General features: G+C 41.8%; 5 protein-coding genes and 1 pseudogene across 6 annotated transcripts; 5 read left to right on the forward strand and 1 right to left on the reverse strand.

Annotated features, from left to right (window-relative positions):
- Positions 1–303: 303 nt before the first annotated feature.
- Positions 304–42026, reverse strand: slc20a2 (solute carrier family 20 member 2). 2 transcript variants are annotated; one of them, XM_061072327.1, is made up of 11 exons: positions 41780–42026; positions 16216–16775; positions 14050–14190; positions 13325–13410; positions 12176–12272; positions 11846–11965; positions 10270–10503; positions 8917–9553; positions 8530–8715; positions 3279–3363; positions 304–974 (listed from the first exon to the last, which is right to left on the reverse strand). In XM_061072327.1, the coding sequence occupies exons 2-11, from the start codon at positions 16502–16504 to the stop codon at positions 810–812; spliced, it is 2040 nt and encodes a 679-aa protein (XP_060928310.1). In that variant the 5' UTR covers positions 16505–16775; positions 41780–42026; the 3' UTR covers positions 304–809. The 2 variants fall into 2 exon arrangements, with proteins under 2 accessions (XP_060928310.1, XP_060928309.1); XM_061072326.1 differs by lacking the exon at positions 3279–3363 and adding an exon at positions 3841–3925.
- Positions 42027–49362: 7336 nt separating this feature from the next.
- On the forward strand, positions 49363–61282 carry LOC133002339 (sodium-dependent phosphate transporter 2-like; annotated as a pseudogene).
- Positions 61283–87065: 25783 nt separating this feature from the next.
- Positions 87066–96274, forward strand: LOC133002281 (bifunctional methylenetetrahydrofolate dehydrogenase/cyclohydrolase 2, mitochondrial-like). The gene is made up of 8 exons (XM_061072061.1): positions 87066–87214; positions 88301–88485; positions 88671–88793; positions 89334–89486; positions 91220–91327; positions 93470–93562; positions 95875–96000; positions 96141–96274. Exons 1-8 carry the CDS (start codon positions 87072–87074, stop codon positions 96254–96256), a joined length of 1047 nt encoding a protein of 348 aa, XP_060928044.1. The 5' UTR covers positions 87066–87071; the 3' UTR covers positions 96257–96274.
- A 1288-nt stretch (positions 96275–97562) lies between these two features.
- Positions 97563–99312, forward strand: epgn (epithelial mitogen homolog (mouse)). The gene is made up of 5 exons (XM_061070826.1): positions 97563–97602; positions 97896–98000; positions 98463–98583; positions 98748–98900; positions 99258–99312. The coding sequence occupies exons 1-5, from the start codon at positions 97563–97565 to the stop codon at positions 99310–99312; spliced, it is 474 nt and encodes a 157-aa protein (XP_060926809.1).
- Positions 99313–103335: 4023 nt separating this feature from the next.
- Positions 103336–104658, forward strand: LOC133002156 (proepiregulin-like). The gene is given in 3 exon segments (XM_061071918.1): positions 103336–103414; positions 103911–104037; positions 104508–104658. Coding segments are annotated over 3 exon segments (357 nt in total).
- A 5822-nt stretch (positions 104659–110480) lies between these two features.
- Positions 110481–114513, forward strand: areg (amphiregulin). The gene is made up of 5 exons (XM_061071919.1): positions 110481–110517; positions 111213–111359; positions 111848–112097; positions 112259–112429; positions 114420–114513. The coding sequence occupies exons 1-5, from the start codon at positions 110481–110483 to the stop codon at positions 114511–114513; spliced, it is 699 nt and encodes a 232-aa protein (XP_060927902.1).
- The last annotated feature ends 29666 nt before the right edge of the window (positions 114514–144179 follow it).

The raw sequence follows: 144179 nt of genomic DNA on the forward strand, positions 1-144179 counted from the left end.
TATGGTATCGTGGAAAATAAGAAAGCAGAGCGACAGTCCCACCCCCCCCCCCCCCCCCCTCTGAGGCGTCCTTTCCGTTTGGCCCCAGTTGAACCTGGCGAGCTCGTTGACAGTGAGATGACGGATGGGTTGGTTGACCACGCACATCTTTTCATTTCATTTTTTTGAATTTTAAAGCAAGCTGCAATACAATAAATCACACTCCATCCAATAACAACAATATGTACAGATTTTTTTTTCCTGGCGTTTTGGAATAGTAAGCACTTGACTGCCTAAGCTACCTCGTGGGGGGGGGGGGGGGTATAGTTTCACTGCAGGCATGTTTGTCAGTTGTGCAGAATTAGCTGGTTTTGATCTTTTTTAGTCGTTTGCAGTGTAGTGTTTTTAAAGAAAGAGACAGAAAGGGTTTCCCCAGTAACTATAATTCCTGTAATTATTCCTGTTAAAAGTTACTGGAACACGTATGTACAGCAGATTGAATGGTTCGGTCGACGCAGCGGTTGCACCCGTAGAAGAGAATAAATAAAAAGCGATCAGAAACTCAAATGAGTCGCAAAGATCTCTGGACTCTGGAGCCAGGAAGCAGGTGAACCAACCCTCCTCACATCCACAGTACAACCAAGTCCATGTGTAAACCTCTGCAGCTCCAGCCCTCACTCCCTCTCTCTCTCTCTCTTCCTACTCCTCGCCGTCACCCTCTCGCTCTCTTCCTCTTTTCTCTGTACCCCTGACACTCCAGCTATGATTTTTAGTCTCCCTCTCTCTCTCTGATTCTTTCCTCCTGTGTTTTCCCTCCCAGCCGTGCGCCCTCAGACGAAGGGCAGGATGCCGTAGACGAACACAGCCATGACGGCGGCGCTGAACAGGCCGGCCACCGGCACCGTGACGAACCACGCCAGGAAGATGTTCCTGAAGAGGCGCCAGTCCACCGCCTTCTTGGAGCGGATCCAACCCACGGCCACGACCGATCCCACCTGGAGGCCGGAGCCAGAGGAGAGAGAGACAATCAGCAGCAGGAATGTTTAAAGGGTAAAGACACTGAGGAGCTGAAGGTTTGTCCAGGTGTTCCTTATGATGGAGTATTTAAGAGTGAATGGTCATTTTGTGTTTAGATGATGCCTTTTTTAGAAAATTTTATTTCCGGGTATCCTACTCTCCTTTAATATAAATTTCTCCTTTAATATGTTTTTCAAATCGATCCAGGTTTAAGTTTAGCTAAAGATTTTATCACGATAGCATTAGAAAACTATTATTTGTTCATTTTCCCAGTATAAATCATATAAATTCAATTTATTTTCATTGATAGGAACACGGTTGCAGTACAAAATACATTCCACCGCTGATAATAGTTGAACAAACGGTGATAACACACAAATTTAGCATCTGACCAGAAAAGCCTGTACGCAGCCTTCAGCTCTTCAAAACCAGCTCAGTTCAAAATGTTTGTGTTAGTCAGAGCAAGCAGATTATTAAAGTTACCTACATTTAATTTGTGTAGAAGTCTAAAATTGGCAGGTTTAGCTTTTTTTGGTCAAAAAAGCTAATTTTGCAATTTCGATTTGATAATTCAAATATATCTGCAAATCTCAGACTTCCAATATAATGCATTGTTCACTCACCTTCATATGAATCAAAACACCAGAGAATGGGAAAAAAACTTTGGAGAATTTCAGACACACATTTCAGACTCTTCACACATTTCAGACTCTTCATTGTGCGGCAGCCGAGCGGAATGTGCAGCGACTGGTTTCAGCTCTGTTGACATTGCAGGTGGGCGGGGATCAAACTGTTTGTCTGCTCTTAAACGACCACAGAGACACGAAGCGCCTCCCGTCACACTCACAGTTACATGAGGGAGGTCAGGTCCACACACGTCATGTTTGAGGTGGTTGGGCCAGTTTGACTAAAGATCAAACAAATACAGGAGGAGATTTTATCCAAATTGGCTGAAAATTGTCAAATTTCTCAGATTCTCCTTGGTTCGGATAAATCAACGTTACTCTACAAGCAGACTTTGTGTGGGAGAAAATCCAGATTTCGTGGCCATGATGATTGTTTACAACCATTCGTAGTATTTCAGCTATGCAGCAACAAATCCTAAACCTGTGTGACCTCGGTGTTTGTGCTGCCGAGCGCCTGCAGAGCTTTTGAAACAATGAGTCACTGTACACGATCACACCACAGCGCCGCGCACGCCAGGCCCGGGCATCAATTCAGTTTAACCTCCGCAGAAGTAACAACAACAAAAAAAAATCCATAAAGGAAAAAGGTCAATGTGCACCGACTGAACAGAGACCAAACTGAATGGAGGCCTGCTGCTTCTCACACACTCTCTCTCTCTCTCTCTCAGCCGTCTGGGAGTCGTTCACAGATGTTGTTGGACACATCATCGCTCTTAACATTTCAATTTCAAGTTCAGTAACATCTATAAAATACAGATTTTGTTTTTCTGTCCAACAACGTCTGTGCGACCTCTACAATCATTAAATCGATCAAATCACCACGTTAACACCTCTAATCAGTAGATTTAGCATCTGGGCAGAAGCAGGTGATCATCAGAGGTTTTAGGGGAATCGGTGAGGAATGAAATAAAGATATGGTTGGCGATGTGGATGTTTAGATGAATTGATCATCAGTAATTAAATACCGGTTTTGAGTCTTGTGCAGTTTCCCCATTAGCAGAGACACTGATCTAAATATTAATAATCTTGTGATAGTTATGTTACTTTTAATATTTTAGCTAATACATCAAATATAACTTACGTTGTATTGTTTAAATTGAACACTTCCCTCCATCGTCCCAGTACAAGCTACCAGTGTGAACGTAATATTGGAGGCTGTAGAATTATAGGAATAATAATATAATTAATGCTGGGACACAAAGTCAAGTTCGACCTATTTAAAGAAAAATCAGACTAATATGAGAGGATTCATTAAATTAACAAAAATTTTCAGTAGATTATGCAACAAGAAAAAAAGGAAAATTAAAAAATATCAGATAAAGCGTCTCAGGATGAGAAATTCTAACAAGTCTCTACTTTTTTTTAAAAATAAAGTTCAATAGCTTCGATATAACCGATGAGCTTGCACAATATTTCCTTATTGTTCTTCTTTAAAATGAAAACTCTTCCTCCATGAGAGACGTGGGAGATTTGGCCGCTGGAGGAAAACTGCACGAGAGGTCAAAACGTCAACTGCAGGAGTTGTGATTGGCTGTGGCGATTGACTGCTACAGGTGAAGCGATGAGGTGGAGCTTCACTACCAATGACTCCAATACCTTGCAGTGGGTGGAGCTTATTGGGATGCCCACATTTGATGCAACAAGCACTGATAGCGCACTCATTACTTCAATGCAAAATCCGCTGTGAAGACAGATGAGTGGAGAGACACAGAAAGAAAGATGGAGAGGGAGAGGTAAATAAAAGTGGAAAACAAGTGAGACGGGGGGGAGGGTTTGGGGGTCTGCTTGCAGGCGAGGACGGGAGGGTGGAGGACCCACACACCAAACCATGCCACTGGTGAGAGGGGGCCACATGAAAGAGAGTCGGGGGAAATGAACCCTGGATGAAACCTGTTCCTGTGAAGAAGAGTCCGGGGGAGAGGGGCTGCACACGGCTGCCGGGGGGGGCAGGCGGCCGCACACCGGTCTGATTGAATATGTGAAAATAAATAATCCACAGCCGTAATCTGACTGGAAACCTGACTTCTTTATTTTTCGAATAGAATTGGTTGTGTGTGATTGCGGCCCTGCAGCCCCAGGAGGCAGCGTGAGCTCCCTGTCCCCTGGGAGGGCGGGGGGGGGGGCGAGAGGCCGGCCCCGGGGGTCCACTCAGTCATACCTTGCAGTGTGTGGTACTGACAGGGATTCCGATATTGGAAGCGAACACGACTGTGAGTGCGGAAGCCAGTTCAATAGTGAATCCACTGTGGAGGAGGAGAGGGGGGGGGGCAAAGAAACATTCTTCATTGTAATGTCACCGAACGAGTTGCACACGAGGTGAACACTCAGCATCAGGATTAAACAGATCTTTAAAGTATACTTAAACACACACACTGGATAAAACATGGCAACACACATTGTCTCACCCTAAAAAACACACACAGACACAGACACACACAGACACACACAGACACACACAGACACACACAGACACACACACACACACACACACACACACACACACACACACACACACACACACACACACACACACACACACACACACACACACACACACACACACACACACACACACACACACACACACACACACACACACACACACACACACACACACACACACAGGTGGTTATGTGTGTTTCCGTTTTGCCGGGTCCTGACTTGCAGACACTTTGTCCCGTTTGCAGAACATTAATCACACACAGACCAGTGGGCGCTGTGGAAGAGAACCCCCCCCCCCCCCCCCCGATAAATGAAGAGAAACCAGATGAATGAGAAAGCAAAAAAAAAAAAAGGGGAAAGCGATTCATGAGCGAGCACTTCCTTCTTTGCGGTTACACACCAAATAAATAACACAACAGTCAGGAGAGGTCCTGGGAATCGACTGAGGTCGGATCGGCCAAAGAGAGATAATCAGCAACAGGTCACTGCAGTCCCCAAAGAGGCGCCCCCCCCCCCCAACAACGTCTTTCACAGTGATGTTGACTCGATCGGATCGAGATTATAACCCAGAAGCTTGCCTTAGGTTCGGGGGGGGGGGCGTTCTGGTTGTCAATCAACTCCTAGTCAGTGATTGGATAATATAATGTTCATTCTTTTTAGTTGGTCTTTTATCTACTTTGGATATATTTTTAGATTTCGTATAGTGTGTTATGTGCCTGGAATGTCTCCAGTTCGGGATAAACATCGAGCCTCTCCATCTATCTATGCTGAATGATTTAATGCAAAATAATGAATTTGACCTCAGGTGAATCTTTAAACTTGAAATAAATACAATTTATCATGTTAATTATCAACTGATTTGAAAGTTTTTGTCTTGATATACTTTTTTGAAGCAACACTCAGCGCTGGAAGCTTGTCCTCTAATCCAAACGTTGCTGGGGCACGAGTTAGGCAAGTGCTGTTTGAATCTCAGATGTAAAAGCACAATATAAAGCAGCACACACACACACTTATAGTCTCTCTATAGTTGTGAGGACCCTCGTTGACATAAAGCCTTCCCAAGCACCTCCCCTAACCTTAACCATCAAAACTAAATGCCTTAACTAAAACTAATTCAAAGCCTCAAACAACCACTTGAATGATGGTATTTAAACAAAATTGGCCCCATAACTACACACACACACACACACACACACACACACACACACACACACACACACACACACACACACACACACACACACACACACACACACACACACACACACACACACACACACACACACACACACACACACACACACACACACACACACACACACACACACACACACACACATCTTTGTCAGCGTGCTGCATTGAAACAGACACCAGAGGAGCCTTTAGAACAGTGGAGCAGAACAAATTTGTCTTTGAGTCCTGGAGGAAAAAAAACTAAGCTGGTGTTGGAAAGAGATAAATTAAGAATGAAAAGAGGAGGAGGGACAGAAAAAGAGGAGAAATGAAGAAAGAGGGGAAAAGTAATAAAGTGTGTAAGGAAAGATTTAGAGGTGAGAGGTCTTTATAAAAAAAAGGAAAAAAAGGGAGAGAAAAACAGGAAAGAGTGAAGAAGAGGAGGGTTAACCACGAAAATAGAGATTTACAGGAGAGAGTAGGAAGGAATATATTTTTTAAAAAGGAGAAGAGCAGACTGGAACAGAAAAGTGCAGCCGGGTGCTACAGCTTGTGGTCGGAGGCAAGAGGCCTCACCCCTCCCTCCCTCGCCCCTCCAACTGTACTTCTCTTCATCCTGAACGCCAAACAACTTTCTGTAACCCTGCGTGATGCCCCTGTCCCCCCCCCCACACACACACACACCTCTTTGTATAACCATCCTTCTTGTGACCTTAAGAAATTAAGTTTTACCTCATTAGGACCAGGCTTTGGTCCCCATGAGGTCTACTGGTCCTGACAAGGTCAGTGTTAATGCTGGAGAGGGTCCGTCAGAGGCAACAAAAACAACTACACACACACGCAAAATATTTTCTGGAGCAAATTAGACGTTAGCATGCAAACATGCTCGCACACAAACATTCACCGCACAATGACCTACAGGCACAACAGAGCCCGGCCTCCTTGAGCGGACATGATACAGACAAACATCCCTGAAGTACACACACACACCCATACACACACACCCTTCAGCTAATGCGTGGGAAGACAACAGGACAGTGAGAGAGACAAGAGAGAGAGAGAGAGAGAGAGAGAGAGAGAGAGAGAGAGAGAGAGAGAGAGAGAGAGAGAGAGAGAGAGAGAGAGAGAGAGAGAGAGAGAGAGAGAGAGAGAGAGAGAGAGAGAGAGAGAGAGAGAGAGAGAGAGAGAGAGAGATATTGATTAAAGGATGGAGGAGAGGCAGTAAGTGGCTAAGGATGCGTGATGTTCATTGCTCAGGTCGTGGGATGAATCGAGCCCTGGGGCCTTATGTGTTATGGTCCAAACCAGACTGCTAATTTATTCATGATTGTTATGTAATAAGTCAAAGGGCAGGAGGAGAAAATAGAGTGTGTGCTATTTCTGTTTCACTGCCAATGCTAAGAGGCTGCTGCAGATTCCTGAACGTGTTCCAAGAGCAGTAAAGAATGAGAGAAGTTTAAAGTTCACCCAAGTGGTGTTTTGATGATATGATTATTTGTCAATAAATTATCTATACATCTGGGGGAGGAAAAAACTATAAATATATAAAATATTAACATAATTATTAGTGCTGTCAGTTAAACGCGTTATTAACGGCGTTAACGCAAACCCATTTTTACGCCGTCAATTTTTTTAACGCAAGATTAACGCAGAGCTGCAGCTTCAGCATCTGTGTTCGGATCCAGTCTGACCTGCTCCCACTTTTTGTTTTAATATTTCTCCAATTAAAATATATATTTTGAAGCTATCGTAGCGTCCCCGCTTCACAGGACACGGAACTTCTTCGTGGTTTAGTAACTTTTATTATCCTCTACACGAACATGTGCACTTCTCGCTCTTACTCTGTCACTCGCACACATTAAAAACACTTCACTTCCTCATTGATCCCCGATCTCCAAACAACCCCATCCTATTGGTCCAAACAGTCACATGTCCCACCCCGACCCCTTCACTGACCCTCAGGATATCAGAACGCTCCTTCAACACAGTGTTTTACTGAACATACGTCAAAACCAAACATAAACATAAACCCAGTCCGTTACACTATTAGGCTGCAGCTATATGTTTTTATTTATTTAAAAATAGTGTACTTCTTATTTCATACATTTCCACAAATATGGGGAGGACTCAAATAGCCCTACAAAGTTCTGTGTTTAATTTATTTCAAAGTAGGCCGACACTTGCCTGTGTATTTTGTTTGTTTGTAATTTTGTTGCTTGTCTGTTTGAGTAGCTGGCTGAAAGCAAAGAAGTAGTAGGCTTACCTTTTATTGGTAACCTAACTGTTATGGTTCATTGTTTCTGAAATAAGAGGCCTGACTGCTATGTTCACAGCAAACTTGAGAAAAATTAAATATTAAGCCATGGTTTAACTGCACTCTAGGCTGAGTCCTTGTTTACCTGAAATGTGCACTTAATAATTTTATTTTGTATCGCCCTGTTTGGCAATGTTGTTTTTCAATAAAATAAAACATTTGCATAAAGCAAGCCAATCCACTTTTCCATGTTGATAAGAGCATGAAAATGGCTAAAAAAATTATGGAAAAAAATAAATTGAAGGGACATTTAGAATAGATAAAGAATTGCGATTAATTGCGAGTTAACTATGACATAAATGCGATTGATCGCAATTAAATATTATAATCGTTTGACAGCACTAATAATTATAATTAACTATCTATTCCTCTGCAGACACAAACAAAAAACTAAATTGCAAGTACATGATTGTACTTGCAGGTTTTTGGTTTGGTAAAACTGCTTTTATTCTGCAGCAGCAGCTGTGTTTGGGAAGTAGAAAGTATTTCAACTCCAGACAAATGTCCTTAATTAGTCAAGTTCACTGTACCTGTGAATACAAAGCACTCCAGGCAACAGAGCTGTCACTCCCAAATCTATCGTGCTGCCTTGGATTCAGGCTCTTTACTGTGAGCATAGTGGGAACCCCTGAGTGTGTTGAATGGCAATTGCCCGTTCAATGGCGTTTAACAGCTCTATATAAAGTGTGTGTGTGTGTGCATTCTAACACGGCTGGGTGCATGTAGGTACTTACCCAGGAAGCTGCAGCCCAGGACGGACTCGTGTGTGTCAGCCAGTCCAGGCTCTTTGGAGCGAGTCAAACTGAACCTGTTGGAAAGTTCACCTCTGCCACAGATACTCTTTCCAACACATCCACATCCACACACATCCACACACCCCCCCCTTCCACCCGCTCCCCCACATGGCGGCGCTCTCACCTTGAGGGGGTGATGGGAGTCAGGTCCTTCCCCATTGTCTGGATGACGCGGCGGCCCCACACCCACAGCCCGGCGCAGATGCCGACGCCGCCGTACAACAGCAGCCAGATGGGAGTGGCAGCATCCTGCATCACGCCGCCCTGGTCGTAGATCATCCACAGCGCCACCAGGGGCCCGATGGCATTACTGCAATATGAGGAAATAGATTACGAATGTACTCGGTTGTCTTTGCTTCACTGAGAATGAATGACGTTCAAGCAGAACAGTGAAGCTGAGTTCTCTGTATTTTAGGGAAACAAGCTTCAACAGGTATTAATGAAATATACTTTAACCAGTACAGTGGCCATACACAATGCTATCTGTCATGTAAGCAGCAGGGGGCAGCACCTGACGTCGTTGCCTCCGTGGGCGAAGGACCCGAAGCAGGCGGTGAGGATCTGCAGGAAGTGGAAAAGCTGGAACACCTCAGGTTTGTCCTTCTCCTCGTGATCCTCCTCGGCCAAGTCGTCCAGAGGAACCGGAGCCGGGGCCCCTTCCTCCTCCACCCCCTCCAGCTCCGTGGCCAGCTTCATCTCCACGCCGCCCTCCTCGGCCTCGATCTCAGCCTCGGCTACGGCGTTGCAGTACGACGAGTAGCTATCGTAGCGGATCCTCTTCTTGGTGTAGGACACGCTGTTGCTCCGGCCGCCCCCTTCACCTACCAGCTTCTCACTGTCGTCACGCGACTCCGTGCGTATGAGCGGCTGGACGGGCATGCCGCATATGGCCGCTGTGTAGCAGGTGTAGCTGTTGTTGCGGCGCAGCAGGCGGTAGTTGTTGTCAGGCGGCCCGGCGTTGGTGCCCGAGCGGTCGCTGTCGTCCATGCGGCCCAGGTGGATTTTGTGAAGCAGGTCCTTGTAGAGACCAGAGTCCTTGTGCACCGTGTGGTACACCTGGCCGTCGCTGCGCATGTGGCCATCGAAGCTGAAGCTGCCGTTAGAGATCGGCGACTTGAGGCAGCCGTTGGTCATCGAGTGGGTCCGACCTGAGGGAGAGGATGTGGAAAACCGTGTGTTTGAGGATAATGGAAGCTTGTAGCCAATAGCAACACAGTGCAGTAACTTCTAAATCTAATTGAGAAGCTGCTCCTTAAGGAGGAGGCATGTCGCAAATAACAATAAGCGGTTATTTCTAAAGATTTCTTGTTCTAACAGAGAAAATAGATTTTTAAATATAACATGAAATCCAGTTTATGGATTTCTGGTACATTTGATTTGAGCTCTTCATAAATGTTAAGTGATGGAAGACGGATGTGCACATTGGTCTGGAAAATGTTAATTGCGCGTTTCAACAATTTCGCTAATTTCTCAGAGAACAATTCCTGGATCTTGATGGAGAAATAAAAATGTGGTATACTTTAGTGAAATGATATTTATCTGTGCGATTTGGTGCAGATCCAAATAAAAATCCAGATCCAGTGAATTTAAATTTGGTTTCATAACGGTTGGGCCTTTCAAAGGTTTCACTGTACTTGTAATTTACTTTTCTTGTCAAGTCAGAGAACTTACTGATTGATAGCATATAAAAAGAAACCACCAGAAGCAAGCCACCCTTCCAAAGGTGACTTTTTAATCGACCAATAATTATAAAGTTTTCTTGAGACCTATTTTGAGTTTCTTTTTATATCCTGACCACAGTTTTACTCACAGTCGCTGGTTTGTTTTGAGCAGATTTTTTGATTTATTGATTCATCTCAAATACCATACGCCCTGCCGTTTGGCAGGACGGTGCCTCCATTAGCCAGGTTGGTGAGCTCTCCACTGGAGGCACGGGTCCCTCGGTCACTGCTGCCGCCGGTGAGCGGCAGCACGGCCTCATCTGTTCCCTTGGCTCCTGGAAGCTCCTTGAAGACAGGACTCTCCTCCTCCTCCTCCGGTATCTTGTCCAGGCTCTCGTCTGAAATCCTGGACAAAGCCTGCTCCTTCTTTAGACGACCTGGAGGAGATGGAGCGACAGAGGGTTTATTGACCAGAGCATGTCCAGAAAACAAAATGAAATCCTCTTTACTATGTTGACAGAGCATTGTATACAAACTATGAGGAAAAGAAAAAAACAATATTTACACTAAACCTCCACAACACGACAATCTCTCATGTTCTAATATGTAATATGGGATCGTTGTCAGAATGACAGTCAAATCAAATTATGAGAGTTTATAACAAATATTTAAAAAGTGACTCAATAGAATATTTTTTGTTTTGTTTTGAATGTTTGTTGTTTTCTCTGAACTAACACTAAGAATTTCAGATAACTCTGCAGCAGCATTCCAGAAAAAAAGTATGTAAACATCAGCTGCTCCAAACTAATCCCAGCTCTGACAGACTCGATGCCCCCCCGACTCCTCTTTAACAGACGTCAGTATAAACCCACTAACAATCGTTTCATTTTGATGGAAGCAGTTCAGGAGCGATAATGTCGCTTCTAATCCTCGCAGACATTCACGGTCACGACACGTTGAGCAACAGGTGGAGTCGGCATCAGGCGTGTGAAGGAACGCCCGAGGAAAGAAACCTATTTTAAGCCTCATCATGGATATTATCGCTTCAATTACAGCACTAATTTATTTTGTAAAAGTTTTACATAAAATGTAAAAACTCAAATTTAACCCTGATTTTTGTTTTCATATTCGTGTGAATCATCTCAGGCAAACTCTTATTCTTGTTCTTATTTATCCTGCTTTACTTGCGTATGTCCTCCATTCTCTAACAAGTTCCACCTACTGCTCTTTCTACTGTTTAATTGAATGTGTCATGTGCTCTGCCCGGTCGTCTGCTTTGCTGCCGGCTCTTTTTCCCATTAGAGAAGCGACTCCTAACCTTGATCTGAGAGCTTTCCCCACCACAGGCTATCATCTTAACCCCTCGGATCCGGTCAAGGAGCAACATGCCCCAAAAAATGCAAGTGTCTCAGCAGAGCAACTGGAGTTCACAGGGTTTCTTCTTGGTGGCTTTGGCAAAGGCCAAGAGAAAACACATCCGTTGGCATCCGATGTTTGGTGTCAGAGCACAGAGTGTGCAAGCAGAGGCTGAAGCTCTGTTGTTCGTCCTGGGTCAGAGGGCTGTGCTTTCAGATGGCGTGAGAAAGACTGGACACACACACACACACACACACACACACACACACACACACACACACACACACACACACACACACACACACACACACACACACACACACACACACACACACACACACACACACACACACACACACACACACACACACACACACACACACACACACACACACACACACACACACACTAACAGATACCTACTTGCTATTTTCCTCCTCATCCAAGGACACACTATGAACCAGACGATAGCTGCACACACCAACGACCCGGCTAAAGTTATGAGAAAGATGGACCACACCGGCAGCATCTCCAGCCCGAGCACTGTAATTAATGAACACACACATACACACATCGGTATAAGAACATAACTTACACAGGCAACAAATCTGGCAAGTAGTTTTGAAATGTTAAAAATCTACTCATTCTCTCGTCACACCCTCGGAAGGAATGTTGTGAGACCGAGATGATAATTTGATCATACATTGGTGTCAGAGTTATGTCTCTTAGGAGCAACTACCGCCGGCCACTTACACGGCGCTCCGGTATATAGGATGGAAAACGTGTTGATCCCAATGGTTGTGGCGTAGAAGATAGGCAGCGCTCGCAGGCCGTTGGGGACAGAGTCCTCCTGCAGGGAACACACACAAATGGATTTTTAATGCAGTCGCTGATGTGATGATAAAGGAGCTAAAAATACGCTTCACACCAACGGGAATACATAAACACACACATACACATATAGATTACTAATAAAAACACAATTTAAAGTCACAAAACCAGACTGAGAAATAGATTTTACCTTCAGGCCATAAGACTCAATACATGTTGAAATCAACTCTGACCAATTCAACAAACTGTAGAAACATTCAAAACACGTACTTACACTGTTTATCACAAATATATTTGTTCTTACGAAGTCTTTCTAATGAGTTTTCTTATGTTATAATTGTGTATTTATTTTCTAAATACATTTATATATTGTATTAATATTGTTATTACTCGGCCTTATATTACTTAGCTTCTTTATATTGGATACTACAGAGTTTCCCTGCAAAAGTTTCCCACACGATAATACTTGTAGAACCGGTGTAACGATAAAACATCTGGAATTCACTATTGAGGTGAGAAGTTTAATTCAGGTCAGTTCACATTTGTGGAAATCAAACCTACACATGCAACAAAAACTTCTCACACAACGTGTGCTTTTACTATGACAAGGAGCTTGATGCAACATGACTAAGATCAAGTTGTGTTCTGACTTATCTGAAGCAGATAACCTGCGGAGACAGATGAACTCGTGGTGAGTTCGACCCAGTGAAGCAGCGGCTGCATTCTAAATAACAACCCGGCCTGTGAGTCACTCAAACATGAACCTGCAGCCGTGAACTTGGGATGATCCTCAATTCTTTTCTCTTCCTCCTCCGTCGGAATCACCGGTTATGTAACAACAGATCCGCAGGTATTGCCAAACCCACAGGATATTATCTGTGCAGCTGGACGAGCTTGTGTGTGCGTCTGTGTCTTAATACTGAGATTTAAACTTGAGGACAACAAAACTCTACTGTATTTGCAGGAAATGAGAATCTTAGTGCTCAGAGTTTAAAGCCTGAAACTTTTAGGAGGTTAGTGTGCGTGCTGGTGAGTGAGTGATACTGCACAGCAGGGGGGGGGGGGGGCCACCTTGTTGAGGATGAAGTGTCTGATGAGCAGGAAGAGGCCTCCAGACATGAGCCCAGAGAGCAGGGGGGAGATGAACCATGACGACACTGAGGGGAGGAAGGAGAGAATAGATAAGTACAAAAATACAGTTATTATCAGTCATAATGCTTGTGTACATATTATTCATTCCCTATTTTTACAGGACTTTTCATCTTCTGTACTACAATCGTGTAAATCCATAGTTTCCTACAATTCCCACAATGCATTTCAGTGTTTCAAATCCTCTGGAAAACGTACAGAGTTTTAGATTCAGCTGCGACAGTGGCGATAGCAGGAGTTACTCTCAAATTCTGAGAAGAAGTGATGGCTTCCTCTTCTACTTCCCAGGTGCATTGCATGCTGGTCTATTGAGTATCCTACAGGGGAGAAATTGTAATCTCTGCTCCATTTAAAAATGACCACTTGGGTTATAAAATGGTCCCGGGAGTCATCTTTCAGACTCTGATGACGACTGCTTATGTCTCAGAGTTCAGGAACTTTTCTGGAGTCAAACTAATCTGTAGCTGTGGTGGAAATACCTCAGTGTGTTGTTATTTAGTCTGGTTTCAATGGGAAAGTGGCAGCTACACCAGTAATAGCAATGTAATGTACAAACAGTGCACTGTATGTGTATACCATGGATCTAAATGTGCAGACTAACAGTATAAATACACACAAACTGGTCTCAAACAAGTCGCATTCGTTACCGATCTTGACGAGCTGCATCCACTGTATGCCCTTGGTGCCGAGGGCCACCATGGAGAAGCCGATGGTGGCGCCAACAATGCAGTGAGTCCCAGAGATGGGCAGTTTGAGGAAGGAGGCGATGAGCTGCCAGACCGCTGAGCCTGAGATCAAAACACAGACACACACACTGATCTCACACCGTTCTGACTCATTGGCTTAAAGGAGGTTCAAGCTGTAAAAGAGAAAAACAATACCACGTGAATCGTTTCCTCATTTCTGTGCTCAGTTATGTTAAGCAGTAGTTTTGTGTTTGTGCTTCTACTCACGGAATCAAAGAGTTTTAAAAACATGAGAACGAGACATTTTAAGTGAAAGTCTGAGCAGCATTTGATGAGAACAAATTTTATTCTTTCAGTTTTTGAGTCACCTGAAAATATTGGCTTTTTATATTTCAGAAGTCTTTATATTATTTTATATCTCTCTTTGTACGAGTACTGCATTTCACTGCCATGCTGTAGCCTGTAGTGACAAATTATATTAACCTGAATCTAAATTTGCTAAATGAGATGCAGTAATTGCAAGAATTCAAAAACGAGGGACTAAGAATCCAAGTATAGTTCCAGATGCAATGAGAAGCTACTGCAAAACATAATGTGAGAACAGGTGATAACAACAGGTTCTTTGATCAAGATTTATAAATGTATTTGTCCAAACAAAAATCCATCGGGTCTGTGAACACAAGCTTTTCATGACAGTAAATGTATTTTCGTTATTCTTTGTGAACAGAGTCCATTATTTGAATAATAAAACAATGTTTGGGATCAAGATAAACTGCTCAGTGTTTCCCCAACATTCACTTGTGTCGGCGGCTGCACGTGATCCGTCAGCGACGCGGGAATCCCCCCCGTGCATAATATCGCCCAATTCAGCGCTGTTTCCCAGCACTCTCTGCCATTAACATGGGTTTGTCTCAACAGGAGCCCCATTGTTGTTCTTTGTTCATCGTCATTCACTTACTGAGGTAATCTAAAGCTTATGTGTAAAGCTACTACTGATACTCAACAATCGCTGCTTGTGCTTCTCTGTAAAAGTGTTTTAATATGAAGGCACATCCAGTGCTGCTCAGGAAAAGCTGCTACGTTACCAAAAAATTGATTTAATTCAGTATATCTGCAATTAGATTTAAACACTTTCAAATGTACTAATTCATTTTATACCATTTCTTATATATCAAGTTAAAAAATTGGTAGAGTAGACGTTTTTTATGTACTTTTGTCAGCTGGAGATCAAACTTCAATAGTTTTTGTTTTACATAGGCTGAGTGATGTCTCCTCTCTGTTTACCAGACCTATGGACATACAGTCCTGCAGAGTTACAGCAGCATGGACTCTGATCCCAGCTGCACACACCACCTCAGAGCCGTTTGGAACGACTGTGACAGCAACACACGGTTTTCCTTTCAAATGTATCGCGCAGATAATGAATGTTAAATGCATTAAACAGTATCTGCATTCGAGGCCTTATTAAGTCGTGTATCAAGTAGAAGGGGAGTCTTGTTTTTCAGCCTTTCATAGATTAAGAATCTCTCTTTTTCTACTTTTATATCAGTATACATTTAAAATATTTGAAGGTTGATGTCACCTTGGACTTTGGGAAACTGTGAAAGTAATTTTTACTATTATCTAACTTCTTAGTGGAGCTAATAGTTCATTGAGAAGTAGTTGAAACGTCATCCTGGTTCTATCGAGGGTCGGCACATGAACTCATGTAACTTATTTATCCAACAGCATCAGCAGCCGGCCATCCTGGAGAAATGTCACCCTGCGAACACACTGCACAGCGGTGAGGTTTAGCTTTTATTTTTAGAGCTTCGTCTGGCAATTATATTCATTATCAGATTACTCAGCTGTGATTCCCCTTTTTCTGACATGGAAAGTGAACCTTCTTTGACTTCTTATATCTGTTAATTTCATATTTTTTAGCCTTTAGACAATTTAATGATCTCATTCAGATATGAAAAGACATTTACAGAAGAAGCCACACGACAAGGCTTATCCAAGTCTAAGTGGCTCAAATCCCTTATTATTCAGACCTTATGAACTACAAAAATAATAATAATATAAAAATATATGCAGGGTCAGTGTCTGAACATTAGAGGCAACTCACTGGATCTATAAGCAACTTACCGAACATGGCGCTGACCTCGCCTGCCATGAGCACCGGCACCGTCTCGTTGTACAGATGGACGTCTATGATGCCCTTCCGGATCGTCTCGCCCACCTTGGCTCCCAGCAGCATCGAGCCCAGCGTCTCAAAGATGGACGCCAGGATGCAGGCCTGCTTCAGCGTGACCACCCCGGACCCCACCGCCGTGCCGAACGAATTTGCCACGTCATTGGCGCCCACCGAAAAGGCCAGGACGAAGGCAATGATGAAGCCGAGGATCACCATCCACAAGTACGAATCCATATCCATCTTGATATTATTTCAGCAGAAAAAATCCAAGCGGAGAAAAAAAAGGTAGATGAGATATTCTCAAAAAAGAAAGTGCTCTGTGCGTTTTTAGCGGAGGACTCGGAAAGCCGGCTCCTTTTCTTCGTCCCCTGGTTGTAAAGAGTTCGAGGGGAGAAGCACAGCCGCTAACTAAGCGTTTGGAGCTCAGTCCACAGATTGGAGACTAGTGATGGTGGGTGCAGGGAGCATTCCATAGCTTAGTGTGAGGCAGCCTGTCTGCACGTTCCTTCACCTGAGAGAGAAACGAGATGAGAGGAGACACAGAAACAGATTAGTGTCATAAGCCACGGTTACTCCTTTTCCGCGGCGGCTGCAATCTGACAACACCTCACTGAGACTTCCTCAGAAAAACCCAAAACAAGGCAGGGGAGGGACTGAGAGGGAGAGAAAGGGGGGGAAGAGCTTATGAGAGCAAAATACAGAAAAAAGGGTTCAGGATGGACGATGACGACGAGGCAGAACTGGCTTCGATGGAACAGGGAGAGCACAGCAGGGGGGGGGGGCTGCAGACGTCTCACATAGTCCTAATAGGAAATCACAGTTTGCTCTTTGAAGAAATCAAATCAGACCGTGCAGATGGTTTGCTGTCAGCGCCGGGACTAAAAAAAGACTCGAGACACGAGCAACACTCCCAACATCAGAGGAGACGGCTCTGATGTCTGATAACACATTATTCCTGCAGGACAGGACAGCTTACATTAAAACCTGCGTTTACTTCACAGGTTTGGGTTAAAACTTCAATTTTATTATCTACTTAACTACCTCAACCACTTCAAGTCAAGTCAAACCCATTGATGCTAAAAGTGATAAACAGAATGATGGAATATGGGGATGGAAAACTCTTACATCACCAAACTGCAGCTTCATGTGGTGTCATCAAGCTGATCCAACAAAGATACAAAGCAAGAGATAGTTGAACTGACAACCTGGAGGAAGTTGCAGTTGCCCTTCTCATCTTTGCTCTTTCAGCCCCAGCATGAGAGCTCCAGTGCTCACTGGGTGACTGTCAAAGGTTCACACCAGTTTTGTAACATTTGAGAACAAGTTCAAACAAAAATCAAAAGCTGTACTGCAGTAAAAAAAAAAAAAGTCTCGACTGCAATGCAGTAGGAAGATCAGCAGTTACTGTGGCTGCAGTTCACTCAACTGCACTTCTGGGGCAGAACAAAGTAAACTGATGATATAAAGGAAAAATTCCCCTTCTCTGTATTCTCCTCCCTTCATACAATTTTAAACGAAATATTTCTAATGCTCATATTCAGGCTCACAATTTGAATTTCGGTTGTTACTTAAACAGGTTAACATGCTCTAATGTCTAAAAATGACATCACTTCCTTCAGACTGTCTATCGCTGAAGCTCCTCTTTTCAGCCCCTGTCTGAAACACTTGGTTTTAGCTTCTGTCACTTTAAGACCCCCCCTCCGGATTAAGCCAGCTGACCCACTCTGTTGTGATTGGTTGAACATTTCCGGCACGTGCAGATAATGTCGGCCTCAGCTCTCACTACACCCGTCTATTAGCTCTAGTTCTATGAAAACCTGCGTAGGGAGCAGAGGTAGAGCCATGGATTGATAAACCAATGGAGAAGGCTGTTAGAGGGCAGAGCGACGTAATGGAACATGTGGGCCGACTTCTTTGGAAACAAACAAACTGAAGAATCCTTGGCAGGGGATTGGATGAACCAGCTCTTCTCTGGATGAACAACGAGTGATGCTACAGCAGCAAAAACGGGAAAGTCTTTGCTATCAGAGGTTCTAACAAACAAACAAGTTCAACCCTTTTGTAGATTCAATGACATCTAGTGGAAAGTTGTTTACATCAGATTCACTTTGACATCAGACAAACAGCTTCCTCGTCCCTGTAGAGATCCACACGACTTATATACATGACAACAGTGACACTATGCCACCAACACTGACGTTCCTGACAAACCTCTACACCACTAATAACTCTGTCTGGGTTCTTTCTCCTCTTTTTATTCAGTCTCTGCCACACAATCAAAGTCGTTTCATAGTTAATGGCAGCACATCTCCATGTACGGTGAAGCCAGTTGTTTACGGGGAGCGTTAGAAGTAAACAGCTGGAAGACCAGACTAGTACATTCTCTCGGCATGAACTGACTGTGTGCTCCTCGTCTGGGGGGGGCAGGCGACTTCTTTCTAAATAGCCTGCGGCCTGTTATGGCTCCCTCCTCCCATCCAAAAGCTCCATCTGGAACAGCTGAGGTCGCGTCCTGCCATCCTTTCATCCTCTGTTGAACCACCACGCTCACATTAAATATGATTATAATCTATCGCTCCATAAACCACGACCAGATAACTCAATGATTACAATTAGAGCATCATTAATGGGTTTTTTAAAAAGTTTTTAAAGAGAGAATCTAAAATGTTTGCTTCCTCACAAAACCTCTGCCTCCAACCCAAAAGATCCCAGACCAGCTTATCTGTAATCTGGAAGGGAAGTGAGGTCGGAGGATGTCACATGTCTAAAGTACTAAGTATAAAGGATGTGATACTTCATGGATCCCTGAGGAGAAACTCTCTTTTCACCTGCTCCCCTCCCGAGAGAGATCAGAGTGAATGATCAAGGTGAAGGATCTGTGCCCCAGGACTTCATGATTCAGTCTCATACACGGAAGTTTGAGACGTTTTGGATGAAAAGACGATAAACTGAAGTTAAGTCAAGAGAATTACTATGAAACAGGTCAACCAAGTTAATAATTCATGACTAAACCTCAATACACACAATCCTGGTTAGGATATTATCATTGTCAAGCTTCCTCATACGTTTAATGGGTGAGGGTTAGGGTCATGTACAGGTTCAATTTCAGAGTGTTTTTAATTTGAAAACGACGGATACAGGAAGTGGAGTCGTGTGATGACACCTGGCCTGAGGCAAACGAGAACATCCAGCCGCAGCTTCAGGCAACAGCAGAGAGAAAGAAAGGTCGATTAAAGAAGCTGACTTCAGGTTAAATTGACTATTACCTTTTGAGATTTAACCCCAGGAGACGGCCACTTAAGCACCACCTCTCTGCTGAGAACAACAAGACAGAAGCCGACTCTGAACAAGACGCTGTGGACATGTTGAACCGGTGGAACACCACAAACACACAGACAAACATGGCCGTCCACCAATCCCAACCAGAGCCTCCACAGAGGGAAAGGTCTGAGCAGCGGTCGAACACGTCACCGGAGAGAAAGGTTTGTGCTTCCTTCACAGTGTGTGTGTGTGTGTGGGGGGGGGGGGGGTGGAGGGAGAGAGAAGACGAGAGCAAGCGACTCCAGTGAGTGCCTGCTCACGTGTGTCAGGCCTTTTTTAATCAGGTCCACAACTTTCTAAAGAGGGAAACTCACCATGACAGCTGCAGCTGACACACGGTGCATGTTAAAGACCATGTCCCACTGTAACACGTCGTCACTAGTTCACACACCGTCACTAGTCGTGCACATAAAAACTATTTTCTCCAGTGAGTCCTCCTCTTCTTGACCTTCAGTGAACGGTTTACTGAGATGAATGTTAAAAACATTGATAAATAAATGTCATTCAGCTTTAATAGCTTTCTCAGGCTCATAAGATGGAATAGGCACAATACACAATGACATGCAGTATCAAAATCACTGCTGGAGGCCCGGAGATGAATCAGAAAGACTAATGTGGGAGGGGCTATTTCAGTAAGAAAGATCCAATGACGGAGCTTAAAACTCTGATGAGTGCCGCCAACGGCCTGGAAAAGCTTATTATAATAGTTAAGAGAAAATTCACAAGACAATCTATATCTGCTTTTTATTCTGGGTCAATGTTGAAGTAATTCAGCAACTATGGTGCATAAGCTGGGGTGAGACGGGAGAGAATATCATTTTGCATGAAACCTGATGCAAACTCATGGAAACATATGCAAACTACAGAGAAAGGCTCTATTTGGTTCTGCCTGAGCTTAAATCCAGGATTGCTGCCCCCCCCCCCCCTTTTTTGGATATTCACAGAAAAGAGTTCAAACTCCTGTATCGACTTCTGCACCGTCATGATACACGACTACACCTCATGATACGAGTAACAGAACCTTCCCCAAAAATGAAGAGACAGCATTTTCTTTCCCCCAGAGCACAAACGAATGGACATTACCCAAACGACCAATTATAAAAACAGGGAGACCTCAGGTCCTTCATGGGTAAATTAACATACCGGACGTGTTTTCTCTATGCTTTGAATTATAGATTTACTGTATAGCCTATTATATGCAAGAGAGTCAGATTACAGTCATCATTGCTCTGTGCAACACGGGTGAGAAAGTAGAGCGTGATTATACAGCTGCTGTACTGGTCACTGGTCTATGGACAAATAAATGAGGCAATGAACGGTAACGTGGAGTTTAATTTATATTTGATCATAGAAGAAAGTGTCAATGCTACATGGAGCGGGACAGTATAGGACTGGATAAGTTAGATAAGTATAAAGAAAGTATTAAAAACCACACAGAAGTTATTATAAGGACGAGAGAGGGATTAACAAAAGCTGTATGTTTAAATGTGTGTTACTCTGAGTGTACATGGATCCGTGTGTAACCTCCGGCTTCCTCCTCAGCTCAGGTGGATCATTCTGCACCGACTGACGGCCGCTGTCCAAGGTGCTGAACCTGAGACCATCATCTGAGGTGATCGCTGGTGTTCACACTTTCATATCACTTTGACGACAAGGAGATTTCCGAGAGGAGTTTATATACCAAGTATATACGGCAATACTTCAACTAGCATCATGCAATGGGAACACACACAAACACACGATGATACCTTTGATTATAATGTTTAACATCAGACAATTCTTGCTTTGAATATCTAATTTATTAATGCATGTTGAGATTTGGCGCTTTACAAGTAAAAGTTCAAGTCAGTAGACACTAGAACGGCACTCATACCACCACCAAGGCCCCACTGGCCTGTTAAGTTTAACCAAGCTGCACCTCATTTCACACACTCATACACATCAGTCCCCTGAATGTGCCCGATTCTTTCTTATTCATTTTTCTGAATTTAGATCCATGAATTATCACAACGGGTAAAATGTTGTAAAAACGCCCTCTGTCACAATGCTAATGATCCACACCTAAACTCAACATGTTCATCTGACCCCTACTGCATCAATCAACTATGTTTTGTATTAATCTGTCCAGTAGTTTTTTTGTAATCCTGCTAACTAAAGGCCAATTTATGCTTTTACGTCTTTTGTAAAACGGATAGATAAGACCGCCCTATCCGTCGTGGAACGCCCTCTCCGAGCGCCTCGGAGAGCTTTTCGTACACTTCTGATTTTTCTAACTGGCCGTCTTTATGTCGGAGAGCCCACGGACAGCTCTTGGCTGTGATTGGTCCGCGAACGACATCATTTCCCTACGACGTAATTTCCCTACGACGTCATTTCCGGACCTCAAACTTCCTGTTTACCTCCCTGTAGCATCAAACCCAAACACATCTATGATTCTACGATTAATGTGACGTGTGTGTTAAGCCAGCGGAGTTGTCCGGCTGACGGTGGCTCGTTAGAGCACTGACCGCATGTGTGCACGGTCACAGTGGGTTATAACGAGCTTTCAAAACGGCGCTAGCAGGCTAGGCTAGCGGGCTAGCCACCATGCTAACTGCGGTGGTAACAGTGCAAAAACCCGCCGTCACGACTTTAATTCCACTTCTATCATGACACTGTTTCTATAATACCGTCAGGCTAGAAGCAAACACTGGATAGTAGTAGTTAGTGTCGGGAGTCCCTGCTGACTGTGTGTGGAAGCTGGGGGGAAGCTAGCTAGCTCCGTGTAGCCTCAAGCAGATTCAAGCTGTGGAATCAGCAACACAGTTCGGAAACAAGACCGGGGAACCGCTGCGCTAAGAAACGATAACATCAGCATTTTGACACGCTGGGTGTCACTTTAATTAGTTCTGTTAGTTGCCATGGTTCAGTGTGTGGGAGACAGAGATAAACAGACACATGTGGACAAAATTGGGGTAGGCTTCTCTGAGCTCGTCTTCCGTTGCGCCACCTATGGGTTTGGCGGTGAATTTTTCGACGTACAGTGGTCGGACTAGTAAAAATCAAAAAGACTCTTTGCCCCATCCTCCATGAAGCAACATCAAGACGTGTCCCCTAGGACTCCAGGAGATGGGAGTACGTACAGAAATGTAAAATATTTGGTTTAGGTTTTCCTCAGAAGAAAAGGGCGTTTGATAATTCTACTTTATCTCTGATGTTAATTAAATACAGACATCAGTCTCTTAGGGCAGCTGTGGCCCAGGAGGCGGCTGCCCACCAATCATTTGCTGTTCAGTCCCCGGCTCCTCCTGTCCACATATAGAAGCGTCCTTGAGTAAAACCCTGACCCCTAAATTGCCCCAAGCTGACAAGACAGCTACTTGCGTTGCAGCCCGGGCAGTGTGTGTGTGTTTCAGTGTGCATGTGTGTGTGTTTGTGTTTAAGTGTGCGTGTGTGTGTTTGTGACAGACCAGAAATATCAAGTGTCTCCTCTGCTAAAGTAGAAACGCTCTGTGTAAGCGACGTCCATTTACCTTTTCATATTCAGCTTCGAATAAAACTGCTTCCTCATCTAAAAAAAGAAAAACCCTGAATGAAAAAGGTGGAAGTGACACAGAGTCCGAGGAGAGTTATTACTGTCGGACACATTTTCTTCCTATGAGAGTAACAAGTACACACAATGAGGACAATGACACACACAAAAAGACACACCAGGGAGAAACAACTGACTGAACTGGGTCTTCATGTCATCCCTACTCTCCTGATTCCTCAAGTACAGTCGAGAGTTTAAAAATCTTTATCTGAGCACAAACCTCTGCAGGAGTTTCGTGCCAGGAAACGGGAATCGTGCAAATCCCTTCATTCTCTGAACTGTTGTTGCCGTACAACGCTCATCAATCTGCCCGAGGTGCCGCTGCACCACAGCCGAAGCTGCAGGAAAACACTGTGTCACGAGCTGCTGTCTGCATCGACACGCAGCTGCACTCACCACGCAGTGATTCATCCCCCCCCCCCCCCCCCATCAGACAACCGAGGTAGCTGCTGAAAGGATGACAAGTAGAACATACATGCAGCGTCAGATAATGACTCACAGCAGCATCCTGCGCGCGCTGGCTAATTGTTACACCTGAAGCATCCGCAACTGCAGCCAGAGCCTCCAAGGACACGGGGGGGGGGCGGATCACATCCAGCAAGCGGCTCGCTGAGTGTGGAGAGGGAGACGTGGGTAAAATAAGACAAAACAGGCAGAGCAGAGGAGCTTTAAAGCCTGGAAATCAACTCCACTCACCTCCATGTCTCCGCACATCAGCAGGAGGTGGCAGAGTAGTGGAGATTAGAGAATGTCAAAGACAAAATGTCAGCGTTGGGAGGGGGGGGGGGGGGGGGGGAGAGAAACGGAGAGAAATGGTGGGCTGAATGAAAGTGAAGGGAAAATATGGAGAATGAAATGGGGGAGTGAGCATGTGATTGACGGGAAATAAAACGATGAGGAGCGAGTGGAGGAGAACAGCTGATGACAGGAGAGAGAAAGGAGAGAGAAAGGAGGGAGCAGGAGAGGCTTAGAGGGAAATCAGCAGGTTGTGGTGGTGTTGCAGGAGTGAGAGAGAGAGAGAGAGAGAGAGAGCGAGCAAGCTTACAAGAGAGCAACAGAGAGAGAGAGTGAGTGAGAGAGAGAGAGAGAGAGAGAGAGAGAGGCACACACACTCACACACAGCGTATCCAGCTGAGTCTAGACTGCCTCTTAAAGAAAAGCATCCGCATTCACAGCCCACGTCAGCCAATCACAAACAGCGGAGAGGCCGGGACGCACGTTTGATTGGCTGCATGTTTGCAGAGAGGACGGACCGGTTGAGGAGAGGCGGCCAATGACAGCGCAGGAGGACGGCAGAGGAGGGGGAGACGAGGGGGCTACCTGTGTGTGGATGCGTTTTACAGAGCGGAGAAACCAGACAGGTCAAGGGCATTCCGTTACTCCGGTGAAAACACAATGCAAGTCGGTGACGGGTCAGTATGACTCCGCAGCGGTTCACAGATCCACACGTGAAGAAGAAGTGGGAGCAACAGTGTGATGAGCTGACGGAGAAATCAGCCGCAGCAGCAGCAGCGGTGAGTCTCGTGGAGGATTGTGTAACCCAAAGAATTCAGGATGATGGAATGAGCTCGGTCAGTTTCCATCACAGAACAACTCACACTATCTACTCATCTTCACTGCCTCTCTCTCTCTCTCTCTCTCAGTTGTCTGTGACCAGCGAGCTGTCATGTGACGGACAGAGACGCTCGTCCACACGGTGAGGAGCGAGGAGCCGAGTCACTGCAGCCGAGTCACGAGTCGAGAGTCTTCGTCTCGTCTGCCGTTTCCTCACCGACGATGCCGCAGGACGCACGGGGGGGAAAGTGGTGCCAACAAATGAACCCAGACCCAATTCACAAATCGGTCTTCTTCTATTGAGAGAAGCCCAAAACGAATCATTTAAAAAAAAACATCTTTCTCAAACTTTTCCAGATAATTGGCTCGAGCACAAACTTTCACATTCTTGCTCCACTTCCACACAAGCTTGGCCGTTTTAAACCACACTGTTGAACAACACTCATTACTCACCAGTGAAGCTGTGGGAATGCCTGGTGCAGTTCAGGTCCTGCTCGTTCTCACATACTGTGCCAGGACCAGAGCAGTGCGTGTGATAGAGTCATGTGTCCAGTTCTGTTCGGCGCTCTGCTCTCCTGTTTGTTTGAGTCCCTGTGGCTTTTTCCTCCTCTAACGTCTCTCACTCATTCTCTCCCTTTCTGTCCCCCCACTGGCCCTGCCTGCTAACAGCCTGTCTGCGTCAGCTGCACCTGCTGCCTCCGACTCTGGGCTCCGCAGCAGGGAGGCGCTGTCTCCTCGAACCCCGACACACACACACACACGCACGCACGCACGCACGCACGCACGCACGCACACGCACACGCACACACGTTGAGATCAGTCAGGCTCCATGTGCAGGAAGGGGGTTGTTTAAAAATGACAACAACGGTGCAGATGACTGCAAAGACATGTCGCTCTCAACACCATCTTCAAAGGCTTCACACACACACACACCACACACACACCCATAAATCCTCTCACTCATTCTATTTTCTCTCGCTCTAGGTCTGCACTGCAGCACTAAGTCAGGGTGTCCAGCAGCAACTCGCAGTGGTAATCCTTCAGAAAAGTCCTGACGGCCATTACAAGCTCACAGAAAACTCCTGTCAAGAATTCATCACGGCCTTGAGTCTAATTAATAGTTTTCTCTGCACATTTTGGCTGATTTACTCCGGTAGAGTGATGATCCTGAGGATCAGTGGAGTCACAGGCCAGCGGTGAAACACTTCACAGCACAAACCCAACCTGACACAATATCGACCTCCTCATGCTCAGGGTGCAGCAATCCATCGGCCCCTGATCGCTATCAGCTGATATGTGTTGCTAAATGGTTCCCTCGTGGGGCTCATTAGAGGCCGATCAGAAGAGCTGATTGGACGAGACAGAACTCGAGAGGCAACTTCTCTTGGTGCAGCTGAGTCTGGCAGTTCAATCAGTTGTCTGACGAGAACTTTGCAATTTGCATTTTCTTTAAGCTAGCGAGCAACAAAGCGACGGGAATGTTGAACCACAGAATCTCTGCTCGCTCACTGTAACAGATGCTTTTCGGTTACGGCTACAGAGAGGACAGTGAGAAAGCAATAGAAAGACTCATGTCCTACTTAGATCCACGTTACATTCTGCAAACATCTCAGAGGTGTACGCCTGCAGCACTTATAGAAACACACCTGTTGAACATCAGAACCTGAACTCGTCTTCTGGAGAAACAGAGACTGACCATGAGGAAAACTCTTTGAAAAACGTAAATCTGAGCTTAAAAAATCTGAGGTAAGAAAACTTCATCCACGCATTCCTCTTTGTGTGTGTGTGTGTGTGTGTGTGTGTGTGTGTGTGTGTGTGTGTGTGTGTGTGTGTGTGTGTGTGTGTGTGTGTGTGTGTGTGTATGTGTGTGTGTGTGTGTGTGTGTGTGTCACTTTGAGTGAACTGATAAAAAGGAGCTTATCCCTAAATATGTAGATAGAATACAGTGATGTGTTTTCCTTCAGTTTATGATGGTTATAATTTTCCTGAAAGATTCAAATTAATAAGCTTTCAAAAAGGAGTTTAAATCATTACCACAAACTAAAAGAAAATTTGCAGTATGCTATGAATACAAGAGATATGTATCATCTATGAGAGGCATAAAAATAATATGATTATATAAGTAACTTATCTCCGATGCAGTTTCCACTGGGGAAACATTTAAGTATTTCTTATTCAGATATCTGTAAATAAAATAGGCGATCGGGATCTCTCCCACTTCGCATTGTGTCGATTTCAATTTTTACCTTCATAACTATTCTGAGTTTGTTTATTGTGTACTTGGAGATAAATCCCCATCGACCTCCGTGCACCTTCATGTGACATCACTTGAGGACAAGTATCAAACTTCACCCAGATCCCCCCCGAGGTCACAACCTCTTTTAGACGCCGCACACAGCCAGAGGTTTATTCTCCCCCAAGACCTGGACACACTTTTTGAATTCTAATATCGCAGCACAAACATTTTCAATATGAAATTGTATTATTAAACTACTAATTTCCCAATTTGTTGCCTATTGAATACAAACAATATCTCATTTCCATTTCTAATGAGTCACATTATTGTTTTGACTTTACCACTTTCTCGTCTTCTGTCCTGCTCCAGTGGATTTAAGCTTTGGTCTGAAATCCAGTTCCGAAGGATGACTATCAGACGGTCAGAGTCACGCTCCATAGACTGAGTATCTGAGTAGAAACACTGAAGCAGGCCAAGTTACAACAGCAAACAATCGAGCCCCCCCTCTGGCTTTCAGTGTTGAGTAAGCCTTATGTTTAAATACTCTTTTAAGGTCAGCTCTCTCTGGTTTCAGAGCAGACTGTGCAAGGGTTTGACTCCCTCACCCTGAAATGGCAAAGTGACTGAAGCGACTCCTCCCTCTGTTTTAAAGTCATTGACACGTTACTATCCGTAAACTGGACACAGAAGAGTTGTAGGGACATTTAACTGTCATCAAACTGGACACAGTCAAATTGAAGGGACACTTTTCTCTGGTGATTTCTAAATAAACTAACTGAGAGCAAAACGACAATAGAAATAATAAAATAAAAAACATCAAAGTTGCCGATACAACAATTGATTGAACCTTTCAGAGTGGAAATAGTCTTTTCTTTCAAGTTAACCAAGGGATTTGGAATTATTCTCTAGAAACATCCCGCTGAGCGCACACACAGTCACACACAATGGAAAAATAAACACTCAGGTCTAAATAGCAGCCACACAAAGGATGTGACGCTCTTGATGATGCCTGAAGACTGTCAGAAACTCTTAGTCACCTCTGAGAATAAACCACGCTCACCACAGGGATCTTAATTGACCAATCCAAATGTGCCTCAACGAACGGATATAGAGCCAACCACTCTATTACCTGCAGTGGGGAGGTGGGGGGGGTCTTGGCGAGGCTTCCCATCATATGACCGCTGAAACATTACGCCCGGTACCTACCAACAATGAGGCTTTTTTAAGGTTGCGATCCTGCTTTCTTCGCTTTCGCCCATCTGCGTCCATGTTCCTGAGAGTCGTCTTACCCTTGACCCCTCTCTCTGTCTCCCTCTCCTCTCCTCTCTCACCCCCCGCCTCCCCCCTCTCACACTCAGCCTCAGCCAGACAGTTCCAGTTCTCTTCCACGAATAAGTTAAAAGGTGCCCAACAGCAAACCGAGTCCCTGTCGCCCCTGTGCGTCCTCTGCTCCACTCCCCGGACTTACCCTTCCAATCTCCCCTGCTCTGGTTCGCGGAAACGCAGAAATGTTGATCTGGCTCATTGCTCAGAAAGCACAGCCAGAACCTCCAACCTACCTTCCCTCCTTTCTCCACTGCTGAGACTGGTAATCTACCGCTGGCACGCGCTGTGGTTTTTAACTGTGTTACTGGGGCAAAGTGGGAGCCGGTATTAGTGTGTGCTGAAAATGCAGCCGGGAAAAACACTGTGAGAGAGGCAACGACATGATTAATGTTTTAGGCCACGTGCACAGTAATGGGGATAAATTCATCTGGAGTCTGTTTAGGTCTTCCCTAAATATACGGCCAAACGTTCGATGAGATCTTACTCAGCGTTCTAGAAAAGGCCGTTTTGCAAACGCTGACATGTAACTCTCCTGGGATTTCATGCACCTGCGTGTCACATGATTCATTTTAAAAGTTTGACACACTAGAAAAACGGGGTCTTAAAACGCCAGAAACACAGTAAATCTCTCTGTTCAAGATGCCTGTGAATCAAAGAGGATCGTTTTTATTCAAATTTTAGTTCTTCAGTGTGAAGCGGTGGATTAAGTTATACAGCACAGATGTGGGTATAAGAATTATTCCTCCCCTTCTAAACTGTCATGTTTCATTGTTTTTACATCAATAAAAGAAGGTCAAATGTGATTTTTGTGAAACGTATTCATAGGACAAGGCCTCCTACTGTAAAAAAATAAAACAGGTCCAAACAAAGTAATCTAACTAATTACAAGGGAGATACACTTCCAGGTACTGTACTGTGTACTGATACTTCATTTATGATGATGACAGGTTTTTCAGTCCTTATGAAGTCCTGTATAAATATAATTAAAAACAGAGTTTAAAGCATCTGCATTGATAACATGGGCTTATTAGGACTGTGTGATACGAATAAATCTCCATCCCCGACACAGGTCATCTCATATCAGATGATGACAGATGTCCCAATATGGCAGATGTTCTATGATTTAACAGAATTTCACTGATTTTTTTTTAGAATGTATCAAAAATATAATGACAAATTAGTGATAACAAATTAATTATAACCATAAAATGTGATTATAGACCAAATATAGAATCCTTTAACTTATTTCAGGTACAAGCTTCTTGTTTGAGTGCTTCTTGTGCTCAGAATGACGCTGTTCTGTGTCACACTCGCTCTCATTCAACTTTCCTGTCATCCAGATGACGACAGACACGGCTGTACAGACTGAGATTTGCCACACAACAGAGCACAATACAAAACAATAGATGTTTTTTATCATCACATCGCACAACTGTGGGACTTCCCTCAGCCACAGCGTGAAGTGTTCGGGGACAGGTCTCAGGAAAACGGAGCCAATTCATTGGGTCAGAAAACAAGCGCATACTCCAACTATAGATAGTTATTCACTATGGAAATGTGTGTGTGTCTCTACTCTTTGTGGCTTGACCTTGGATGGCTGTGTCCTCACAAGTGCGAGAGAGAGAGGAGGAGAGAGAGAGGCAGAAAAAGAGAGAGAGCAAGAGTGAGAGAGCGAGAGAACGCTCCCTCCTAAGCTGGATCTAGTGGCCTGTGCCCTCCTGCTCTTAATCCTGGCTTCCAGCACATGACCCAGCTAACAGTATTATGAAGTGCTTTGATTAGACCTGCTGCTGTGCGCACGTAGTGGGGGGACGCGGCGGCGGAACCTGGGGTCCGGTGCTCGGCCACCTCTCTGCAGGAATGCCAGGCCTCTGCAAAGGCACACACACACACACGCGGCATTAAGAGCGTTTAACCTCGGCGTCCACAACCTACACACAGCGGAAGAAAAGGCACGAGGCTCACTGGATTAGGCCTGCGAGTCAGTGAGTCAGCGGATTACCCCGCCACTGTTATTCTAGGTTGAAAACTAAGAGTAACGTTGGAGAACGTGCTGCTAGGTTTAGCCGTGGATGATAGTTTTGAGAATGGGAATTTCACATGACGACTGCGGCATCAGGCCGTGATCGCATCAAGGGGTCTCACACGGGGGAAACACTTATTTATCAACTGATGAAAAAATAAACTCAACTAATTAATTGTCATTAAGACGCATTAAATAACTAAAAATTTGGGGCTTGGCATTGAAAGTGACTCAACTATCGAAATTGCACGGAATTCAAGTTGAAATTTCCACAATAAACTAATCATTTTGTTTATTTTCTACTATATTAACATGAAGTTTATCCTCCGTAGATTTCAGTGTAAAAACAGCTGAGGAATTCAGCGCAGTGTGGCTTCACTGCGGGAGATGAACTATATGTCGTGTTCCCTGTGGAGAAGATATTTACGTCCTTTATGTTTGATCAACAATCAATCGCCAAGAGAAACACACAGAACACAACATGACAATCTTCAAAGTTGAAATTCTCTCTGGTCAATTAAGGGAATTAAGAGTCTTAATAGATTAAATGTTGACTTTTTATGGCACCGAGGATATTGTACTATTCAATTGCTGCAACTAAAAAACTCCACTGTTGGTTTACAAAGACACAGACACAGGGCTTCATCGTAAACCCGATGCGACGCAGCACCGAGTTCAATGATGCAGTTGTCATTTTCCTGTCCAGCCACATGTTTAAATAGCAAATAAACTTGCAGCCATCTGAGCACCCACGGCGGAGTTGGACTTAGAACTCTTGAGGCCATGGAAAGCGATCATGGTTATTTTAAGGACGCATTATCGAGGCAATACTGTAGGAATATTGGCACAGAACTGCCTGCCTCACACAGATGATCCGCTTGTGCACAAAGTGAAACATGCAAATCTGTCCTATCCGAGGGGCAAGTGCACGCGGCTTTACAAGGGAACGAGGGATGACGCACTGTTTGGTTTGCTATAACCGAAAACACGCCCATGATTAATGGAGAGACTGCGTGACTATCATGTCCATGGTGTGGTGACCTTTTCCCCACTTGCCTGAACTGAATTTAGACCCTGTGCTTAGAAAATAGAACACGGAACCTGTACAGTCCGAGAGCAGGTTCCTGACAAGAAACAACAACATGCAAATAAATGATTCCAACAAACAAAGTCAATCGGGAATCAACGACTGTCACCTGATTGAAAATCCATGCCTTTACAACTGCTACTACACGCACCGAAGCATGAATGAGTTAATCTCAAAACCACACGGTGCCCACTGTGACCGGTGTTATGTGTCACATGATTACAGGAGGTGTTGCACGCCAGCCGACACCGCTACTCAACTTCTAGGAATCCTGCTGCTCGCTTTTGTATTTGTGGATCAAAGTTGCAAATAAGTTCATGCACCTTATGACAGAAGTACAGCAAAACTATCGAGTAAAGTTGATTGGGAAGAATAAATAGTGAATATTACTCCTCTAGTTTTGTCCCGATTGCCCACAGAACACCATCATTTCAGCCTATGAGACATTTTTCCATGGAGCTGTTGCACCGCCCCGAGAGGGAGATATTGTGGGACAGAATCGTTTGAGGCCGTGTGTGACTTCTTTTCGTCGCAGCGTGCTCGATGCTGAAAGAAACTCGTTGTGACAATTGGTCTGCTGGTGTTCCGGTGATGGGGCAGAGGGGGAGTTTGCCGGGGTCACCTCTAATCCTGTTGGGGGAAAAAAGGATTTCCTTGAGACTTTTTTCCACCCAACGCCTCACATCAGGACAGGACACCCTCTTGCACAACCAAGCACAAACCCCCATTTCCCTCATATACCAGTAGAATGTTAAAATGCACAGAGTACAGTATTTCCACTGCCATAAACACAATTTAAAGTCTGAACACCCCCATGTCCTGCATCTGCCACAGCAAGAAATCCTGCTGTCTCTTTCAGTTTCTCTCACGGCAAGTTACAGGTTCGGCTTCTTTGCTCATATACGACTGCCCCTTTATACATGTGCGTTTTTTATTTCTTCCCTGTCATGACTTAGTTAAGGCATCAAAGACAGTGTTTTTATAAGACATCTCTTTGTGTCTCTTTAATTCTAAAGTTCAATTTTCCTCTCCACAGCCACACGTCTATGGAATCTACCTTCCATCCATCGAATAATTCCAGAAGTGTCTCTGAGGCTCATATATCTCGAGAGCCGTTCCTCTTATCAACCTCACACCTGGCATGTGTATGTTAATGACCAAGGGAAGTATAGTGTTGAAATTGGACAGACACTATACGTCCAGTAATATAACAGGTGACCAGCGCCCTGTAGCAGCTTCACAGCTTTACTGTCACTGAACTTTGGGCATTTCCCGCGGCTCAATTACTGCAGGTCACCTGACAGTTTCAGACAGAAAGCTGCAACTAGCATTACCACAGAGCGAGTAAACATGCAGGTTTACATACCCCAAAAAGCATAAAAGTGTCACTTCAAATTTTCATTTCACAGCTTATTCAGACGTATAATAAGTTTAGCCCAAAGCAAAAGGTAATACAATTGAAAACACTGTGAAAGTTACAAACAGAAATGTCTGTGTGCATGTTGACATGTTTTGTGACTTCACTTCACACTGAAGCTCGAGGAGGCCCTTCTCAGCATTGCTGGGTGGTCGGGGGGGTCACTTACTGCAAAGCCATCACGGGGCCAGAATGTTTGAAACATTGTGAAGATGTCATCACCTGTTCAGTACAGGGAACCCTGGAGATTTTCAGAGATACCCAATCCTCGCCTCCCTCAGTTTACCAGCCTGACGTTATCCAGAACAAGGATCTTGGCTGGAGGAGATCTCGCTGCTCCCGCTCTGGGGTTTCAAGTATTTCTGGTGTCGCACTTCGTTCCACAATTAATCTGTTTGGACTTTCATAGAGTTAAAGAGGAGCAATTATACTATTTACCAATTATATGAAGCTCCACTCAGTTGGAAAACCCTGATTAAATCTCCTTTGAATCCTCTGGTCCCAGCTTGTTAGGGCTTAAGTGCATGAGTCATGATTCCTCATATCAGATCACAATAGGATTCTCTCAACACTATACTATTACACACACACGCACACACACAAAGTGAGTGAAGGAACCATTGATTTAAAAGTCCTGCATCCAGCTGTACAGAATGTTTTTAACTTCCACAATCATCATCAACATGTTCTCATAATGTGAGATGTGACTTTAACACACTGATCAGATGTTTTGGGATCAATATTGCTTAATGATTGTATCTAAAGCTCGATTAGACATCTTCTCTACCTGTCTTTGTGTATTTGCTGTTGCTATGGAGCTATTAAAAAAAACACTGTGTTGACACAGCAATGCCATAAATGATGACCTACCATCCCAGATCCCACGTGTCCCGACAGGGTGAGAACGTGCAGACAAGTCTCCTTCAACCCGTTCACCAAATTAGGTATTGTCACCAATCGCCACAGCCAGAGGAACATGGGTTATCAATACCAGTAAAAATGTGAAGCAAGCCAGCAGAGATCTTCACTTACAGTTTTAAGGGTTTTTACTTCTGATTGTTTTCTAAGGGAAGCCATCAAAGGATATGTCACTGTACTAATGCATTAAGGTGACATTTCAGAGGAGAAAACTCACAGCGAACTGCAGAGAAAATTGGATTTTCAAATGGTTTGTTTTGTAAGCAGAGGATGTTGGCTGCATGGATACCATCTGATCTTCTGTCTTCCTGTCGGCAGCCGCGATGGATGTGTGTCAAGCAACAGTGCGTGTTTATTTTTGAGCCTGTCAAAAAATTTGCCAAATTTATTGTTCTGTAATTATCGTCTGCCCATCATCTTCACACTTTGTTTTACTGCCGAAGACTCGGGGAAGTGCAGAGAGGACGGTGAGGTTTTATGGATGAGCAGCTCGAGAGGAAGCTTCAGACATTTCCTCTACATGGGAAGAAAAAAGCGGAACTATATGTGCGAGGGCTTGTGTGGCACACGGCTAGTTTACAGCGCACACATACCAGGGCAGAACTCAGCAGTGAGCTACATCACGTTGGACGTTTCACAGCTCTCATTGTGTAACGGCTTTGCTTTGCCTTTCAGTCATAAACCAAGTCATCTAACAGCACGTCTCATAAACCGTGTGCACAGACTTCTAATGCCGAGCCGGCACATTCACACATGGATCTTTATACCCCCTGTGGACCCTCAGAGGGGGGGGGGGGGGGGGGCTCAGTGCCTACGTGCATTTGGTGGGTAATCACGCATGCACACACTTCACCGACACAGACCAAACAAACAACCAGCCCCTAACAACATGGCACTGCACTGGGGTGACAGATGACAGACTTGTGTGCGACAATCTGAAAGTCAAATAAACATGTGGCAGCACATACCTTCATTTCACTCTTATCTGGAACCGAAATCATTTACATTCAATTAAGCAACGTGCCATTGTTCCACCAGGCTAATCCTCCCCCTGCAAGGTGGCCTCTGGACAGATACCACCACGCTCCATCTGAAAAACTGCCCCCGCCTTCCCGGCTCGCAGCTTTCTGAGGTGTCACATATCCACCGCTCGCTCTTGTTACTAAAGGCAGCAGGGAGGAGGAATGATTTGGCTAGAAATAGCAGTGTCACATGAGTGTGTGTGAGGTGACTAGTCAGCCAGCTGCTCATCCTTACATGGAGCCGGGACCCGTCCGCACAATCAAGTGCAAATAGGCGGTAACATTATCAACATAACAGCACAGACCGGCACAGACAGGCCCATCATTTCTCTACGAGGCCCGTCACACCCTTCACTACATTCGGGTGTAGAAATATGAAAGCCCGGTTCAAATGGACACGTGAGCTCACACCTGTTCAAACATCGATCGCTCGACAAACCCCTGAGCGCCGTGAAGAGAACGACAAACACAAGCTCTGTTTGGAAGGTTATGACTGTACAATTAACTGAGAAAACACTTACATGTGACTTTGTGTTCACACGGAAATTCAATTAAATCTGTACAAAATGGGAAAGAGAGGAGGGATGAGTGCAGAAGAGGGTAGAGGAGGGAGGAGAGAGAGAGAGAGAGAGAGAGAGAGAGAGAGAGAGAGAGAGAGAGAGAGAGAGAGAGAGAGAGAGAGAGAGAGAGAGAGAGAGAGAGAGAGAGAGAGAGAGAGAGAGAGAGAGAGAGAGAGAGAGAGAGAGAGAGAGGGACAGTTGTGTAACCATCGTATTTAAGTTCCACCTGACTAATGAATATAATAAGTGATAATTATAGATGTAAAGGTGTTATTAATGACAGCAGCACCATGTAATAATAATAATAATTATACAAAGAGAGAGACTATAAGCTTTATTAAAAAGCTGTGTTCAACACTCGCCATTAAAGTGCACATTTGAACAGATCCTTCACACGCAGTCTAAACATTTACCTCCCACTAAAACCAAAGCGACAGAGGAAATCCATAATGCAATTATTAAATAGTAATGGTTTTTTTTATATTGCACGGCCCACACACAGCACGGGAGTCTTCTGAGGCAGTTTGTAGTTAACAAGGCCACAGATTCGTTTCCATCAGTCACAATAATGACAAAGTGTGTCATCGACTTAACATCATCCCAAATGCCAAGAATAACTTCTCCCATGATTCTGTCTGTGTTTCCTCCCGAGCTTTGCCAAATCTAACATTTTCCAAAACCTCGAGCTGACCCCAGGAGTCGGTGGCAAAAAATCATGAGTCATTAAAGCTTAAGCTCTGTGCGCTGCTGGACAAATGTACATGAATGAGGAGAACGGGAAAAATAACGTCCATTCTGTCTTTCATAAATACAGCCACAATGCCTCACAGTGCAGCAGTAAAGCCTGCCATTAGCATAGTTAACACCGGGCCAGAACCCAAACAAGAGACGCTCTGTGTGACAGCGCTTTGATACAGACCCTGCGGCCACAGAAGGCCGCCAGAGACACGACAAAACAGCTCTCAGGCCCGAGTGGAGAGCACAAACAAGGCCAGAATCACACAGCGGGTCAGCGAAAGCCATTCAACGGGCATGAGCAGTCACACGCTAAATGGGGTAATAAATGACTAATTGTTTACAAGCAAGGTGGTACGAGTTTCCTTGTTCGTGGGAGGAGGCCTTAGCTTGAAGAATAGTGGGATTCTTGTGTGAGTCACACTCCTCAACTTAAGTGAGGGTCTCCTCCTTCGGAGCAACAAAGACGGGAAAACCAATAGGAAGCTTACTGCGGGATTTCAAGAACTGAGTCAGAGACGTTTCTGAAGAACACAGAAGAAACCATAACAAATACCACAATCATTCTGTGGAGAGCTAATAAAGGGAGGGTTCACCCAAACATAAAAATCCACTCTTTATCTAGCATATGTAGCAAAGTGGTGAGTAGATAATGTGTATTTTATTTTTTGGGGTGAACTATCCCTTTTAAGCTTCACTTTTGGGTAAAAAGAATGCAGGCCTATGTGACATCGGTGACAGGAGGACAGACAAGCATTATGGGATGGCAAAGTTTTTTTTAATTTGCTTGCATGCTAGCCACTACCCAGGAGCTCCCTGAAACCAGCTGCACATACATACATGTGTACAAACCGCAAATGTTTAAAATGTAGCCTCGGGTCATTTGTGTCTAGACAACTTAGATCTGGTTCAGTCTTGTCCCACCGAACCAGTTATTGTGTAGCAGTCCAATTAAGAGATGAAGTGGTTTGCATGATTCTCCCCGAACTGTAATGGTGCCCTGACCCTGAAGCGACGCTGGGATTAAATCATCAAGAGACTCACGGAACAGTGATGTTTGAAAAAGAAAAAAAGGCTTTTCATGAAGTTTCTCCATCACTGCTAATGGCGCCAATGTGACCTCACCTCAGTTTCCCTCAATAACCCATCGCGTGCTGACCTTTCCCGTTCTGTTTTGGTCCAGCGTGCCAGTTGTGACCTTTGCTGGCAAAAAAATGAAAACACATGTTCATCAGCTCAACTTGATGCACACATGCTAAGCCAGGTTTTCAGCAAAAATGTGGATTAAGCAGGCCCACACACACACTCACAGTAAAAAGATTGCCACTCTTTCAGTGCTATCATGTGATGTTGCCATGGCGAAGGAGGGCTCAGACATAACAGTGTGATTGTGCTCTGTGATTGTGGGCCGATCAGAGACAGACTGTTCCCTCGCTGTGACGATGCCGGCCCCGGTGCCAACTGCTCTTCCGCCCACAGAGACACTGGCCACACCCCCTGGCAGAAGGGCCCACCCTGCACGGGGCCCCGGCCGTCAGGGAAACCACAGCAGACTCCAGCGCCTTTTCCATGCGCAGTCATTTTCCTCCTTCCTTCTCCCGTCTAACGATGCTCCATGACACCGCAACGTGAACTCACTTAAGTAACTCTGTACTAAAAAGTTGTGTAACTTTTGTTCCTCATATTTTTCAGTTGAAATATGTTCCGAAGCTTTTCCGCGACCCGGACTCATCGAAGAGCTTGGCAGCGAGTTCACGGCGTGAAACAGCGAATAATTGTCCACTGAAATTCGACATGCATGACTTTTCACATTAAGCACGACAAAATTCAGCAAATAAATTATACTGATTCTTGTGCCTCGGGAAAATAAAGATGGAATCAACATCAAGTGATTATGATCTGGTGCTAATTTTACTTCATCAAAAAAAATAAAAAAATAAAGATGAAATACCAAGGTGCACCCAATTTAGATTGAGAGAGAAAGGAAATTATTTCGCTGACTGACAAAAACACTAAAATATCAGTGAGAGTAAACCAGAACAGTCAAGTTGGGGGCGACTAAACGATAAGGCCACAGTCACACTTAAAGGAAAGCAGGCGAATATTGCAGGTCTAAAGTTGAGATCAATGCAAAGTCACTCTGCGAATATGCTAATTTTATTCACCCTCTCTCTCTCGGATAAGATTGGAAGCGAATGTGAGGCGAAGGATGGCCGCTGCTACATTTGTTGCATATTCTGGTGTTTATTCTCTGCAGGTTCATCCTTTACAAGAGGCCTCTTTTATAATATCACAATATATACTATAATTATAAATTGGAATTATACAATTTGTCAAACATTAAACCTCTGCAATGAAATCGTGCATCACAGCCTCTACATTAATCTCGCCCCTCCACTGTGTCTAATGTAAATAGATTACATTACTTGAAGGGGAAAAAAGTCTTGGCATATAGGGAAGGCTGTGCAGTAATGTGGTGTGACCTGCCCCGTGCATGGAGGACATTCTTGTCACGGAGCGAGAAGGCCAATTTAAAATTGACCTGGAACTGGAGGTGGAGTCACAGCAGAACGTTCTTTGAAACTGTAAACCGGCGATACACGTGATCCAGGAAAGAAAGCGTGATGCCCTCCCAACCCCTCCCTCCCTCCCTCCCGGCCTAAAAACTGGTCTGACACAGCTTTGTCAGCACCTTGTTTAACATGAAAACATTACACGATGCAGACATGCTTCTTCCATCCATGCAAAAGTCTCCTCCCCCTCACCCTCCTCAGCTGCTGACAGCCAGCTTCGACACAGAACTTCCAAAACACGAGCTTAAGCCGTCCGATTTAACTCCCGTTTACACATGCACCGCTCTCCGTGTGTGTGTGTGTGTGTTATGAAGCGTTTGAGGGTTTGCATAAAAAGAGAGACAACACCATGGTCCAAGCTGTGGTTCTGTACCTTGTCCCCACAGAACTGGAAAACTGTGAAACACTCTCGCCTCTATTGGGTTTTTATACTTTCTCGATGGGATTAAACTTTAGTCAAAGTACAGTCAAAACCTTAAATTAACTTTTTTGAGACCTCACCTTCATTCCTTAATAGCAAAAGTTTAATTAGAGGCAAGTGAGCTTTTCTGTGTGAGGAGACAGCATCGCTGCAGAGAGACGTGCTGCGGTTCAACGCCGGCCTTTACCTGAAATGTTTCTTGGAAAGCGCTTTTCCCCTTCACGAGTCAGACGGCTTCAATTTTTCAACAGCAGCAGATTAAAACCGGGCGGTTGCAAGAACTTTTGTATAAATCCCTGCATGACCGTATTAAAACCTGTGGCGCAAGCTCAGGGGGCATTTCTTTCACTGGACGAGAGTTACTGCGAGTATCTAAAAAGGGTAAACACATGAGTGAAGGGTGGGAGAGGCTGTAAGTAAAGTCTGGCGCCATTTCATTATAAATTGTGGACGCTTAGACGGATGAGTACATTTTTAGACAAAGGACAGATGGAGATATTGTTCTTATCGTAGGCGCAACAACAGAATCCCCACACTGTGCACACAGAGCATAAAAGGTGTGTGGAAAGAGGGAAGTCATTAATCTGCCTATCTTATCACAGTATGTTTCCATATCAGTGTTATAGACTTTATGGCTAAATGTAGGAATCAGTGCGTCTGGTTGTTTCCAGTTTTACGAGCCTCGGCCGCGGCAAAGCTCTGATGTTGGAGTTTCTCCAAAAAGGTTTTATGGTTGAAAACAACTAGAAGAAATGTGAGGGGGTGACAGACGCCAGCATTCTTTGTGTTTCTCACTCCTTCTTATCACTGTATGGAAATCAATCATTAACAAACACACCCCATTCTGGCCAGTTGAATGTTATGTGCTCCGTCTGCCTATGAAGCCGATAGGATTAGAGATATTTAGTGTGTGGTATGCGAATTATAAACAACACAGTACAAAGCCTGTGTTTGAAACATTCTAGATGAAATAACAGGTAAAGAGTTGAAATGAGGCAGATCCCTATAAGCTAATCTTACTTTTTGTTGTTTTCAGATTGTTTTTCAAGCAATTTTATCCTGCTTTATGCTTCTAGTCCACCACATTTTAAGCGGTTTTCAAACATGACTCCACAGGATTTGATCCATGTATTTTCCGCAGTTTGCCTTTCACATAGGAAGCATTCAGGAGGAGTGTGTGTGGGTCAGACGTGGGGAAACAGGAGAGTTGAATGCAAATTGTGGGATCCTATAGGTTGAAATTGGATATTTTACCGGGGCACTGGCAGGAAAAGTTCCAGAAACTGTCTGCAGCAACTGATTCGGACATTTGCATTCTCACGTACAGGCCCTCTGGAAAATGTCAGGAAAATGTCCAGACTTCACTGCGTGTCTGAAGGCAGCTGGAGACGATTTCACCTCTTATCACAATTTTCTTTTTTTGGGCTACAATTAACAGCCACTTCCAAAGTTAGATTTTAAATAAAACACACAATGCCCTCACACAGTATATTACATAATAATATAGATTAAACTAGCAAACAGTGTGTAAAGTAATTAATCTGCCACCAAGTGTTTGCTCATTGCGTGAACTTTTGGGTTGCTCCCTTATATTGTAAAGGTCTTACTATGTAAAGTGCCTTGAGATAATGTATCTTGTAAAAGGTGAGTTAAAGGAACAGTAGAGGCTAGATTCCTCTACACAGTACCCTCACTTTTTAAACTTAAAGTACACATTGCTATTTATATTTACACTACAGGACTATAATTAGCACTGAAGTGCATTAGCTCTACTTTTACTGGCAGTAAAGGGTCTGAATCCTTATTTTGCCGTTGTTGTTGTTGTTGTTGTTGTTCTCCTCCTGCCAGCAGTGTGTGTTAACTCTGATTACATTCCCAGTGTTTGTGATTGTTCCTGTTGGGAAACAGTTATCCGTCACGGTGACAAAGTAGAGAGGCTCACCCTGGAAAGGCTGCTGGGACCTCAGCAGCAGGAACATAGTGTTACCTCACAGTCATTACCCGCCTTGTGATCACATGCACACACACAAACTGAATGTGGGAACATTGCGGGTTTCACTCCACAGGTAAACACCACCAGGCCAGACCCGATGAAACCCTGGGGCCTCGCTGGGAGACCTGGGAGGTGACCCCAGGCCCATGTGAGACATGTCTCACCCTTACTTGTTGTTATTATTGGGCAATGGGGCGGTAGTGGCTGACTGTGCACATTGCGCATGTGCACTTGTCGACCCGCCTTCTCGTCAAACAGTTTGTGTGTGTGTGTCTGTGAGTGTGTCTCTGTGTGTGTGTCTCTCTGTGTGTGTGTGTGTGTGTGTGTCTGCACAGGGGAAGCTCAGCAGAGTGAAATGAACTCGCGTGATCCACAGCAGAATGATGAGACTGTTGCATGAGAGCGGCTCCTCTTTGAATCAACGTGCACGACTTGCTGCTGCCCCCCCCACGTGCAGCGGCTCCATTCACTCGTTCGGGCGCGTGCGTGCGTGCGGTGGCTACAACAACGCACCGATGTGGATCACGTCTGTCCAAAACACACACACACACACACAAGCACGAGCGGGGGGAGACCGTGCGTGGATTCACTCGCTGCAGCAGCTGATTCCCGCACGCACACGCACGCGCTTCTCACCGCACGCACACGCACACCCGCTACAAAGAAGCGCTCAGAGGGAAAGAGTCTCAGCGGGACGGAGAACCAGGGGCGTGTGGACGGACAGCGATGTGTCCTCTCACCAGACAACATGGACTCACCGAGGAAACAGGAATAGGACACCACGAGGGGGGACATGTGCTGCCGCTGTGTCCTCGCCTCCTCGCCTCCTCGCTCCTCGCCTCCGCCGCTGCCTGGATTCCCCCCGGAACCTCCGTCCTTCCTCCGTCGGTAAATGTCCCAGATTCCAGCGGCTCGGCTCGTCGTCTTCTCCCCGGTGGACCCCTCGACTCGGCCGGACCTCACCACACCGTGTTGCGCTGAACGACGCCGCCTGCTGCTGCTGCTGCTCTCATCCGGGCGTTTGGTGTGTGTGTGTGGGGGGGGGGATTGAGCCTGCTCGGGATGACAGCTTCGAGATGGGGAGGGGGGAGGGAGGAGAGAAGGGGGGGAGTAGCGTGAGACAGGGAGGGAGAGAGAGAGAGAGGACTGGTCAATCTGTGGAGGGGCTTCATGACAACATACCTGCAGTCATTCATGTGCTCAGGTTGATTAATGAATAAAACAGTGGAGTGAAAATGCTTTTACGCACGCACACGGTGTGATTCTTATCATTTGGAATATCTTGGATTCACGTGCACGATCACATCCTGCAGAATATTTACATCTGATGCAAAATAGCAACATTTTATTCGCATTTTCTTACTTGTATTTGATATTAAATGACGTTGCTCACTGACTTAATGTGAGATTGCAGGATTCTACAAGGGGGCTATGAAAAAATCCAAGATGAGTCGACGTGAAAATGCACAGAACAGTAACTGGGTGTAACCTTGAATTATGAACATATTGTCCCGTTTCCATCCAATAGAAACTGCGCTTATTGTGGATTATTTGTCATGGTTAATGCGCAAAGGGAAAGGACCCGAGCCGTGCCGTGCCGAGCTGAGGAATCCCTCTGTGCGTTCCTTTAATTTTTCCTGTGGAAGTTTCCCCTGGTCGTGTGCACTGTGTTGCGTGATAAGGTTCTAATCAGTGGGTCGATGCTAATGTTGAATCCGTCTAAATATCACCGTCTGTTATGGCTGAGGCCACGTGCGCCAGGCATAAACACAAGGCATGTGTTACGTAACCGGCGGAGCCAGTCAACAGGAGTGGGTGGGATCGAGAGGGGGGGGGGGGGGGTCGTTTGGAGGGTAATTAAACCGACCTCGACTCCATGATGTACATTTACAGCCTTTACACTGGAGAGCAATGGAAGACACGTTGAATGATGAGTCACTTGAACAAACTGTTCCCAGTTTCATCTGGGACTTTTCCCTTCGGTGGACTTTAAGTTCAATTGACACAAATATATTGTTTGAAATATGACAGTTAGAATTTAATGATAGGAAACATGGGCCAATGTGTGTTTGTTGTGTGTGTGTGTGTGTGTGTGTGTGATCTAAATAATAATGTCCCTCTCATACGTAATCAAACCTGGGTCTTGTTGAGACATGACTCGGCTCCATTCAGCCGGTGGTGGAGTGGAACAACTGACTCTCCCTGACTCCACTCAGAGTTTCACCCACGCCTCACCGGGCCCAGACCTTCTTATTCCACACTGGACTTACATGTATATGTCGTAAACATTTCCTCAGCCTACACAAGGCCACAACCGCAACATTTTCGCAAACCCTTGGAAGATGTTATCCTATAGAATGAGATGTGTTGCCCAAAGCAAGGAGAAGGCCACAGAGATTCAAATCACTGTGGCTCATCAAAAACTGCCCAACCTGGTTCTGTGAGAGGAGAGGGTTCAAGAGTTGCAGTCGGATGATCAAAATGAACTATAGTGGCATCCAGTCGAACTCATAACTCTACCAAGGCCCAACATTACCATTAAATTCCTTAGATATATGAATGAAAGCCTTTATTTTCATTGGACAAGATAATACAACGCAGTTGTGTGTGCTACTTTTGATTGGTGTGAGACAAAAAATAATAATAATACAGGTTATGACAGACAGGTTAAAACAAACAAACAATATTAGAGGTGGTTAAATGGTTGTTGTGAACCAAATTGCACACACTCACAGGTACGAGTCACGTGAATATGCCTGATTGGTTTTCATCAAAATCCATGAATTATTCCCGTTGAAATCTGAGACAATACTCAACAAATCTGGCAATTTTAAAGACAGTGAAACAAATTCCTGGAAACGCCCTTTTTCTGGATTCGACTCAAAAGTTAATTTCTCATGTCTTGGCCCATGTTCCATTAAAGTTCTTTCAGTAAGTTTAATTCTGCTGAAAAAGGTTCAACAAACCATTATGACAAGGGCCACAACATATCCTCCTTGGGGTAATGACTAAGGATAGCTTGAGGTTGGATGGATCAAATTCTGGATAAAGATAGAAAAAGACCACGACCACGACCTTCTGACCACAGCTGTTCTTGTAAACTTGTTTGTTTTTTTCACAGTGGCACTTGTCAGCCAACACTGACGGGTCAACATCTTGTGCCTCAGATGTACTTTCTGCTCTCTCACAGTCACCTAACAAATATCACAGCTTCATCACAGTAACAGGAAACGGATCCTCTTTGTTCTTGCTTTCCTGGAGTCTTCTCATACCACGTCAAACCCCGCTTGTCAACCGTACTATACACTGTACAGCACGACCTGTGTGTTGGCAAACAGACCACACATGTAAAAGCCATAAATTAAGAAAGGGTTAGTGAAGCTTTTGTCACCGAGGATAATACATACGTTCTCTAATGGCCTCGTGTCCAGGCAAGCCTTGTAGGGTGTGGTGTTTACCAGCTTTTTCTGAATACACTCCCACCATTCAAACAAACCTTTAGTACAAATGTGCCCATAATCTTTACAACTTCTCAAGATCAACAACTTGATTTCATGCTTTCGTGATATCAACAGGGGAAAAAACAACATCACAACTAGACTCATCCATGACTACTTGAAACTTCATATCGGTTTTAATCAGACCTTTATGATGCATTCAGGTTTTCTTTTCTTCCATCTCTTTCTTTAATGCCTCCTTTTCTTCTGCCCCTATCTTTTGTTCTTGAGCTGTCTAACACCAACATGCTAGAATCTAATAACATCCCTACCCTGAGATAGACTGTTATGTCTTTACCATAGAGTCACCTGCTCTATATACTTACCAGTATCCTGCATTCAATGGTAACTGTAAAAGCAGCTTCCTCACATGAATTGAATCCTGGTTCTTTGTCTTTGAATTTTTCAATAAATCATTAGTGTGGATGTTCTCATGGGAAATAATGAGACGCCCCTCATCCCCTCTATCTGATCACATGTCTTTACACAACAAAATGTTACAGATCAAAATCCAGTTAGATGTTTTACACATGTGTGATTTGTATATTTTATTCTGAATGGACACTAGAAGCTCATTTACTGCTTTTAGCTTTCAGACTCTATAGACACAATTCAGTTGATGCAACATATAATCTGCTGCCATCTTGAGGCGGAACAGGGCATAGCAGTGACACCCACTGCTCTATACTGTAATAATGATAAAGCTGAATTTGGTTTTGATCTGAAATTATGTGGCTGTGAAATTTGAACTTAAATGAGAATAATTCACTGTCACCATCCTTTCTACAGCAATATGCATATTTATATTTGGATAATATCTGTTTACCAGCCCTTTTTAATTCATTAGTAAAAAAAATTGTGGTGATGTAATGGAATTTAGTTGACCTATTACCTTCAAACAGTCATTCAGAGGGGTCTTTATTGGCTGTAAAAGCAGTGTATTTACTCGCATGGCCACAGTTACTCTTTGAGGTTATTCTCCTGTTGGCCACGGGGCACTAACATGTCCCCCCCCCCTTGACCCACACAACATATGGGAGTTTCATCATTTCCCAGAGGCCAACCAATGCTCTGGAGCTGAAATGATCTATTGATAAGGCAAATACTTGACTAACTGGAAATGTATTGATGACAATTTAAATAAATTTATATTCTTATGCTCTTGTGTTTAGCTGTTTTGTGTGATACTGGAGGACTACTTTCCCCTTGTGATCAACAAAGTATCTATCCATCCATTTCTATATGTCATTTAAAGGACGCTTTTACCCAAAGTGACTGACAATTAGTGCATTCAACATCTATGAGGGGCCATGTAGGGGTTCAGGATCTTGCCCAGATGGGGAAGACTGAGGATCGAACTGCCGGCCTTCTGGTTGGAGGACGACCACTATACCTCTCTGCCATAGCCACCCCATTTATCTATCTATGTATTTATCTCTATCTATCTATATATCTAGGTATAGTACAGTATGTATGAATCTCTCTACTATGTATTTATACATCTTTCTTTCTCTCTATCCATCCCTTTATCTATATATCTATGTAAAGTACAGTGTGTATGTATGTATCTTTCTATGGATCCATACATCCATCTATCCCTCTATGTATATATACATATATATATCATCCATCCATCTATGTATCCACCTCTCTCTCTTTCTCTCTCTCCATCCATCTATGTATCCACCTCTCTCTCTTTCTCTCTCCATCCATCTATCTATGTCTGTATCCATCCATACATCTGCATGCTGTCCCTCACCCTAACCCTCTCACGCGCACGCACACGCACATGGCGGCCTCTGTCTCGCGCTACGCTCCTCCCTCAGGATGTGTAGCCCGAGCTGAGAGGCGAGAGACCGGGAGTGAGTGAGCCGAGAACAAGCGACCAACTCCGGCCACGATTGCATAACGCGCCGCCGTGTCGCCGGATGTAGCATGCTGTTGTAGCATTAGCTGCTAGTGCTAGAGGACGTTAGCTGCGGCGGACGTGACGTCAACGAACAATCAAATGACACGTAGATGAAACACGCGGGCGTCACAGCAAACGCCTTCATTTCAAATGCGTAAATAATTCTTTCATTCACGAATCAAGAGCGTTCATTCGTCGCTATGGTTACTGGTCTGTGGAGCCACGTCAGTAGCAGAGATCACGTTACCCGAGAGGAGCTCGCTCATTGGTGAGATCATCGCGCATGCGCATTGCGACACTAGGGTTGAAGTGACCAAGGTTTTTATTATCTCATTCTCAAGTACAAGATATTATTATATATATACACAGGTGTACAAATATATGTATATATATATAGTGTGAAAACAACTAAATCAGCAGTATCTGCAAATAACTATATACAGAAGAGGAACCGTAATTTGGTGCAAACAACCGTGTTCACCAATAGTGCAAACTAAATTTTTTTGGGGTGTGTGTGTGTGTGGATCATAGGTGTGTGTCAGGTGTGAGTCAGTCTTTGGTGTTTTGGGGCCAAAAAAAGTGGAGGTATAGTCAACATCCATGTGCACATAAACATGGATGGACACGTTTTTATTGGCAAAAGTATTTGCTAAATATTTCCAAACGACTGTAAATGAACATGCACATGGCCCCAGTTGTGAACTTGTATTATTTGTACGTGCGCTCCAGGTATTTCCAGTGACACAGTGGTGAGGCCGAGCTCGGTGTCCCAAGAGGAGCTGCTGGAGCTGATTGACAAGATGAACCGTGACTGGAGGGTCAGCGGCTTGTTGGTACAGCTGCCACTTCCCGGTAAACACGTGTCACAGCTGACATCAAAGTTACCTAATTTTTACTGCAGTTCAATTTGGGGTGTTCTTATGTAAATATGTTTCACTGAATAATAGAGAACTACATGCTACTGGACCTGAACTGTTTATTCACGAGTATTAACACAAACATCAAATACATAATACATACAAGGATATTGTATACCTATATCCAATTTTATAACATTCTCATTTAAGTAATAATTAGTTTTTGTCTTTTTGATTTCTATTTATTTTCCAGTTTATTTTTTAACCATGGGTTACATCATCCTAGCAAGACTTCATCTAAACAATTTATTTTTGTTTTGAATTGTATACTTTCAGTAAAAAATGACTCTGTATCAGACCATTTGATATTAACATTGAACTCATCCCCCGCTCTCTGTGTTTAGAGCTGCATGTTCAGCAGTTAGTCTTTATTTGGTGTGTTTTATTAAAGTTGTTGCTGAGTATCTGTCTTAATGAGGCACATACGTCGTATGTATACAAATGTTTGATAAAGAAAAAGAACAATTTGACTCACTGGTTAAGATAGAACAATGCGTTCTGCCTGATGATTTAGATATACATTGTACTGATGCTTTAGGCTGTAATAAATGTATGATATTTTAAAATAGGCTCCCATGGAAAGTAAACCCTTTGTTGTCTTACTGATAAAACACAAAAGAGGGTGCTGTTGATCAGCTGAATCTCTTTCAGGTCCATATCACACAGGCAGCTTAGCATGCTCTTTACAATGGTGATTGCAGAATATGATGAGGATGAAGAAGTTTCTTCTCCTCTCTCTTTTTGGACAAAATGGAGCAGACATAGCTTTGGTCATCACATTGAGATCCTTTGGATATTCACAAGAAAATGCAAAATAAAAAATCCACTTCTCCGCAACTTAACTGCTGCTCCACTCTGAAATAAACTTTGCCGAACATTCAGCTTCTCCGGTAGAAAGCAACTTGTACCAACAGTGAAACGTAAAGCAGCGGCTATTGTGATCAGTGCCATGGTTTCTTCAGGTTTCAGCCTCCACTTCACAGGAAAGTGTTGCAGCCTGAACTCTGTCTTGAACTCACTCCAGGAGAATATTACCATCCACAAGGCAATGACACACATGTGGACACATTTGACATGTCCCCCATCGAATAAGACATTTTCTAAGACGTTATTCAATTGAGCCCACTCCTCATGGTTCCACATGAGTGGATCCCTAAATGAACCATAACGCCATCAGTCCTATCTTAGCACTAGCACCGTGATTTGATTGGTCTACTCTCCAGAGAGACACGACAAATAGCAAGAGCTGCCAGGCGAAAGAATCCAGCAGGTTTACCCAAAAGTCCAATGAAGCCTTTTTTAGAATGTGATTCACTGGCTAAAATGTTTTATTTATTTTCCAAAAGGGTTTATCCTGCAGTTGATCACCAATCCTTAATATATAAACTTCCTTTTAAATAACTATACGATTAAAGATACTTTATTAATCCATCGAGGGGCAAACTGAATGTCACCTCACACAGTGAAGAGACAGCAGGCAAGAGGAAATCATACATGACTTGAGGCGGTACAAGATAAATAGGAAGCACTGCAGCAAAGAACCCATCAATGTGACATCAACATATTCATAAACATTACCACAATCCTCAGTACGACCATCTTCCAACATCAACAACAACAAATGCTCAAATACAACCAAATATATAGAGCTTGAAATACGAAAATAAAAATCTTCTCTGCGTTGTTTGTTCTTTGAAATATAAATAACAGGCTCATATCCACTTACTTAATTAGTTCACACTCTTGTAAATATTTACAAGGTATAACTCTCTAATTGTAATGTTCACATTCTGTTGCTAATGTCTGTCAGTGTTGCTAAGGCTTTGACTCTGTCACTGTAATGCACTATACAGTAAACTCAATCACCCTGTGTGTGTGTGTGTAGTTTGGTCAGATTTGACCAATAGTGATTAATATTAACTTAGTGAGTTTCAATATTAAAAGCATAATTTTACCTGAAAAGCTTTATTTTGAAAACCTCATAGAGGAAGTGTGTTTCGTGTGGCGCACTTCGATAATCCCACAGTAGCGAACAGGTCAGTCTTCGGGTAAGTGGCCCCTCTCTTCTCTCTGACATGAAATAAGTAATTATTGTCAGCTACGTTTCATATGATGTGTAAAATCTATCAGCATTTACTGCTGACTTGTCTATCAAGCGAAATGCTTGTGGTGCTCGTAGTTGTATTTGTAGAGAGTTCATGCTAACGTTATGTTTTAGCTAGCTGCTAACTAGCTAACTAGCTGCTAAGGGCTGAATGGAGTCCCGCTCCCGCTCGACCTAGCAGCTAGTTAGCAGCTAGCTAAAACATAACGTTAGCATGAACTCTTGGAGGTTGTGTGCTTGTCCCAGGGTTAGGCTCCTGGCATGACGTGATACATGCAATGTTAACCAATGCAGTAAGGTCGTCGTCTAAACCCGGAGACACACCGGAGGTTTAGACGGCGTTCGTGCCGCAAACTACTTTTGCGACAGGAACCACCTGACGCATCATGATGTCAAGACAGGGTAGGAACTCTACATATTTTGTAGGAGGCAATTTTTTTGCCCCCCCACTGACTGAAATCAAGGGGCATTTAAAATAAATTTGGGGGAACTTTTTGAAACTTACAGCGGGTCCTCCGTTGTTCGTTCATGTTGGTATCCGCCATTGCCCTCGTGTATTTCCGACGCTGTGTTAAGATTGATTAACTGAGTGTCACTTTTCCAGAGTCTAGTTTCATCCATCGTTATTGTCTCTGAAATTAATTCTTCTGTCTCACATGACCGTGACCTCAAGATGCTTCACATTTGCATAACGCACGCCCATCTGCTAGTCTGACGTGACCCCTGCTAATAGCTGGGTGTAGTGAGAGCCGAGGCCGACATTTTGTGCACGTGCCGGAAATGGTCAACCAATCCCAACAGAGTGGGCTTCATCTGATGGAGGGGGGGGGGGGGGTCTGAAGCTAAATCCAAGTGCAGAGGCTGAAAAGAGGATCTTCCCTGCCTTGTTTTGGGTTTTTCTGAGGAAGTCTCAGTGAGGTGTTGTCAGATGGCAGCCGCAGCTGAAAAAGAGTTACCGTGGGTTATCTTTATATTCTATTTTATCTTATTTTATTTATTAGTTTGCTTGTAATAATCGGAGCATTGCCATAAGAGAGCCTGTGACCCAATCATTTCATTGCAAGCGACTGCTTAATGTAATTGTTGTGCATACGACAATAAACTCTTGAAACTAATCTGTTTCAGCGATCCTCTCGTTGCTGAAATCATATCAAGATGGATATGGATTCATATGGATGGTGATCCTCGGATTCCTCATTGCCTGGATCCTGGCCTTTTCGGTGGGCGCCAATGACGTGGCCAATTCATTCAGCACGGCGTTGGGGTCTGGTGTGCCCATGCTGCTGCAAGCCTGCATCCTGGAAAGAATGTAGTGCCAAAGTAAAGTGCACTTTGATGGTATCGCTGCTGGCCCCATCCACAGCAGTACTCAGTACTATGTACGCTGCCTCCATCCCCTAACAGGGATCAAGCCAACTCGAATCTACTGCAGGTAATATACTGCTTATGGATGAGTACCTCATATGACCCCACTTCAAATGATCCAAACTATCCCCTTAAGTTTAAGGTGACACTTAATTTTTGTCTGATTTTACCTTTTATAATAAAAGCACCATGTGCCTAAGTTAAAGCATCCATCAGCAGACATCATGAATAACTATTCTCTAAAATAGATATTTATTATTATCAGGGAAATGAATTGGCTTTTTAACATTCTCAAATTCTTATTATTCTTATTACTTAAAGACAAGTGCTTTTTATTTGAGGGGGGTAGCATAACCTTGGCTACTTTCAGATAAAGGCTCACAAGAAGTGTATATCACAGAATGAAACATAAAGGCTTCGTACGTAAGTAAAAACAATTAGGTCTAACATTTCCAGCCTAGCTGACTCTAGGATGAACTCAACGGCCTTTTACTATATGTGCTCAAATACCCTACAGGCACACAGTGACATGAAGAACACAGAAAAGACTTGACACATTTATTTGAGAGTCTTTATGCACATTAAATTCTCTTTTAATTTAATGGCAGCCCTCCTTTTTCATGTACAGACTTAAGTTCAGCTCTGACTCGGAGCCTCTTCATCCACAGTCTGTGACTCTTTCAGTCCAGAGCACAACTCTCTTTTTTATATTCTATTTTATCTTATTTTATTTTTTGTTTACTTGTAATATTCTGAGCATTGCCATAAGAGAGCCTCTGACCCAAGCATTTCATTGCAAGCGACTGCTTAATGTAATCGTTGTGCATTTGACAATAAACTCTTGAAACTTGACACTAATCTCTTTCTGTGTCTCCTCTCATTGCTGAAATCATGTCAAGATGGATTCTGTTCTCATGCTGGTCATCCTCGGCTTCCTGTTTGCCCTCTTCCTGCCCCTGGCACTGGGTGCAAATGGGGTGGCCAGCACCTTGGGGACGGTGGTGGTGTCCGGATCCCTCACCTTGGTGCAGGCGTGCATCTTGGCGTCCATTTTTGAGACACTGGGTGCCACACTGCTGGGTGCCAAGGTGAGAGAGATGGTACGGACGGGGATAGTAGATGTCATTGCTACAACCAGACGGTGCCGATGCTCATGGCAGGCGAAGTCAGCGCCATGTTCGGTAAGTTGCTTATAGATCCAGTGAGTTGCCTCTAATGTTCAGACAATGTCCCTGCATATAAATTCAAGCTAGTATTATTATTTTTGTAGTTTATAAGGTCTGAATAATAAGGGATTTGAGCCACTTTGACTTGGATAAGCCTTGTCGTGTGGCTTCTTCTGTAAATGTCTTTTCATATCTGAATGAGATCATTAAATTGTCTAAAGGCTAAAAGTTATTAAATTTACAGATATAAGAAGTCAAAGAAGGTTCACATTCCATATCAGAAAAAAGGGGAATCACAGCTGAGTAATCTGATAATGAAACTAATTGCCAGCCAAAGCTCTGAAAATAAAAAAAATAAACCTATCCGCTGTGCAGTGTGTTCGCAGGGTGACATTGCTCCAGGATGGCCGGCTGCTGATGCTGTTTGTCGTTGCGTGCTCGTTTATCCTAAATTAGAGAAGATGAGCCGAACTCGGTTTTGTTCAATCAAGTATTCATTTAGAAAAGCAATGAAAGACTATGATCAGCAAAACAACAGGCATCCATCCCACTGCCCGGCACTCTAGCAGTCCCGGACAGTCTCGAGTTGCATCAGATAGCAAGACCCATCAGAACGCCACAAACAGCCGGCGTCTGTAAGATTTTATAACAGTCCTTGGTCCCTCCTTGTGCGCAGGCGTAGTCCATCCTCTTGGTATTGGAATCCAGGAATTGACAAGTAGCAGTAGCTCCTTGGAGTGAATATTATGTTCCTGCTATATCGGCTGAAATGTTCTATTAGTTTAAACATTAGGATCCTCAAAACCAAAACAAAGAAACAACAATGTCTATGCCCCAGATGGAATAGCTCCTTGAACTCTGTCTGCTGTTGAATGCAGCTAAGGAAATTATGCTTTAATATCAAAAGTTAAGTATGAGAACAAATTAAAAGATTAATTATTAACACCAAGCAGCAAAGGCTATTTATAAATCATTTGTGTGCAGGGCATTATCTGGCTAAAACTGTTCATGTCCCAACCTATCTTTATTTGTTAAGAGTTCAGTCAGACACAGAGAGAAACTAATGCCATTTTCACACACATACAGAGAGAAGCTAAAATCTTAAATCTCAACATGTTGGATGAATAAGTTACATGAGCTCATGTGCCAACCCTCGATAGAACCAGGATGAAATTTCAACTACTTCTCAATGAACTATTAGGTCCACAAAGAAGTTAGAAAATAGTTAAAATTACTTTCACAGTTTCCCAAAGTCCAAGGTGACATCAACCTTCAAATATTAACATTTTTACTAATAGAAAAATAGATTCTTAATCTATGAAAGGCTGAAAACCAAGATTCCCCATCTTCTTGATACATGACTTAATAAGGCCTTGAATGCAGATACTGTTTAATGCATTTAACATTCATTATCTGCTCGATTCATTTGAAAGGAAAACCGTGTGTTGCTGTCACAGTCGTTCCAAACGGCTCTGAGGTGGTGTGTGCAGCTGGGATCAGAGTCCATGCTGCTGTAACTCTGCAGGACTGTATGTCCATAGGTCTGGTAAACAGAGAGGAGACATCACTCAGCCAATGTAAAACAAAAACTATTGAAGTTTGTTCTCCAGCTGACAAAAGTACATAAAAACCTCTACTCTTGTTTTTTTAAACCACTTTTTAACTTGATATATAAGAAATGGTGTAAAATGAATTAGTAAATTTGAAAATTGTTTAAATCTATTTGCAGATATACTGAATAAAATAAATTTTTTGGTAACGTAGCAGCTTTTCCTGAGCAGCACTGGATGTGCCTTCATATTAAAACACTTTTACAGAGAAGCACAAGCAGCGATCGCTGAAGGATCACATGCAGCCGCCGACACAAGTGAATGTTGGGGAAACACTGAACAGTTTATCTTGATCCCAAACAACATTTTTTTTGTTTTATTATTCAAATAATGGACTCTGTTCACAAAGAATAACGAAAATACATTTACTGTCATGAAAAGCTTGTGTTCACAGACCCGATGGATTATGGTTTGGACAAATACATTTATGAATCTTGATCAAAGAACCTGTTGTTATCACCTGTCCTCACATTATGTTTTGCAGTAGCTTCTCATTGCATCTGGAACTATACTTGGATTCTTAGTCCCTCGTGTCTATATTCTTGCAATTACTGCATCTCATTTAGCAAATTTAGATTCAGGTTAATATCATTTGTCACTACAGGCTACAGCATGGCAGTGAAATGCAGTACTTGTACAAAGAGATTGAGATATTAAATAATATAAAGACTTTTCAGATGACTCAAACTGAAAGCGTCTGTTTTTACAAAGTAAACTCAGGATAAAATTTGTTGTCATCAAATGCTTCTCAGACTTTCACTTAAAATGTCTCGCTCTCGTGTTTTTTGAAACTCTTTGATTCCGTGAGTAGAAGCACAAACACAAAACTACTGCTTAACATAACTGAGCACAGAAATGAGGAAACGATTAATTTTCTCTTTTACAGCTTGAACCTCCTTTAATCCAATGAGTCAGAACAGTGTGAGATCAGTGTGTGTGTCTGTGTTTGATTTCAGGCTCAGCGGTCTGGCTGATAATCTCCACCCTCGTCAAACTGCCAGTCTCTGGGATCCATTGTGTGGTCAGCGCCACCATCGGCGCCATCCTGGTGGACGTCGGCAGCACGGGCGTTAACTGGACCAGCATCATCTGGATCGGTAATACGGTTCAGCTGGTTTGAGACCAGTTTGTGTGTATTTATACTGTTTGTCTGCTCATTTAAATCCATGGTATACACATACAGTGCACTGTTTGTACATTACATTGCTATTACTGGTGTAGCTGCCACTTTCCCATTGAAACCAGACCAAATAACAACATACTGAGGTATTTCCACCACATTTACAGATTAGTTTTGACTCCAGAAAAGTTTCTAAACTCTGAAGCACAAACAGTCATCATCAGAGTCTGTAAGATGACTCCCGGGACCATTTTGTAACCCAAGTGGTCATTTTTAAATGAAGCAGAGGTTACAGTTTCTCTCCTATTAGTATACTCAATAGACCAGCATGCAATTCACCTGGGAAGAAGAAGAGGAATTCCTCACTTCTTCTCAGGCTTGGAGAGTAACTGCTACTATCGCCACTGTCGCAGCTGAATCTAAAACTCTTGAGTTTTCAAGAAAATTTGACACTTTAAAATGCATTGTGGGAATTGAGGAAACTAGAGATTGACACGATTGTAGTACAGAAGATGAAGAGTCCTGTAAAAATTGGGAATGAATAATATGTACTCAAGCATTATGACTGATTATAACCGAATTTTTGTACTTATCTATTCTCTCCTTCCTCCCCTCAGTGGCTTCACGGTTCATCTTCCCCCTGTTGTCTCGGCTCCTGACTGGAATTATTTTCGTGTCGATCAGAGTATTAATCCTCAGCAAGGTGGGTGCCACTGTACGGTCACGTTAGCATCGCCATTACTGCTGGTATCTTGCCTGCGGGCAGTGTTGGGAAGGATACTTTCAAAATGTATTCCGTTACAGAATACAGAATACATGCCCAAAAATGTAATCTGTAACGTATTCCATTACATTAACTAATCTGAGTAACGTATTCTGAATACTTGGAATACTTCCGGTTTGTATTGCATTTTTTTAAGTGTATGATTGCGGCGTTGTTATAGTCAGTGGAGCAGCAGCAGTTTAAACTCTCTCTCCGCCGATGCGGCGGGCCCGCTGGATGTCCGGCTCCCATCCACTCCCACCTCTGTGCGGGTCCCAACGGAGGCTGAAGTGCAGCGCCACAGCAAGGCTGCCTCGCGTCGTGCAGCGATCGTTTCGGCGTCGAGTCTATTTTTGTTTGCGCTTGACGCGACCGTATCGCTCCAGGAAGCACACTGAAAAATGATTTTAAACGATATTGATGACATATTTTATATGATATAAATGATAAAGTATGCATCCCATAGTTTAAATTCCCCTTCTGTTGTCCTGGAGTTTTAATTTTACCAATATTACCAATCACATTATTACATGCCCCCCTCTGCCCCTCCATACACACAAGCAGTCATAAAGATAAAAAGAGAGGGGGGGGGGGCCTCCCCATTGGCTTGAGTGGAGAATACGTAATTTACCCTCGACACCCGACATTGAACGGAGCAAACAGCGGAGAAGTTCTTGAAGATGGATGACATTAAATTGGGACGCTGTTGCAGTTAATGTTGGAGCAACAAGTGAACATATGCTTTTATACAACTGGGTCAACGGGTGATATTATTAGAGCTGCCCGGCGCTTCAGCGTCCGGTGTGAGCCCGGCGTGCCTCGCTGGCCTCCTGCAGAGCCATGACAGCGGAGCTCTGGAAGCGCAGGTCGGTCTTCTCTCACCAGGCGCTGGAAGGGCAGCTTGCGAATCAGCAGCTCCGTAGATTTCTGGTAGCGACGGAACTCTCTCAGAGCCTCGGTCCCGGGCCTGTAACGGTCCCGAGCGGGTAGCGGTGAGGCTCCTTCACGCCGCCGGGGGCCCGGGCGCTCTTACGGCAGCCCTGGTCTCCAGCTGCTTCCTGGGGGCTTTGCCTCCGGTGGATTTACGAGAGAGTGAATAAACTCGAGAAGTACCGTCATGTAATCCACTGATTTCAACAATGTAACTGTATTCTGAATACCATCTATTTAATTTGTAACTGTAACGGAATACAGTTACTCATAATTTGTATTCTAAATACGTAACGCCGTTACATGTATTCCGTTACTCCCCAACACTGCCTGCGGGCTAGTGGAGCTAAGCTAACGAGCCAGGTACAGAGACACCGATACCTGCTAATCACTACTAACGCATAAATAAAATACTAAACTTTACTTACCACAGAAACGGGAGCGCAGAAATCTTTAACTTGTCCGTCAGGAGAACAAGCCGAACATCAAACCGTACTATTCATCCGTTATGTGAGTGAAACCCTCTCCACAGACACAGGTCGTGTTCACTGTTGGTGATTAGCCTGTTAGCTCAGGTGAAGCCGAGCAGGCACTAGGCAAGGAGCGGCAGTCGCAAGCTGGAGTCGCGCTGACTGTGACTGTGAGAATTATGCGTAATTTCAAACCTCTATATCCATTAAACGAGGGAGTTAGAAAAAAATGCCGCCCCCTCAGAGTTGTCATGAAGGAAGAACCTTGTGATTGACACTAAAACGGTTTTTGAACCAGGCTGTTAACAGGTTTAATTCTGCTCTTAAGTTGCATCAAAATCCTTGTCATAGTAAAAGCACACATTGTGTAAGAAGTTCTTGTTGCATGTCTAGGTTGAATTCCACACATGTGGACTGTCGTGGCAATTTCTACAATCCCACTCTACCAACGAGGAACGAGACACAATTCTCTTACAGTATTGTCCCACTTATATTTAATGCTCAGAGCACGGTGCATACGACAAAAGTTAGTTTGTAATATGCACCCCGATGGAAAGCAGTTCTTTGTCTTTATACATTTGGCTCATCCCTCCCACTCTGGTTGGGGCTGTTACAAAGTCAAAGGTCAGGATCTTCTGATGAGATCAAGGCAACAATGCCTTACCAGTAATTCAAGCAATCAGGCCAAGATTCATTAATTTGTACAGGATACAGCATGATCATGGTTAAATTATATGAGATTCAATCATGATCAAAGGGGAAATTAACATGACCATATTGTGGTCAAAATGTTACATTTCCCTTGACCTGAATTAAACTTCTAACATCGATTGTGAATTCCAGATGTTTTATCGTTACACCTGTTCTACAAGTATTATCGTGTGGGAAACTTTTGCAGGGAAACTCTGTAGTATACAAAATAAAGTAGTTAAGTAATATAAGCAGAGCAATAACAATATTAATACAATATATATAGTAATAGATTAAAAATGTGTGTTTAGAAAATACATCCACAATTATAAAATAGGAAAACTCATTTAAAGGACTTTGTAAGAACAAAAGAATCTGTGATAAACTGTATGTACGTGTTTTGAATGTTTCTACAGTTTGTTGAATTGGTCAGGGTTGAGTTCAACATGTATTGAGTCTTATGGCCTGAAGGAAAAATCTATTTCTCAGTCTGGTTGTGTGACTTTAAATTGGGTTTGTATTAGAAATCTATAAGTGTATGTGTGTATTTATGTATTCCTGTTGGTGTGAAGCGTTTTTTTTGCTCCTTTGTCATCACATCAGCGACTGCATTAAAAATCCATTTGTGTGTGTTCCCTGCAGGAGGACTCTGTCCCCAACGGCCTGCGAGCGCTGCCTATCTTCTACGCCACAACCATTGGGATAAACACGTTTTCCATCCTATATACCGGAGCGCCGTGTAAGTGGCCGGCGGTAGTTGCTCCTAAGAGACATAACTCTGACACCAATGTATGATCAAATTATCATCTCGGTCTCACTGATATTGCCAATACCGTTGGCTCGCACAACATTTCTTCCGAGGGTGTGAACAGAGTATAAGTAGATTTTTAACATTTCAAAACTACATGCCAGATTTGTTGCCTGTGTAAGTTATGTTCTTATACCAATGTGTGTATGTGTGTGTTCATTAATTACAGTGCTCGGGCTGGAGATGCTGCCGGTGTGGTCCATCTTTGTCATTACTTTAATGCCGTGATGTTGGTCTGTGCAGCTATCGTCTGGTTCATGTTGTGTCCTTTGATGAGAAGGAGAATAGCAAGTAAGTGTCTGTCTGTGTGTGTGTCGGATGTTTTCTCTTTGGTCTTTTCTAAAGCCACCAAGAAGAAACCCTGTGAACTCCAGTTGCTCTGCTGAGACATTTAACCGAGGGGTTAAGATGATAGCCTGTGGTGGGGAAAGCTCTCAGATCAAGGTTAGGAGTCACTTCTCTGATGGGAAAAGGGGCCGGCAGCAAAGCAGACGACCGGGCAGATAAATTAAACAGTGGAAAGAGCAGTAGGTGGAACTTGTTAGAGAATGGAGGACATACGAAAGTAAAGCAGGATAAATAAGAACAAGGATAAGAGTTTGCCTGAGATGATTCACACGAATATTAAAATAAAAATAAGGGTTAAATTTGAGTTTTTACGATTTTATATAAAACTTTTACAAAATAAATTAGCGCTGTTATTGAAGCGGATAATATCCATGATGAGGCTTAAAATAGGTTCCTTTCTTCGGGCGTTCCTTCACACGCCTGATGCCGACTCCACCTGTTGCTCAACGTGTCGTGACCGTGAATGTCTGCGAGGATTAGAAGCGACATTATCGCTCCTGAACTGCTTCCATCAAAATGAAACGATTGTTAGTGGGTTTATACTGACGTCTGTTAAAGAGGAGTCGGGGGGGCATCGAGTCTGTCAGAGCTGGGATTAGTTTGGATCAGCTGATGCTTACATACTGGTTTTTCTGGAATGCTGCTGCAGAGTTATCTGAAATTCTTGGTGTTAGTTCAGAGAAAACAACAACCACTCAAAACAGAAATAATGATGTTCTATTGATTCACTTTTTAAATATTTGACTTTCAGTTATTAACTCTCATAACTTGAATTTGACTGTCATTCTGAAAAAGATCCCTCAGACATATTAGAACATGAGAGATTGTTGTGTTGTGGACGTGAAGTGTAAATATTGTTATTTTCTTTTCCTCATAGTTTGTATACAAGGCTCTGTAAACATTGTAAAGAGGATTTCATTTTGTTTTCTGGACATGCTCTGGTCACTAAACCCTCCTTAACTCCATCTCCTCCAGGTCGCCTCTTACCACCTCAGGCAGACCTGGTGGAAATGGATATGTTAAGGGGCCTAGAAATCCTAACCGCCATCTTCGCATCCTTCACACACGGACGCAACGACGTCAGGCGCTGCCCCCTGCTGCTTACATGAAAGATAGCATTGTGTATGGCCATTGTACTGGTTAAAGTATATTTCATCCCGTTGAAGCTTGTTTCCATAAATTACGGGAAAATCAGCTTCACTGTTCTGCTTGAAAGTCATTTATTCTCAGTGAAGCAAAGACACCGGAGTACAGTTAATCTATTTTCTCACATTGCAGTAATGCCATCGGGCCCCTGGTGGCGCTGTGGATGATCTACGACCAGGGCAGCGTGATGCAGGATGCCACCACTTCCCTCCGGCTGCCGGTGTATGGTCTCGTCGGCATCTGCTTCGGGCTGTCGGTGTGGGGCCGCCGCAGCATCCAGTCAATGGGGAAGGACCTGACTCCCATCACCCCCTCAAGGTGAGAGCGCCGCCATGTGGGGGAGCGGGTGGAAGGGGGGGGGGGTCTGTGGATGTGGCTCTGTTTAAGATACTGATCGCCTGTAAATAAATCAGTAATCCAATAACATAGTAGTTTTGGGGGGGGGGGGGCAGACCCTCCTGGTGGTGCAAAGAGCCACTGCACGTTAGGCCATGGATGATCAGGGAAAGATACGGCATAAAAATAAAGTCAATTGATATGATTTATGCTGGGAAAATAAACAAATAATAGTTTTATGATGCTATCCTGACAAACTCTTTTACTAAACTTGAACCTTGATCCTTGTTAGGTCGCTTCCCCTGTCGTTTTTTAATGATTGATTAATGGAGAGAGAGCATGGCAACAAAAAGTACTACAATAAAAAAATATATAATTTCTGTGTTACAATGCTCTGAAAAAAATATTTTAGTGGGAGGTGTGACTATGATACCCGGTAGTTCATTTTCTGAAAATACAGCTGTACTTTAAAGTAGAACCATGAGTAGCTTGTTTTTTGAATTTCATATTATTTCGTCAGCTGTTGTCATCGGCCTCTAGGTCTATTAGAGTGAGACAGACGAATAATGGCTCAACATAACATAACGTAGAAACTGGGCAGGAAAGTCCATTAAAACATCATTGACACTCAAAATGACCATTCGCTCGTAAATGCTGCATCATAAGAGAAACCTGGACAAACCTTCAACTCCTCAGTGTCTTTACCATTGAAATATTCCTGCTGCTGATTGTCTCTCTCTCCTCTGGCTCCGGCCTCCAGGTGGGATCGATCGTGGACGAGGGTTTGATCCGCTCCAAGAAGGCGGTGGACTGGCGCCTCTTCAGGAACATCTTCCTGGCGTGGTTCGTCACGGTGCCGGTGGCCGTCCAGTCTGAGGGAGCACGGCTGGGATGTTCTTCGTTTGATCTTAAAATATATATATATATTCTATTTATGTTCAATTTTCTGTTATTGTTGCCTAAAACCTTTGATTCCCCATTTTAAGTTTATCTCTGATGTTTGTTCATTATGACACAGAAGCCACTCTCTTCCTAGCAAAGTAATAAGACAAATTATTAATAAACTGTGTTGGAAAAATTAACTAAGTGTGGTTGAAAACTATTTTGTCATTGGAAAGTAAGCTTTTGCAGCCCTGTCTAAAGACTTTTATGACCTGCATCTACATACATATACAAACTGAATACTTTTATGACCTGAAAACTGTCAGACACTTTTTATCCCTTATTTACTCTGCAAATAACAAAATTTGTGTCTACTTATCTCGTTCTCAAATTAATAATATAACTTCAGGTGTTTACCTTTGTAAAGAAAGCTAAGTTAATATGGCGGACCTTATAGCTCCCCCTGGTGGCTGGCTACATTATTGATCATGGACCCCACCTTCTGCATGTTAGCATGCAACATAGGCCCAAACTTAAATGTCAAATTATTCCTAAAAACCTTTGATTCGCCATTTTAAGTCTGTTGTTTGTTCAAGTATTTCAAGTTTCAGATTTTACGTGGGGTGATCCGCATCCTGATTGCTCCCGTGCAGACTCACCAAATGATATCAAAACAGCAAGATGGTGACCGGGGATATTTTGGGTTCAGTTTTGTACAGTGGGAGGAAGTGCAGACTTGTCATGCATCTTTCAATGCAGTCTATAGTAAAAATCTAGGTTAACATTTGACTAAAGCTAAAAGCACTTTTCATGAGCCCTTTTTTGATCGTCATTATCTGCTTCTGCTCAAAGTTACTGCACGATCAGACTCACCTTCCTTTGATCTTTGACTCCACTATAGTTTCCCCCTGAGAACACAGAGTGGACTCTTTACTCCTGAGTCACATTCAAGGCGTCCTTTTAGTCTAGGTCCTGGGGAAGATTTGTATGCGCTTCATTTAGCCGAGAATATCTCAACTGTTATAGACTAATATGACCCCACTGAACCACGTGGGATGTGTGCCAAAATCTCTATCAAGGAGGAAAGTCCTGAAAATGACCACAACAGGGGACACTATTATCACACTACAGGTGAATGGGACATTTTTTCTTCTTTTATAGATATCCTCATCAATTACCACCAGATTATTGTTCATATTAAGAGAAATACTTTTTGTATTACACTTGGTCTCAAAAATAAAATATATGCAAATAAGGCAATATCTCATTAAATATGCGTACATATTAACTCTTGAAGCCACAGATTTTCTTAGGTGATCACAATGTTAACAGTGTAAGAATTCTGGTTTGATATTTCTTATTGTGTCTCTGTAGATGTCCAGGGTGGATGCTGTGTGTGTGTGTGTGGGGGGGGGGGATTATAAATACAATTGTATACAAACACGGGACTTTTTTAAAAGAAAGAAAACAAGCATTTAATTGATATACAGACATTTTATATCCAACCTTGCTATTATCATTGGAACGTCAACTTAAAGTGAGAAATACAAAACAGCAGGTTTATTCCCTGTGTTGCAAGGTAACACTTCAGGTCCAGGTACTGGTAGGAGTCCAGGTATGGGGATGATGATGAGAGGCACTTTCAGTGATAGGATTTTTACAACTATTGCCTCTCTTGCATTTCCAGTTCTTTCAACAACGGATACCAGCTACCGACAGGGACATTCATTCTTGTGTGCACACTTGCCACATGAGCAGGGATCTGGGAAACCTTCAGGTTTTGAGATTACAATCTCAGGGACTAATAAACTGCCCTTTCTTACAAAACCATAAGCATCTGCTTTTAAGATTGAGGTGGCGTCTGTAAATGGTGCTTGGACCCAAAGCTGCTGTTGATAAGAGGCTCTTTGTATATGTTTTCTTGCATTAGTTGAGGTGCAAGCGGTCCTCTCAAAGTCCATCTTGAGGAAATTACTATGGAACGCAGCAATGCGCAGGTCGTCAAATGTCTCCATGTCTGTTGATGGTTTGAGACTTTTGACCAAGAATGTTTCCGCCATTTGTATTGCACTTTCTGTTATCTGTGGACAGTTGAAATTGAGAATCAGAGAAGAGTTGTCTGGTTTGCGGACAGTGTTCAGAACTGCAAGTTTAGTCGAAATTTTGCTGGTTGTATCACACCCAGTCAGCGCATGTAGTGCTGAGAGGCACTGTGTGAGCTCGTCTCCCTGCAACCCTTTGTAGATATCATGAGGTGGTTATATTGATCTTTTCACTCCTGAGTTGCAGATAAGCCAGAGCTTTTGGAGGCCAAGACTTCTCCAATGACAGTTCCAGTGATGTAGATCCTGTACGGTGACTTAAAATGTCCTGCACATGGAACATCATCCTGTCATCAGCTTCCTCGTGTGTGACGTTGAGCCGAGGGAATTGAGTAGCACTCGCCGCTGACACAATCCATGCCTGCGGTGATATACCGCTGCTATGACCTCAGGTCACTATGGCTTGAACTTTTGTTGAAAAAAAAGTTGGAGGTGATGACGTGATGACAGCAATATTTTTGAACAGCTAGGAAATGTAAGCTTTTAAAGTTTAGGTTAATAAATAACTGGGAATTCCTGTATGTTGCTAGTTGTATGTTTTTAGCCATTTTATTTATATCAAATCAGAATGCTTACACTCTTCTATGACCTTATAATCATGGTCATTGTGAACATTGTGATCACCTCAGAAAATCTGTAGTTTCAAGGGTTTATGTACGCATATATAATGAGATATCGCCTCATTTGCATATTTTTATATTATTTTTTAGACAAAGTGTAATACAAAAAGTATTTCTCTTAATATGAACATTAATCTGGTAGAAATTGATGAGGATATATATAAAGGGGAAAAAAAGTCCCATTCACCTGTAGTGTGATAATAGTGTCACCTGGTCATTTTCAGGACTTTCGTCCCGGATAGAGATTTTGGCAAACATCCCACGTTGTTCAGCGGGGTCATATTAGTCTATAATAGTCTATAACAGTTGAGATATTCTCCGCTAAATGAAGCGCATACAAATCTTCCCCAGGACCTGTACTATTTCCCTCACGGTTATTCTTTCTCTGGAAAATGTGTTTGTAGGATTTCTGTGATAAAGGAGAGATTTCAAGTTCTACAGATACTTCTGAGGCGTTGCTGATCTTCACTTCACTCAGGGAATGAAAGCGTTTGCCAGCAAGGTGACAAAGAAACACGCCGTCAAGACATTGACGACGTTTGAAGCAGCGGGCAGGCTTCGCGCCAGATGTCTCATGCGCGCCATAAGGGATTATTTTTGAATATATCTTATTTCCAAAAATGTCATGCACATTTGAAAACGATTTGAAGTGCGAAAATTTATAATATTACGCCTGTTTACCATTGTTATGAAGACGTGAGCTCTCAAAATAGATCAGGATTCAATATGCTCGGTGTGCCTGCACATTGTACGTCCTGTTGCGTTGATGGAATCTGTTTTCACCTCGAGAGTTACTGCGTTAGAAATATTGCATCTAAGCTGGCAAGACTTTGTTTTATCTTGTCATAATAAAAGAAAATAAAAAAATACTGTATTTATTCAGTTTATAGACTGTAGAAGATTTTTACATTTGTCACGAAGACCCTCACCAACCGAAAGAGACCAAGGGCGAGCGCAATGCTGCGTAACCAGAGCTAACTTTTTAATTTAATGTAACAGAACTGTCCTTAGAAACAGCTAAACTTTTAGTTTTGTCAAGTATAGTCTGAACTTGGCATTAGCTGTTTTCACCTATTTCCTGTTTTTATACTGAAACAATCTTCTACTGGCAGTTGCTTTATATATTACAGAAAAAACAAGAGTGGTACCAAAACCAAAAAATGTCAAGCTTCTCTATTAAAGCGTTTGCATGCAGAGGCCACTTCCCCTGAGTTATAGGACTCTTTGACCCCTTAACGTTTAAGTTTGCATCTACACTTGGTCAGTTGTTTTAAAATGATGGTCTCTCACATTGTTGAGAGGTGAGCGACCTTACCCACAACAAAGCAAAAACCTAATCACATTTATTATCCAAATGCGCATTATATTCCGGTAACTTGGTCTGACCATAAACCAGTACACTGTTCGGTTACTGTTCGCCCATCTTCTACTAAAGCCCCTAGGTGGCGCTTTAACTCATCCTTACTTCAAGATGAAAAATTTAAAACTCAGTTTGGAAGCAATTTTAGTGAATTTTTGGAGTTTAATGTCGGCTCTGTTTCTGACCACAGGATACTTTGGGAGGCAGTGAAGGGCTTTATAAGAAGCAACACCACCTTATATGCCTCAATGCGAAATAAGGAACGCTCGGCCAAATTGGAAGCATTAGAATTAAAATATGCAACACTTGATGCCGCCTTGCAACATAATTTTAACGACCACGCAGCCCTACAGAAGGAACTGATTAAAAAGGAGATTAACTGTCTTTTGAAACGCCGCTCAGAATTTCTCATGCACAAAACGAGACAAACTTACTATTTTAACTCCTCTAAACCCAGTCATCTACTAGCAATGAGGCTCCGAACAGATGAACATTTTGCTGATATTTTTTGCGTAAAAGATAAAGATGGCATTATACAATCTGATCCAAAAAAAGTAAATGCTTCTCTTGCCTCCTTTTATCAGGAGCTGTATAGTTCGGAAAGCCTTTTTGATAAACATGTTTGCAATAATTTCTTAAATGACATTAAATTATCTCGTCTCAGCGAAGGTGACTCTGTAAAACTGGATGCCTCTGTTACATTACAGGAGTGCGAGGCGGCGGTCAGAGACATGCGTAAAGGTAGATCTCCAGGGCCGGACGGAATCCCACCGGAATTTTATCTTACTTTTTGGCCTTTGATCGGCCCGCTGCAAGTGGACATGATCCAATATTCGATCGAAGTGGGCTCATTTTCGAGGGATGTTAACTCTGCGTTAATTTCGCTCCTTCTTAAAAAGGGAAAGGACCCGAGCGAGTGCTCCAGTTACAGGCCGCTTTCACTTTTAAACGCAGATTTGAAGATTTATGCCAAATTACTGGCCGGGCGGCTTCAAGGCCATATGACTGAGTTGGTTCACAGTGACCAAACAGGGTTTATAAAGTCTAGATTGGCAACAGATAATGTTAGAAGGTTATTGCATGTTATAGATGGTGCTCAGAGCCTGGGTTCCCCTGCTGCTGTCCTCTCACTCGATGCGATGAAGGCTTTTGATCGCCTGGAATGGCCCTTTTTATGGTCAGTGCTTGAGGTCATGGGGTTTGGCATGTCATTCATTAATATGATTAAGGTGCTGTATAAAAACCCAACAGCTGTGGTGCTTACAGGCAAGACCAGCTCTCCTCCCTTTGCTGTATCGAGAGGATCAAGGCAGGGCTGTCCTCTTAGCCCTTTGTTATTCGCTCTTTCTCTTGAGCCACTGGCACAGGCCATCCGTAGGTCTCCCACAATCTCTCCGATTACCATTAAAGGAACACACCATCACATTTCGCTTTATGCTGATGATGTCTTATTGTATTTAAACAACCCGGAGCAATGTATCCCACATGTTCTGTCAACCTTTGAAGATTATGGCAAGCTTTCCGGTTTTAAAATAAATTGGCAGAAATCAGCGTTATTCCCTTTGAATCAGGCCATGTGTAATGTTTCTATCCCTGCATCCATTCCAGTCTCTAAAAACTTTATTTATCTGGGGATAGATATCTATTCTTCTGTACAGACAATAGCTAAAAACAATTTTGGTAATACGCTTAATAAAATCGTTGCAGATCTGGACAGGTGGTCTGGTCTGCCAAATTCACTTCGTGGCAGGGTAGCTATAGTTAAAATGAATGTTCTGCCCAGAGTTAACTTTGTGAGTTTGATGCTCCCCCTTCCTCCGCCCCCGCAATACTGGTGCAAATTACAATCGGCTATAACAAAATTTATTTGGCGAGGTAAACGATCCCGCATTAATCTCACTACAATGCAGCGGGAGAGACAGGCTGGTGGTTTGTCTCTCCCGAACTTTAAATTTTATAAGTGGGCCTTTACACTTCGACCTTTATTAACGTGGTTCCGACCTAACGCTCAGGTATCATGGCGTGCTCTGGAGGAGCAGATACTAGCACCATATTCGTTTGCTACCTTTTTGCATTCTAACATCTCAGTCCAACAATGTCGTTTAAAATTTGGCCCTATGATTTCTTATTTGTTATTTGTTTGGAGGAGGGTGGAGAAGATAGCTGGTTGCTCTTCTGGATGGGGCCCACATTCCCCGATATTTAGCAACGATAGATTGTTGATTGGAGGCCAACACATTCGTTTTCCTGACTGGGAAAGGAAAAACATTTACACACTTAAGGATATCTTTGGGAAAGAAGGGTTACTTTCCTTTCAGGACATTTGTGTTAAATATGGTGTAATGCGTACCTCTTTTTTCTTTTATTTGCAACTGCGATCTACCTTACAAAGCAGTGGTATTTCTCTGCAGAGCCCTCTTGAAACACACCCAATCCGCAAATTATTTGACTCTGCTGGAGGCACGAGTGGTTTTGTTTCAAGACTTTATTGGTTTGTTCTGCAACACTCTTACAGACCTCTGGCATTAGATAAAATATGGAGAAAAGATATTCCAAATCTGAAGACTACATTTGACTGGGATAGAGTATGGGTTGATGTGAGGTTAGCATCCAGAAATCCTGACCATCAACAAATTCACTATAATTATATACATAGAGTATATTTTACTCCTAGAAGGCTTCATCTGATGAAAGTTATAAATGATTCTACATGTATGTTATGTTCCTCCAAAGCGATCGGCAGCTTTTTTCATATGTTTTGGGAGTGTACACCAGTGGCAGAATTTTGGAAAATGATCTCCTTGAATCTATCTAAGTTGTTTAATATTAAGTTGCCTTGTTTGCCTGCTACATTCATTTTAAATGATTTATCAGGACTGGGGTTGACCCTGGACGAGAGGAAAGCGTTGTTGGCGGGATTCACTGCTGCAAAAAAACTTGTTGCTACACGCTGGAAGCCTCCACACTCACTTTCTTTCCGAGCATGGATTTTAACATACTTGGACATTGTCTATTTAGAACTGTCAACAGCTCGAGTACATGGAGCCAAAGAATCCGCTATAAAGGCCTGGGAATCGCTCCTAACTGTCCTCCGTGCGCTTCAACTGTAATATGTGATTAAGGTTTCTTTAGGAAGCTGGATCCGGGATGTGGGTGGTTTGTGTTTGGGGTAGTTTTATTTTATTTTATTCATTTATGTTATTTTATTTTATTTTATTTCCCTGTGATTTTATTACATACATATGTTATTGTTTTTGTATTAATGACCTATTGTATATTTGTTTTTGTTTATTTAATATTTTCATATATATATATATTTTTTCTATTTTATTATTTGACTTATTCCTAGTTATTATTTTTCCTTTATTGTTTACCTTTGTGTGTCTATATACATTGACAGGTATGAGTACATGTGAATATATATTTTGTTATTGATTACTGTAACATTGATCTGTACCTTGCTACATTTCTCAGTAAAATAAAAAGTTGATCACAAAAAAAACAAAGCAAAAACCTCCACTGGCAGAATTTCACAACGTTAATACCTTCTTTCAAACGATTGTGGCTGTCACAATTGTGAATCATGGGAAATAAGAACCATCAATGGATTATGTTAAGAAACTGTTTTAATACAAGCTTTTCAGTGTTCAAGGATGTTTCACTTGTGAAAAAGCAGCCAGACACTTGTGAACACTCCTTTAGTTCGAAACAAACTTCAGTTAATGAGCTACTATACAAGACCACGTGTGCACGTCCCTTTAAAGTTCATGTCGCTCATTATATCCACATTAATACAGCACAACACACACGGCCTGACTGTGCTGCCTGGTGAATGCTGCAAACGCCACCTTTGACTTTGAGCAGGATTATCCTTTAATAAGGTTTAAGCCAAATATGAGACGATTCTTTAATTAAGTCAATTATTTTAAGCCATGTGGCTGCGATCGCTTGAATGTAGTTTACAGTTTCCTGTTCGTCTCCAACGTACAATTAAAAGAATGTCAGGACAGATCAGCTGGTTTAAAGTGGTTTATTCATTACAATGGAACAAAGCAGCATCAATAATATATATTTTGAACTGTTGTGTGAACATGGCGGCATGTAAAATGAATTAAATATAGAAAATTACTTAATCCAGAGAAGATAAAATATGTAAGACATTAAGTTCATTACAAAACTACAACTGGACACATTTACAGAGGAATATGACACTGAAATCAATTAAAACACCCATGAATAAGCATGAAAGAGCCTTTTGTTTCCATCCAGGGAACAGAGGTTATGTCGTCAAGACCTCAACAACTTGTTCTTTCCCCTGCATTAAGGCTAATGGAATAATTCACTTCCCTTTGAGCCCCATCATCGTACATCCTTACTGAACTTCTTATTGGGTCACCAGCAAATTGAATGAACCTCCTTTCCATAAATAGGTAATGGACTCCCCCGGATAGCCCTCTAAATAACAAGGAAGGTAGTGGAGGTGGGATGAACCAATTTATTATCCGACTTTGACAAAGGTTTGCGTGTGGGGGCAAGGTTACCCTCTCATTGATCACCACTTCCCCCTATAGAGAAATGATAATGATGTTAACCAACATGGGCTGAGGTCACCTCCAGCGCCCACGAGCAGGTTAGAAACCCTCCGAGGAGCAAGTAGACTATGTAGAGCTGTGCTAAATGGTAAATGGTTTTGTATTTATATAGCGCTTTTCTAGTCTTGATGACCACTCAAAGCGCTTTACAGTACAGTTTTACATTCATACAGTGCATCTATTTGCAGCACTTTGTTATTCTATGAAGGGCCATTCAGGGTTCAGCATCTTACACAAGGACACTTCGGCATGCAGATGGGTCAGACTGGGGATCGAACCACCGACCTTCAGGTTAGAAGACGACCACGCTACCTGGCGGCTGTGACTGGTTGTGGTGAGGATCATGGTTCATATAATATACATTAAAACCCTTGTTTGTCTAGACAACCACCCACGACACCCACGCTGTCAACCTTTTATAGTACAGGCCCCCAAACTGTGTATGTGTTTATGAAACATATTATTGTTGGGGTTTTTGGTGTTTATATAACACTATGTAACTGTAACTGTGCTTAGTTCAATTCAACATTATTAGTATTATTACCTCCACCAAGAAGGTTATGTTTTCACATAAGACAACTGAGCCAGAAATAAACCTGTTAACTTTTTTTAAAAGAACCCTTGTTTGTCTCTGTATTTGTTTGGTTTCATGGTGACAGGGATATCTTAAAACATATATATATATATATATATTCTATTAATGTTTGTTGGGACATGTTTTTTGTGCAAAAAGGCAGGCCTCTCTTTCAGGCCTGTATTGGAAGTCAAAACCTGAGAGCACATGGCCTTTGTCTTGAAAAAGCCACAAGCCGCATGGGCTGGAGAATACTCAATCTCCCAGAGTGCAACGTGTTCTCTTTGTCCTGAGAAGGTCAAATAACTCCGTCTCCCAGGAGGCTACAGGTTCCTTTTGTTTCAGCAAAGTCACACCTAGGTGCCATGAGCCACCCAAGATCAACTCCAATTGGTCACTCTGGTCATATGACCTGGGGGTCACTGGGCCTATATAAGAGCAGGCCTCTCCAATCCCTCCGAGGGCGGAGGGCTGCTCCTCTCTTTCTCCAATCCCTCCGAGGGCGGAGGGCTGCTCCTCTTTTTCCATCGAACCCCACTGAGGACAACAGGCAGCCAGCCGTCTCTCCTGCAACTCCGAGGGAGGGGGGTCCACTCTCTTCCACAACTCTTCCAAGGGGGAAGCTGCCAGCCTTTCCTCCTGCATCGGCGAGTGGAGAAACCTGATTTCTCCAGCTCAATCTTCTCTTTCCAACAACCGGAGGGCAAAGGTCGAGCTTCCAGCTCATCTTCTCAAGAAAACCTCCACGCATCTCAAGCTTCTTCTAAACTCCTTGCAGCGACTCGGTGTCCTGCAGGTAAGAACTACAGCTTCAATAAGCAACTGAACTGCACAGCTCAACAGAACCGCGGAAGCAGAGACCACACGAACCAGAGACTTCAAAAGCCAGAACTGCTAACCGAACTGCACAGCAACTTTCTCCCTGTCCTTGGACTGGTAACATAATCTGGGCTTAATAATTTTACTAGGCTAAGCAAGACTGTTTCTTTGATTCTGTGTGGTGTTTATAAGTTTGATATATGTGGTGATATTGTGTTACAAGTTAAATCAAGGTTAATGTAAGTCGGGCTCAACACAGACCCTGCCATTTTCTGATTAGCATTTTCACAGACCCCGCATATCTCTTCACCTACTTAACTACGTCCCCCCGACCAGAAGGAGGGGGGGGGGGGGTTTGCTATCTTAGAGACCATCTTAAAGATCACAGGAAGGTGTGACTCCCTTTGTTTAGCTACCAGAGATCCCCTCTCTCTCACACACACACACTCACATACACATCTTTATTAGTTATTATATTGTTTAGTAATTGGTGTTTTATACTTATTATGTTTATAATAAATGCTTTCTTTTAACCTTGTCCTGTCATTAATGTTGCATAAGTGAAGTTTGCCAACCTCTACACTGTCAAGAACTCTATAAACCTTAACTGTTCATTATATAGTCTTTAATAGTAAATATTAAGACTTCTAATTGAACTCGATCTAAATGAGACTGATCTTAATCAATAAATTGGCTATCGTTTCCCTTCTGTGAAGGGTGGTGCCCCGCGAGAACTTAGTCAAACTAAAGTTATGATTTAATATTAATATGTTAAATATTAATGTTTTATTTTTCTATTTTTGATAACCAAATTTATTGAACGCCTAAAGGCACACTAGCTTATGGTATCATTCCTAACCATTATTGCACAACATGTTCAATTTGCTGTTATTGCGACGCACTGGCGATCTGTCCTCGTTCCTCCGCCACCATTGTCCCAAGTTTTAAATATAAATTGGTGCCCCCTCCATCGTTTTTTGTCAACTTGCTCAACACATTGTTTATTACCTCCGCCAAAGAGTTTTCATCGTCATTTCGTTTGTCTGTTTGGTTTTATGCTAGATCTACTGAATCAATTTCCATGACCTTTAATGGACGCGTAGAACCCTTTTGAATTTTGGATCCGGTAATTTCTTTTACTTTATTTAACATTAATAATTAAATTAAATCAACCTGTTTGATCTCAGAACCAATCTTAAGGCCCAGATAAAGGTTTTTGTCTGAGCCTTGACAAACGGAAACAGAGGGAAAAGGGTTAAAGTTCAGAGATAGTGCAGATGTTCTTGTTCATAAACAGTTGTTACAGGATTCTTAATTGAAGCCATCGCGTACTAGTGGCTCAAATCTGCTGTCAACACTGGGCGGACTAGCTACGTGGGGGGCGGGGGTTTCTATGTCAACAAAATGGCAACGGCTTGGTTTGCGAATAAGGCCAATAGTCCATTCTGCAATGAGTTTTCTAGCAAGGGCTGCAGGGTTGTTCGCTTTCAGGTTCCTCTTGACATTTGTTGTGTTCTTCCAACCTAATTTGAAGCCACAAGGTTTCTCTCCCGTTATTGTGGTGCATTGTGTTTTATTTTCTGTCAAGTTATAATTAAAGTGTCCAGATATCTATAAGTATAATGAGTTAAAAGGAGGCCTTATGTGCCACAAGGCACGCAAGAGACTAGAACTAGAATGAGTTAAAAGGAAAGTGTCTTGCAATGTGTCCAGGGGTCAGTAAGGTATTAAACAAAAGTGTAAAACAGGCAACAGCGTAGCACAGAGGGGCAGAGCCCAAGGCCGGATTAGTAGGGTCGTAACACCACCAACACCTGCAAAAGGATCCAGCTCTCACAAGATGACGCAACCACTCTTAGGCTTCTGCCCGAACAGCTGCAGCCTGGTCTTTGGTCTGGGTGCCAGCATCACCCATACAGATGCCATCATCGCAGAGGCCAAGCTGCCAAGTGGTCGCCAGATTTTGCAGTGCATGATGTACAACTGTGACGCACAACTGCATGCCAAGCGGCCACGTTTGAACGGAGCCTTGTCACGGTTTGAGACGGCCAAGGTCGTTTTGGAGCAGGTGCGGCCATTTTATGGGAAGGCCAATATCCCAATGGTGAGCAATCCACGAGCATGCAACAAGATGGTGGAACTTCTTGACGCTGACAACAAGTTGCGACACATTCCACAGGCCAGGCGCTCCAGTGAGGCTACAGCTCGACTGGTGGATGCAATCGACCACAGGGTGCACTCCACATTTCCGCTGTGGTCTCCAAACACCGAGCAGCTGATCCGAAATCCGGAGGACATTGATTTCCTGGCCAGCATGAAGGGGGACAGAGTGGCCACATTTGGAGAGTTTGATACCAAAATGCAATCCAAGGTGAAGCGCCAACAGGAGCGTGACGCAGCGCAGCAAGCATACCTAGCCAAAGAGCAGCAGGAGATGACTGCGACATACAGCATGGCGGTGTTGGAAAGCGACAGTGATGAGGATTGCAACGCCGATGAAACAGCTGCTCCACCGGCAGAGAAAACACCCACCCGCAAGTGTAAGAAGACTGGCACCAAAGCCTTCATTCCATCAGACATCCTTAGCCGGCCGAGTCTTGTGTGCAAGCTAGACCAGGACTAGGACCAGAGGTGTAAAGTAACGAATTACATTTACTCACGTTACTGTAATTGAGTAGTTTTTGAAATGGGTAATTTTACTTTTACTTAAGTAGATTTTGACTGAAGTATTGTTACATTGGAAATTACATCCGTTACTGAGTAAAAAAAAAACATAGTTCAAGGCGCAAGGCAATTCTCACTGCAGTGGTAGACAGTGTGGTGCGCGAGGCACACATGCCAGTAGCGATCTTTTCCGTATTATTCAGGAATTGCCTTTTCAAAATAAAAGAAACCATTTCAAAATAAATGTATCAAAACTTTGATTTGTTGTGCTTGTACCTTTTGTTTGCAGGGTATGAATAAATAAAAAGGGGAAATTAGCAATAATAAAACAAAATAAAAAAAACATTTATTTTAGTAATTGATACATATGAAGTACAGTTTAAAGCAAGGGTAGTGGTAATGACGGATAAAGTTTTCTTTAAAAAACAAGTTAAGTCTTTCATTCTCACTTTCCACCTTAAAACTATGAAATGAACTGAACTATGAACTAGTTCAAAATTTAAATGGTGAACTATGAACGTGAACTATTCATGTTTACTTGTATTAACTGAACTTTGAACTAGTTCATGAGAGGTGTGAACTTGCACAACACTGGTGGTAGATGCTGCATAGAGAGGATGATGGAGTCGATGTCACGAGAGCTAGAGAAGGATGATATTGCGGACGACCAACAAGTGGAATCATCGAACTTTCCGCCAGTTGAGATTAAAGCAGATGAAGAAAACCCGTGGCCACATCTCAGCAAGATGTTTGTAGACTAGTGCTCTAAAGGTGGACCAAAGTTTAACCAAAAGTTTAAATATACAGTGGGACAGCGGCATTTTAACTTTTTATTTAAGCTGTCATGTGGTTCATGTCTTGACATGTCCCCCCAAAAGTTCTTAAATGTTTAATATGTTAAATGTTTAATGTCATTGCACTTATATTTGTAAAGATTCTCCTTTAATTAAAAATAACTGTTTTCGGATTGAATTTATGTTCCCTTGCACTGTATTGGAGCAGCCCCCATCAAGTTGTTGGAAGTAGCTAAGTAACTTTTACTTAAAGTACATTTTAAATGAACTACTTTTTACTTTTACTTGAGTAGATTTTTAGATGGGTACTTTTACTTGTACTTAAGAAAAATTTCATCAAAGTAAAGGTACTTTTACTTGAGTACAATATTAAAGTACTTTTAACACCTCTGACTAGGACTCATTTTCAATGTTGTTATTTTTGTTCTTAAATAAATAAATGTTGTTCTATTGAAAATAAATGTTCTCAAAAACAATTTCTTGCATTTTTTTTAATTGCCTAGGAAAACACCCAAAACGGCCCATTTTCATATTTTTCACATGCTGTGTTCCACCTCTAAATCTCAATGAATTTTCCCAAAACTTTGCAAAAGTCATTTTTATGCCTGTCCGAACAAAATTCCACCCCAGACGGTTTGATATGTTGAGATTACATTTTTGCATTGCAATTTGATGCACCCTACCATCCATGAATTGTTTTTGTAATAAATCATGTTGTTATTACTACTATTAGTCTATGAATTGTCCTTTTTTTATAACTGAACTGTGACTTGTGATTTTAAGCGAATTTCGTATAGATAAACTTTGATTCTTTTAAATTTCATATCAAATTAAATATTTATTTCCTTGGTGTTTATTTGAGTGTCCACATCCATGTATTATTTTTGTGATCCATCATGTTGTTATTACTACTTCGTACATCCAAGACATAGGACCGAACAAATTCGTATTTTGCGATTAGTGCTAGGATAGCTTGTCCTGCCAGTCGTGTGTGCGGGGCACTTAGCCACTTAGCTAAATGTGAGTTAGCCTAATTGAGTGCGTTGAATGTTTCTACAGTTTGTTGAATTGGTCAGAGAAGATTTCAACACGTATTGAGTCTTATGGCCTGAAGGTAAAATCTGTTTCTCAGTCTGGTTGTGAGTTTAATTTGTGTTTTTATTAGTAATCTATTAGGGGTGCAACGATTAGTCGACGTTGTCGACAAAAATCGATGACAATAGTCGCCGACGAATTTACTCGTCGATGATTCGTTGGTTACGTCATAGCACGTGTTTTTCGTGCCGTGCAGTTGAACTAAAGGCTGATATATGCTACTCCGTTTTTTATGACACGGACAGAAACGAACAGAGAAACGCCCTCCCCGAGCGTCTCGGAGAGCTTTTCGTGCACCTCTGATTTTTCTAACTATCCGTGGATATTTCGGATAGCCTACGGACAGCCCTTGGCTGTGATTGGTCCGCGAACGACATAATTTCCGTACGACGTCATTTCCGGACCTCAAACTTCCTGCTTTCTTCCCTGTGTCACAACAAACCCAAACACAACTATGATTCTACGATTAATGTGACGTGTGTGTTAACCCAGCGGAGTTGTCTGGCTGACGGTGGCTCGTTAGAGCACTGACGGCATGTGTGCACGGTCACATACGGTTATAACGAGCTTTCATAACGCCGCTAGCGGGCTAGGCTAGCGGGCTAGCCACCATGCTAACTGCGGTGGTAACAGTGCAAAAACCCGCCGTCACGACTTTAATTCCACTTCTATCATGACACTGTTTCTAAAATACCGTCAGGTTAGAAGCAAACAGCGGTGAATTGTTTTCACGGACAACTATAAATTAAAAAGTGTCCGAATCCGTTACGGACGGACGAACGGACGGATCGGATGGAGTAGCATAATGGAGCCTTAAACGTCGTTTTACCGTAGCTGCTGATGAAAGCAGCTGAGGAGTGAGCCATCTCGCTTCCTTCCTATCTCTGAAAGTCGCGCATGTGCAATAGCGTCAAAACACGGACCAATGGCAGCCTCCGCTGCAGCAGCATCGCGAACCAGAAAGTAAAAGTTCGGGTGAACTTCACCCGTAACAGCCCAAAAAAAACTACCTGCAGTATTTGTTGCGGCGGACCTGCTCTCCATAGAAGCATGACACGCGCATTTGAGGAGGAGGAGTCACGTGTGACATCGTAACGGAGACGATGCGGACTTGCCTCTGTCAGATGTTATATATAAACGTATATACCTGTGGGCAGGATTCTAGCATCTATTACAAAAATATGGTTTAAACTTTTTATTAACGAGTTTAAAAGCGTTATGTTATCCTATTGCCTGACAAACGTCTTTTTTTTAATCACAATTATTTAGTCAGAAGAAGACTGTAGTTTCGTTTGTTGATGTTTTTATTGCTGTTACTTTCCCTGTCATTTTTGTTAACAGGAAAAATGAATACTTGATTTTTAATTTATTTGTTTTATTAGCACTTTGCCTGTCCTTGCTTTTAAATGGACAAAAACTTGATTTGTCTTTGCTTTTGTGTCAACAGTACCCTTATATGCAACAAAGTTTATTAAAAGACATTTTTTTTGAATGAAGTACCACTCTTTATTGCCTTTATTTTCAGTCATCACATGCCTCGAACAACCTCAAGCTAAATTTAAAAGCTGTTTGCTAAATAAGAGCAATTGAGAATTTGTGTCATTCATAATCCGATTAGTCGACTGATCGTTTCAATAATCTGTGACTAATCGACTATCAGAATAGTCGTTAGTTGCAGCCCTATAATCTATAAGTGTATGTGTGTGTTTATGTATTCCTGTTGGTGTGAACTGATTTTTAGCTCCTTTATCATCACATCAGCGACTGCATTAAAAATCCATTTGTGTGTTCCCTGCAGGAGGACTCTGTTCCCAACGGCCTGCGAACGCTGCCAATATTCTACGCTGCAGAGAAATCAGCTTCACTGTTCTACTTGAACGTCATTCATTCTCAGTGAAGCAAAGACACCGGAGTACATTCGGAATCTATTTTCCCACATTGCAGCAATGCCATCGGGCCCCTGGTGGCGCTGTACACCCAGCGCAGCGTGACGCAGGATGCTGCCACTCCCATCTGGCTGCCGGTGTATGGTCTCGTCGGCATCTGCGTCGGGCTGTGGCTGTGGGGCCGCCGCAGCATCCAGTGAAAGGCGAAGGACCTGACTACCATCACCCCCTCAATTTGCTGAAGGAGGACTCTGTCCTCAACGGCCTGCGAGCGCTGCCTCTGTTCTACGCTGCAATCATTGGGATCAAGCTATTTTGTATTCTACATACCGGAGAGCCGTGTAAGTGGCGGGCGGTAGTTGCTCCTAAGAGACATAACTCTGACACCAATGTATGATCAAATAAATATAGTGAAGTCTCTGTAAACATTGGTAAGAGGATTTATTTTTGTTTCATGGACATGCTCTGGTAACTTAACCCTCCATCACTCCATCTCCTCCAGTTTGGCTCTTAAAACTTCAGGCCAACTTGGAGGAGGAAGGGACCCAAGCTTCAACATTTCCAGGTCCGCTCTTAAAACCTCAGGCGGACTTGGTGGAAAAGGATATGTTCAGGGGCCTAGAAATCCTAACCGCCATCTTCGGATCCTTCACACATGGAGGCAATGACGTCAGGTGCTGCCCCCTGCTGCTTACATGAAAGATAGCATTGTGTATGGCCACTGTACTGGTTAAGGTATATTTCATTAATACCCGTTAAAACTTGTTTCCATAAAATACAGAGAAATTAGCTCAAAGAAACATACGTGCGGGCGTCACTGTGGTGCGTGCCTCCTGACGACGTTTCGACCCTCTTGGGTCTTCCTAGGCACGTGAAAAATAAATATATTTACTTAAAATAAAATTGTGACTTTAAACGACTTTCGTATCGATAACATGTGATTGTTTTAACGCACATATCAAATTACATGTTATTAATTTTAGTTGTCTCCATCCATGTATTGTTTTTGTAATAAATCTTGTTATTACTACTCCGAGACGTCTACGAAATGTCTTTGTTTTACAACTGAACTGTGACTTGTGATTTTAAGCGAATTTCGTATGGATAAACTGTGACTGCTTTTAACTTACATATCAAATTACATTTTATTTATTTCTTTAGTGTTTGTTATTATTGTAGGTTACATATACATTTATCTAAAATAAAAAAAAAAACTATAAATGAACTATTACAGTTATGTTTGTCACCATCCAGTTTGTTCAGTAATTAATTCACCTCGTAACGTAGAACATGTGTGGGACGGGGACTTGCAGGAACAACTTCTCTACACAAGAGAGCTCCCTATTACTACGAATTCAGAGGACATGATCAGCTCCGTGGACTTGTATTTGAGTTCAATGGGACTAATTTTTGCATGAAATTAATTCAAAACACAATAACTCAAAGAAACAAACTGAAAATGAAATCAAACGCTGCAAACACGTGATGCGTGCCTCCTGACGACATTTCAACCCTCTTGGGTCTTCTTCAGGTCTTATGAAGCATGTGAAAAAGCAAAATAGTTCTATCTGAGCTGTGAGGTCCTTCCACTCCAATGCTCAGAGCTAGAGTGAGTGAGGAGACTGAGGGCTGCTCTATTTATAGGCTGCCTCTCATAGACTCCTCCCCCTTGTCGATTCCACTGTGATCCTTTAATTCTATAACTTTGGATAAAAATAAATAAATTTATATATTTTATCATTCATGATACAGTGTATCTATGAATATATTATATTTTATTGGACTTAGTGATGTTTTTATTTATATTCTATTTCAAATAAAATCCTGTGACTTGTGACTTTAGGCGAATTTTGTACAGTAAACTGTTATGTTTTAACTCACATATCAAATTACAAGTTATTAATTTCTGTTGTCTATATACATGTATTATTTTAGTAATAAATCATGTTGCTATTACAACTTCGTGACGTCTAAAAATTGTCTTTTTTTTAGAACTGAACCGTGACTTGTGATTTTAAGCGAATTTCGTAGAAACTGTGATTGTTTTAACTTATATCAAATTACGTATTTATTGCCTTAGTGTTTATTTGAGCTGTCTACATCATGTATTCTTTTCGTGATCCATCATATTGTTATTACTACGTAACATACACAAATTGTCTTTTTTTCAATAGTCTTTGTGATTTGTGAGTTTCTTTCTTGTTCTGATGAACTGACGTCTTGATTATCAGTCTGTAGAACAAACTGGTGTCAGATGTGATCACAGTGAAGACACTGATACAGACTCCTCACTGAGTGTGAAGCCATTTCTGTGAATAACCATCATCACTACTGTCGCTACCTTCATCACTGAGAGTTGGTGGAGTCCTCATCTTCATCATCTAGCTTGAACAAATGTTAATGCAAACTTTCAGTACATGTGCAAGCTCTCAAAACATTGCTTTCCTGTGAATAACCACACAAGGTACACGACTGAGCTCATCCTCAACTTAGGAAAAACACCTTGTGATCCTTTTATAGGTGACTGAAAATCAGTAAAAATATTGTTCAATCAAAACATAATTGAAGTTAAAATACTCATACTGTAAGAAGGTTTTCAATGATTCTCTAAAGTAAATTTATTTTTCTTCAACAATGTTTTAGATTGCCCACATTTGGCTTTATGTCCAAATGTCCGTAACTTTGAAATGTTTTGTTTTTTTACCGAAGTAAAGTAACTTTTTGTTGGCATTTTAAAAATAAGTGAAGCAGTGTTTTGTTTATAATTTTCAAGTCTTCACACTGAGCAAGCTCTAGAATTCATTGAACTTCCGTTTCTGATGTAATTGTTCACTGTTATCTTTCTAAATATGTTGTAATGGGGCTACTAGACAGTGCCCCATTTCTTAACAGCACTTTTCTGTTCACTAAATCACTCTACTTGTGTAAATTTGCTTCTTTATTTTGTTAATACTAAGATCCATTATGTTTGGACTTGCAATGTGCTGTTTTTTCAATTTTCTCAAAAATGGGAAAGTGTATTTTTTATATTTAGAAGCACCTGTATTGAACAATGTATTTATTTTTGCACTTTGAATAAAAAGGGAAGCAATGTGTTGATATTTAAAAAGTATATTTTAAGTGTTTTTTACAAGCACCTGAAAGTGTTGAACTTTGTGTTTTTAAAGAAATACAATTTGTTTGCCTCATCAACAGTTTGTCGTTTCTTGTTTCCATCCTTTTTTAAACATTTCATTTTGATTTGTTACTGTTCACATGGTTTGCACTTAAAGGGACTCTTACCTTTGTTGCTTTTGAGAATTACAGCACATTCAAATCATCCCGCCTTCCTCCAATGCCCCACCCCCTCGTTCCCATCCGCGGTGTTTTTTTGAAGAAACTTTATTTACAAGCAGACTTACAATCTACTGCCTCCGCGCACGCACGTGAGTTTTTGTTTACCAAAGCAATGGATTCGGTAAGTTATATACATTTACATTCACATGCCTTGATGACGCGGGCCCGAATGCGCCACAAGAAGCAGACGGAAAACCTGCATGTCCATGCAGCAAACAGACAGGTCTGTCGGCCAATAAGGTCCTTCGGTCCGAAGAATTTTATTGGTTGAAGTTTTATGAGATTATGAGAGTGAAATAATTGTTTGTTTTTACTCCTGGTGGGTCTGTCTTGCATTTTAGAGTGTCATTACCTTATTAATACCAATTTAACCTTATCCAAAAAAAGTGTAAAAATGCAACAAAGTTAAGAGTCCCTTTAAAAGCTATGGTTTGAATTGATTTAATAAAATCATGGAAAGTATCCATTTAATGGCTTTCTTTGTATCGGATAGACGCTGAACGGACCTGTTGGTCACAGAGAGTAAGATTACAGTAATACATCCAAATCCTCGGGCCAGATAAACCACTCTCTGCCACCGTCCTCCCTCCATAAATTGAGGAGTGGTAGCTGACAGCAGTGGTGTTATAAATGAACTCCTTCTGAACGATTCTAATCTAGCTTTGTGTTCAATCACAGGTTTATAAATATATGTAAGAGCAATTATCATCTCTGCTCAACTTTAAGGTGCAGCACTCAAACTCTAGTTTTTACCAATGACCAGCAGGTTGGAAAACTCTGGCCTGGCCACCCTGCGCTATAATTTCGTGAAACACTTCAAGACACAGGACCGAACTAGTTCGTATTTTGCTGCCTATTGCGATGAGTGCTAGGTTAGCTTGTCCTGCTAGTCGTGTGTGTGGGGCAAATAGCCACCAAGCTAGCTAACTAATGGCAGCAATTGTGTTAGCTACATGTGAGTTATCTTAATTTAGTGCGTTGGAAGTTTCTTTGGGGGCTAAGGGCTAGCTTAGAGTCTAAGAGTCTAGCTCAGAGTCTAAGCTAGCCCTTAGCTGAAGTAGTTTTGCCGCGTATTTTTTTAAATAGCACTTACGACATGGATGTTTCTGGAAAACTGATTTGGGGAAATAGTTCTCTCTGGAAACTTGTTGAAGCTTCCTCTGTTATAACAGGTACTTTCGATTTCACTGTTTTTTGTGTAATTCCAAGGGAAAGCGCAGCAGGTGGTGGAGTGTTGAAGGTACGGAAATGATACGTGGACGTTATTTATTTAAATTATTTATTTGCTCCTCAGGATACCTTCATAACCATACCATGTATATTCTCATTCATAGGGATTGAATGAGGAGCTGCGCACACTCAGCGATGAGGAGGTCAGTGGCGCAGTGAAGGCCGGCGCATGCTTCTGCGTTTTCACGGGCCCGGAAGCGCAAGAGCCCTTCTGGGCCCCTTAAGTACTTACGTATCCCTTCTTCGAAACTATGACCACTAGTATAATCCGTCACTGACTAGCGGATTTGTCCCCAGAAAAAAGCTATGAGGAGCCGCCGTGGCGATGTAAATAATCGTGCCACACACGAAGAAGAGCCGACTTCGACAAAAAACATTACTCCGCCTAGTGTTCTGGCGGGGAATTGCTTGGCGGGGAATTGCTTGGCAACACGCGCAACGCTTGTAAAACCATGAATGACAACGAGTATTGCGTCACAACTGCGTGAAAAGCCGCAGTCGCGGCTGCAGAAGCATGCGCCGGCCTTAAGCAGTGAGCTGTTATTTTTCATGCACGATCATGAGGTAAAACTTGTGTGATTTGTTCCTATACAGAAGCGGGTGGAGAAAACCTGCGGCCGGAGGACGGTCGCGTTCTTGTAATTTTCCAATAAATCATTAGTGTGGATGTTCTCATGGGAAATAATGAGACGCCCCTCATCCCCTCTATCTGATCACATGTCTTTACACAACAAAATGTTAAAGATCAACATCCAGTCAGATATTTTACACATGTGGGATTTAAAAATGTTATTATGAATGGACACTAGAACAGTGGTTCTTAACCTTATTGGAGGTACTGAACCCTGCAAGCTTCATCAGTGCATTCACCGAACCCTTCGTAATTAGACAAATAAAATATTATTTCTTCAAAACATAGGTATATATTTTGTTAGTGCACAAAATTAACCATACATCAGGTGCACACAAAATCACTGTGTTCAAAGAACAAAACCAACAAACAGGAATTTCACACAAAAACATAACTAATATAATAAATAATATTTATTGCAAATCGATGCGACTGTTGCCTTTCAGATACAGCTTCACAAATGCACGGCTTCACCTTGGCAAGTGCGACTCTTATATCATTTTCACAACAAAGTCTGTTCCTTTTCTTAATTTTCATGTCTACCATCCTCGAAAAGTATTGCTCGCAAAAATAAGTTGTAACAAACAGTGTGAGTATCTCAAGGGTCACCAAAACGTTGAGAGCGTTGTTGTTCTGAAGAGTTGCTGTTGAAGCTGGCTCTGCTGAATGACGTACAAGTCGACTACTGAGCGCACCAAGTTCCCTGCAGCACAGATATCAAAGCTAAGCAATGTGGCGTGATCAGCTGCAGCCAATGACGGCCAAGCGGAGGGGGACTTCACGAATAATACGAGTGGGCTGAATTTCTTTTGTGTAACTACTTTTTACTAAGCAACAAAGTATTTGTAATCTGACACGGCAAAGAAAAATTGTGCGTTGCCGAATTGTCTGCAGCCAATTTTTTGACGGCCGACAAAAACGGCCAGATATTGCCAGTGTGAACCGGGCTATACTGTGTGTGTCTTGACCCCTGCCGAACCCCCGAGAGTGACTCACCGAACCCCTGGGGTTCGATCGAACCCAGGTTAAGAACCACTGCACTAGAAGCTCATTTACTGCTTTTAGCTTTCAGACTCTATAGACACAATTCAGTTGATGCAACAAATAATCTGCCCCCATCTTGAGGCGGAACAGGGCATAGCAGTGACAAGCTGAATTTGGTGTTGATCTGAAATGATGCTAATCAGAAAGAATTCACTGTCACCATCATTTCTACAGCAATACACATATTGATATATAGTGGTGAATGGAATTTAGTTGACATATTACCTTCAAACAGTCATTCAGTGGGGTCTATATTTGCTGTAAAAGCAGTGTTTTTACTCGCATGGCCACAGTTACTCTCTGAGGAATTCCCAGGTTGGTCACGGGGCACAAACATGTTCTTACCCTCGCCTTGACCCACACAACATATGGGAGTTTCATCATTTCCCAGAGGCCGACCAGTGCTCTTGAGCTGAAATGATCTCTTGATAAAGCAAATACTTGATTAACTGGAAATGTATTGGTGACAATTTAAATAAATGATAATTTATTAAGCTAAAATGCAAAGTCCTCAGTGGTTCTAGCTTATTAATTGTGGAGATTTATATTTATTATGCTCTTGTGCTTGGCTGTGTGATATTGTAGGACTACCTTCTCCTCGGGATCAACAAAGTATTCACCATCCATCCATTTCTATATTACATGTCATTTAATGGACGCTTTTACCCAAAGTGACTTACAATCAGTGCATTCAACATCTATGAGGGGCCATGTAGGGGTTCAGGATCTTGCCCAGATGGGGAAGAGTGAGGATCAAACTGCCGGCCTTCTGGTGGGAGGACGACCACTATACCTCTCTGCCATAGCCATGTCATTTATCTATCTATGTACAGGATGTATATATGTATGTGGAGGTGAGGGGGCTGGGAGAGAACCCTCACCTGCACCAGAGAGGATCAATCAGCGCAGGTGAGAGCTGTTAGCTGATTGGTCCTCACACTTTAAAAGGCAGCTACTTCCCTGCCTCAGGGCGCCTCAGAGAATAGAGACCTGAGAGGAGCCTGACTGAAGCTTGTCACTTTGTATGTTTGATCACGTGTATGGTGGAATAAATATGTTAAAAGTAAACCATTGCGTCTCTCCACTTGCGGAGCTCCACTTTCGCGTCCCAGCACTGCTCCACAGAGGCCAGCGGCCGGCGTGCCGCCAATCCCGCGCCCACGCACAGCGCTGAGGCTGGTGGAGGACGTGGCTCTGGGAGATGAGTGGGTTGTGACGTCGACGTGTGCGCCGGTCTCCAACCCCCTTCCTGTCCCTGCACCCAGGCTGGAGGTGAAGCCAGCGTCCCCTGTCCCTGCACCCAGGCTGGGTGGCCCACAGCCTGCTAAAAGGATGGACGCTGGAAAAGTAGCAGAAGGTGGATTTCTCAGATGAATCTTCGGTTGAATTACATCACAGCCGCCGCAAATATTGCAGGAGACCTAGTAGAGCCCGCATGGATCCGAGATTCACCCAGAAAACAGTTAAAGGGACTCTCACCTTTGTTGCATTTGAGAATTACAGCACATTCAAATCATCCCGCCTTCCTCCAATGCCCCACCCCCTCGTTCCCATCCGCGGTGTTTTATTTAAGAAACTTTATTTACACAAGCAGACTTACAACCATCCCGGTGTTTTTATTTTTTTGAAGAAACTTTATTTACAAGCAGACTTACAACCTACCGCCTCCGCGCACGCACTTGAGTTTTTGTTTACCAAAGCAATGGATTCGGATTCAGAAGCACCGGTAAGTTATACGGTCGCTACTCGCTACTGTCTGCCGTGGAATCAAAACAAACCCTCTAGTTGAGGACGCGCCTTGATGACGCGGGCCCGAATGCGCCACAAGAAGCAGACGGAAAACCTGCATGTCCATGCAGCAAACAGACAGGTCTGTCTACCAATAAGGTCCTTCGGTCCGAAGAATTTTATTGGTTGAAGTTTTCACTAAATATTATGAGAGTGAAATAATTGTTTGTTTTTACTCCTGGTGGGTCTGTCTTGCATTTTAGAGTGTCATTACCTTATTAATACCAATTTAACCTTATCCAAAAAAAGTGTATAAATGCAACAAAGGTAAGAGTCCCTTTAAGTTTGGTGGCGGAAAAATCATGGTCTGGGGTTACATCCAGTATAGGGGTGTGCGAGAGATTTGCAGGATGGAAGGCAATATCAATAGCCTAAAATATCAAGAAGTATTAGCTACCTCTTACATTCCCAACCATACAAGGGGTCAAAATTTGCAGCAGGATGGTGCTCCATCGCATACTTCCATCTCTACATCAAAGTTCCTCAAGGCAAAGAAGATCAAGTGCTCCAGGACTGGCCAGCCCAGTCACCAGACATGAACATCATTGAGCATGTTTGGGGTAGAATGAAAGAGGAAGCATGGAAGACGAAACCAAAGAATCTTGATGAACTCTTGGAGGCATGTAAGACTGCTTTCTTTGCTATTCCTGATGACTTCATCAATAAATTGTATGAATCATTGTCGAACCGCATGGATGCAGTCCTTCAAGCTCATGGAAGTCATACAAGATATTAAATATCGATCTCACAGCACCACTACTTATTTCACTGATGTTATGCAACATATTTTCGTATTTGAAGTAAATTATTTGTTAAATTTTCACATTACTTTGGAGGCGACAAAACTTTTGTCTTGCCAAAATCTGACCTTTCTGTGTTCATTAAATGATCAATCTTTCTTCAGTGAAGCAAATTTATTTTAGTATATTAAACATGATTTGGGAGGGTTTAAGCTTTCATATGAGCCATTTCTAAAACCAATGGATAAATTAGAAGTCAGGTTATAGGCTGTTGTTTCTACAAAATGGATAAGTGACAAGACTTTTTTCAGGGACTGTATATCAATGTACAGTACAGTATGTATGTATCTGTCTATCGATCCATCTATCCCTCTATGTATTAATTATCTTTCTTTCTCTCTTTCCATCCCTCTATCTATATATCTATGTACAGTATGTATGTATCTCTCTCTATCGATCCATACACCAATCTATCCCTCTGTATGTTTGTATGTATATACATATATATATATTTATATATATGTATATGTATGTCTATCATCCATCCATCTATGTATCTCTCTCTCTCTCCATCTATCTATCTATGTCTGTATTAATCTATCCATCCATCCATACATCTGCATGCTGTCCCTCACCCTCCCTCTCACGCGTACACACACACACAAGCGCGCGCACGACGCACACACGCACGCTCCAGGACGCACGCACAGCAACATGGCGGCCTCTCTCCCCCCGCTACGCTCCTCCTTCAGGATGTGCAGCCCGCTAACGTTGCACCATCCCCGCTGCCGGGCCAGGCTGCGGACCCACAGGAAGTGCGAGAGCCAGCGGAGACATGTGCACCAGTCTGCGGGCAGGTGAGCGGCAGCGAGGCGGGAGGCACCGCAGGGTTCCACCCGGGGTCACGCGTCGAGGAGCCGCGGGATGAATGAGCCGCAGCCTCCGGGGGGGGGGGCGTGTGGAGCCGTCACGTGCCCGCGCACGGTGATTGACAGCGGGCTTCACCGTTCAGCGAGAGGGGGGGCAGGCTCCGCGGATGTAGCCCGAGCTGAGAGGCGAGAGACCGGGAGTGAGTGAGCCGAGAACAAGCGACCAACTCCGGCCACGATTGCATAACGCGCCGCCGTGTCGCCGGATGTAGCATGTGGTTGTAGCATTAGCTGCTCGTGCTAGAGGACGTTAGCTGCGGCGGACGTGACGTCAACGAACAATCAAATGACACGTAGATAAAACACGCGGGCGTCACAGCAAACGCCTTCATTTCAAATGCGTAAATAATTCTTTCATTCACGAATCAAGAGCGTTCATTCGTCGCTATGGTTACTGGTTTGTGGAGCCACGTCAGTAGCAGAGATCACGTTACCCGAGAGGAGCTCGCTCATTGGTGAGATCATCGCGCATGCGCATTGCGACACTAGGATTGAAAGTATTCTTATAGTCACATCCTCAGGTACAAGATATTATATATATACAGGTGTACATATATATATATATATATATATATATATATATATATATATATAAAGTGTGAAAACAACTACATCAGCAGTTTCTGCAAATAACAGAAGAGAAACCGTAATTTAGTGCAAACAACTGCGTTCACAAACTAAATAGATTTTTTTGGGGAGGGGGGATTGTGTGTGTGTTGATCATAGGTGTGTGTCAGTTGTGAGTCAGTCTTTGGTGTTTTGGGGCCCAAAAAAAACCGTGTATGTACAGTCAACATGTTCTTACAGTTCCAGATGTTTCAGTTACCACGGCTGGCCTAATATCTCAGGAGGCCCCAGGGATAAAAATGTGTTTGTGGGCCTCTGGCGATCATGAATTGTTACTTAATGATTTTCCTTCCTCAAGTAGCCAATAATTTATTTGAATGAATGTGCCGAGTCTGTTTTTCATCCTGCGATGTGCTATGAGCTGTCTGTATGATCTACGATTCCCAGGCATGCTGCTGTGGTGATTTCGGGGACGGAGTTGGCTCGTCAGCTCCACAGAGAAATCCAGCGTGATGTGGAAGAGCTGGTAGCTCAGGGCAACATGAGACCCCACCTAGGAGTGGTCCTAGTGGGGGACGACCCGGCCAGTCGGACCTATGTCAGGAACAAGACCCGGGCCGCCAGCATCCTGGGTCAGATATGAGCATCGCACACATCCCTGAACACTGTATGACATGCATGAACATATACATGCACATACACATGGATGGACACGTTTTTATGGGCAAAAGTATTTGCTAAATACTTTCAAACGACTGTAAATGAACATGCACATGGCCCCAGTTGTGAACTTGTATTATTTGTACGTGCGCTCCAGGTATTTCCAGTGACACAATGGTGAAGCCGAGCTCGGTGTCCCAAGAGGAGCTGCTGGAGCTGATTGACAAGATGAACCGTGACTGGAGGGTCAGCGGCTTGTTAGTACAGCTGCCACTTCCCGGTAAACACGTGTCACAGCTGACATCAAAGTTACCTAATGTTTACTGCAGTTCAATTTGGGGTGTTCTTATATAAATATACATACATATATGTTTGTGCATCTATAGTAACATTTGGCTTATTCGATAGCAGGTCTGAAATGTATTTCCTTCGACCTGAATCCTGGTTTACATTTCATATTGAGCACAAGCCTATTATAAAACATGTGTCACTGAATAATAGAGAACTACATGCTACTGGACCTGAACTGTTTATTCATGAGCATTAACGCACAATTTTATAAGATTCTTATTTAAGTAATTATTTATTTCGAGTTTTTAAACATGGGTTACATCATCCAAGCAAGACTTGATCTAAACAATTTATTTTTGTTTTGAATTGTATACTTTCAGTAAGAAATTAGTTGGTGTCAGGCCATTTGATATTAACATTGAACTCATCCCCCGTACTATGTGTTTAGAGCTGCATGTTTCACAGTATGTCTTTATTTGGTGTGTTTTATTAAATGTGTTGCTGAGTATCTGTCTGACCCCCCCCTCAGAGCACATCAATGAGCGAGCAGTGTGTAATGCCATCGCTCCAGAGAAGGACGTGGATGGTTTCCATATCGTGAATATTGGGAAACTGTGTCTGGACCAGAGATCCATGGTGCCTGCTACCCCTGCAGCAGTCTGGGAGATCATCAAAAGAGCAGGTGAACTGTCAAAACCACTTCAGCTCCATTACTCACCACCAAGTTTCAATTTCAGTTGTCCTGGTTTTAATGGTGTGTTGGTATTTATTTTTACTTTGCTGCAAACAACTAATCCTGTGGAGTGCATTAAAGATCTATTACATTTAATTTGAAAGAAGACGATTATCTATATAGCTCATCTCAGAGCTTATTTTGTGCAAACCTCTAAGTTTTGTCTATGCTGTTACTTTATTTTCTCTGGAGGCAATGGGAAAAGCAGCCACTAGGTAGAGCATAGCAATAAAATTCACTTGACCAAGTGAATGATGTAAATATTCTGCCTAATAAGAACAAGGGCTGAAGTATCCTAAAAGTTTCACTGTACTTGTGTAACCTCACAAAATGTAATGATCAAATTTGGCTAAATTAAGTGTTTGTAACCTTAAATAAGGCACATACGTCTTCATATTTAGTCAAGTTACATTAACAAAACATGTATGATAAAGAATAAGAACAATTTGACTCACTTGTTAAGATGGAACAAGTGAGTCAAATGAGTCTGATGATTGAGATTTAGATTGAATTTGCTCTCCTTGTTGATGCTGTAGGCTGTAAAAAAAAATATGATATTTTTAAATAGGCTGCCACGGTAAACAAAGTAAACCCTTTGTTGTCTTACCGGTAAAACCCAAAAGAGGGTGCTGTTGCTCAGCTGCTCAGCTCAGAATCTCTTTCAGGTCCATACCACACAGGCATAGAGCAGCTTAGCATGCTCTCTAGAATGGTGTTTGCAGAATATGATAAGGATGAAGAAGAAGGTTCTTCTCCTCTCTCTCTCTCTTTTTAGACAAGAGGAAGCAGTCATAGCTTTGGTAATCACATTGAGATCCTTTGGATATTCACAAGAAAATAAAAAAATAAAAAATCCACTTCTCCGCTGTTCATCTACTTGTTAAGAATGTTTTCAGGGTTCAAGGTAAGCTTGTGATAAAAAAGTAGAGCGGAGTAAAAAAAATATAGAACATGAACATAAATTCTCATTTTTTAAGCATTGTTTATTCAATAAAATAAAACTTTTCATAATGGCAGCGATAATAAAGATATGTCTTTGAAAAGCTCATATTGGCCGTTTTATTAATGGCAAACCAACAAATCTTCAGGTAGATATCCTACCACAACTGAAAACGAGGGTTTATATTGAGCAATTAGAAAGTGTTTAATGAAGGTCTTTATCTATTCGACCACATAATTAATGGTGTCAAATAACACACAACCATCACTGCGGCCCGTTGCTTTTTTTGTCGGGCTGTTTTCCGTCTGTACCTGAACTTAGTTAATGTGAATCTGATTGGAAATGATGACTAAACCCTATACACGAAGAATAACACAATTAAAGAGAGAAATTAATAGATTCTGTTGAATACAGTCTTACTTATCCTTCCACTATGCATCACTGTGAAGACCTCTGTCCTACCTGGCAGTGAAATTTATACCACGGTTACACACCACATGTGTAACGTTGTGGCGCCAGGCTGTGGTGCAGCTGACAGACGAACCTCACTCCAACATGCCTCTTTGATCAGGCAAAGGTGAAATACTGCCCCAGGCTCTCTGTGCAGGTTCATTGGTTAATTTTCTGTTGATCAAATGATATTGCTGCATGCACGTTCAAGTTCTCTTTATCTCAGTTTGCAAATACTCTGCATCTGACATCAATTATTTGAAATATTTTCCTTGAAAATGTGTTTGTGCAGGTATTGAGACAGTTGGAAAGAATGTGGTGGTCGCTGGTCGCTCCAAAAATGTCGGAATGCCGATCGCAATGTTGCTGCACACTGACCGCAACCATGAACGACCTGGAGGTAAGTAGTTCAGTGCGTGGGTGTGTGTCTACGCATGTGTGTGTGTTCATCTGTGTGCACACAGATGAGCCAGCATCTTTGTACGTAAATGATGTTGCACCATCTTGGCTTCCCCCCAGGGATGATTAACGCTTTGTTAGGCTGTGATCAATAACTGAAGACGGGAATGACTTCTTGCCTGAAAGAACAAAACAATAAATGCTGATGCACGTCCTTCAAAAATGAAAAAAAAAACAAGGGAGCGTGAAGGAAAAGCACAGGGCGAGATTTTTGGCATTGTGCATACCTGCAGGAAATATCAACTATCCTTATAAGGGTGTAGGAAGTAGGGAGGGAGGTTGAAAAGGCCCAGCATGGAATTTACTGCTGCAATGAAGCAACAAGTTAAACTTGACCTGGTAAAGCAGGTCAGATTTACACAAAAAAATGAATAACTTGCACCTGCATGCAAATATGCAAACGTTAGGCCCAGTTAAGTCAGAACTTGTGAGCAGTCGGTGCAGCCGGCTCACGGCCTCTGTCTTTACGTCTCAATTGAGTGAAGCACAATCGAGATGCAGGTATACTGATGCACTGACCTGCTGCCAGTTTGTTGTTTTGGTGTTTTCATACACATCATGGACCATGAATGTGTGTTGCCCTTGAAATATAATGCATGGACTGATGAGCTGCTGACAAGAGTCACAAAAATCAACCAACATAGCATCAACATTACATGTTTTGTTTAATCTGATAGCAGAGAGAAAATACCGGGATGTGCTAGTCTATGGCTGGAACGGTATCACAGACCACTGGGTCAATAGAAACCCTTATTTTGTCAATGATTAAAAGCAACATGTCTGAAATACATAAATAACAATCCATGTTATTGAAACATTCATTTGGCCCCTTTTAGCGATCAGTGAAGTAGAATGTAGAAAGGAAACAAGTAAATGAATCTGCACAAACAGTGACGTTGAAACAAGCACCTGGTTTAACCTTTGATAACACACCCTAAACATTTCTTAATCCCTCCCAAATTTATCTCTCACACACACAAACACACACACGCATTTATACTTCTATCTTAGTGAGGCACTCATTGGCATAATGCATTCCCTAGCCCCTCACCCTCATCCTAACCTTAACCATCCAAACTAAATGCCTCACCGTCAAACAGCCCTTTGAAGGAGTGAGGACGGGCCCCAAATGTCCTCACTTTGCAAAAATGTCACTCTGTAGGGTCTATGCTTAAAAGGGTCCTCACAAAGGTATAAGTACAGGAACACACACACACAGACCACCAGGTATGTGGTGCAGCTTGGATGTGCTGTGACTCGTCCTCCCTCCCCCTCATTCTTATCTTGAAGCCCTCCCTGCGTGATCCCTCTTAGCCTCTATGCATTGTCACAGTTCAGTTATCACTCCGCAGGATGTCCTAACACATATGACACAAAGACTTGGATTACTATTGTAAACGTTGTTACCTCACCACCCCCCACGTGGTACTTTCTGTCGTAGAAAAATATACGTTTTTGTAGTACATGGAATCCTGACTTGGGTGTTGATGCTTGAAGATGTTCCATGCTGAGGTCAGTGGAGTGAGATTAGTCCTGGAAAATGCACAAATCCGCCCGGCTTGATAAATGAAAGATGTAAAAGTAGAAAGTAGTAGTCCTAGAATGGAAACTTGATTAACTTGTACGTATAGGAAAGATAAGAGGACTTTTTTAAATTTTTACAATGCCACTGCTCCCCTGAAGGTTCATATTATATTTCAGTTAAAGTGCAGTAAGGTTTTCTGACGTCAGCAGGAGTGGTCATTGTTTTTGAGCAGGCACGGCCCAGAAAACCCTGTAGAAAGTGTCATTGTTTGTCAGGATAGCTCACTGTCAGCTGGCTTCACAAGGACTGTTGCTTCAGTAAGTTATTCTATTAGAGATCTTTCGTTTTATTCCCTGATTATCCAGAGTAACTATAACTCCCTTTTTTTACTGCTTTAAACACCAGATATGAAATTGAATCCATCCGCATCGTTTCTACTGCATTTCTCAAAACCTCGGCTCCGAAAAAACCAAAGACTCTCTTCGAGGTGTGGGACAAAAAACTTTTTTTGTTTTATATGAGTTGACCAAGCTCAATCAAAGTCTTGTTTCCGATCAGGAGATGCCACAGTGACCATTGTCCACAGATGTACACCGAGGGAGCGGCTGAAGGAGCTAACCAGCCTGGCTGACATCATTATTGCAGCTGCAGGTAAATATGACATTGACATGAGTAATGACTGTCTTTACACTTTTATACTGACAGTTAATCTGAATGACTCAGAACCAGATATGTCTCTAATGATACAAGTCATTCACAGGGGTTTATAACATATTAGTCACCTTTTGGGTGGCAACTAACAATTATTGTAGGTATTGATAATGATTAATTTCTATATCAATCATTCTGGCTATAAAATCTTATAAAATTGTGTAAAAATCTCCATCAATACAGTTTTCTTCATGTCAAAGATGTTTTCTTCAACTCTCTTGTTTAACCCTTAAATATATTCAGTTTACAACGTTAGAAACACGGTGTCACTCTGCAGAGACAGTATTTAGGTCGTCAGTCAGACACAACTGCTCGAAGAAATTCAGAAAAACCACTTTCGGTTGACCAGCATTCTCAGGCAGAGCAGCAGAAAAATGGATCTCAATTCCTTCTTATAGCAGAAAATTCACAAGCGTCCATTTTATTATAACAACACTGAAAACATGGCTCAAGACAAACCAGGTATGTGACCTTTGAAAGTGTTTTCTGATATGGAGACTGCAGGAGTCGGCCTACGTGGGCCATTTCGACAGCGAATGAGAAGGTCTGGCATTCGGAGGATTTCCTTTTTGTGTCCCCAGCTCATTGTAGGCTACTTACTACTAAGCATCCCAGATAGCTATCTTGTCCCTGGCATGCAATGAATCCTGGGATAGGTTGGCCTGAGGGGAATCCCACGTAGAAAGTTATATTTGTCGGCTGCATTCGAAGCAGCCAACAAATGGGACAGTTTAACCGCGCTGCTGTGGCTTCATCAGCCGTCGAATGCAGCCTCTGAGGGAAGTGGGCCCTGAGTTGACATGGGGCCGATCGATCAAACAGTTGCAAATTGATTTAATGTTTTTTGTTTGACTGAATCATTTTTGTAATTTTCGTTTATTGACATGGATGATAAACTTTTAATTTAGTCATTCATTATGTTGTTGAAGCGGCTCTTTCTTCAAGTCCACACTCCTTAATCTCCTGTCAGATGCCTTTTCATCATGTTGAGCTGCACATACGGGGTGGGTGGGGGGGATTATGTGAACTGATAATGCAAGAGGGAGTAAAGATTGTGAAAGTGCTAACCAGCCCTTACTTGAAGTGATCTCGTTGGAATCTCAATAATCACCTCTGAAGTGTCGCGGATATTTACCCGCTCTGCTCCACTTGGGGTGAGGATTGTGGAACAATAGTGAACTGTTGCCGCTCGAATGTGAGACCATCAATCAATTCAGGGCAACAATATCCTTTTAAAAGCTCTTGAGTAACATAATGCCTGAAGGGGTGCCATGTTGTCTGCCGCGGTGAATACATCAAATTAAAGCAGGGACAGGCCGTTCACTTCCTTTTCATCATATTTTGACATGTGTGTTTTGTATATTAGGATACGCTGCTGTATAATTAAATGAACCTCCAGTAGTTTCAGTGTCCCTTGGGAAATGATCAGGTGTTTGGTAAAAATCGAGGGTGTGTCGTGGATTGAAATGTTGTGGAACCTGCAGTTAATGTGTCACTGTGGTGTCTGTCTGCTGCGTAGCGGCTGTGGTATTTTCTACCGTTAAACCACAGCCTTAATTGTTATGTGGCTCAGATTCGATCCCAATGTGGAGCACCTACAGTTCCAGGATTATAACTTGACACGTTTCGGAAGCAGACTTCAAAGTGGCGCGGTTGTTAGAATAAATATATATTACTTAATTATATCCTTCCTCACAGACTCTCAGCTGAGGCGTCATCTTATTCTGCTCTGAAACCTTTTTAAGTATCAGGTGATAACTGGTAACTGTCACGGGAACCAGTGGTTAAAAAGAGACAATTATCACGGCAGCTTTCTGTTCTGAGACACTTGTATAACTTAAAAATGTATCAGTTCTTTAGTTTGATCTTGATAATGTTCATTTAAGCTTTGATGGGGGTCTGGGGTTAGATCTATTCAGGCTAAGGTTCAACATGAAGGTGAAGTTGGAAGGATTTGTTCCTGTATAACTGGATATGGTACATGTACTGGAAGAGGAAACCAAACAGCGTGCTCCCTTGTTCCTGACGATAGGGGTGGACACTCAACTTTCTCTATGCCGCTCCCTATTTGTTTGGAGTCTTATTTTGATAGTTTGCCAAGTCACACACATTTTACCACGAATTATGAAGTTTTATGTTTCACGTTGTCTGAGACGATTCAACATGTAACACAACAAGATACCATCCTTCAATACAAAATTGAATTAAACATCTTCATGTTATCCTGTCTCTGTAAACTCTTCATGTTGTAGGTGTCCCCAGACTGATCACAGCAGATATGGTGAAAGAGGGCGCAGCGGTCATCGACGTCGGCATAAATCGGATCCACGACCCAAAGACGGGAAAACTCCGGCTCATTGGTGACGTGGACTTTGAGGGTGAATAATCAAAACTTCATTTGAGTTGTAAACTCTGGTCAGGGGGCAAAGCATAACCACTGCCAGGGCTATATAGATTTACAAAACTGGTATGACACATTTTATATAAAACATGCTTACCTCATCTGTTTGCCTTGCAGGAGTGAAGGAGAAGGCAGGAATCATCACTCCTGTTCCAGGGGGCGTGGGTCCCATGACGGTCGCCATGCTGATGAAGAACACTGTGACTGCTGCGAGAAACGCACTGATGCATTAAACACTGACACACTATAAAGCCGTTCATTTTAATGAAAGCTATATGATACAATATGTATATGCATACAGAGATGTATTACTTTTAGGTTTATACACACACATGCACTTTGCCAAACATCTAACACACTTTATTTAAAACTCCATGAGCTCAAGACTTCATACCTGCTGGGAAACTTATTTGATATGTACTTTGTTTATATTGTGAATTTGTTCATTTATTTATTTAAGTTATTTATTTCAGAGTTCACTTTTTGTGACTTTAGATTCATATTTTTTCTACCGACTTCGTTTTGTTTAATTTTTGAACATTCCAGATTCACTGGAAAAGGAGTATTAAATAATAAAAGACAATGCGGTGCAAATATTACAATCTCCCTTTCTTTCTGTTAGCTATTGGGTGCACATTGTTTTATGTTCATCCCAAAACAACCCATGGGCAGCTGTGTGTTGTTTTAGGATAAACTTAACAAATGAGAATTTATCCCTGGAACCTTCTGCCATCTTGCGCTGATGACTTCATTTGCAGCCAGAGTTCGCGGAGTTGTGATCATGGAGTGCGGTCACAAACTATCCTTCATAGTTTTTGTGTGTCAATAACAACCTCAAATAACAGAAACCATCTTCAATAAAAAATATTTTGCATGGACTTTGACTTTATAGTTCGGTCCAAGCCTCATTCATTAACATGGATGAGGTCGGGTTTGAGTTCTGTATTGCAGCCAGCCACCAGGGGGCGATCAAGACACTTTGGCTTAACTCTTAGAGAGCGGTCATGACGTTTTTGCTGCCAACCAGCAGCAAAGAATTTTCTATACATCTCATCTATGATGCACTTGCTTGTCGTCATACTAATTACAAGCCAGAAAAGAAGAAAACTATTTGGCAGTTGCCCGTCTGAGGAAATTGAGGCTTTCCCAACACCTGTAACTTTCAATGAAGCAACCTCACAAACTGGCAAAGGAGGCATTTTAGTGAAACTCAACCTGCCAGGGGCCTGCGTGGGCTCAGAAACTTCCAAAGAAGAAACTCCACTCACAAAGCCTCTGGGTAATCACATGCCCCCACCAGCATCACCTCCACCACCGTCAGCCCGCAGACTCTGTCCCTACATGCTGGGAGCTGTTTGGGAATAAAGGAAATGATGCAGATGTTTTTTTGAAAGGAAATGCTTCTCATTTTTCATGAAATCCTCGGTTCGTTGATTGGCTGTTCGAATCAGTTCGGTGGTTGGCAGCACGGTATATAAGCTCGGCACAAACCAGCTGTGGATCACACTGCTCTGTCATCAGACATCACACCAACAGAAGATGTTCAAACAAAGACAGACCAACCTGGAGAGAGGTAAGTGTCAAGGAAGGCACCATTTTTTGTTCATATACTTTGACTCTTGTCTGTGATTCCAGCTAACAGTTGAAATGATGATTTTTTTGTGATGCAGTTATTCTGGGATTTGTTTTTAAAAGATAATTCTCCACCATTTGGTAGAAAATAACAAAAAGAAGAATTTTGACGAGAAGATAAAAAGTTTTGCAGCACAAGGGAGGAAACTAAACTCTGATAACCCTTCAGATCTAATAATTAAACTTCCTATTTTCTGTCATTTGCCTCTCTTCTCTCAGTCGTCCTCTCGGCAGTGGCAGTGCTGCTCCTCCTGACCACAACAGGACAAACTGCGATTCTGACCGAAGACCTCCAGACAACAGCAGCTTCTCTTCTTACAAATACGACCACGCAGCTCAACACCAGTGAGTTTTTTTATCATTGTGAAGATATATGACTTTGTAAATAATTAAATCTGTATGGGAAATATGTCAAATTCAAATCAACAGACCAATGAAAATATATTCCTCGCTCAAATTGCAAATTTTCTACTGTTTCATAATTTATTCTTTATCATCTTCTGGTTTAAACATAGCTTTTATAGTTCTGATTCTTTTATCCAACCTGCTTTGCATTTTTTATCTTTTCATATACCTCTATATATGCTTTTGTATTTATGTATTTTGTATTTATTTTATTTCTACAAAGAACATGGAGCTGCAATGTTTGAAAGGTGCTATATATTCAAAAAAAAGATACATATAATTATTGTTATTTGTATTATTCGTTTCCTGTAGCAGTCAATTGCCTATTGCCACAAACAGGCTCTCCACAATGTTGTATTACTATGTGAGGATTGATTGTGATGCATCTCTTCCTGTGTGAAGGCAGCGTGGAGCATCCAAAGGTTCTGCGTACTCACAAATCATGTGATAGCAAAGATGAGAAATACTGTGAGAACGGCGGCGAGTGCATGTACCCCCAAGACAGCGACAAACCTTTTTGCATGTAAGATGAAAACAGATACACACACACACACACATTTATGTTGTAGAGGTGCAGTGTGTAACCTGTTTTTAGTTGTTGTCAGTAAAAAAATACAGTGCCGGCACATGTTGGTTCGTGTTCACCTGTGGAATGCACTCACATACCTCTGGTCTGTACCTCTGCAGCTGCTCGTCCTCGTACAGCGGGCCTCGCTGCCACTTCTTCAGTGACACCACTCACACGCTCCCTGAGTTTGAGCAGCTGATCGGCATCATCTTCGGGGTCGCCATGCTCTTCTTGATCCTGGCCATCGTGATTTACTGCTTTATCAACAGGAGGTGGGTTTCTACTGTCCAAGTGTGTGTTTGTTTCTTTATGTTATTAGGAACAGGGGGATGTGATAATATAGGAATTAAACCATAAAAATGCTTGAAATAAAGTCTTAAATTTGATTACCCTTGAGAAACTGACAACTTTGTAATTTGGTACCAAACATTTCCCTGATTCAAAATAATTTCTCAATATATTGCATATTTAGATTTACAGACAATTTTTACTCTCATGCTTTAAACTCAGTTTCTCACTGTTTGTTTCTTTTTTTGGATTTCCAGTGTTTTCACACTTATTAACAGTTGTCTGTTACTTTTCAAAGACGTCTTGAAGTTCTAATACAGATGTTTGTTTGCTTTCTCCAGGTGTATGAAATCAGCCCCACTTATAAAATCTGCACCCTCTGAAACATCAGTGTGACCCCTGACAGTCACTGTTCCTCCTCATCATCATCATCTTCATCATCTTCATCACTCCTACAGCCATTGTCAACGAGACACACAAAGCACTTGTGATTCCCTAAAAGCTTTTTGTACTTTATTTAACTGTTCTATTTGACAAGCATAAAGAAAAGATCTATTTATTTTCACACAATAGCTCAAACCTGCAGATGCTCTGACGTGAAGACCTCCAGATGACCTAACTCAATGATGTCAGACCTGGTTGAGACTTTTTTTTTTCAATTAGGGTCATATATTATTAATTCTATTGTCCTTTAAAAACAGAGGGTGAGAAATGAGGTGTATTTATTGTACTATAGAATTTAACTTATTGAACGTACTGTTAATTTAAATGTTTGTCATAGATTTATGGAAAATAATATTTATATGTTGCCTGAGTGACTCTAGTTAAAAGGTGAATAAACACCTTGTCAGAAACTTATCGATGAAGTTTCTCTCATCATTGTTCTCAAATCAGGAGCCTTGCGACAGGAGACATTGTTTCTATGTTGAAAATTTAATATTAATGTCCCTGATGTGACACAGGTTGCACGTCAGTCAACATGAACCGAATAAATAAACATGCAATCAAATGGCAAATGTGTTTTCCGTTAATCATGAAGTGTTTCTATAAATATTTTATTGTGTGCAAAAGTCTAAACATTGATCATTTAAAACAATGCAGAGGAAAATAAAACACAGTTGTTTATCTACCATTTTTCTTGTATAAAATCTTAATAGAAGATTATAGGAATATTACAGTTAGGTTAGCTCAGCATTTACCTGGTTATTTTGCCAGAAAATGGTTGAGTACATTTACTAAATACCTTACAAAGATAGTTTTTCTTTTTCGTGCTACTTAACATTACATTTCACCACTGCAGATGGAATTAAAGTATTATACTTGACACTGCACTACTTTTATAAGTGGGTAAAATTCTGACATGTGACATTCTGCTGTATGATAAATACTTTTGATACTTCTGTGCTTTTATAAATGAAGGATTGGTAATGTAGGGTTTTCATAATGTGAAATAACTAGACTACTTCTTGTTCATATTCTTCCTCCACCAGTGTTTATCTGCTCCAGTACAAAAATAATCCCTGGAATAATCGGTGATGATGTGATGACGGAGACACAAACGGCCCCTCCTTGGTTTTTTGAGCTGCCTGCAGGTTTTGTGTTTTTATTTGGGTCTTTGAAGTGGGAAATTGTCCAAACCACAGGAGTGTCACCACACCCAAACCGCAGGATGGAGCCCATCAGGTTTTTTTTTTCTTTTTCTGTATCTGCCCGTTTATATCTGCCTCTTCCACCTAAAAGTGAATTTGCTCAATGGCCTGAAGCGTCTCTAAGCCACCCTGGATCCCAGTGTACCTGAAGGCAGCACTGAGCCTCCTCCTGTCACAGACCTGTGTTCAGAACATTCAAACGTCTGCGCTGCTCTCTCTCATCGGTAAGAAGTGTTTTTAATGTTTAATTTACAGGAAACATGTTCACAAGTTTAGTTTGACTCTGTTGTGATTAGACTTGGTCAAGTAAAATAGATATTAAAGCCACTGAAATACTGAAAAGTAACTAAGTACATTCTGCAATAGTCAACTACTCAACTGAAAACTGTATAAAGTACCTAAAAGTACTATGTATTATTTATAGGTGTAGTTAAAATTCTATCTTTAAATATAATGAAACAATCTTGTCTAATCTAGTATAATTAATTACTCACAGAGTCCATGGTTTTAGATAAATTACTTAGTTTTTTTCACAAGAACCCTTCAAGTACATTTGGTGATAGTATTCCTCGTGATATTTTGATAGTTTTTCTTCTTCTATCGAATCATCTTTGTCTTAATGGTCACACTATACTTTATTGTACTTGAATAAAGGAGCCTGAGTACTACAACATTATACTATTACTCAAATGCATTTAACTCCATTACATTCAGCTGACAAAATACTCTAGTATCAAATACACAATTGATAAACATACTCAGGAAACACAAAAGAAGGGTTATCAGTAAAATGTACAATGTAAAAGTATTTGGGAAAAAGGTACTTAGTTACTTTCATGGTCAAAACTCACAAAAAGCCAGCGTCAGATGAAAATATCTCTGAAACTAGATTCAACCTTTACGTCTAATTTGAAATCCAGAATGGAGGCTTTAACATACATAAGGGATTAAAGTTTTGCAGTATAGTTTAAATATCCATCAGAATAAGACAGAACTGGATCAGATGTAGCTTCAAAATGAGTTAATTACTCTAATTGTACATTTCGCTGCTGATACTTCGATGACTTAAGATTTGATTATTTCTCTTCTGTGAGTATTGTACACAGGTTTTGTGATTTTCCTCCTCTACCTTGGTGTGGCTCTGCAGTTATAACAAGTTTCAGAAACCACCTAAGTTAAAGGTTTGGCGTCAGATGAAGGACTCGGGCACATACCTGTGTTAATGAGGTGACGCCCAGAGCCTGAGGTTGGAGGATGTTGGCAATTTAACCTTGAATGGAAAATGTATTATGTGAAAGGAAATTAATCTGGTATTATTTGTTGTCAAGGTTACTTCCTATAAGAGTAATTTAACAAACATAAGAAAGGAAAAAATATATATTTGATCCTATATTATAAACTTACAGTTGCCCACAGTGGATGCAGTTACTAAAGTAAAAGTACTCCATTACAACTTCTACATGTGAAATTTCCACTCAGGTAAAAGAAGTATAATCCAGAAAAGGAAGTCTCCATTCTACATAAAAGTGGCCCATGTGAAGAATAGAGATACAGATAGATACAATATACTTTATTTCCCATATTCCTGTGTACAGAAGCAAGGTATAAGGAATATTGTATTATATTGCATTATCCTTTCACTAATATTATATTTTAGAAACAGAAAATGGAAATATTGAACTGAGGTACCTCAGTATTTTACTGTAGTTTATGGTGTTGGTTGTAATTTAATGCAGCTGCATTTTACTTCCTGGTTCATTCCTGAGTTTTTGTGATGAATATATTACCCATCTTGACAACAGCTTAACACTGATAAACTCATTTTCCTGCTCTCGATCACGTGGCTCATATTCAGGCGGTCTGTTGTTTCTGCACCTTAACCGTTTGAAGAACATGTCTCATCAGAATGAGTCAGTGGTCATTGATGTAAATGGGCTGAAAGATCAGTGAATCATTAGTAGATCATAAAAGTTGCTTTGTCACCACTTTTCCGCATGTGCACCGTTAGAAACACCTAACAACCATCGGGCGTCCTCTCTCTGAAAACATAGGACAAAATATCTCTGCAGCCATAACTACAGACAGGAACAGAAACCCATAGACCAGGCTTTCACCTCTAGGATGACCCCATTCATGAGCAGCCATAACTAGATACATCTTGCATCCACATTCATGTGTTTTTGTGTCCTGCCTGCAGGAATGTGGGCGTCTGCAAACGCTGCACGTTATACTGTCGTGCATGCTCGTACATGCGTGTGGGCTACACCACATCACATCCCAGTTGAGATAGCTCAAAAAATAAACTGGCAGGGAGTCGGACAACAATTTTTTTTTTTTTATTAAACATATTGTTTCTTGACCAAACAAAATCCACAAACACAAAACATTTTGGGTTCTGTGGAAAAAATAATCATGTTTTAATTGCATATTCATAGCATGTTTTTTTCAAGATGTTAAAAATAACATGTCTGTTTGCTTTTCAAACTCAGGACAGAATATTTGTTCATAATTTGACTTTTCTTGGGAAACCTAAAATTAACCAAAATAAACAACTACTAAAAATAACTTTTTCTTAAACTGATCACAATTCATCAATAAAGCATTTTTAATATATACATATAGGCACAGACTGAGACAGGGGCGCCACACCACACATAGACACCACATAGTACTACACAGGGTTGGTAAAACTCAGTTTCCACACAAAACTAACATTATATCCAATATAATTAAGAAGACAAATATTCTCTGTTAAACAGGTTCTCTGCTCATGCTGTTTTGGCCGCATGTTCTTACCAAGAGCGTCTCACCCAGACTGAAAACTGCAGACAGCACTTCTCTCTCTGCAGGTATTCACCCCAGCAAATGTTGTGATGACATTTATAACAAATCACTTTCTTTTTCAAGTGCAAATAAATCAGTCTAGGTGTCATGAAACATTGGAGCTATTGTGCTCTTTATGACTGAAGTTGATGTATGTGCACTCAGTATCATAAATGAGCTGTGATGTATAATACCCGGAAGTTTTTATATCTGAGAACGTGTAACATCAAATGTTTGGCAGTTTTGTGTTAAAAACATTGAAGTTATTAGTTGATTTTCTGTTGTTTGAATAACTGATTAATCAGTTGATTGTTGCAGCTCTGACACCAATTTAACATAAATAAAGATTTAGGTATTTAAAAGATGTTACTGATTTTTAAAGACTCAAAAAAATGGAACAATACAAATGGATAGTATAATTAGCAATTAGTTGTTTTCTCGGAGATCAATGCGTGGCACCCAGTGAGGATGATGCAAAGTTGTCTGAAAAGTTTATAACAGCTGCTGTCGTTGGCTTTGCAGGGCAGGGAGAACAGCGCCCTCATGCGGTGAAGTGGTCAACACAGAGATGCGACAGCGCTTGTGACCACTACTGTCTGAACAAAGGCCAGTGAATATTTCTGGTGGACATCAATGAGCAACACTGCACGTACAGCCCTCTGTGTGTGTGTGTGTGGGGGGGGGGGGTCCAGGTATTACACATTTTGTGGGGACCTTAACCTGTTTCTACACTCACATTATGGGGACCTGTCTTCCCCATGGGGACACAAAGTAAGTCCCCATAATGCAAATCCTTAAATTATAAGGTGGAGACATGTTTTGGGTCAAGGTTAAAGGTAAGTTTAGGTTTAGGTTTAGGTTTAGGTTTAGGTTTAGGTTAAGATTAGGGTTAGGGTTAGGGTTAGGGTCGGGGTTAAGGTTAGGGTTAGGCAAGTAGTTACCATGGTTTAGGTTAGAGTCTCAATCAATGTAAGTTAATGAAATGTCCTCTGAAGTCATAGTTAAGACACTGTGTTTGTGTGTATGTGTGTGTGTGTGTGTCTCTGTTTGTGCGCGTTTTAATGATCATGTGTGACTGTGTGTTACAGTTGTGTTCATGTGTGACTCTGTGTGTTACAGTTGTGAAAAGGGTTTTCACGGCCTCAGGTGTGCCAGTCCGGAGCTTGTCATCCAGCCAATGGGAGAAGAGCAGTTAATTGTGACTGTCTTCTGTGTCAGTCTGCTGATTATCAGTCTGACCGGAGCTCTGTACTTCTGCTGTAAATGGTGAGGCTTCAGTCTGCGATTGATATTATTGTTAACGCTGGTAACGATGTGACTTGTGTTATCAATACCTGGATCTTTGGGATGTTTCAATGAATTCTGGGATCCCTGAGAGAAAGCTGAACTTCTATATTATTTTCTGAAATTACCTATTTTTTTTAACTGACCTTTTCCAATGACCTGTGGCTTTTTCCTTTTCTCATTCCTTGTCTCCTGTCACATTTGTAATAGTGACTCAGACTTTGCCCCTTGTGACGTAAAGTTTGTCTCAACATCCTGTTTTTTTTTTCATGCAGAAACTCGTCGAACCACAGAATGATTCGAATCTGAAAACCACATGTTTGGAAACTTAAACTCCATCAAGTTACGGTTTTGATTTCATGAATTATGGTACAAACGTTAATGAGTTGATCGTTGCCTTTTGAAATAGAATAAATGATTTACTGTGTAGATTTTCTTTGCAGGTATAAGAAAAACAGCGGCTCACAAAGGAGTCCAGACTGTTTGGAGCGTCTCACACACAAGAGACACTCTACGTCTCTTTCGAAGGAAAAGGCCAAGCAGGATATTGCTCAATTTTCTAAGTGACAGTTGATATGCAACTTTTCTGGATTGTGCACATATCGTGTACGTCACTTGGCTTTGGATCATTTTATCAAGCAGGCAGATCGAGAGATTAAAACCTCAGTGAGACCAGAAACAGCTTTGTGTGTTGAGTGATTGTTGTTTCCAGCTTCACAGGTTCTAATGTTTCAGGGCCTGCCCTGCATAGTGAGACACAAAAAAAACACCCATTATGATGGTGGGTCACGAATAAGAGTGAGACCAATTTCGATTGTTGAATGTTTCTGGTCCTGTGACAGGATCCATGTTTCCCGAAATTTGATACTACGGCTCTAAAACATTCGGTAAATTTCCCCATGTGTCTTTTCAGCTTCCCAGCGTCCCCAAAAAAGTTTTGCTCCATATTTTGTATTTCTGAATAAAGCTCGGACTGATCTTCAGAGTAGAGACTCTTTCTCTCAAATGTTTCTCATAGATATTACGTATTTCATAGATTTTAATTTTTGAGGTTCAGTCAGGTGGCAGAAAAAATGTGCTTCAGATGCAAAAAAAACTAATTTAAAATACAAAAGTAGAGTTACACTTTTTTTATATAACTTGGTTTAACTTAAATGTTTTGTACTTTTAGCTGTAACAAACATTTTTATAGTTATTATTACTGCCATTAAATCGGCCATTGACTGTTACAGATTTATTATTTTAATCTTTATTTTGTGGAAAAAAGTTTTCTCATTTTGATAATTTATATTATGATGTAGTATTGTATTGATGTAAACACTGGATTATTTTCTGTTACTGCTGCAACAGTGAAAACATGATTAATTTTTTTTATCTATTAATGTCTTCACATGGTGTCATTGTGTGAAGGTTATAGCCGAGAGACTTTAGTTTTCACATTTTTCTTCCGTGAGATCAATAGTTTGAAAATATCTCATGAAAAACCAAGGTCCACACAGATATCACCAAACCTGAACGATGACAGTAACTTTTCCCATGACATTTTTGAAATTGCAGTATCAGCTGTACGTGTACCACGAAAACATGTTGAATAAAATAAAGTGAATTAAAGCCAATGCCTTTCAAATTTACTGCTCATACTTACTATACTATAACTATATATACTAAAAGAATATTAACAATTTTGAAAAGAAAAAAAAACTGTGCGTTCCTACATTTTAACTCCTTACTTTATGCAAACACGCACACATTCCTTTACACACACAAACTCATAAAAACCTGCACACTTCTGATATTTTGTCTGGATGGATGAATGGAAGGATGGATAGATGGATAGATGAATGAATGAATGGATGGATGGATGGATGGATGGATGGATGGATGGATGGATGAATGGATGGATGGATGGATAGATGGATGGATGGATGGATGGATGAATGAATGAATGAATGGATGGATGGATGGATGGATGAATGAATGAATGGATGGATGAATGGATGGATGGATGAATGACTCTACAGTTTGGTGAGTAACATTTTAATGTGAGTAACATTTACTGACCCTAGGTGCAACAACATTATGAGGATCAGTGATTCACGTTGACACTTACTGTTTGTCTTGTTTCGCACGAGAGTGGTGAGAGGAGATGACAAAACAATAAAGTGTGGCAGACACCTTGATCCCTCGGATTAAACTATATTGACGCAAGGATTTTAAAATTAAAAGTTTGTAACCCTGCGCACGAGCTGTGTGTGTGGGTGTCCTTGCCAAACTTGGTGGAATTAATACTTGGGAGGGTATCTCCAGGTGATTGACTTGTTTGGGTCAAAGGTCAAAGGTGAAGGTCAACTAAAATATGATCCAAAGACAATCTCAAGCTTATATTGATCAGAAAATGTCATCATACATCACTCAAAATGCATTTTTCCAGGTACATATGCATCCTACAGGACTACATACACGACTTAAAGCTTCTATAGTTGTTTATTAAAGTACAGTAAATGTCAACAAATACATATTTTTTACGGAAAATATTCAGTGTTTTACTTTAACCTACACTTGACTGACAAGGCATTAATGACTACTTGTATCCACTTTCAACTCAGTTACTTTGTTTTATAACCATTTATCGAATGTAAATTCACTGCTTACAAAAGACTCAAAGTAAAGTATTGTCAAGTTAAAACATTAAAACAACATTTAAAGTTTCATGGTTATTTGAAGTTTATATAATGCAAACTGACACTTGAGGTTTTTTGAGTGTAGCAGTCATCATCTGACGCGGTGAGGGCGGGTATCCGGTGTCAAGTTAACCAGTAACATCATTATAGTCTCTGCACCATCATCAGTGCTTCAACCAGGGTCAATGAGCCGTTTCGTTCCCCGGCCTGCATCATGTTTATGTCTTTTGCATGCAAATGAAGAGCAGTGAACGCACATAAACATGAACTCAACTGCAGACGCTGCACTTACACACATACACACACAAAGACGCACAAACACGCCCACTCCGTGTCTTTTGTTGTTCTAAATTTAAAACGTGTGGATAAAAATATCCCAGGAAATGTCTCTGTAATCTCCGGTTTCCTCATTACCGGTAACTAACTCATATTGCATAATTAAGTAAGTAGTAGGAAGTTTGCTCATGCAGTGAGTAATGTGGTGGAAGCTCGACTAAGCCGCATCTTTGCGTGTCCTCACACAAAACAAAATGTCCACGTGTGCCATGACGAGCACATTTGATTTGCTGCTCGAGGCTGGTTCAGTTCATGTGTTGTTTGTGTTTTCCACACTAGCAGCACGGCTCACAACGACCCGATGGATTACCACGACATTTACAGACATTCATGGTGCCCAGAGGATGAACCATACAGTCTTTCCTACAATACTCCTCTATTAAAATGTTGTTAAATATTTTGATAACTTGGATAATTTACTATGAACTCCAAAATAAAAACTAACGAACCCATCAGGATAAATATAAAATATTATATGGTCTGTTTTTATATAAAGCTTTCCTAGTCTTGATTACCACCCAGAAAGTTTTATACAGTTACATTTTTCGCCATTCACACATTCCCATCACATTTATTCAGTGCATATATGTCCTGCACTTTCTCCATTACACATCGGTCACACACTGTGGGCACAGCCGGCAGCAGCTATTCTGGGTACATTATCTTGCCAAAGGACAGTTATGCATGCGAAATGGGGGAAGACTGGGATCAAACTGCCGACCCGAAGACCACTACCTCCAGAGCCACCGCTGCCCACGTAGTAATGAACTTTTAACTTTTCCTCTAGAACCTCACAGAGCCGCTGGTGGGTGTTTAGACTCAATTTTAGGAATTATTCTGCATTTGCAAGTTTTTGTCTAAAATGCATCATTTCAATTTGTATCCAAGTAGATCTGTCTGTATTTGTGTGTCACAGTTTTTCACCCTCCAACCGATGTGTTTACAGTGGGTGGCTGCTGTGAGCGTGTGTCAGACTTTCCGCACATTCATATCACGTATCCTCAATGCCATTTCAGATAATCCAAACAGTGCGATTCCACGGCCGCTATAAACAAAGTTTGTCAGGAGCTGCTGGTCGTTGTTGGGCCAGAGGAATGAGATGGAGAGGCTTCCCAGCATTCCTAGAGGGCTACTGCTGGATTCCAGTGGAGCACGCACGCCGGGACAACCTCAGCCTGCAGACAAAACAACAGTCAACACGCCCTTCTGTGCAGCATCCCCACTCAAGTCGTCAGGTCTGCTCTTGGTCACATTGCGGTTACTAAAATAGTAACACTATGTCAAACCACACACACGATAAGACAACTTGTGGAACAATACAAAACGTACACGTAAGGTTAAAATAACAGATTAGGTGTGTTTGAACCAGCGACTACATTTGAAAAACAACGTATGCTTAAAAACAGAAGCTATTCTGCTGTTAACCATTAAAGACACAACACTGATTGTGTAAATCGACTTATCTCAGCAAAAAATAAGATTATGGAGCCGACTTTGTTCATGCAACTATTTCTAGCTCACTCTCACAATTTCCTATCAACTGTTAATGATACCAATCATAAATCATACAAAAATGTCATTTTCCTTTAAAACCTTTGATTATTACTATTATTTGCCTTTTAACCAGGTTAGTGCTATTGACAACTTTCTTGTCCAGAACGGTTTTGGTTATAAACACATACTAATGATACCAATAGCTGGATAATGTTTTTTTGAGTTAACAGTAAGTAGACACCAGATTTTCACCTTATAAAGTCCTATGAGTGTATTTTTGTGTGTGTGTTTGTGTGTGTGTGTACTTGTAAGATTGTTCATTGTGAGTACATGTCGTCAGATCCTCACATTCTAACAAACCAACCATCAAGGCCTGCCTCAGGATCAGGACGCGGTTTAACGTCATGTTAGGTTGGGGTTAAAATGCCGCCCTCTGATTGGCTGTTTTTAGGGCCACGGGCACGCATGGACAACACAAAGATAGAAGCATACATGTTTGGATTGTACTTGTATTATTAATGTATGTATTTGTACTTTACAGAGAAATAGGTTTATCATCATGATTGGTGTTGGGGTTATGCATTAAATTCTTTTTTTAGCCTCAGGATACAGGGCTACGGAATACTTTATGTTAGAGAGTGTCCTCACAAAGATAGAAGTGTGTGTTTATGTGAATGAGTGTGTGTCACAAGCTGTAATTATGGTACATTCGTGACCACAGAGGGAGAAGCGAGGAAGCCATAACAATTAAATCAGCAGGAACAATGTTTGTGTGTGTTTTAATGGTGACAAGAAACAAGTCAGAATACATCAAACTGCAGTGTGTGTGTGTGTGTGTGTGTGTGTGTGCGTGTGTGTATGTGTGTGTGTGTGTGTGTGTGTGTATGTGTTTGTCTTGACCTCACTCAGACTGAAGTCATGTGCGAGAACATAGGGTGCAAATGTGTTGCCCAGGGCAGATTAATCCCCCCCCTCCCCTTTCACACACCTTTTTTTTTTTACTTTTAACTCTCTTGCTTATTCACTCACACATTGGGTCTGCTCTCTCTCTCTCTCTCTCTCTCTCTCCCTCTCTCTCTCTCTCTCACACACACAAACACACACACAGTCACACACACACACCCTTCCTTCTCCTTGGAGTTGAGAGGCAGGCGTTGCTCCATAAAAGCTGCACCCACCGAAGGTAAAGAGAGCAAAGCACAATCTCTATCAGCAGGGGACAAACAGACACACACACTCACACACGGATCAACACATTTGTGCAGGGCTGTCAAACACATAACACTCTCCCTAGGATATGAACCCGCTCATCCTCACCTGCCTCCTTTGCTCCGGTAAGTCTGGACTTGTACTATTTTTGTACTTTTGTGTGTGTGTCTGTGTGTGTGCAGTTCCTGTAAAAAGATGAAAAGGCAAAGAGGTGAAATGTAAAAAGGGCAAGAGGATGATGGGGGTAGAGGAAGACATGTGTCTGCAAGTGAGGACGTGTCGGGCAGGAAGGAGATATTATTTGTTTCAAAGAGAAGAATTTGGGAGCGAATCACTACCACCGCACCACAGCACCAGACGCAGTGAAAGGTCAACATGTTTGAAATCACCATAGTGTTTGACTGTTATTCAACACTCTTCTCTTGTGGTTAGGATGATGCGTTCGGTTACACTGCCACTCTGGATGTGGACTGGTTGTACTGGTTTTAGTTTAAAAGCAGCGAGTATGTCATTCACAAGCTCCGATCGCGCTCCATAATTTCAGATGAATGGGTGAGTCAGATGTAATGGGCAATGATTTCTGAGCACAGAACCAACGGAAAGTAACTAAGCAACCATACTGTAGGTTCCTGTGACCATAGAAGAAGAATAAAAGAACCGGCTGCCAACTTTAATGTGTGCGTCCGATCTGAGTTTGGTTTCTAACTTGTCTTGTTGTGAACTGTTGTGAACTTTGACCCCGACTGCTCCTTACTGCTTACCCCCCCTTATATCTCTGTGCATGCTTGATGTTATCTCACTCGTTCTGTTGAATTTACAGTCGTCTGCAGACTTCAGGGATCTGAGACCACACACTCCAGTGAATTAATCGGAGTGACTCAGGGTCCAGGTTCCGGAGAGGGCCTCCAGAATTTGCAGGCTGAAAATGGGAGTGGTGGTGATCTTTCAGGAGGTGGCAAAACTACTGGTAAGACCGTCCTCATGCCGGGGAACTCTGGTTGAAGCTGAGATAATCAAATAATTACATTTGTGATCAGTAGATATACTTTATTCTAAATGCAACAGAGAAGTGAAAAAATTGATGCCATCTTAAGTTGAATAAAAAAGGTGTCAGGACATTTTGAAAAGAGCAAAATAAAAGACGTCTTCCATCCGTAAATAGTTTTTAAATAGATGGGAATAAAAGTCAATGATATACTCGGGATTTTCTTGACTTACATATACATCTTGAATTGAAATACATTCATTACTTTGCTTGGACGTAAGTAGAAACCTCCAAGTGTGAATGTTGACTTATAGATCATAACTAAAACTCTTTCCAAGAAAACGCTCCCCTTTTTTTTGAGCCGAAATAGATCTCTGTTATTGCCGTACCTAAATTGTAAACCATTTAAATCTGTGATGTTTAAACTCAGTCAGTACCTAACGTTGATGTTACAAACTTGAAATTTACAGAGTCACCTCACAGTACAAATGAGAGGACGAGGAAGATGAGGGTCAACGGCAACGGCAGAGGCAAGAAGAAGAACAAGAACAAGCAAGGGAGCAAAGCCACAACTTCACATAACCCCGGTCACGCGAGCCTCACCAGCAGCGTCATGTCGGCCTTCAGCACCACAGAGGATCCCTGCACCTCCACCCACCTGGGCTACTGTATTCACGGTTACTGCAAACACATCGAGGAACTGCGGGAGCCAGTGTGCATGTGAGTACAGCAGCCGCTCACTTTGGGTTTTCCATGTGTCCTTCATCCAAACAAATGACTCTTTCAATCCCTGGTGACTCATCGATTGCTGCATTAGCCCTTTTCTTCGTTATTAGCTAAATAACCTGCTTGGTTTATCTATTTCTTGTCTTGTTCTGCAGATGTATGAAGGGCTATGATGGCGATCGCTGTGGGATCCAAACTCTGGGGACCTCTAGAACCAAGTCCGAAGGGAGCAGCAACACCGAGTTGGTTCAGACGGTCTTGGTGATCATCGCTGTGGTGCTGTCAGTCATCAGCTGCATCGCCATCCTGCTCATGACCTGTGCTCAGTGAGTATATAATAACTTTTTATCCAGCAACTTTCAAAACCAAACACACAAAGTGGTTTACAAAAACAAATCATGCAAGATCCAGAAATAATAACAATATAAAATAATATGAAAACATTTGTTAAAAAACAAATCCCGACAGTTTAAAGATAGGCCATTAAAAATGAGTCTTAAGAAGAGATTTAAAAGACGATACTGAGTTCCAGACTTGAGGAGCCCGGACAGCGAAGGCCCGGTAAAGGACCTCTTGTGACCAGTTGAGGTTTGGGAACTGATGGGGGGGGGTTAAGAACTCACAAATCTAGAGCCTGACCACAACCATAAAATCAACCAGTAAAATCTTAAAATCACAGGAATAGCCAGTGGAGAGCAGCAAGAATTGGTTTGATGTGGTCACTTTCCAAAGCACGTGTTAAAAACCTGGCAGCAGGATTCTGAATTACCTGCAGCCTTTGAATGTTTCTCTTACTGAAGCCTGAATAAAAGTGCACAAAGCTCCTCTGAAGGCTCAGGTCCAAGCTGGGACCTGGCCTCCTTTACTTGGCTGCAGTGTTTCCAGAGGGATGAGTAATGTTTCAGGGCGGGAAGCCAGTGAGAGATATTGTGATAAAACTGCTGATTGACAAGTGAAAAGATAATGGTGGCGGCTTCATGTGTACCTCAACTGCAAGTTATACCCTGCTCAAGCTTTAAGAATTTCACAATAGACCAATAAAACAAAACAAAAAAAACATTTATAGCCCTTGAACTATTAAATAAATCGTTTAAGTTTTATTTTACTACTTTATTTGTCTTTTACAAGTACAATTGACTTTAAACCCACCTTTAGGGGTCTTTATTTATTCCATAATGTATTAATGAGATAATGAGAATTCTAACAAGAAACTCTGGCTATACAATGTAGGGATGTTTAAACAAAAAGACCAAAAGTGCCCTTATTCTATTTTAACCTTTAAAAACTGATACATTGCAGATTATTGAAGTTGATCGAACCTGTGCAAACATCCACAACCTGACGAATCCAAACACACAATACAATCCACACATCCTGCCCAGAAACACTTGGCATCTGGACGCACTGACACATCAGAGGGCACATACTAACACACCCTAACACGCCTACACTGTTCATGCCTCATTCAGGCTGTAGATCTGTGTCTCATATCCTCATTTAATAGCCAGATAGTGATTCTTATCAGGACCCGTCACTCGTCACCTTTCCCCGACCATGTAAATTGGGGCTGTGTCTCTGCAGGAATATGTTTTAACAGCTGTTATCTCACACCATCTTTGCCGTATGGTTTTACCAAGGGCCAAAAAAAAGTCCTCTTGCAACTTCTGAGTCATTGACTTTCAAATAAAAAAAAAGTAGAGTCCAGGTCCGGAAATTGAAGTGAGTGCCTGAAACTTGTTTTCTCTCGAATAGGCTTCTTAGCCAAGTGCTGTTTTCTGGCAATATGAAAATGATGTTCATTGTTACACAACATGAAGCAATAGCTGTGAAATCTGTAATTTCACTGGAAACGTTGTTACGTTGATGAATGCATGTTTCACTCACACCTGACTTTAACCCCTTATCTCTTACTTAAAACAGTGTGACAACTCATTTTCCGTATTATCGAAAGTTCCTTATCAATGTGTAACCACATCACAGATATTGTTTGAATGTGGGACAAAGTCAATAGTCCAAGAGAGATCAAATATGAAAAGCACCCGGTGAGTGAGTCATTAATACTGAAGTGAGGAGGTAGAGAGAAAGAAGGCTTGAATTTATGACGGTGCAACTTCGTCCACTTCAGCAGCTGATTAAAATGGAAACTGAAAACAGGTTCATACATTTTATGGGCTTTCATTTCAAGACATTGTTGCCAAAACACAACAAAGAGTTGTATTTCATTTGTCTGATGATGTCTCTGTGCCTTTCAATACCTTTTACTGTGATAATCTGATGTCACAACGCTGTTATACTCATGTTGATTGTGTTTTGCAGTTACAGGTCACATAAGACCTACCTGGCATCCTTCCTGGGAACTGGGGCGGAGCAGGAGAAGTTACAGAAACCTCTCCCTGACGTGATGGTGTGAGGGCGCAGGGTCACCATGAGGTAAATGTCACGTCATTGATGATTTTTCAATTTTGTTTTTCTTCATAAATTGTGTTGAAAATCATTCATTAACATGTCAATACTAGCGACGGTCCAATCTTAGCTTAGCAACCATCAAGCTGTCAGCAACTGGATTTCTTTCAATCGACCAATCAATCGCTTTGGTCACTAATGGAGGGAAGCCTGCGAGCTAGTTCAGGCGGCCAACTAGAGCCGCGCTGGTCCAATCATGTGACCCCTTTGCTTGCACTGCTGCTGCAGTATTGCTGCCGGTTGCTTCAGCCCCTCCACCACCGAAGCATCCACCTGTAGGCTCCAACGGGGGTTACATGTGTTTGCTCATCACTCCCATCATTCCTGTGTAATCACAAGGGGGAGTGATTAAGTTGGAGCCTAGACGCCAAACACTAAACCTGTTCTACTGCTGCAAAAAAATGTGAACGTGAGTTGTCTGACTGAACTGGGTTCCTGCCATCTATTGTGAAGGGCATTGGGAAACCAACTACATAGTTTGGTCCAGGGAACCCAGTGGTTAACCTGCCCAAAATATTTATTTTCTATGCGTGCAGTCTTTTGTGTAGCCATCGAATGCACATTTCAGTTTTGTGTCAGACTTCAAGTGTCATCCCAAGGCAAGCCCTAGTTTGGTGATGCACTTCCTCTTGCCTGAGTCCTGAGGGAGGGGTCCTGCCTCTGCTCGTGTCATCCTTAAGCCAAACAGGAAGGAGTGGGCTCAGAGAGTGACAGAAAGACGCACGCCTGTTGTTGTTTTTGAGCACAGCAAGTTGCATCATGCAAAGAGAAATCCCCACTAGAGGAATTAGTGAGGATTAGCCTGGGAGGTGTCTCGGCCCGTCCCGAGCTTCATACCAGCGTAAAGGAAAAAGATTGATCCAACACATTCACCCGTGCATCCAAACAATTACACCACTGACACACTGACTGTACACGTGAGGACTTTGTGGCAAGATCCTGATTACTCCACTTACATGTGGTCAGATCTCACTGAGCAACTCACACACGCAGAGTCGCAGACTTCACGTGTTTAGACACACTAAGAAATGTCATCCTTGAGACAAACAATGTGGCCGTGCAGCATTCTCCTTGTCTGCATGTCAACTCTGAGAGGAGCAAGTCTGACTCACACATAAGACACAGCCAGAATGACAGTGTAGTAGTTTGCAGGTTTTTAATCATTTCAGATAATTACTTCATTTTGAATGGTTGTCATGATGAAACTTTTCTCTCTGGACTAGATACTATATGGGCTGTGTCATGGTTGAAAGATGATTTAAACATTTATTTGGCATTAAAGCTAAATCGGAAACTGCGAAAGTTAATACAATAATACAGTTAGTTTTTAAACTGTGACGAATGAATTCACTGAACAGTGAATGATAATTTTTCCCTTGTTATTTTATCACAAATGTATTTGTGTTTTGAGATTTGTTTAATCCTCATATTACCCATATTTTTTCACTTATTTTTGCGATTATGCTGAATTCTAATCTAAGATAGTAATTTGATGAGTATCATGTTATTAGCATTGACAGTTATAATAGTCAAGTACAATATGTAATGCATAACATGATGTAATACACTGGAATAATCCATTAAAAAGTGCCACTGTCTTAAACTGTAACATAACATAAACTTACGTTAGTTAAACATTACATTTACATTTCAAGATCATCTATTGACACTTACGAGAAACTTCATCTGGATACATTATTTTATGATTTTTTACTTTCAATGCTTTATTTCAGTGCATTCTTTTAAGCCATTTCAAAATAACTGATGCATGATTGTAAATGTTTCCATTTAAAATTTGAATTGCTTGTTTGTTTGTGTACTTACTGACCTTTGCCCTCTCTGTGTCTCAGCCGGCTGCAGGATGAAAGAGGCCACAGGAGTCTGAGGATCTGAAGAAGAAGTAGAATCGATCCATTGCTTCATTAGATGCCGTGTAACAGAAACAAACACTGTTAAATACCTGTTAGAATTTAATTTATTTAGTGTGATTATTATTTATTTGCTGATGACTGCATGAGTGTTTGTGTGTCGGATCATTGTTATGATGTGTATTATGTGTGGATGCTGAGCATTCAGCCTTTTGATGATCTGTAGGTTTGGTTTTATTTATTGCACCGCTGTTGTTTTAGGTCAGAGAAACGCTCTTCATCTCAGTCTGGAAAAGGGATGGAATTACATTGCCAATAAAGTGTGTCAGTGTTATGTCAAAGTCTCATTCATATGACTGTTGAGCTTACATTCCCATCTCTGGTCGCATCCCATACCACAGCAGCCTGCTCGCACAATTACCTCGACCTCTAAGCCAAACACAGATTCAGCAGACAAAAATAACCCTGAGAGAAAAAGTCTGTGACATCACAAAGGAATTCACTGATCATGGAAGCAACACGAATGCCTGAGAGACTGGAATGTCTCAGTAGTGAAATGAGTTTGTTCTGGGGTTAATTGGAGACTATAAAATTGACAGCTCTACAATATACTATTTATAATCTACTATATTATCAATAAAAGAATAATAGATGGACGGACAGTAGAAAGAGACTGAAGCTGAGAAAGTAAAACACCATGAAAGTGGTCTGGTGAATTAGGTTCTTCATTTCGACTTAAAGGTTCAGTGTGTAGAATTTAGTGATATCTAGTGGTGAAGTTGCACGTTGAAGCTGAATACCCCTCACCTCATCCTCCCCTTCCAAACATGAAGGAGAACCTGTGGTAGCCTGCAGTTGTCATAAAAACTCAAAAGATGTTTAGTTTGTCCAGTCTGGGCTACTCCAAAAAAAACATGGCAGCCTTAGTAAAGCGGACCCGCTCCCGATGCAAATGTATGGTGTTTAAATACAGAGGGCTCATTCTAGGGTAAAGAAAACCATTATTTGTACGAATTAGATGAAACACACCAGCGAAAAACATCACCAGGATTATTTTACAGTCAATTTCTGCCAATTAATCCTTTTCACTTTAATCTTACACACTGAAGCTTTAACCACGGAGCCAAGATACTGGTGGTGGGGATGAGGAATGGGGCGTGGAGGTGGGACACCTCACGAAGGGCCTCTGGTTGGAGGGTTGGATCAGATGATATCCTTCAGGAGCTGCTTAGAAGATGGACATTTGCTCCTCTGTGGATCATTGTTGCTTATATCCTGTTTGAATCTGGCATCAGTCACCTCAGGAGGATGGGTTCTGATTTGTATTATTACTAATATTGTTCCTGTCCATACTGAGGGTGAAGCAACTTCTTTGTAGCACAACAAAAGTCCACAGATGCCAAAATGATCTGTGATCATGTTAATCCCTGTTTCCATTCAGTGCATTTTGGTCCTGGAGTTTAAAACTCATCTTCACGTGTTCACATTATATATTAACTTTCAATTTCAACAAGGGTTCAGCATATTAAGAAGGAATATCTGACGGTGTTTAGGTGGGAAAACAGTGACCGGACATTCTTCCAGCTAATTTAATCATTTAAGAACTTTCTTTTAACGTTGACATTTTGGGACACAGTTGATGTGTAAGGTGGTTCCCCCGGATTCCACTTGTACAATACAAAGTGTATTCATAAAACCATCTCTTTTAGAAGCATAAAACTTTCCTTTAGGTCTGTATCAATACCTTATAATCTTATATCTGTGTTGTACAAGACTCTGACTCACCTGCTGCCGGTAAGTAGCAGTTTCCACTTACCTTCATAAAAGAAAGTTTCACTGTGAGTGTGTGTGTGAGTGTGTTTGCGTGCTGTTGCGTCATAATGAGGCAAAGGTGAGGCCAGGTGGGCAACACATCCGACAAACACAGGTGATTCAAGACCAGCTAAACATTTACTCTTCTGTGTGTGCACATGTGTCAGTATGTGTGTGTGAGTGAGTGCGCATGTGTGTGTCAGTATGTGTGTGTGAGTGAGTGCGCGTGTGTGTGTCAGTATGTGTGTGAGTGAGTGCAATCACCGTGGCAGAGATGGCTATTTAAACACAAATAAAACAATCATAAAAACTCATACGTTCATTCCTGGGATGAAAATACATTTCTGTGGGTGTGGTGAGCTTGATAGTTTCGGTGGCACTGAGGTGGGCCGCCAGCTTTTGTTGGTGACTATGGAAACCGAGTCAACACACAGGCAGATGGTTGGTCAGTGATAATTCAGTTAGAGCTCAAATAAAGGACCTGCTGGAATTTCCTGGGTGTGGTAGCATGTTTTCCTTCCCCTTTACAAGCAGGCAGGTCAGTGCCAAGGAATATTAGTTGTATATCCGAGAGCTGACACAGGTGTTTTTTATCCGGCTCTGTGAGTGACGAAGTCGAGCCTCCTCTGTGGATCAGCGGAATCCAGGTGATGAATCATGTGAACTTCAGTGACACCTTCATCTTTACCCCAGTAACACAATGAGCTTGAGATTGTCTCCATGACAACTCTGTTAAATCGTCATAAAATGTGGAGCAGACACTGACGGTAACCTCAGGCTGTGTCTTTAAGAATTTTGATAATCCCATATCTTTGCCTCTGGTGCCATAATTAGCCTGATACTTTGGTTTTACGTAAATTGAATGATAGTTGTAAAACAAAGCTTACGTATGTATATTTAAATCTGCAAGGCCATTCATTTCTCTAACTCTAATGATCAGAGGTTAATGCTGGGGTTTACAGTACTTACTCCAGCACAATTATCACCACTAATAGTGACCCTCTGGTAATCAAGGCGGTTTTCTGTCTCTGATGAAGAGGTGGAGCTTGGGGACAGGTATGGTCTAACAGCCACTGACCTTGTCCAATCTGAACTCAGTGGCATCTGCAGGCCCAATGACTGGGAGCGAATCATCCTCAAGCTTTTCTTCCTGCAAAGAACAAGCTAATTTAAGTCTCTGCAAGGGACATTTCATAAATTTGCTGGAGCTAACACCATTGCTGCCATTAGTTGGCTAGCTTGGTGGCTAACCTCTGCGTCATTTAAAAAAATGACCACTTGGTCCCGGGAGTCATCTTACAGACTCTGATGATGACTGTTTGTGCTTCAGAGTTTAGAAACTTTTCTGGAGTCGAAATTAATCTGTAGCTTTGGTGGAAATACCTCACTGTGTTGTTATTTGGTCTGGTTTCAATGGGAAAGTGGCAGCTACACCTGTAATAGCAATGTAATGTATAACAGTGAACTGTATGTGTATGCCATGGATCTAAATGAGAAGACAAACGGTATAAATACACACAAACTGGTCTCAAACCAGCTGAACCGTATTACCGATCTTGACAAGCTGAATCCATTGTATGCCCTTTTTGCCGACGGCCATCATGGAGAAGCCGATGGTGGCGCCGACAACGCAGTGGGTCCCAGAGATGGGCCGTTTCAGGACAGTGCAGATTAGCAGCCAGACCAGAGCCTGGAGCTAATTGTTCATTGAGAAGTAGATGAAATTTCATCCTGGTTCTATCGAGGGTCGGCACATGAACTCATGTAACTTATTTATCCAACAGCAGCAGGCCATCCTTGAACAAAGTCACACTGCACAGCGGTGAGGTTTAGTTTTTATTTTTAGAGCTTCAGCTGACAATTATTTCATTATCAGATTACTCATCTGTGATTACCATTTTTCTGACATGGAAAGTGAACCTTCTTTGACTTCTTATATCTGTTAATTTAATACCTTTAAGCCTTTAGGCAATTTAATGATCTCATTCAGATATGAAATGACATTTACAGAAGAAGCCACACAACAAGGCTTATCCAAGTCAAAGTGGCTCAAATCCCTTATTATTGACACCTTATAAACTACAATAATAATAATAATAGCTTAAATTTATATGCAGTATCAGTGTCTGAACATTAGAGGCAACTCATTGGATCTATAAGCAACTTACCGACCATGGCGCTGACCTCCCCTGCCATGACCAATGGCACGGTCTCATTGTACAGATGGACGTCTATGATGCCTGTCCGTAGTACCATCTCGCCCACCTTGGCACCCAGCAGTGTGGCACCCAGCGTCTCAAAAATGGACGCCAGAATGCACGCCTGCACCAAGGTGAGCGCACCGGAACCCACCGCCGTGCCGAACGAATTGGCCACATCATCGGCGCCCAGTGTGAAAAAATGTGTGCGATTTGGCTGGGCCAGATATATAAACAGGTTGTTTTTGTGACCCGGTATTTTCTCCAATTCAATACCCCCCCCCCCATGAAACATTCAATGCACTCAATTAAGCTAACACCATTGCTGCCATTAGTTGGCTAACTTGGTGGCTAATCGCCCTGCACACACGAAGATCGAGACTGTGGGACTCATAGCAAAAGACATAGGAATTAGTTTGGTACTGTGTCTAGAAGTGTTTCACGAACTTATAGCAGGATGTATAATTAGAGAAGATGTATGATTTATTTACCAATGTCTTCTCAGCTCCTAACGTCTGGTGCCTGGGCCGTGCTGTCGATAAATATTGGAACTCCAGTTCTACCACAAATCTACAAACACAATTTGCGTGGCACCAAGCTGTTGCTTTCTAGGAGCAGTTTGTCGTGATCGACCTTGAACGCAGCACCGACAGCTTTTTGGTTTTATATTTGGTTGAAAAGTTTGTAGACGCGGATGAGCGGAGACGTTGAGACATCGCACACACCTACTCGCAGTTTGATTTTGATTCATGTTCATTTTGTGTAATTCATCCTCAGGCTGGATTTATATTCTACGAAGAAATCAGCTAAACTTCTGAGTCCAGTGTTTGAACATTTGTTAAAGCTAAGATGATGGTGATGAGGACTCCACCAACACTCAGTGATGAAGGTAGCGACAGCAGTGTGGATGCTTATTCACAGAAATGGCCTTATACTTAGTCAGGAGTCTGTATCAGTGTCTTCACTGTCATCACATCTGACACCAGTTTGTTCTTCAGACTTATAATCAAGACTTAAGTTCATCAGAACAAGACAGAAACTCACAAAAGACAATTCGTAGACTTCACAAAGTAGTAATAACAACATGATTTATTACAAAATCAATACATGAATGTAGATAATCAAATTAATATGTGATTTGATGTGAGTAAAAACAATCACAGTTTCTCGATTGGAAAATTCATTTAAAGTCACAAGTTACAATTTTATTTTAAATAAAATGTAAAGAAATGTATCACTTAAGTCCAATAAAATATAATATATTCATAGTTACACGGTATCATGAATGATAATATATATATATGTTTATTTTAATTAACAGTTATAGAGTTAAAGGATCAGGGTGGAATAGACAAGAGGGAGGAGTCTGTGAGAGGCAGCCTTTAAATAGAGCAACCCTCAGTCTCCTCACTCACTCTAGCTCTGAACGTTGGAGTGGAAGGACCTCACAGCTCAGATAGAAATATTTTGCTTTTTCACATGCTTAATAAGACCTGAACGAGACCCAAGAGGGTTGAAACGTCGTCAGTAGGCTAGCATCACTTGCTTTCATTTTTTGATTTTATTTTCAGTTTGTTCCTTTGAGTTATTGTGTTTGTGATTTAATTTCATGCAAAAAACAATGGTTCCAAGTTGCATTTTGCGCTTTCTCAAGTATTCTCCTCACAACCCCTGAGTTTTTTCCTGTCATGCAGGCAGTGCCATCAGTACTGACGCACATGTCCCAGCTTAGTCCCGTTGCATGCTGGTCTATTGAGTATCCTAGTAGGGGAGAAACTGTAACCTCTGCTTCATTTAAAAATGAACACTTGGGTTATAAAATGGTCCCGCGAGTCATCTTACAGACTCTGATGATGACTGTTTGTGCTTCAGAGTTTAGAAACTTTTCTGGAGTCAAAATTAATCTGTAGCTGTGGTGGAAATACCTCACTGTGTTGTTATTTGGTCTGGTTTCAATGGGAAAGTGGCAGCTACACCAGTAATAGCAATGTAATGTACAAACAGTGCACTGTATGTGCATGCCATGGATTTAAATGAGCAGACAAACAGTATAAATACACACAAACTGGTCTCAAACCAGCTGAACCGTATTACCGATCCAGATGATGCTGGTCCAGTTAACGCCCGTGCTGCCGACGTCCACCAGGATGGCGCCGATGGTGGCGCTGATCGTGCACTGCATCGTCGCTACTGGCAGTTTGAGGAGGGTGGAGATTATCAGCCAGACCGCTGAGCCGACGTGGAGCTAATATTTCATTGAGAAGTAGTTGAAATTTCATCCTGGTTCTATCAACGGTCGGCACATGAACTTATGTAACTTATTTAACCAACAGCATCAGCAGCAGGCCATCCTGGAGAAATGTCAGCTTGCGAACACTGCACAGCGGTGAGGTTTAGTTTTTATTTTAAGAGCTTCAGCTGACAATTATTTCATTATCAGATTACTCAGCTATGATTCCCCTTTTTCTGACATGGAAAGTGAACCTTCTTTGACTCCTTATATCTGTTAATTTAATACCTTTTAGCCTTTAGACAATTTAATGATCTCATTCAGATATGAAAAGACATTTACAGAAGAAGCCACACAACAAGGCTTATCCAAGACAAAGTGGCTCAAATCCCTTATTATTCAGACCTTATAAACTACAAAAATAATACTACTAGCTTGAATTTATATGCAGGGACATTGTCTGAACATTAGAGGCAACTCACTGGATCTATAAGCAACTTACCAACCATGGCGCTGACCTCTGTTGCCATTAGCACTGGCACCGTCTGGTTTGTGACAATGACGTTGAGGATCTCCGTCCGTGTCACCTTGACTCCCATTACGACAACACCCAGCGTCTCACCAAAAGACGCAATGATGCATGCCTGCACCAAGGTGAGGGATCCGGACCCCACCACCGTCCCCAAGGAGCTGGCCACATCATTTGCGCCCAGTGCCAGGGCCAGGACGATGGCTAAGAGGAAGCCAATGATGATCAGCAGAATTAGAACGGAATCCATCTTGATATGATTTCAGCCATGAGAGGAGACACAGAAACAGATTCTCCAGCACAGTAATCACCACTAATAGTGACCCTCTGGTAATCAAGGCAGTTTTCTGTCTGATGAACAGGTGGAGCTTGTGGACAGGTATGGTCTAACAGCCACTGACCTTGTCCAATCTGATCTCAGTGTCATCTGCAGGCCCAATGACTGGGAGCGAATCATCCTCAAGCTTTTCTACCTGCAAAGAAAAAGCTAATTTTAGTCTCTGCAAGGGACATTTCAAAAAAATTTGCGGGAGCTAGTTAGCTAAAGCTACACATTTAAAATGTGTGCGAATTGGCTGGGCCTGATATATAAACAGGTTGTTTTCGTGGCCCGGTATTTTCTCATTCAATACCCCCCCCCCCCAAAAAAAAACATTCAATGCACTCAATTAAGCTAACACCATTGCTGCCTGGTGGCTAATCGCCCTGCACACACGAAGATCGAGACTGTGGCACTCATAGCAAAAGACATACGAATTAGTTTGGTCCTGTGTCTAGAATTGTTTCACGAACTTCTAGCAGGATGTATAATTAGAGAAGATGTATGATTTATTTACCAATGTCTTCTCAGCTCCTAACATCTGGTGCCTGGGCCGTGCTGTCGCAAAATATTGGAACTTTCCAGTTCTGCTACAAACACAGATTGCATGGCACCAAGCTGTTGCTTTCTAGGAGCAGTTTGTCCGACAGCTTTTTGGTTTTGTATTCGGTTTAAATGTTTGTTGAACATGAAACACATTCTCCTCAGTCATATGATTAATACCATATTTACACAAACGCTGTTTTATTCCAGTATTCTCTGTCCTCTGTCCTAAGATCAAGATCCTCCAAATGATAGACTGATTTTATATGATGTGAGTAATTACATTGTGAAAGTCTCTGCTTTGGTCTGTGTGCTCACACCAGTGGTGGAAAGTTACTGAGTACATTTTCTCATACTTTTTCCCATTTTATGCTATTTTATACTTCTACATGACAGTTTTATGTGCATTCAAAACAATAAAGAAGCAGAAAATAGCTCCACCATCATTGAACTGCTTATTACACATTAATGCATAAGAAATAACAACATACATACTAATATATCTGTCTTAAAGACCATATTTTATTTTAATATAGGATCTAAATATGTCTTCCACCACTAGGTGGCATTGTTTTGCATTTAAATCTGTATGTTGACTCTATGTACAGTGTTTTATAGTTGGTCTCAGTCCAGAAGCTGTGAATTATTTTTGATTGTGCTTAATTTATTTCTGGTGACGTCCCTTTGTCAATGGGTAACTGTTCTGATAGATGTATCCTTATAACCTGATATGACTTGTGTTCTAGTTTAATTAATTAGATCTAGTATTAAAAATTGCCTCTCCCGAAACTAGTCTTTGTTTTTATGTTTTCTAGAGCATCAGCACGAACAAAGAGCTGCCGGTTTACAGGGACTCTTTGACTAAACATCATCAGACCACACATCATCCATATGTAGAGGAGCCACCGCATGGGAAAACCACATGTGCATCAACAATCATCAACAATCATTTCTATGACGTTCTATAAATTGTAACAGGTTAGTATTTGTCAGAAAAAAATCATGTGCTCTCGTAGCAACATCACCAAAAGACAAATAATCACACAGGTTGAATCATTCCCTCGCTACAACTGGAAGACTGAGGGTGATGTGGTCGATACAGATGTTGGAAAGAAACTCACAAAAGACAATCCGTGGATGTAACGAAGTAGTAATAACACGATGGATCACAAAAAGAATACACAGCTTAAAATGTCCTCTGCAGTCATAGTAGTAGGCAGCTCTCTTGTGTAGAGAAGTTGTTCCTGCAAGTCTCCGTCCCACACATGTTTCACGTATACGAGGTGAATTAATTGATTGTCACCATCCAAAAAGTGCACCCAGCGTCTCAAAACTGGACACCAGGATGCTCGCCTTAACCAGGGTGAGTGCACCAATCCACAGTGGTGGGGGTTGCTCCACTTTTCGTTGTGTTGAATTAACAATGTGGGGTTAAGTATGCTTATACGGAAACTTTATTATTCACAATAATAATTTGTTGTTATGTTTATGATAATATGAAATGGAGTTTATAAGGGAAGTAATATTTGTTTGTTTTCCTCCTAGTTCTTACGCTATGTTCATATATCACAGCATGTATGGAGATGAAAATAAAGAGTTTTGAACCATCAGTTAAAGAATCAGACCATCATTCATGTCACCAGCTACTTGCGTGATATCACCACTCTAGAAAACATAGAAGCTTATAATAAATCCAAATAGAACAAGCCTCATTTTCACTCTTCAGAAACCAACGGGTGACGTCACGGACCCTACGTCCATCTATATATACAGTCTATGGTTCAAGCACGAAGCGAGCAGAAGTAAACATTGTACCATGTCGTTTATATTTGAAAAATAAATATTTAATAGTAGAAGCAAGTTTGAAAAATGAAAAAGCCAATTAATTTCTGTTACAATAATAAATATGGCTGCAAAGGAGCACTGAACGGGCCTGAGCACATGCTTTTTGAGGCCTGTTGCGGTCGGTGGAGAGAGCGATCAATGACTAAGCGCGTATCTCCACGTTGCATTCGTATTGCGCACTGCAGCAAGGATAAACACTTAATATCCTGCGTCCGTCGAGCGATGTCCATCCTTGCCTGCTGATTGCTCATTAGGGTCAATGGTATCAATTGCACATCACACTGTGAACACTTTATGTTAACTAAATGATAGTTGTAAAAAAGCTTATTTCCTGTTGCCAGTAGGTGGCACCATCAGTATTATTACGTACAGACTAATAGATCTGTTCAAGTAGGGGCTCTGATGTAGCATTTTTGTGTCAATTGGACAATGTTAAAACAACTTAATTTTCACACTGATCAGTAGGTGGTGCGATCAGCCTGAACTAATATTAATATATGGAGCTGTTCAGACCAAGACTGTGATTAGTAAGTCAGCATGTGGGGGCCGGTCTGATAATGCAGCTTGGATTCACAAAGCACTTCCTGTTTCATGGCGAATCAGTAGGTGGCGCTATGACACTGAGGAAATATTGACACATAGAGCTGTTCAGGCTTTGACTCTAATCATTTTACAGAAGTTTGGTAGTGATAGGACAATGCATAGTTGGGTTATGACAACATTGTGTCCTTTGGCGAAGGATGATCCTTCGCCGCACCGCAATGTTTCCAGGGTTTGAGGAAATGTCACAATTCTGAACATGATCCATTGACTTCTCTCCGCTCATTTGAGCTGTATATTATTAAGCAGCCAGGAGCAGTGCATCAAAGTATAAAACATGTCACTTCCTGTAGCCAGCAGGTGGCGCTGTGATTTAAGCCATGATTTCTGTGTAGATGTCGTCAGAGACTCATCTCAATTTGAAGTTGATCGGATGAAAGCCCTGGTACAAGTACCTCAAAGAAAAAATGTGGAATATGGCCAAAGTGGCCACTAAATGCAAAATGCCGGGCTTCCTGTTGGGTTTATCGTAATGCATACTTTTTGTTTGTCTGGTCATGATACACCTGGGCTACGATTTTTGTGAAGATCGGTCAATGTGAACGCGTTCCAGGGGGGCGCTGTTGAGACATTTTGCCACGCCAATTTAAAATTACTCCAGAATAGTACATTTTCAACACTTTCAAATATTTTTTAAAGTTTTGTAAGAATTTGAGCATGTTAAAGCCCTTAAAAAGCCTATTAATTTGCCTGAAAATAAATAATCGTTACAATTTCAATCGGGCCTCCCACGGTCTCCTACTGTTCAGTGCTTGAGCCCAAACGAGAAGCAGGCTGCTCGGGAAAAGTTTCAACCGTGGAACTTGGGTCGTATAACCCTTGTGTTGTCCTTGCTTCCCCCGGCATATTAGGTCACACATGTAGGGCAATGGACACGTGAGCAGCCCTTGCAGATGTATTTTTTACACCGGCAGCACACGGTGCAGGTTTTACAGTCTTTCTTCCTGGGGCATATCTGACACCTCTTCCTCTTATTCGCCCTGAGCGGGGCTGCTGCTAGGGCCGTGGAAGATGCCGGACGCTCGGGTTGAGCGTCTATGTGGACTACATCACTCTGTACGGCGACGGGTTTTACGGCCTTCACAAACGCGGCGGACTCTTCCGTGTGGGGGAGAAACGAGAGCCTTTCCCAGCTGCTCTAGGAACATCCTCCGCTTGTTCAGCATTCCCATCATCCAGTCTGGGTTGATCTCTCTCCATATCACAAAGGCGTTGTAGGAAGAGACGTCGATAATGTTGTGAAAGGCGACCAGGGGCCAGGGCGAGGTCATCCTCCTGCAGCTGTATGTTCCGTTCACCTTGTCAAGGTTGTCCAAGGCACCTTTGCTGCAGTTGTAGTCCAGGACGATGACCGGTTTCCCGTCCACGTGGTCGCTGACGTCGGCTTTGGTGTGCAGCGTGCTCAGGAGCAACACATTCCTGTTTTTCTTTGGGATGTAAGACACCAGAGTGGCGGTGGGCGTGAATGCAAACTTGGATGAGAACACCTCTCTTCCCCTGACTGTGACCAGCCCATTTACTGCAAACTTTAGAAACTTTTTGAGCACGGGAAAGCCCTCAAAAAGCCCATTCACTACGCTCAGAATAATCCTTACAATTTCAATAGGGCCTCCCACCGGAGGTGCTCGGGCCCTAATAAATAAAAACGTACAGATTCTCCCTCATTTGTTTTACTAGTTGATGGCCTGATCCAAGATAAACGAGAGCTGCTACCCTGAGCTGCTTGAGCTGCTTCCAGTTCCCTGTCCTTCTGCTTTTGGAGTCTCTCTTTGCTTTGCATTATGCTGCAAATTTTGGAAATGAGACAAACAACGTTGTGGATAATAATCAAGAGTGACTTACATAATCTCTATAAAGCTGACAACAGAGTTCACACTTTTTTTTTTCTGTTCTGACAGAGTTGAAGCATAAGCAGCATTACACTAATAATATACCACAATATTCCTCACCAGACTGTCATGTAGCTCAACTTAAGACCTACCTTTCATTTCAATAATTACGATATTAAATGAAACAATTAACTAGTGAACTTGTCTAATTTGTAGAGCAGTAAAACTGCCTTTAAATTATCTGCCTGCCTGCCTAAATAAAGTTCTGATGAGGATTCAATTCTATGAAATTATAATGTTCAAATGCTGAATTTTTTTAAACTGCTAGTGTTCTGTGGATTTTTTATATAATTTCATTTTCATCCTTGTGGGAATTTTGAGTCATTGCTATAGAAGACTGACCTTAGCTATTATGCTAACTTAATAATAACACCGTTTAACCTTAATATGTTTAATTTAAAAAATATATTTTTTAAATTTTGAACTACAACCGTCACACTACAGGACTCTCAAAAAATGACACATTCATTGTCTGACAGAAAGAGTGAAATTTATGAAATTAATCAGAGGTTAACAGTAACCTTTCAACCTTCACAGTACATTCCAACATCTGTGAGGCTTCCTGGTAGGTGGATAAACTAAGGACCCCTATAGATGTCCATGTAACTGCCGTTTCAAAAAATCTGATTTTCCATGTTGCGCTACAGGACAGCATTTGTGTCCTATGTTACGGTCACACCGCAGGACATTTTGCGTATTCACCTTAAAATATAATCAAAACATAACAGATATTTCATACAAAATCATAAGTTTAAAACACATGTACCATAATATGCCTCATATCAATGTGTGGTTTAAGTGGTAAAATGCATTTAAATAAATATTCACACTTAATTACAGAAAAATCATGCGTCATGTCATCCACCCATCTCTCTCCCTATCTCTTCATTAAACATGACAAACGTAACTAAACAGCTGGACAAGGCTTTGAAATCAAGGATTTCGTGAGTTTTTTGTTTGTTTATTTTTTAGGAAAAGTCGGACCAGTTGCGACGTAATGTTTTCAGCGGCGCTAATGTTGTGGTAAATTTATCACCAAACAACGTCGGGGGATTTCACACACAGCGTCATTACCTGTTAGTCTGATGCTGCGGGTCAGAGAGGAAGTGCATGTCTGAGCGAAATTCTCACAAGAACTCAAATAAATGCCCCGTCAGATATCAAAACACATTTGGGGGGAATTGATGACAGAGAGAGTAATTTTTATTCTTAAATATTGATGAATGAAGAAAAAATTGGACTCCAGCAGAAGGGGCACTTTTCTCATCCAGGAAAAGTGAGCACCACTAGGGGTCTATCTGTGCACGTGCCTGGGGTGGTGGTCGGCCGTGGTCTTGTCCCTCTTCTTCTTCGTCCAAGGATGACGAATCTGCAGAATCATCCCCTACTGGGTCGTAGTCCTTGTCGTCTCCGTCGTCGTCTACTTCAGAATCCAAGTTTTCCTCCACGTCGTCCTCCACGTCGTCCTTAAAGTTGTCTCTGTCTTCTTCCCGGTCTGCAACTCCATCTGGTTGTCCAACCGCTTCTCGGTCAGGCTCTTTTGCGTCCTCATCGGGCTCAGAGGAGGTATCCTCGGAGAATAGCTGTTTCAATCGTGCAAACGCGCCGACATGATATCGTGGCATCATCAGGGAGGGCGGCAAACGTTGATAGGGACACCTGCTGCGCTGCTTATGTACCCCTCTAGATTACAATTGGAATCAGCCGTGGGTCTGATTGACCCCAGAGTGCAGCAGCCCAGCACCCTCCCTGGGGGCTTAACTGACCCCACAGAAGAATCGCGAATGGTGTCAACTACATCCAAGAGAGTTTTTCCTACAGGCGATATAGGCGGTTGCCTAGGGCTACATTTATTTTAGCTAGAAAACAATATATTTCCCCTTGAGTTTTCTATTCTTGGAGTGCATGTAAGCCTCTCAGACAGAAAGAAAACAATGTATCAGCTTGTCAGGTTTGACAGGGAGCATGATTTAATGATACACTGATCTCTGACATCCTGTTCACGTGAAGTCGATGTCACTTGACGAAATTAAACTAGTTATTATTAATATTGATTAAAATTACAAGACAAACTTTTTTCAGCTAAAATCTGCCGGTTTAATTTCTTTCCTCAGCTCAGCTCATATCATAAAGACCCTGAACATGTAAAATCTTGAAACTTGAATCATGTAGAATTCAAAATAAGAGTTGACTTCTCTCTGTTATTTCTTTATGTGGAAAACGTGACACAAAATAATGAAACAAACCATCATATATCCAAAAGTCATTTACTTTTTAATATGACCTTTTAAACTATTACAAATTCAAAAAAACACCACAACATTAGTCAACTTAAATAAAATGTATAACTTAAATATGAGATGAATGAACAAGCAAAAATCCCTTTGACACATCAAATGTTCATATTTTACAAATAATAATTTAGAAATTACAAAATAAAAAGTCAAAAAACAAATAAATGAAAATACTATCGCTCATTGAATATAAAACATGAGGTGTAACTAACTCAGTCTGGGATCTATAACGTTGTCAGGACTAAAAAGTCCGACAGTTATATTGATAATGTCAGAAAAACCTCATGACCAACATAAAGAGCTGCACGACAAACAAATAGAAAAAACACTTTTTTAAACATATCTTAAGCAGCTTTTTGGAAAAAACCTGAACTGTATTCCAACCAGCTTTATCCACAAACTCATCGTCAGTGTAGTATTTCTCCTCCTCCACGTGATACCCCTGCTTGACTACAGACATGAAAAATACATTGTTAGAGTTGAATTCTTCCACCTTAAAGAGGGATGAGGTCTGAAGCTTCCCGACCAGGGAGGGTGGTGCTGCGGCGGATCCGCGGCCCCACGGCCTGCTGCCGTTTTAGGGTCATTCCAGACCTGGAGGTCAAGGGGGAGGGAGGAGAGGGCTGGACCTTTATATACCGCTGCGAGTCGCCACACCACTCTGTCACTGAATGAATTAGAGTCATCATGATGAAATATTAAAAACACAACCGCCACACAACACGTTTCCTGACCAACTCACCGTCCGGACTCATGCTGACGATGAAGCGATTCAGCTGACAGCGCAGGAAGTTGCGTTCCTCCTCCAGCTCCTCGCTGCGCTTCAGTAGCCAGGCGTTCTTCTCCATGGCGACGTACAGGTGAGCCCGCAGGTTCAAGACCAGGATGAACGGGCTGTAGTGGGAGTGAGGAGGCTCATGCACCACAGGCTCTGCAGGAGGACGAGGGAAGAGTTCATAACAACGAAAGATATGAGAAGATGAGAAGAAGAAACAGGTAAAGAAAATAATCTAGAGAAGAGATGAACAGCGTCTCTGCAGTCAGAAAATACTTATCATCACATTAAGTTTCTTAGGACATGTTGACAAGGCAAAAAAAAAGGGTTTGTGAGGTCCCGGTTAATTTGACCTTTGACCTTCAAACACCAAATTCGAATCGGTTCATCTCTGAGGCCAAAAGGTTCTTGAGATATCGTGTTCACAAGATTGGGACGGTTGTATATCACAGAAATGATAATGCCTCCGGTCACTAGGTGTCACCAGTGCAGAGGCAAAAAAACAGCATTACTCAGATAAACATGATCTACTGTGTGTAAACATCAACATGTGTTCAATCCGTCATATGTAGCATCTTAATAATTGATAATAATTGATACGGTTTGGCTTTTGGGCTAAAATCTTAATTATAATAATAACATCACATTTGAGGAAGTGGAACCAAAATGTTTGTTAGTAAATCAATGATTTAAACAATTGATCAACTTCACAGGGGCTTCAGATGAACTAGCTATAGATCTGATAATAACTTATGGTAAAGTTTATACAACTCATCAGGTTTATTTATATACTCTAGTTCCAACAAACATCAATACAATGGTCATTGTATAGAAAACAATGTTTTAAACCTAGAGAAATAAGCTGTAAACAGAAACTCAACTTTACTTTACTCTCCAGTCAGTCCATTAAGAGAAGTGCACAACAACATGAACTCACAGAGAATCAACAGCACACAATTCAAAACAACGTTAAATGTTATAAGTCACTAATTAATTCAAATTCAATTTAATATTCACCCAAAACTATAACATTATATACTTGGGATTGTAGAAAAGGAAATTACATCATTAAAAAAACGGATATACGATAATAACAACAACAATAATGACATTAATAGGATACAAATATGTCATGATTATCATTACAATTTCGTTTTTATATTTATATTTGTAGATAAATCTGTCATAATAAAGCTGTGATAAACTATTATTATTAATTAATAGTTAAATTAAAAGGAAAAATAAGATAATCGTTTAAACATGTGAGTTAGTAGAGTTTTAATTTATTAAATTTAGTTTAAACTGCAAATCAGTGGTTTTCTATATTTATCTTTTGTTTTGATTCTATAGTGTAAAGTGCACACTATAGAATCAAAACAAAAGATAAATATAGAAAACCACTGATTTTTCTTGCAATGAATAAAGGTGCAGGACTTTACTGTAGAACTGTTAAGAATAGGGTCAATGATTTTCCGTTTAAAAAAAAAAAATAATTTCCGTTTCACATTTTGATGAATTCCGTTTTATTCCGTTTCGGCTAATTTTGTTCAGGTAGTTCAGCACAGACGTGACATTTTCTCAGTGATGTTGTTCTTTAATTAATGTTTGTATATCGTTGCGATCTTTGTTGTGTTTATTTGAAAAAAAAAAGTGGTGCTCCAATCCGCAGTGGTGGGGGTTGAGTGAGTGGTCCAGGTGGAGGGTGGGGTGGTAGCTCCGGAGGAAGGCAGACGTGAGCTGAGCACAGACCCTGAGGATCAGGGGTGCTTGTCCGCGGTGAGCACTGTGATGGCGTTGCTGTGGGGAACATTCTGGTTCTGGTTGGATAGGTGTTCACCTGCACCACCCCGTTGCCGGACTGCACCTGGATTCCGCTTTTTTTTTCTGTGTAAACAAATAATGAGACGTTCGGAATTTAGCAAATGAAAAGTTTTTACTTTAAGAAAAGAAAGAAAACGTTAAAAGTCGGCTCGATTATGTTTGTTCCTCTTCGCTCTGGTTGACGTGACACAGCCGATGTCGTCATTTGTGACCTCTCTCTCTCTCTCTTTTTCCATGTAATGAATTTGCCCCGGGTGTGAGCTGCGCTCCTCGCGTACTTGCGGGGGGCGTGTTGTGGCTTGCGTGCGTCAGCCAATTTTTCTAACTATACGACAAAGCGACGCGAGCCTCACGCAGCCCGCAAGGCTTGTGATTGGTCTGCTTACTACATCCCGTCCGGAGTCGCATATCCGGTTTCATGCCTGGAAACTGCGGAAACCACGGAAGATTTAGAAGAACGAATATGGACCAAAATAGAAGAGCACTTGGCAGAAAAGATCCGAAACTATGACCACTAGTATAACCCGTCACTGACCGGCGGATTTGTCCGCCAGAAAAAGGCTCTGAGGCCGTGGCGATGTCAATAAACCAAAACGAGACCGTAGAAGCTGCGTGCGTGCGTGCGTAAAAAACTACTATAATTCTGCCTTTAGTGTTTGTCTCCGGCAGCCGACCTCTCATCAGCGCTAATTAAATGCTAATCCCGACTCGGGCGCCTGATGCAAGCCTCCACTGGAGCTTTTTTGTCATCAGCGGCTGTCACCCAACTCCACGCCTGCGACTCCCAGTTAGGTCGCGCTGACGGGAAACACACATATTGGATTTTGGGTGTGTTTTCATGTAAGAGACACGCAAGCGTTTGATCCGATTTGAATCGAACTGGGATAATAAATAGTTCCCAGACTTCACATCTCTTCCACAGTAAGTGATGAGCAGATTCAGACACTGACCTCTTTCCACCATGCCATGAGTATGAGCGTGATGAGCCCAATGATGACAATCAGAGACACCACCTCACCGATAATCAGGTAGATCAGAGCTTCGCGATCCGAGAGCTGTTGCGGGAGAAGAGCACAAAGGGAAACGCAAATTTGTCAAATAATGTTCAAATGCAGCTGATTGAAACGGCGACAGAAGACAATCGTAGGTGACATCTCTGAAGCGATTAATCAATCAATTAATTAATGAATACAAATTAAATGTGAATTTCTGCCTCCACGGTTCACATGTATGCTTTCATTTTGTTTTTAAATGTGGATTCATCAGGAGATTGTGGGGCCTTGGTGGTTATAAGCAGTCATTCATATTACCTTGATTTTATTTGTCTTCTTTTTGTTTATGTCATTTTTACTCTTATTTGCCTTGTGTGGATTTTTTTGGTTTTGCTTATCGTTGTTCAGCAAATTTAAGAGTGTTATTAAACTAAAGTTCATTGTAATGAATTATTATTATAGATTAGATTTTTTTTTATCAAAATCATGTGGTTCTAGTATAGTTTTGCTATTTTCCATCGTTTTATGTCAATACAATTTTACATCTTTGAGTGTTAGACAAAAAAATACATTTCACTATTTAATGATTAATTTATTGAAAAACTAAACAATCAGGACACAGACTTTAGCTCAACTTCCAACCCTTGCTCACGTCTCAAAGTGCTGGAGAGCAAAGGTCAGGTTGTTTAACTTTTCTCTTATCACAGTCCTTCTCTGGGGCTTTTTATTATGTCAAGTTATTTGACCTCACAGTGTGTTGGTCTCTTATCAAATATGCAGAGCAAACAAACAGCTCTTTGAATGGCTGATATTAATCTCTCGCAAGCGCTAAGAGAAAAGTCCTCAGCCTCGGTGCAGAACCTCATTCAACCCCGGGTCCCGAGAGCTGCGGGATCCAGATCTGCCTCCACTCAACTACTATTGTCCTTATCCTTATTCATTATCATCATTATTATTCATTATTATCATTATTATCATTATTAATTATTATTATCATTATTACAATTATTATCATTATTATTAAATAGTATCATTATGACCATTGTCATTGGAGCTGCTGTCATTGCTGCAGTTTTTAATGGACATTGTTACAACTATAATAAATATCACAATTATCATCATTGTCATTATTATAACGAGTAAAACCAGACGAGAACACAACTTTTCATCTGCCTCTCTCTTTCTCCTCCATTTCTCTCCTCTCTACACAACACATCGAGTCTTCTCATGCATGATACTAAGTTATTATTATTATTATTATTATTATACTGACTGGTTGGATCAGGTTTGTTTTCCTCTCCACTGTCACCAAGTGTTTGCTCGTTGTTCAAACTGTTTGGTTTCTCTATTTAATAACTGTAAAGACTTGACCTCATAATGTGAATAATCAATGTAGTTTGATGCTTTTCATATAAAATGTAATTTAACTGAATTGGAAAGATTAAGGGGTAAAATTGACAAATTATTTAATTTTCTTCAGATTTTATATATTTTCCCCTTAAAACAACTATTTAACCTGAAAGTATCCATCTGTTCTATATAAATGAAATATGTCTATTGAACAAATATGATCTTTGGAGTCATCGACCACAACAAATACAAACTAGAAAGAAAAATACAAAGCGCTCCGACATCTAAGTAAAAAATCAATTAATTGTAAAAGTAAAATCCTGCAAGGTGACAGAAATTGTTTTACTTTTGTGCAACTTTAAAGTTATTTATCATAAACGGGACTGACGTTGCTTTTGAGTTTTTATTTCTTAATCAAATGTAAAGAAAACCTGACGTATGAAATCACGAGCAGACGTTGCTCAACTTTTTGTTGTGTTAAATTTACAATGTGGGGCAAGGTATGCTCATACGGAAACTGTATTACTCACACTAATAGTTTGTTGTTATGTTTACGATAATATGATATGGAGTTTATAAGGGAAGTAATATTTGTTTTGTTTTCCTCTTAGTTCTTACGGTATGTTCATATATCACAGCATATACGGAGATGGAAATAAAGGGTTTTGAACCATCAGTTAAATAATCAGACCATCATTCAGCCGGGGGTGCTCCTTCACTCCTCCCTCTGCATCTCGGCTCTGCCCTCTCTCTCTCTGTCTCTATCGCTCGTTTGCTGGTTGGAATCTGTAATTTTGAAAAAGCACAAGGGAAATATCAAGGATATTCGCATTTCTGTTTCTTCTGCTGTCGCCATATTCCCTGGTGAATTATTGTATGTCCGGGTTTAAAAAAGTATAGACGCTGAAAAACGTTTGTCGCTTTTCGTTTCTGCCACTGCTTTGAGAAACGACTCCACCGAGTCTTTCACTTGGCCACTGACGAACAGTACACCCGTAAAGAGTAAATGAACAAATGCGAGCCTAAAGTGGAAAGGAGGGGAAATAAAAACTTAATCACAGACTAGACTCTTCTCTTAACAAATGCACAGAGTATCTTAGGCACTCTGTGCATTTGGCCTCACATTAAAAAGAGGGTCAAGTACATTAACTCTCCTAATTTTGGGTTATCTTGCAACACTGTATGTATTAGTAATAATTGTATTCCATCTCCTTAAACTTAAGTATTATTATCCTTAACTTACTGATGCCTATTTCTCTTGCTGACTAATAAAGGATTATCGTATTTTATATGATTCAGTTTGATGACCGTGACGTTATCTGAGATTCTACTTCTCCACTGTATACCTGCAGTATTCCTACTACTTCCTGTGAGTATTCCGAGTCTTAGAAAAGGGGTTAATGATTAAAACGTTCTTTCCAGGAAGTAGCATGAGCGGCTAAAGTGAGTTTGGATTCAATACAACACTTGTTCTAATCAATAACTGTAGCAGCTCTGCTGTTAAAAAGCTGTTTAGTTCTTCCTCTTCCACAGAGAGAATGATAACTGGGGGTGTTGGCGTCTTGTCAATAACAGAATCAATAAGAAAACTACTATGAATAAAAGCTACATAAAATTATACAAAACATTACTTGATTATTAAGTTTAAAAGTGATTAAGTTAAACAGAACTAAATCCAGAATGAATTATAAACTGATGCTCATCATTCATAGGAGACAGTCATTAGACGTGATACACAACATAGATCAAAAGTGACCCGGCTCAGTTTATATTTTCTATATCTTTGGGGTGAATTAATTTCATCAATCAGTATTTCAGGTATTCCCCAATTGACTTGCTCTTGATCAACACAATTCCTCATTTGAACTTTTCCTTTGTTAATTTTTGAATAAAAATCATATTTGTATCACTACCCTTCTAATCCACAACATGGGTCAAAAATGACCCTTATTCATTTCCTGTGTTAATTCATGGGTGTTTCTCTGCTATATTTTTTAAATAAATGTATTTGTCTTTAAATATTCTAAATATTCATTAAATATCTTGTACTTGATTAGTATAAATTATTTTTTTCTCTTTTTCCTTTCTTACTTCATAAACAAACGTACAGTTTGTATTTCTACATCACTATTACACAAGGGTCAAAAATGGACCGAACAGTATTTATTCACTATGGAACACCTACCATTCATTTCACACAGCTGCTTTTGCACATCTGATGCATGTAAGTCTCATTTTACAATCCATTACTAGTGAAAATAAGAAATATGTACAATATTAACTAGCTGTTGTTAGCTAGCTGGCTTCTTTTCTGGCTAGCAATCCATAGCTAGATCAACATAATACAACTTGAAATATAACAGTAATAGACGGATTGATATGCATTTGAAATATGCTTTTTATTTTCTTTATCCAGAGTGTAAGTATGGCTGGTCGCAATCATTTCAGACTTACGGTTGACGTGTTCTTAAAGATGCTGTATGAAGAACAGGATGAGGAAACGAGGCGCCAATTTTTTATTCTGAGTCTGAAATCTCTGATGCTGAGGACCTAGACCAGGGGTGGGCAAACTTTTTGACTCGCGGGCCACAATGGGTTCCAAAATGTGACAGAGGGGCCGTGCCAGGAACAGATGGATGGAGTGTTTTTGTGAACTAATATAAATGACATGGAAAAATCTTTACATGAAAGGATTTGGCCTTTACCAAGTAGCAAAGCACTTATTTGCAAGGCCATTTAACAAAAACCCGCCTTCAGAGAAAGGTGTGCTAGCCTTTGCTATTTAGAATGCCCACTAAAAAACATGCCTTGGTAGATGAGTCTTTAATCGCAGTTTGTCTGTGAAATTTTTTTTTGCTGAGTCTGTAAAGTAGTCGCCAACCTCTGAGCTGCAGCCACCCGTTCTTGCGTTGACTGCTTGCTAGCGTAGTTAGCATGCTTCGTAGCAAAGTGACGGCTGATGTTGTACTCCGTGAAAACTGCGATAGTTTCTCGGCACATCAGGCATACAGCCTTCGATTTGACTTCAGTGAAAAAGTAATTTGTTGTCGACTCCGTGTTAAACACTCGGCACTCACTGTCCACTTTTTGTTTCCTTGATCCCCTCATTTTACAGAAGAGCTCACAGGGCAAAGGGAGAAAGTGTAGGGAGATCATGTGCCCTTTCAAGCCCTATACACCACACTCCTGGGCAAATTTAATTTAGCTGACGCTTTTATCCAAAGCGACTTACAATAAGTGCATTCAACCCCGAGGGTTCAAACCCAGGACAACAAGAATCCAGAAAGTACGATTTCTTCAAAAATAAAGCAAAACTACAAAGTTCTATAGGTACGTGCCATTTTAGTGCTACAAAATTGTTAGTTTAAAAAAAAAAAATAATAATAATTTTTTTTTTTTTTAATTATTTGAACAAGTTCGGCGGGCCGGATTAAAAAGCCCAACAGGCCGTACTTTGCCCATGTCTGACCTAGACTGTGCTCCACAGGATGAAGCTGAAGTTGTGGCTGTGTCTTTGAATCCAGCTCTCCTAAATGGAGAATGCTCCTTTGATGACATAGATGTAGAAGATGCGTCCTGTATGTCCACAAAGGAACCTTCTCCTCTATGAAGTGTAAGGGAAATGTAACATTTGACCACAATATCATCATGTTTATTACCCTTTGACTGATCATGCTGTATCCTGTACTACTGAATTAATCTTGACCTTTGACTATGTCACAACCCCAACCAGAGTGGGAGGGGTGAGCCAAATAAATAAAGACAAAGAATTGTTTCCCATCGGTGTGCATATTACAAACTCACCTTTGTTGTATGCACCATGCTCTGAGCATTAAAGTGTGACAATACTGTAAGAGATTGTTAAGGTGGGATTGTAGAAATTGCCACGACAGAAGAAATAAGAATAATGTTCGAGGTGTGAATTAAATCAGCGTATATAAATACAGTCCATTTACCATCTGGTGACATGATGATGTCACCAGCTACTTGCATGATGTCACCACTCTAGAAAACATAGACGCTTATAATAAATCCAAATAGAACAAGCCTCTTTTATTAAAGATACAATGAATCAGAATCAGAATTATTTTATTTGCCAAGTATATTTGCACATACAGGAAATTGCCTTGGTGTCATTGGTGCACTTAACATAAAACAACAATATAAAAACAACAATATAGAACAAAATAGAATAAAAATATATGCAGTAACAGAGTTATGGACACGTGCGGTGCTAAGGTGCAGAGATTGGTGATAGTGCCAATAATATATAAATTATAAATTATGTGCAAGGGGGTGGGGGGGGGGGGGGGCAGAGTCAGAGTCATTTAGCCAGTCTGAACCTATCCAGTCCCCACTCTTGAAGGCCGCCTCCTTCTCCAAACGAAGCTGTTTGAGTTTTGCTGTGAACCAGGGCTTGTCGTTGTTATAGCTCACCCTGGTGCGTGTTGGAATACATCGGTCTTCACAGAAGCTGATGTATGACGTCACAGCATCTGTGTATTCATCAAGGCTGTTAGAAGCAGTTTTAAAAATGTCCACGTCTGTGTTGTCCAGGCAGTCACGCAGCTCTTCCACAGCTTCTCTGTTCCTCCAGTTCTTTGATCTCAGCACAGCAGGTTTAGAAAGTTTGAGTTTTTGTCTGTAAGCCGGGATCAGGTGAATGAGAGCGTGGTCGGATAGGCCCAGATCAGCGCGGGAAACTGCATGATACGCCTTGCTGATGGTGCTGTGGTCCAGAGTGTTCTCCCCTCTAGTCGGGCATTTGACTAACTGTTTGTATTTGGGGAGTTCATGAGATAAGTTCCCCTTATTTAAGTCCCCGAGGACAATAACAGGGGAATAAGTGTTCTCTCTCCTCTTCTCCACTCCCAGTACCTGCTCGGCGAATTGCAGGGGGGATGTACACGCCGGCCAGGATGAAAGAGGTGAATTCACGGGGAGAGTAGAACAGTCTGCAGGTAATGAAAAAAGTTTCCAGGTCCGGAGAACAGGACTGTAAAATTACTTTCACGTCGCTGCACCAGCCCTGGTATATATAAAAACAAATCTCTCCGCCTTTTGCCTTGCGTGAGAGGATCGGGTTGCGGTCCGCGTGTAACAGCTGAAAGCCGGTCAGCTGTGCGGCGGAGTCCGGTGTGGCTTCAGTCAGCCACGATTCCGTGAAACACAAGACAGAAGAAAGGGAAAAGTCTCTATTTGTCCGGATGAGGAGGCGCAGTTTGTCCATCTTATTACACAGCGAGCGGACATTGGAGAGGAGGATGCTCGGGAGAGGTAATCCTCGCTCCCTGAAGCGCACAAGGGCCCGAGCACGCTTCCCTCGTCGTCTCTGCCGGAGTCTCACTGCATGTCCGAGGACCACCGCACCTTTGATGAGTAAGTCCACTATAAATCCACGGAAGAGGCGAAAAAGTTGGGACATAAATTGGATGGTGTTGTGTCCCTGATGGTAAGAAGCTCGTCCATCGTGAAAGTAATCTGAGTAGGGTCGCAGTAAATAAAATTAAATACTAAAAACAACTACAAACACAAAAGTGCGCACCAACACACCCAGGCAGCCGTTCGTGGCGCCATCTTGCTTGAAGAGTTATTTCATAGCTATGGACAATTATCACAGCCTATGCTTATTAAGTTAGCAGTAGGAAGTTGATAATGGCCCAGAACAGAAGGGGTTTGATATAATTATAACAGTAGATTTAAAGTGATTGGTTATAAAATATTGGAAGGGTGTCACCGCAAATCACGTTGGATCTCCCTTACGCTTTAATATCAAAAAGTTAAGAATTCTGTCAGACACAGAGAGAAACTAAAATTTGAAATCCTAACACCCCGGCTGCCTTGGGGGATTCTAAGGCCTCTGTCCCGATGGAGCCACGGAGCGACACACCAGGTTCACGGGGGAGAACAGTGAGGACGTCCATCAGGAGAACGAGGTCAGAAATACTCACACAGACTCAGAAATACTTCTCAAACTTTCAGCCAAAAGAAAAAGCCCAGAAAACAAGACAAATAGTGAACAAGCTGAGGTATCGAAGGTAAACCCGCCGTGTTCCTCCTCTCAGGCAGAGGACAGTTTAACAGAAACACAGGAGAACATGCCGGCGGATGGAGAACGGAATGTTCACTCCTTCACCGGAATCCGGAATTTTTAACAAAATACTAAGGGCACAAGACTGGTTAGAATAGAGGACTTTTTCCCAGATTTGAGACTTTTCCTCAACATAGTGAGGTTTCTCATGGAGAGATCTGAAGGTACCGACCAACCGACCTTCACAGATCAGGAAGTTTTCCTCCTGAAAAAACGAATGTCTAAAGTCCGAGCCCAAATGGCCAGTTAATGGTTAAACCCTGTATTTTTTTTTTTCAACCATCTGTTTTGATCCTCTACGTTTTTTGTCTAAAGAAACTCTCCTCCTCAACATGTGTAATAAATAACTGGTCTCTTCAAGTATAAATGGTGCCAGAGGAGATGAGAAGAGAGCTGCTCTGTTTCAACCTCTTCAACAACCTGGTTCCCTCCATGCTGTGGCACCGACTGGCATGTGTGCACCCCCCAGCACGTCTGCTGGCCAGAGTACTGGCTGTGATGGTGGACTTCTTCAGGGACCATCTGCACTGGGTCCCACAGAGTATGCTCTTTTTTTCTGCCTACGGAGGAGGGGGGACATGGACTTGTCCACTTGGCGAGCAGGGGAGGGGCGTTTTCAGGCTCCAGCTCGTCCAAAGACTCCTGACTGGTCCTGGGGACCTGGTCTGGAGACCTGTAGCCCGTTTCCTTAATAGAGCGGTGTGGTGGGCTGGGCCTGACCGAGTCCTTGTTTCTAATGGACCATGACGGAGAAAATTATGTATCATTTATGAGTTCTGTAAGAAAAGATCAGCTGGTGTTGTGATATAATGTGGTGTGGAAAAATCAAAATCTCTCTCTCTCTTTCTCTCTCTCTCTCTCTCTTGGTGTGTTTGCATGTAAGAGACACGCCAGAGTTCCCAGACTTCACACCTCTTGCACAGTAAGTGATGAGCAGATTCAGACACTGACCTTTTCCAACCATTGCAGGACTTTGATAATGATCATCCCAATGAGGGCAAACAGACCCACCACCCCCTGCATAATTATCCAGATCATGACTAGGCCATGTAAGTCCTGTTGCGGGAGAAGAGCACAAAGGGAAACGCAAATTTGTCAAATAATGTTCACATGCAGCCAATTGAAACGGTGACAGAAGACAATCATAGGTGACATCTCTAAAATGATTAATCAATCAATTAATTAATGAATACAAACTAAATGTGAATTTCTGCCTCCACGGTTCACATGTTTTTATTTTGTTTTTAAATGTGGATTCATCAGGAGATTGTGGGGCCTTAGAGGATATATATTTATTTTTCTTTCTTTTTGTTTATGTCATTTTTACTCTTGTTTGGTGTTATTAAACTAAAATTCATTGTAATTAATTATTATTATAGATTAGATTTCTTTTTTATCAAAATCATGTGGTTCTAGTATAGTTTTGCTATTTTCCACCGTTTTATGTCAATACAATTTTATATCTTTGGTTGTTTAACTTTTCTCTTATCACAGTCCTTCTCTGGGGCTTTTAATTATGTCAAGTTATTTGACCTCACAGTGTGTTGGTCTCTTACCAAATATGCAGAGCAAACAAACAGCTCTTTAATTGGATGATATTAATCTCTCGCAAGCGCTAATAGAAAAGTCCTCAGCCTCGGTGCAGAACCTCATTCAACCCCGGGTCCTGAGAGCTGCGGGATCCAGATCTGCCTCCACTCAACTACTATTGTCCTTATCCTTATTCATTATCATCATTATTATTCATTATTATCATTATTAATTATTATTATCATTATTACAATTATTATCATTATTATTAATTAGTATCATTATGACCATTGTCATTGGAGCTGCTGTCATTGATGCAGTTTTTAATGGACATTGTTACAACTATAATAAATATCACAATTATCATTATTGTCATTATAATAACGAGTAAAACCAGACGAGAACACAACTTTTCATCTGCCTCTCTCTTTCTCCTCCATTTCTCTCCTCTCTACACAACACATCGAGTCTTCTCATGCATGATACTAAGTTATTATTATTATTATTATTATTATTATACTGACTGGTTGGATCAGGTTTGTTTTCCTCTCCAGTGTCACCAAGTGTTTGCTCGTTGTTCAAACTGTTTGGTTTCTCTATTTAATAACTGTAAAGACTTGACCTCATAATGTGAATAATCAATGTAGTTTGATGCTTTTCATATAAAATGTAATTTAACTGAATTGGAAAGATTAAGGGGTAAAATTGACAAATTATTTAATTTTCTTCAGATTTTATATTTTTTCCCCTTAAAACAACTATTTAACCTGAAAGTATCCATCTGTTCTATATAAATGAAATATGTCTATTGAACAAATATGATCTTTGGAGTCATCGACCACAACAAATACAAACTAGAAAGAAAAATACAAAGCGCTCCGACATCTAAGTAAAAAATCAATTAATTGTAAAAGTAAAATCCTGCAA

Source organism: Limanda limanda, chromosome 5, assembly GCF_963576545.1.
Source record: "Limanda limanda chromosome 5, fLimLim1.1, whole genome shotgun sequence".
Taxonomy (NCBI): domain Eukaryota; kingdom Metazoa; phylum Chordata; class Actinopteri; order Pleuronectiformes; family Pleuronectidae; genus Limanda; species Limanda limanda.

Coding starts and splice junctions, on each gene's coding strand:
- areg (XM_061071919.1), top strand. CDS start 110,481: ATGAACCCGCTCATCCTCACCTGCCTCCTTTGCTCCG. Junction 110,518..111,212: donor CACCTGCCTCCTTTGCTCCG/GTAAGTCTGGAC, acceptor TTGAATTTACAG/TCGTCTGCAGACTTCAGGGA. Junction 112,098..112,258: donor CTGCGGGAGCCAGTGTGCAT/GTGAGTACAGCA, acceptor CTTGTTCTGCAG/ATGTATGAAGGGCTATGATG.
- slc20a2 (XM_061072327.1), bottom strand. CDS start 16,504: ATGGATATGGATTCGTACTTGTGGATGGTGATCCTCGGCTTCATCATT. Junction 12,273..13,324: donor GACACTTCATCCTCAACAAG/GTGGCCCCCCCC, acceptor TGTTCCCTGCAG/GAGGACTCTGTCCCCAACGG. Junction 8,716..8,916: donor CACGGAGGCAACGACGTCAG/GTGCTGCCCCCT, acceptor CTCATATTGCAG/TAATGCCATCGGGCCCCTGG.
- LOC133002281 (XM_061072061.1), top strand. CDS start 87,072: ATGGCGGCCTCTCTCCCCCCGCTACGCTCCTCCTTCAGGATGTGCAGC. Junction 87,215..88,300: donor GTGCACCAGTCTGCGGGCAG/GTGAGCGGCAGC, acceptor TACGATTCCCAG/GCATGCTGCTGTGGTGATTT. Junction 91,328..93,469: donor CAACCATGAACGACCTGGAG/GTAAGTAGTTCA, acceptor GTTTCCGATCAG/GAGATGCCACAGTGACCATT.
- epgn (XM_061070826.1), top strand. CDS start 97,563: ATGTTCAAACAAAGACAGACCAACCTGGAGAGAGGTAAGT. Junction 97,603..97,895: donor CAACCTGGAGAGAGGTAAGT/GTCAAGGAAGGC, acceptor CGGCAGTGGCAG/TGCTGCTCCTCCTGACCACA. Junction 98,584..98,747: donor AGCGACAAACCTTTTTGCAT/GTAAGATGAAAA, acceptor GTACCTCTGCAG/CTGCTCGTCCTCGTACAGCG.